This window comes from Colossoma macropomum, unplaced genomic scaffold, assembly GCF_904425465.1.
Source record: "Colossoma macropomum unplaced genomic scaffold, Colossoma_macropomum, whole genome shotgun sequence".
Taxonomy (NCBI): domain Eukaryota; kingdom Metazoa; phylum Chordata; class Actinopteri; order Characiformes; family Serrasalmidae; genus Colossoma; species Colossoma macropomum.
This window is the reverse complement of record NW_023494802.1, coordinates 22,975,307-23,119,485: the sequence shown is the minus strand read 5'-3', so window position 1 is coordinate 23,119,485 and position 144,179 is coordinate 22,975,307. Positions and strand designations below refer to the sequence as shown.

The window sequence follows — 144,179 nt, the reverse complement described above, 5'->3', positions numbered from 1 at the left end:
GTACCCTGCCATCAACAATTTATTATATAATACACAAAAATGTGTAGAAATACAACTGTGCAGGAAATAATGCAGGCATTTGCACACTAATTAAGAATTAATGTTTTTGCTTGTTTACATTATATTTTTTGGAATATCATTGTTCACAGCACACTTAAACATACATGATATGTTTATTCAAGTTATATTTTCAGGTCTATTTGTTTCTTTGCTATTGACAGAGTGTGAGGGTGAGGGGACTTCCAAAGATGTGTGTGCCCAGGAGCCTTGTGAAATCATGATCCGTTTCTGTCTCCCCATGAAGAGACTTTAAAAATACTTTTATGCTAAAAACTTATCACGAATCTAACGTAAAACAGTATTTCAGAAATTGGGCGGCATTCATGTATCAACTTTCATATAACAACTTTCTGTGATGTAACTTTAAGAGGCATTAAATGCTATGAATGTTTGGTCTGACTGGGCAAGTTTGTCTACAACATAGCATTTCACAAAAAACTCAATGACTTTTTGTATACATCTTAATGATTTATTTATGCAGAAATTTTGAAGAATAAATGGAATTTGTTTTAAATAAATAATGAATTACACTTTGAACTGATTGGGTTGATTACTAATTAATTAGTGACAAGATGTTGGAAATGTGTTTTTTTCAATTGTAACACCCAGCTGGTCAGGCAAAATGTTCACTGTTTCTTGCTTGAAATATATCAATTTGTTCACCGCAGGTACCCATGGAGGTGAATGCAGGGCAGGCTTTGGGGACAGAGATGCTAGCTACCTTCCAGCTGGTATTCACCATCTTTTCTGTGGAGGATCAACGCAGGAGAGAGGGGAGTGAGCCTGGCAACCTGGCCATCGGTTGCTCTGTCAGTGTTGGCATCTTTACTGCCGTGAGTGTGTTGACATTTGCACATTATGTGCTAAAATTCATACAACATTTACAGTCTCCCAAACAAATCCACATTCTAATATCAGCTCTAGCACACACCCAGTATATTTGTGAAGATTTATCAAGAACCATAATTGAACAACTGATGCTATGCTGTTACTTTAAGTTAAATTACTTGTAAACATGATTAGCAACTACCCCTTCAGAAGTTGCTGCATTTCCTCCAAAATGTCAGTAATCCTTTTTAACATGCATGTATGTATATATGTGTATGCTTAGGGAAGATTCTCTAGTGGCAGCATGAACCCTGCTCGCTCTCTTGGACCTGCCATTGTAGTTGGATACTGGGAACATCACTGGGTAAATCATGTTTTATGGCTTGTTATGTTAGCTTGCAGTTTATCAGTTAGGTAACTGTAGAAATACCAAATAAACCAATAAATACACCCTTTGTTTTATTTGAGCTTTTGTTTATTCTGCATTTATTCTTCACTCTCCAGGTGTACTGGATTGGGCCAGTGCTGGGAGCAGTGTTGGCTGGGGTGTCTCATGAGTTTTTTTTTGCCCCGAGTGCTTCAAGGCAGAAGCTGGTGGCGTGTCTCACCTGTAAGGACATTGAGATCGTGGAGACAGCCAGTGTGTCCCGCTCATCTCTGTCTACTGTCACACAGACAGCTATGAGAGCCAAGCAGACTAACAAACTTGAGCACAACTGAACCGAGGGACATGCTGCAAACATATCTTCTCTTTAGTGAGGTTTAAGTCCAATATGCTCAAAGTTAGCATGATATTTGGGTTGAGTAATGACGTTCTAGATCAAGTCGTTCTAGTAATCTAAGTCATGATATACTGCTTTACTGAATAATATAGTGAGAAGATAAATTCACAAATACATAGACAGTAAATATTTTAACAGTAACACTTTCTATGAATGTCACCTTTGTAAACATCTATAAACATATTCATAACATGTTATAATGCATTCATAAGACATTATAAACATAGCTATAAATATTTATAAAAATGCATTATACGTTATAGCCATGTTTATTATGCATTATGAATTGTTAACATAATGCATTATAAGTATTGTTCATAACAAATTATAAGAGCTCATAGGTTGTATTTGTCCGCTCTAAGTGAAGTGAAGCATACTGTACTAAAGCCACCTCCAGTGTTAAGAGTGAGGCTTGAAGTATTTACTGAAGAATTTACTGAAACACTAAAACATACACAGTAAAGCACATTACAGGCTTCAAATGCCAGATTTTAAACTAGTGCTGCCATCAGTGTTTTACCCAATGTGGAAAAGCTAATGTACACTGACATTATAACATGTTATTAACACTATTTATAATGCATTATTTTGACAATTCATAATGTATAATAAACATAGCTATAAAGTGTAATTCAGTGTAATTCTTTTTTCTAAATATGTATAACCACATTTATAATGCCTTATGAATACATTATAACATCTTATAAATGTTTATAGATGCTTACAAATGCGACATTCATAGAAAGTGTTACCATTTTAACACTCAGAATAACTACTCTTATGTAGTGTAACTAACGTGGACAGCATATATATATTTTGATAGTAAATTAATATTGGAAAGCTGCAACATTAACTGCATTTGTTGACTCATTTACTGCCTTAAACACAAAGTTTAACAATGTTGTACAGTTCTGTAGATACATACAGATGGGTGACAAACTAAAGCCAAAATCAATATGAAGTGACTTAATAAGGAGTTAAACCTCCGGAAAAGCTCCACAAAAAGTCTCTGGAGCTGTACTGAACGGACAGAACACCACTTTCTTCCATATGAAAATGATGATGGTGGTGGAGAATGTTGTCCAAAACATTGCTCCAGAGTCTCCCTATGTGTGCAACTGGGTTGAGAACTGATGACTTTGAAGGCCATAGCATATAATCCATATTATTTTCATACTTATCAAACCATTCAGTGACCCCTTGTGCCCAAAGTGATCAGTCAGAAGTGAAACCGAGCCATGCCAGCCACACTATAACAGAGCCACAAGACATTCAGGCCCGTAATGTCTTTGTGCAAACCACACATGCACGCACCCACTTGTGGAGAATATGGCAAAGGATGACTCATATAACAATATCACTTTTTTCCACTGTTTTTTCCATCTCTGTAGACAAGTGCTTGCATTTATTTTACTCTCAAATGTGCATTTATCTTTGTAATGAGGGTTTTATGCACTGTAACCTGTACTATAATATCCCTCTGTAAGTAGCTGTGTAGATTGTTCTCACTGACAGTCTGATCACGTCCTGCATTGACAGTCACCTGAAGACAGCTGCTCTTCTGTTTTTCCTTACAACATATCACACCAGTGCACAAACATAACAGTCACTGAATGTACACTTTCAACCCCAAGTTCCAAACCTACTCACTGATATCTTTCCCTTAGGTGTAAATGCAGGTGTCAAGTACTGTTCCTTTTGAATCACTAGCCAGTCTTCAGTGACTGATGCTCCTGCCATCGGTGCCCCAATAATGAACCCTGTTTCAAAGTCTCTTAGATCTTCCTCTTGTCATCTTGACCCAAATTCAAGGTCAGCTGGGCCTGCTTAGTATTGTATACATTTTTATACATGCCACAGAGCATGCATTATGCAGTACACCTATCTGGTAGCATCTGCACTTGTTATGTTTATCCAGTCAGTTATTCAGGATTTTCCATTATTTTTTCCTTTAATTTGTCACCAGTCTGTTAATGTTTATTATTATTTATTATGTATTTTTGTTCTATGTGTGTACTGAAAAGACTGTGCTTCTCCAGTCTACACAGTGCTATGCAAAAGTTTGAACACCCCAGGTCAAATTACACATTTCGATGATTTTTAAGTGAAAATAAGTTTAGTCTAATTATTTCTAATTATGCATTTAGCATATTAGAAGAAAACAAAACATAAAATATAAACATTGCCATAACTTTTGCATGGGCCACATTTTATCTTTTCTTTTTTCCCCCCAACATCAAATAATTTCAGCAAATAAACAATAATTGTGCATTAACGAGTATGTACAGTGAGTTCTCTATAGAAGATGTGTCCTCATTTTCTTGTATTTGTGTAATTTGACTAGGGGCACCCAAACATTTGCATAAGATTTTATATAGGGATATTTTAATGTTACTACATATGTTATTATATAACTTGTTAAAATGTGTTAAAATAATTCATTGTTATAACAAAAGATCATATTGATATGCTTTGATTTTAATTTTGCAACAATCATGTTAAATCGACATCTATACTTTCTTCACACACAAACACACAGTCAAACATGCATGCTCCCAAGTACACGCACACACATGCTTCAATAGAGGACAACAGGTATTCGGTGCCAGCCAGCATTTTTTTGTTGCGGACAAATGTTGTTCCACATGTGTAAGGTAAAATGTGTGCGTGTGAGTGAGAGAGTGTGTGTAAAACAGATGAGATCAGCTATCTTCATTCACTGCTGCCCTCCTGTAGCAGAGGGATTTTCCAGGGCTTTGGATAGATATGGGCCCCCCACCCTCTACCACTGCACCGGGCCCTACTCTCACAATACAAACCTCTGCCTAATCACTTCTGCCCTTAACAAACCAGAGGCCACCAGAAGCAGAAAGCCCAGAAGCTCACACTGCCCACACATCTAGATCTGCACACTGTTCTGTATTGACCTTCTTATTGTGTTATTGTTTCCAATTCAGAATTAGTCTCACCATATTGTCATCTTTATCAATGAAATGATCTTTGTTTGAACTTGTTTGTGAGTTTGCATTGTTCTCTTGTGGGTAGACTATTTACATATATGAAGACTCAATTTACATATATAAATTACAGATGATTTTAATTTGTTTTGGGAAAAAAAATTCAATAAATATATTCTACAAAGCATTCTAGTCATTAAATCAAGACAATACATTTTAAGATTCATGGTTATATTGTTCTGCATTCTATGTTTCCCATGTAGTATTACTAATTACATGGTAGTTGGATATTCTCTGTGACAACAGGTTTTCCAGGCTCAGAGATTCTGATGGAAGTATATGCACACTATTGGTTCAAGCCTCTTCCACAAGGGCCTCTCATGAATCACTGAATTGTGTGTGGAGATGCATGACACTTCTTCTGAGCCAGTGTATGTTTTGTATGTCTGTATGTGGGTGTGTGGGGTAACAGGTTAAAAGTCAGCATTAATTCTCCGGCCTTAGCTAGTGGTACAGGTACAACCATAAGATTACAGCACTTATGAGCAGCGGACATGTCTCATATACTGTCTCATATACTGAAGCAATATCCAATATCTATGTACTTCCATGTCATTGCCTGTGTTACTGTGTTTGTTACAGAGTAATACAGCAGGACCCGAAGCAAATCCTGGGCTGGTTTTACCCTCTCTTTGAAATTGTAGCTAATTTACATTATTATATAATAGAGGGCCCATGTCTGCCCTTTCACTCCTAAGGTTTTCAACTAACTTGAGCACATGATATTTCTGCCTCCAAACAGAGAAAGCAGCCAAAGTTTGTTTGATCTGTGACTCCCCCCTAGTGCCTCTACCCCCCTCGGAGGGGTTGGGGGGATTATGTCGTCATGCTGGGGCCCCGAGGCCATTATAAATGCCCCTTGTGTCCCCTCTGCGCCCCGTCAGACTAGCTCTTCTCACCGTGGGCAAGATATGCTCCGTATTCTTTTTTCTGTGTTTCCTTACTAGAGTCAGCCCTGTAGCTTTAGCCTTTTAGCCTAGATGTTCAGATCCCCCTTACAAACCCTGTAATCCTTTACAGTCAGACACACGCCTCATGTCTCTTTGACAGTTGCGGTGTGGTGCGGTTTACGCAGCGGGGTTGAAAGAGCTAAACTGTGTATGGCTACATGTTTGACTGTTGGCTTGCAGCTTTAGCTAACGGCTAAATCCATAGGGACTTCTTTTTTCACAAGCTTTTTTCCCCTTCTTTCTTTCTACTCATTGTCTGTTTGTTTTGACCTCTTGAAGCCCAAAGAGAAAAAAAAAAACAAAAGGCTTGAGTTAAATTAGCAAAAGCTCTTCACAGGATTACAATTTTTCTTTTTTTTTCTTTTTCAAAAGGACAATTTGTTTTTGACAGGCACTTCCAGCACCTATTACCCTTACCCAACAACAAAAACTTTTCATCTCATCAGTACTTGCTGGCTCGGACCTCTCTGATCGCCATGATGTGGGAGTTCCGTTCCATGATGTTCTGGCGAGCGGTGTTTGCTGAGTTTTTTGGCACCATGTTCTTCGTGTTCTTCGGCATGGGTGCTGCGCTGCGCTGGACCTCAGGCCCGTACCACGTGTTCCATACCGCCATCTGTTTCGGCTTCGCTGCTGCCACTCTCATCCAGTCCATCGGCCACATCAGCGGCGGACACATCAACCCTGCCGTCACCTTCGCTTATCTGGTGGGCTCCCAGCTTTCTCTGTTCCGCGCTGTGTTCTACATCTGCGCCCAATGTCTCGGCGCCATGGCAGGTGCTGCCGCTCTCTATGGAGTCACCCCTAACAACATGAGAGGCATGCTGGCTCTGAACACAGTAAGTAAGAGCTCCCCCTGTTGGCAGGAGGACTCAGTCAGGCTTTGTGGATTACATTAATACTGACAATTTATTTATGATTCTTCATGCTCTGTGGATTAAATTAATGCATACAAATTCCATTCAAAATTGACAGTTATTTAGTTTTTTAAAAGATGGGCTGACATTAGGAAGTTACATTCAGTTCAAGTGACATTCAAACAGTTAAAACAGCCTACAAGTTACCTCTATGTTGTGAAACATTGCACCAGTGTCACCCTTTGAGCTAGCAGCCGTTAAATATTTTGTTCTCCTGTCATTCGGTATGTAATACTTCCAGTGCTACAGATTTGACACATTATTCCATAACTGGATATAGGTGAATATTTCCAAAATACAATTTTTGATTTCGTCAGTGCAAAATGCATAATCATGTAGATATTTAATAACTTAAATTCTATTTAAAAAAGCCAAGTTAAAATTCTTTCTGCACAACAAGACTTCTCTTGCTTCATGACAAAGTGGCGCCATTAAAAGGTCTACTCAAACAGAAACAGGTGGACTGTTATTGATACCTTTTGCCTCATCACCCACAGCTGCAACCTGGCATCAGCCTGGGTATGGCCACTACAGTGGAGGTGTTCCTAACCCTGCAGCTGGTGGTCTGCATCTTCGCTGTGACTGACGAGAGGAGAAACGGACGTGTAGGCTCGGCTGCTCTCTCCATCGGCTTCTCCGTTGCTATGGGCCACCTGATGGGGGTGAGAGAGAGAGCGATAAATAATCAAAAATATTCAAGTAAAAGTGAGGTACCAGTTGTTTTACTGGAGTGTTTATTTTTGTCTAGATGTATTACACTGGAGCTGGCATGAACCCTGCTAGGTCCTTTGCCCCTGCTGTTCTCATGAGGAATTTCATCAACCACTGGGTAAGACAGAAAAAGATGTATCAATTTAATATAGATACATAGATTTCTGGAATGTTATCCACCGAAATGTTGTTTATCGTAGACTCTACATTTCAATTCCTCATTTTCAAAACTTGCACATTAGTTGCATAGTACTCTAATGAATAATACTCAATGAATAATAAGTCTTATGATTAGTAACTCATATGTTAATGTACAAGATATTAAATCATGTGAGTTTTTGTGTTTCTCATGGTAGGTGTACTGGGTGGGGCCCATGATTGGCGGTGCTATGGGAGCTATTCTTTATGATTTCATGCTGTTCCCGCGTATACGGGGGCTTTCCGAGAGGCTAGCTACTCTCAAGGGCAGCCGACCCCCAGAGGCCGAGAACCAGCAGGAGACTCGCGGAGAGCCCATTGAGCTCAAGACTCAAGCACTATAAACCTGCACCAACCTGCGGGCCGCGACCCAACTGTGCCCCCCAAGAGCCTCCATCACTCAGACCCAATCATCAGACCATATACACTAATTGTGCTTTTGATAAAATCTATTAACTCAGCTTTAAATGGATGGATTAAAGGACTGACTGGAAATGCAGAAAGGGACACTGAAATAGCTAAAGTACACTAATATTGGCTAATATTAGCAAATATTAGCTGATGCTAATCTTCTTGTACAAACACACCAAACTCTACATTTCTTTACTTATTGAGTTGCAGGGCAAATGGGTGGGCCATGACAAGGGTCTGGATAGCCAAGGGTAAAGTCAGCTTGATGTGGAAGGGATTAAAAAAAAAACAAAACGGGTGGGGTTATGGGGGGTAGGGGCCAGAATGGGTTGGGTATTAAAGGGGACAGCCTCCAGTCTCTCTACCCTTATAGGGATAAGCTAGAACAGTTTACTTAGGCATGCTTTTCACTTTTCATCTGATTATAGCTTATTTTCAATTTTATTTTCTACAACACAAGATGTGGATGTATGCTACTTAACTAGGATTTCATTCTTCAATACATTTTTTTTTTTTCATTTTATTTCTGTGTGCGAATGTGGGAGTGCAAGTGTGAGAGTTCATGTCGGGGGTGCAAGCAAGTGCGACTGAGTATGAGCATGTGTGGGTGAGTGCATTTGGGAGAATGTGTGCTGGTACGTGGGTTTGTAACAAGTATTGGTCTGTGTGTGTGTGTGTGTGTGTGTTTGTGTGAATATGTGTGTGTGTGTTGTTTATGTTTTCTGAGCTTTTATTTTGGGTTTTTATCATGACAGCTCGCCTGTATTTGTACCATGCTTGTGTTTCATTTCTTATTTTTACGGTACTTAAGACACCCCATTCTGTATTATTTGCAATGATTTTTCTTTCATGCTCACTTTTTACACAAACCACCTGCTTGATTGGTATGTTTCAAAGACACAATGCACATAACAACATTGTCTCCCAGTCATTTCTTTGCCGCCATGCATTGACAATGGTTGGGGTGCCTTACACTGAGTCTTGTTTGAAAATAATGCCCGGATTGGGTGCACAAAGTAATATGAATCACATTTGAAAATAAACATGAAACGTGACATGAAAGTTTTTGCAAGTGCCACTCCTGTGCAATCTAAGATAGTGTAGCTCTAGAACTCATGACTATTATTACTATTTCTCTCAGGAACCACCTAGGTAATAAGCAATAATGACCACAAGAGGGCGAAACACAACAACCATAACTGTACTCCCTGGCAAATGAGGACAGTTTGTAGGCAAAAGATACAAGGCACATTAAAAAATAAAAATGTTTCATATAAATAGCATAGAAGAAGGGAATATGTGTCAATAGTAATTGTGATTTGGCATTTTACTAATACTAATTATTAGTTGCCTTTAGTTATAGGGAACTAATGAATAATCATGCCAAGTCAAATGTCAGAATCATCAGGTTTATCCATATACAATGTAAAGGTATTATATTTAACACTATGGATATTAGGTATAGTATCTGGACATTACACAAGCTCTTCACAATATTAAGTCTGCATAGTTTTTATTTACAGTGAAGTAATGTATACTGTGCAGAAAAAACTCAGGTCTCAAAGAATAATTTGGTGAGTGCCAGGAAGAAGAACTCCGTTTAAAGAGGAACTCATTTACATCTCTAAAGGAAGTGGTGTTTGGGTCACCTTGGGCTAAACCTGCCAAAATGGTGCCCCTAGCCTTGCAGTCCTCCTCAAAGTGTGCTTTGGTGACCTCAACAGTGTGCAGACCTACAGGGCAAGAACCCTCACAGGCACTTTTAACATTTAAACGTGTGCATTTGGGATCAGTGATAGTTTTTTTTTTTCCAAATAAGTTAAATTGCTTTTCTGTAGTGACTCCATGCAGATAATAAGCATAATGAAGCTCAAAGGCAAGTTAAATTATGAAAAAAAAACAAAAAAACATTTTACTTACTTCTGAATATATTCTTTTCAACCATGTTGGCTACAGCTACAAACAAAACCATCCACTCTGATTGGTCTTTGCCTGAACACCCTATGGCTTTGCAGTCCTCATATGCATGCTCAGTTGGGGACTGCAGGACCTCAAGTGCATCGTTTGGGACTCGGCAAGTTGTTGGTCATTCTGGCTCTTTTCAGTGAGGCAGATCAATGGGCTCAGCTTACCAATATTTTTTTTGGCCTCGATTCTTTTGGCTTTCAAATGGCTAGTTGCCAGTTGTTGTTTTTTTTTAATCAGTTGGTGATGTTATCCATCATTTAATTCTTAGTAACACCTTAATATACTAATATACTTCTAATTAACTAATTAACAAAAATGCATTGTGTGTGTAATAAAAAACTATTTAAATTAATTAAATGTGCAACTATGACATACAGTGAGGGTAAAACAAAACATATTGCTATTCTTGCTAGATTTGGCTTTAAATCATTATGCCTTTCTGGGCAAGTTAAGAATTACAGCTAAGAATTACATGAAGCCCACCAAAGATACCAGAGACACACTAAAACAACATTCAACAAGTCAGAATGTTCCAAGGATATCCAGGAAGGATCCTGTGCAAACCCACAGAATAATGCTGAATTTTCTGTGGGCTCAAAGTGCTCACCTAAAAGAGCCAACTCGTTTAAAAATAACACATCTCTATATGCCATACAAACCATACAAGTCCTGCAGAAAATACAGAATCTTTAGCTACTTACATGGGCCATGAAGGACTCCGCCCTATGTACGCCTCCTGTGAAGGTGGCTGAGTTGAAAAATAGGGCCTCCAAGAGTGGAGAGGAGAGAATAGATGAGAGTAGACATGAGCAAGAGATCCATATTTGTGAAGCAGAGATAAGAGAGCTGCCACTGGACTGAATACACTAAAGAGACCTGACTAGTCTGCAGCAGATTGGGAGCAGTCCCATCTTGTTGACAAATTATGAGTGACAGCGTCCAGTTTCAGCAGACAAGAATTGTCTATACACAAAGACCAGCAATAATTATAAATAATAGAAGTATTGCCTGCCACATATAAAAGGTAGTAAATCAGACAGTAGTGTACAACACGTCTGATCATCACAGCAATTAGATTAGCTAAGGAATATCTAGTTTATTACCAAAAACGTCCCAAAGAGGAGGTAGTAGAGATCGTAACAGTAAAAACATATACTACAAGAGAACAGTGGTGAACAGTGATAATTAGGGCCAGGCTTTTAGTTCAGGCCATGAATGTCAAAACATCGTAAATGGTTGAAAAAAGCATTGTCGTGATAGTGCTAATTTCTCCAAGCGCCCTTCTTGGATTTCTAACAGTATGTTAGCACTGAGCTAATGCTGGTACACATGAAAATTATTGGGCAATTTTTAGATTAAACACTAATATTTAAAACTTTCAAAGGACACTGTATGTAGAAGTTTTACAGTGACTCCTTCAGTAAAGAACCCTGGCATCGAGCTGCCACCGCTTGCTTCTCGAATTTGCAGTCAGTGCTGTATCTTGGATTTCTAGGAGGCCTTGACTGACTTTTTCTCACAATATTGGTTCCACTGGAGAACATGATTGGTTGATTCCTCTATCACTTCATAAATATATTGGTGGTTTATCTATTAGACATGTCTTAAAGTGAAGGTTACAACCAGGGTAGGAAAGAACTTGCTAGCACCGCTATATAAAGCCTCCTCTTCAGTGCTCACTCATGTACATTCAAGATGGCTTAGCAGGCTGTACATAAGCAGCTTGAAATATTTAAATCTTAAGTTAAAAAACAATATGTTAAATTTTACATTAATTTCATTACAAACTCTGCAGCATCTCACCATTCACAGCTGTTTCCCAGCTTTCCAAAAGGATTGTGGCTCATAGTCTCAGAGGACACACCAGTTCAATTTCTCAGAAATGAAGCGAGCATTTCTTGGCTGCATTCAAAGGATCATACAAATGGGGACAACCTTTGGTGATGTTATGACTTCTTCAGCTGCTTCCTTAGCTTTGAGGCATGGCTAATATGTGAAGGTTCCCGACCTGCTCCTGAAGTCTTAACCAATGAGAGAGCTAACTTGGCTGTATCTACCTAGATACCAGAGAGAGAAAAAACTCCTGATTGGGCAATTTACCCTTACAATACCTGCAGAGTTTATACAACAAACATGATGAGTCAAAAAAACAAAAAGAACAAAAATTGTTGATGTATATTTTTTTGTTTTAAAAGGCCCTAATGGCTCTTGCTCATGCTTGAAGACATGTAAAAAGCATTGGAGACTATTCTTCCATTCAGACTCTCTCCAGATCCAACAGAGTTTATGGTCGGGGGACTGAGATGGCCATTTGTGTGGTCAGTATACCATGTACACATGTAGATTTGGAGATAAGCATATCAGTGTTCTGCTTAAAAAATCCAGCCATGATCCAGTCTTTGGCTCCAAGCAGAGACAGAACTAAAATCTCTGGTTTTCAATGGCAGCCATGATGCCATGTATGCTAAGCTTCCCAGGGCCACTGGAAAAAGCATCACACAACCAGACTTCATGTTATGGTCCAGGGTTTTTTATTGCATGACCTCTTTGCCAAACCCATCTACTGTGTTTGTTGTTGACGAAGCTCGGATTATTCGGTTTTGAAAACATACAGGGTCAGATTTGTGGCTGTTTTGAATTCCTAGTGTATTATCACATTCAATACCTAAAACCTAAATGACTGAAAAATTACATTTCAAAGACAAGAAAATTCACCCTCAGACCTAAAAAGTACATCCTTCAAAAAGTTAATCTAGTCTTAAAATTAATTTATTAACTATTTAATTTAAAGTAAAATATTGTTCTTAGTGTTAAACATATATACCCAGGTCAGTTCAGTCATTCAGACATACTGTTAGTAGTTAAATCTTAAAAAGTATTTATGATGCGATTTACAACATGATGAAGCGAACTTTAAACATGCATAGCTAAAAGTTATTTGGAGTATATCTTTTACATCAACTAACTAGTTTTTGCTTGATTTTTTAAAGGAAATCTGCAATGTGAGCAGTCAGTTGGTGAGTTAGTCTGGAATGACTCTTTTATCTCACTCTGATATTTCTCATGTTGATAGATGATGGGATGGGGCTATGTTATCAATGCAGTGGCACATGAGAGATGGATGTTGATATGTAATTAAAGTGTAAAAAAAAGTATGTCATGTTGAACATCAGTGAAATTGTAACACCACTTACCATAAAATCATTGACAAAGTAACCTAAATATGCAATGCTTTTTTGCAGCTAAATCTTTTAGAAGCTGACAATATTTTAGCCAATTTCTTTCAGAAATATAAAAAGAAATGTATAAAATATAAAAAAAATCTGGGGCTTATTATGAAAATAAAATCACATTTATATATTAAAAATAATATAACAGTACATGCAATACAATTTTATGCATTTTTACAATTTAAACTGAATTATCATAGTTTTTGTTAATTAATTTAGGAATAGAACAAAGAATACATAGATATTAACTTTTTGTGGTTTATTCTTTTTTGAATTTAAATTTTATGGCTTCAAAGTTAATAAAAGAAAATTGCCACCGCAATGGTAAAATGATCCAGTATTAATCACCTTATAGTTATTAACAGTGAAACATGAAATCCTGGCTAACTAAGGAACAATTTGGATGGAAATACATGATATATTTTGTTTTATATATACTGATAATTGAGTCATGTTATTTTTGAGAAAACATTTATTTTGTATACATACTCTTTTCCTTACCACGTATACCTCACTGTAGGGTTATATTTGTATTTTTAATTAAGATTAAGGCAAAAAAGTTTTTCTTCTTCTTTATCAAAGGTGCCAATATTTCTGAATGCCACTGTACTACATTTTCTTGGCAAATACAGGTACATAGGTACAGGTCATAACCAACAAATAATTCTCCACAATGTTATAAACATACAAATATCTTTATTGTGCATATTCTGGTCTTATGGCTTTCATTGCATAATATTGTAAATATTTTAGTGTCAATGGGATCATACAATGAACTGTCCTAGTTTTAGTCCTGCTACCTTCTTCTTAAATGTTCAGATAAAAACCTAAATAACCTAATCTAAACATAATCTAAATGAAAATTCACATCAATTAAAATGCATAATTGGTTTCTGAAATATAAATAAATATTAAAATACTGTTTTTTCCCCTACAGATGCAAGAAAAGTCAGTGCTATGGCAACCTGCCATACAATACTGCCAGCAATAAATTAGGTTTACAGCTAACCAAATCACAAACGTCATTACAGTGTCCACTACCTTCACCTTACCAAAGTCACATTAATCCCCTCCCTCACCCTATACTATAAGTTACTGCATATATTATTCTGATTATCATTACATGTATTTTAATCATTTAAGAAAGAAAAATAAGACAATTAAGAAAACTGACAATAAAGAGAGAAAGACACAGGGTGAGCTAACAAGAAAAAAATCCTATCTTTCAACTATTAATTTCTACTTTTGGAAGGATTTGAATATAAAATGTCTCACATAAATATTTACAATAGTTAAACTGGCTCAAAGGAAGACAAAGGAGGAATAACCAGCATCAAGTAGAAGAATGAGGTCTTTAAGGCCTTGTGTTTCAAAAACCTAAAGAGGCTGTTATCTAACGTCTCCATTACAGAACTGTGTATAAAAGATCAGTTTCAGTACACAAACTGTTCATGAGTGCATTCAGTCGTATGCAAATGTTTGTTTTCCCCTGATCAAATTGCATGTTTTGTTGTTTAAGTGAATTAAGAGAACACACTGTTGCACATTTTAATGCACAATTAGTGCTTATTTGATGAAGTTATGCCACATTTTATATTTTATGCCGTTTTCTTTCCCAATTATACTGACAGGGGCTCATAATAACAATTAGGGGTGCGTGATTGGAATCAGAATACAACCCTATTTCCAAAAACTTAAACTACTACGATAGTATAGAGAAATCCAGTCGTCGCTAGCTGGTGTCTGAATACTGTGATGTCATTTGTAACGGGGTAGCCGAGCGCTCGTCACCAGCTAAAAATAATCTGTTTTCTTCCTTAAATTATGACTATTACAAAATAGCCATGCTTTTCCAGCTGGTAAAAACAGCTCACCAGACACTTTCTCCCACTCTCCCATGACAGATTTGTGAAATGTTCCACTGTTTGGTGAGTGTTTGTCGTGTTCCGACCATAAAGGATAGTTTAAAACAGCAATTAACCACCCAGGAGCAAAAATCAGCCTTCAAACTTGAAAGAAAAAGTCCCAACTTTTTTGGAACGTGTTGTTCAAAATGGGCGTATATTTTTCAAATCTCAGTTTCAACATTTGATATGTCTTTGTACCATTTTCAATAAAATATAGGGTTTAAATCATTTGCACATAAGTGCATTTTGTTTTTATTTACATTTTGCACAGCATCCCAACTTTTTTGGAAATGGGGTTGTATTATGATGTAAGTAATGTGAGTCAGTGTGCTGCATTTTCATTGTTGTCTGCTGATAGTTTGGCTAATAATGAGGAAATGGGCTAGAATCCATCGGATATACTCATACAGGCTATAACAACTATGTTAGACAAGCATTCTGTGTTTTCTGTGAAAATTTAGGTTACTCCTCTGAATGCTTTGTCCATTTAGGTATTATTAATGTCTACATTCATTTACACTATTATTGTCTTTGTTGCCTGTTGCTCTCAAAAAACCTTTGGCTAACAAAAAACTGGCCCAAAACAAATCAGCCTTTGGCCAGTTTGGTGGAAAGAACTTGAAACTGGAATCAGCCAAATACATGATCAGTGCACCACTAAAAACAATAACAATGACAAAAACAACAACTGATATAAATAGGAAAACTGAAGGCTCATAAAGTGGCTAAAATCTCCAGAAGCCCTTTGGATGACATGACCCCAGTCTGTGCTGCTTTCTCTCTGTGGTGTGGAGTCTCACTCTGATGATGTCCTGGTTCTGTGTCCCAAAGCAATATGCATCTTCACCTCCAGGCTACAGGCGCTCGCTGTGGAGTGGAGCTGGAGGAAGTTGGAGAAAAGCTGTGGTTGGAGCAGCCCCAGCTGAGAGAGACATGGACAGCGGGGTTGGGGTGCTGGGTGACTGCCCCGTGGGAGCTGGGGGGTAGCCATAGGTGAGAAAGGCTGGAGAGGAGGCATAGGGGTACTGCTCAAAGGCTGCTGACGTGTAGGCGGCGCTATAGTCCAGATAAGGAGAGGTGACGGTGGTGGTGACCTGTGCAGGAAACACCAGGCTAGGCTGTAGCAAAGTCTGTGGATACACATACTGCTGGGCCAGCCTGCACACAAAGAGAGAAAAAAGAAACGTTTATATGTACAGATGGTCAAGTTACATGTTTTATTGATTTCTATCTAACAGTAAGTACACATTCTATACAGAGAATAAATTTCTGCACTTTTCAATGAACAATTGCTGTTTACCTGCATTTAACATATTGGGAAATGGCCTGTGGAAAGGTTTTTATTATTTTCAGATTTTACACTTTGTTTTATTTTTTCTTGTAAGTTAAACGCAGAAATTGTCCATTAAAATTTGCAAAAAAAAAAAAAAAGGAAAATATTTACGTTAATAAGTTCAACAAAACATGTAATTTGACCACAGCTGTTTAAATTTACTAATCTCTGCTGGATTAGATAACGAATCTTCAGGAAACTAATAAAAGCATCACAAAATACACAAATGTGAGTAAAGGAACTGTTTACACAGTAGTGTAACACAGACAGTAAAAGACCAAGCTTCTATCTTTCCATTTATTTATTTAAGTTTGAAAATAAGCTTGAATTTTTCTGGCTAACAAGTGAGTTATACTTTATAATCGCTGATAACATTTAAAATTTGATTCCACTATGCCTCTTTAAAAGTAAGACAGCCGGAGCTCCACCCTCCTCTCCACTTGTTTTTCTCTCCTCAATATTGTTTCAAGCGCTTACATCTCTCAGCAGCACTGATCTTTTAAATGCACCTCATGAGAACTCATAGGCAGTAGCAGAATCTTTTTTAAGTGTCATGTTTTATAGCTTAATGACATATAAAGTGAACAGTGACATCTAAGCTGTTAGCTGGTTAGGTTTAAACAGTATTTAGGTAAAACTGGTAAAATAAAGGAATAAAATGCTGTCATGATAAAAGGGGGAAAATTATATATATGAGAATATCCAATTACTACTGTTCACCCAAACTTACCTAACATATCCTCAGCAATACATTCAGTAATGTATTCTTTACTGGCTTTCTATCCGTAAATAGCTGTCTAGACAATTTTCTGTCAGGATTTTGGCCTAATCATAGTACTGAGACTGCTCTAATTAAGACTAACAATGATATGGATAAATACATAGTCTGAAAAATACAGAGTCTGGATTTTTGGAGTTTATACATCTGCAATGAATATTAAGACCTTCCCATTAAAGCGTTTCAAACAAATTGAAATAATCCTTGCTGGGAAAACATACAGTCAAAATATCTTCAAAAAGTAGGTTCTCAGTTCTGAAGCTATATTTAGTGAGACCTGTTGCACTCATTTTTTTATGCAGTACAAATTTTAACCCAATCCAGTGAAAAATAAGCAATTGGTGAAGCTTAGATTGCACATACAAAGAATCACCAAAATGATGAAAAGGGGCAAACTTAAAAATCATAAGTGAAAAAGTAGTAGGAGTAGATGTATAGTACTTTGCAAGGCCGCATGAATTAAATAGATGTTTTCACATGTTTTTTTTCAAGAAAATCCATGACATGAACAGGGAGGGCTAGGTGAGCTGGTATGGAAAGGCCCATATAAACAAACTTGCCTTGACTTCTTGCTGATATGTGCTGTTCGGCAGCTTTGTCCTGTGTTTTCATGAAATGTTCCATTCTGTCTGCTGCTTTATCTGTTATTTGTCTGTTATTTGAAATGAATAACTTGACGTGGCTTGTAAGGCTCTCAACAAGGAGGAGCTATTCGTTGTCAGGTAGCTTTTGTGTGCATCATTAGAATGGAGGAACTTGCATAAATAACAGTGAGAGAAACAGTTATGGTTATGATATGAGGAAAATTGTGGATGATCACTAAGGCTACATGATCAATCATATGATAATATGAGTTTCCACAATAAACACCTAAATAAGGGCCACAAAGACAGAGCAAGTTAAATTGCCTCAGATGCGCAGTGTCAAAGTCATGTAATTAGATTGGCAGAAACATAGCGTTAGAAGCCCAATAAGTGCTTTCCTGCACTGGGCTTAAACCCTGCTCTCCCACATGATGGGCAAATAACTTAAAATGTGGGTAAACAGCCAGTTACAAAACACCCACATGCACAGGTCAGAACAGTCCAGAACTACTAGCCTGTAAAAATGCTTCAAATGTGATGACTATTCTTACTCACAGTGTTATGTTTTAAATGCATAGACTGTATGGTAAGTCTGCATCATCATCATGAGCTTTGTAAGAAATTATTTCTTTTGTTATTCTTAATTTTTGTAGGCCTATATTGAAAATAAAGATATACATATCTTTTCATGTTGTAGCCTGACTGCAACAAATAGAAAAAGCTGTTCAGGGAATAATGACTGTTTTTAGACTGAAACACTTTGGGGAATTCACTCATGTTATAAACTCACTATTCTCAAGAGAAACTCACTCAGATTACAAATTCTCCACAAGGGGCAGCACTGACACTCAAACAGCTTTTGATGCTTCATAAGAGCAGTGCTTTGCATCAGTGACATTGTATGTCCTTGTTCAGCCTTACGGTGCACAAAATGTGCTTGCAGTTCTGATGTAAGTAGCTACTAGCATGTATTTTTATTTTGCAAAATAGTAAATGGCAATTTTGTAAGTTTGTGTCTGCGCCATTTGCTTAAAGGAGAGGTTAGTTACATTTCTGCTTTCATGGTAAAAAAGTCTGTACTTGTGATGTTCATTCAGAGGCACATTATTTTAACAATAACTCATCACTTCTCATTGCATGATATCCAACAGCTGTAGCAGACATCACATTTTACGTCCATATTTTGCAGCTCTAATGACCTCAAGCGAAAAAGCGGCAGAGGTGCTACGGACAAATTTAAAAAATTAAACAGGGGAAGACAATAGGGTCCAATATGGGACTGTTTAGTGATGAATAATTGCTCCACACTTCAACTTGGCAAAATCACACCATGCTGCTGCAACCAAAATGTAACGTATATTCCTATTCAAGTTTGCTTGCTCTAAAGAGACACAAAAAATATAACTTTCCAGAGCATTTTTACATTTACATAACAAGGGTGACAACAGCACTGAGAAATCAAATTAATGAAGGTGAACAATAGACCAAAAAGCAGAAACAGCTGCTTTGTTTGTCTCAGCTTCAAAGGGTAAAAGTGGGGATGTAAGTGGGGTGTAAGCATGTTCCAAGATTTGTATCCCCATAAATATACTGTATGCAGTAAATACAGTTATGCAATGGTTATGCAACTGCTGAAATACAAAAAAGGAAGATTCTGAGCTGTGTGAATGATGACTTCTAAGTGCTCACTGACGCTGTAAATGCAGGCTTTCGCTCTCTTTCCCTCCCTCTTTCTGCTCCTCACTCTGCATACTTCCGGAGCTCTGGGCTGCTTACATACAAACACAGAGAGCTGTGGCCTGCGTCTGCTTACAGCAAACACACACACACACACACACACACACACACACACACACAAAACTAGAAGAATAACCAAAAGACAGCAAACCAATGACATTTCTACCCTCCACATTTAAATACTAAGGGTCATCATGACGTTCATAATTTCTCCAGCATAGAACAGACCCTTTCAGCCTGTAATACACACACACATAAACAACTGCAGTGTCATTCCCCTGCCATCGCTTTGTTATTGTGCTGTGCTGAAGGCTGATATATTGAGAGTGACAGTTGCTTTGTGGAGAAGGCAAATGAACCAAGTGTGTCGTCCTCACTGACCCTATTCATCATAACAAAACCGATAGAGAGAGTCCACGAGGGAGAGAGAGAGAGCGACAGAGAGAGACAGAGAGATTATTAAACTGAAGGCTTTATGGAAGAAAGTAGTAATAAGAGACTAAATGATACAGACTATAACAGCATGATGAAGGACAGATCCACTGAGCTCTGCTAATTGCAGCAATTTGAGTGTAAAAAAGCTTAGTGACATGTGAGTGTGTCTCAGTACGTGACTGTCAGTGTATGTGCCTGCTCTCTGCTCTGTGGGGTTGATTTGGGAGACAGTGCTGCAGGGGGCTTTCAAGAGAACCACAGCCTTAGCAACAGCACCTCTCCCTCAGAAAAGAAGGAGAAAATGACTGAGGTCGACAAGGACGGAGAGACAGACAAGCATACAGGAGGAGAGAGACTGCAGGAGCAAAGAAATGCATCTCCAAACTTTGTTCTTACTGCCTACTTTTATTACTTTAAACAGTTTATAATTGGGCACGCTGGAGTTGTTGCCAATGAAGTCCACTAATGTCCATAATTTCAGAATAAAAACCATTGTATTGTAATATTTAGCCATTTTCGTCCAAAATGTTTGGTGGCCAGAGTTTCAGCCCATTCTATCATCAATCAAAGCCTTAAAACAACATTCCAAAAGTTTGTAGTCTGGATCAACATTACATACTGTATTGTTTTATGCTGGATCATGGATCTCAACAGATCTTACTGGCAATGAAGAGAGAGAAAAGGTCCAAAATTCTGGTAGGAAAAAAATCATTTGAATGATAATGAAAGTAAGAAACAGTGATTAAAAAACATTTTTTCTTCACTCTCCTGCACCGGTCAGTATAGACGTGTTCAAACACTTTGAGCACCAGCAGATCAACAGTGGAGAAAGCTGCACAAACTATTTTACGGTTTTTATGAGAGACATTAGACAAGAAATTTATAATATCTGTTCATACTGAGTATCAAAACAGGGCATAACACCAAAAACTTCTTCACTACAGTTTGATACCACTTCAAAACATGACATCCTGCTTGATACACAGAATATGCCTTGGATGACCAACCGTTCTCTGTTGGATTTCATGGTGGATTTCATACTGTAGCCTGCATACTGAAATACTTTTACTCAGTTTGTTTTATCTAAACAGTTTTGTGTATTGTCAGCTAAGCTTTTATTATTAATATTTTTATTAATAATAAAAGTGTATTATTTTAATACATAGCAGTTTTAATGTTTTGTATATTTATTCAAAAGCATAACAAAAAATGTCAAAAATGTTGAAGTATAATTTAACCCCATAAATGGCCAAGACCTGCCAGTGAGTCCAAATGTCTATTACACACTTCCATAACTTAAGAATAACTCTATTTACCTTGTAGTCCATTCTGATGGTCAGATGGTCACTTTTGATGTTGCTACACTGCAAGCTAACATCTCAGAAGCCAGAGTATTACTCTGATTGGTGCTTTTGGTCAGGTTTGAATTTTGTCGGGCTATGTTGGACAAACATTTCAGGGCCCATTAAAGCTCTACATGGAATCAGTACTCCAGTTAGCAACATATGGGTGCTTAGCAAAGACAGAGTGAACTCTAACTCAGACTCAAACACACGTCAACAGAATATGAAACTACAACAAGGATCCAACTTCTGATTTTATATAATTGCTGCATGTCAATTAAAATATATTTATTTGTACAGCAGATAAATAATCTAGACAAATCAGCATTGCAGTCTTTATGTAATTCAACAGTAAAGAGTAACTATGCCTTATGAAAGAGTGAGAGACAAAGAGAAAGCTAGAGAACGGGAGAAGGAGAAAGAGAGCAGGAGACCTAAACAGGGAAAAAAATTGTCAATGTGTGAGATCACAGATGCTGTTCTGGTGTGATCCTCATGGTGCTAACTCAGCTAACTTAGCAGAGCTAAGCTTCTGAATCTGCCCCCACCCCCCTCTCTTGCTCTCTCTCTCTGTCTCTCTCACACACACACACACACTAACCAACCTAGTGTCCTCCACTAACTCCAGGTCTGTTGTGTCTCACACATCCCTTAATTCCCATCTTTTCCTCCTTGGCAATTCCTTCTAGCTCAGGACACACATAACCTTGACCACCCGCCCACACACCCACCTAACACACACATACCCACCCACATACACACCCATACAAACACACGCACACACAACAACAACCGTCTTCTTCACACATGCTCAAGAACTTGAGAAATTAGAGAAGAAAACAGGCCACCATAGATGCAACTAAACTGTCACCATTCACACATCTTTATGCACTCCTCCACCCCACTTTCATGCCAGCTAACAGATGGGGCTAGTTCTGCTGTGCCAACTCAGTGTTGCGGCAGCACACTTGGACAGGCTTGGAATCTGCTCCCCAGGGTGTGTTTCTTCCCAACAAGGACACACACTGTCTCCACACACACAGACTGACCACCTGAGGAGTGATAATCAAGCACACATCAAATACACATCAGATACACATCTGTTAGGAACACCCCATACTTTAGTATAAAAATAGTTTTCTTAATGCTTTCCAACAATGTTGTGCTATTAATTAATATGATTGGCCTACATAAAGATGGCCTACATTGTTATTCAGAGCAATACAACCGACTGCTTCTTTAACACAAGCAAATCTGTATTGTCAATATGGGCTAACTGGATTATCACATGTGCCAGTACTTACTTACGGTGTTTACCCTTGGCATTTTAGCATTGTTAGTTGTTAGAATTAAAGCCCTGTAAGTTCATTACACATCGGTGTTAGCATTAATTGCTGTTAAGAGGATGTAGAGAATAAGCTTTGATTAGTAGTACTGTTAGCCTGAGCATGTTGCAACTTAAGCAAAAAGTTCCTCAATGGATACAAGCCACCTGTTCCAACAAAGACTGCAGTTACAGTCGTTTGGGACTAAGCTTCACAAAGAATCACTACATAGTTGTAGACAATGGATCTTTCGGTATAAAACGGTGTCCGGAGACAAAATAATTTCCGAAAGTTCATATTTTGAAAACCTAAATGAATCATTAAAAACCTAACAATATTGACTAAGGCCAAAGCACCTGGCACCTGTGTCAAACATTGACTGACACCTTTATCTAGTAAAATTTCAATTGGTGCTAAAGTACCTTGAGATAAGGTATAAAATGAGTAGATAAAACTGAAGAAAAAGATTTGACAGTGCTCCATCACTCCAGAGAATACAGGTGCACTGCTCCAAAGCTTAGTGATGGGGAGCTTTATACAGCATTTTGAACAAGCTGCAGACTCTCAGAAAAGGGAAGCAGAGAGGTACAGAAATCTAAGTGAGGAAAATGAATGTTTCTACCTGTATCTTTCTTGCATTTCAGTAACCATGTCTTTTTTCAAGGTATATTAACAAAATAAAGTAGATGGAATGAGTCAACTGAGAAGGAAGTACACTGTGGTCCACTTTGTCAAGGGTAGTACTTAAATACAAAAGTACTAGCTCAAAAAACACTATTTTTATTACCTTTTGTCTCATGTTCTTCATTAATTGACTAATTTGGTTAATGGAAATTTATTTAATGCTCAGTAAAATAGGTTGTTGTCATAATTTCATAAATGTGACTACATATTCTTATGTAGGAGGTCAGTAAACTCATTTATTTATAAATGAGATCCTCAGGCTACTCATTATTTGCTAATAAGCTTGTAGGGTTAATAATTAAAGGCTGGTTGTTAATGTTTTCATAACTGGTGCTGCAGTTAGATACCTTATTCCTTTAAATTCCAAGTCTCACAGCACAGGATATGATGCCATGAGCTGCGCATGCTGTGCATAAGAAAGCTCTGTAAGAAAGAATAAAGAGGGGGAAAGGGTAGATAATGAAAAAAGACACTCACCCATATTGTCTTTGGATCAGAGCAGGGTAAATCTGCTGCACTCCAATGGAGTAGCCTGGGAGAAAGAAGAATGTGGATGAAAAGGCTGCAAGTTTTCCTAACCGGTTTTCCAGCATTAACTCTCTGTGAAGCACTTTAAGCTGCAATACATATATGATAAATGGTTTAAAAATAAAATTTCTTCTTCTTCTTCTTAATAATAATAATAAGTAGAAAAAGAAGAAGCAGAAGATATACCTTGTAAAACATTCTACACTTGTGAATGAAGATGGCCTACATTATTCTGACCAATTTAATTAAATTGGATTACATGAACACCTTAATCCATCAAAATATGTTCAGAAACACTCATCCAGAACTGCGACTGGTGAATATGCTCACAGCATGGCGGGCTGGAGGTGTGTTGGGGAGCTTGACCAAGTACAGACTATGTGTGGCTGCATTTTTATTATAACTATTTTTTTAAACATGATTTCAAAAGGCCATCTGTCCTTTACATTAAGTCAAATTTCACAATGAACGGACCAACAGAAGTTACTTGAAATAAAATCTACTTATATGAAACAGTTACAAAATAGTAACAGTATAGGAGAAGGAAAATAAAAGACACTTTTAATGTAACTTTTAATGAAATTTTTATTTTCGAGCAATTTTGGACCATTTCTATTGGTCCATTAATTCCGAACTTCTGACTCAACATAAAGGGAAAACAAAAACAGTTATAATAATATATAATAAAATGCACTGTTAGAAATAAAGATACTGTGAAGGTGCATATTTGGTTCATTAAGTTACAAACAATGTAAATGTTCCCTCAAAAGTTTTTCCCAGGTGAAAAGTATGTATTTATACCATTTATAACCTACTGTTTCAAAACAGAACAATCCAATAAAAGCCTGGAGATGAGACAGGGGGTGTGGAGTCAATACAACTTAGAAAATATAATTTCAATGGATTATGGTACAATTATGTTCCTTGACTAAACGTACCACCCCAGTGACAAAAGGGGTACTGCTCCAGTGACAGTTTACTACCTTTACTTCTGAGAGTGTACTTGGGCGGCCTCCTCAAGTATTATGATGGCCACACAATTATTTTTTGTCCCATTTTTAACAATATTTAGTTTCCCAATCATCCCCATTTTAACAAATTCTAGTAAAAAATGATTTACATCACAGTGTCACTCTTTTTCCCTGTGGCATTTTCCATGACCTAAAACTTTACTTTAGCTAAATTCATGAGGTGTTTTACATCTGCAAACAAAATAACCTCAAATGCTTCATTCAAATACCCAAATAAGTGAACAAATGATTATAAAATCTGTCTCTAGCTCTATTTCTCTGCTCCAAAGCAGAGGAGAAACTACTCTCGCCTGGCTGCCCCTTCCTACAGTACACACAAACACACAAACACACACACACACAGCATGCTTGACAAGCCTTTTGCTGTCTTTTTCTCTCCCAAAGACACATACACACAGATAATCACAGCAGTAATTATGTGCAACTTAACATTCAACATGAACCAGTAAAAGATAAGTCAAACAAGCTATTCTCTCTTTCTCTCTTGTCATGTTTTTCCTCTCACTAATGTTTGCCATGAATCACTGCATAAGTAGGGTCTCTCTCTTTCTCTTTTCTTTTCTCCCCTTACAGACATGCATAACGAAGGACTGGCTCTAGCAGACACAGAAGAGCATAAGGCACATGAGTAAAACACCACCAGCCAGAGAGAAAAAGAGAGAGAGAGAGAGAGAGAGAGAGAGAGAGAGACAAAGACAAAGACAGAGACAGAGACAGAGACAGAACTACTCCATTTCGGACAAAGGCAGCTGCCTGAAAAGATAGTGTGCGAGTTTGCAGTTTATTCAGTTTTGGATTAGGGGTCGTCTGATATATCACTTTGGATATCTAATATCTAGGAGTTGTGAGGTCCCACAAACATATGGGTATTGGTGAAATATCCCAACGATAAAGCACACATATTTAGAGGCTTTTTTATTTTTTAATAAATCATGACGAATAGTCAACTCTAATATGATCTCAAATTTCCAGTCAAAACAACTATTAAGTACAAATTATTCATTTTCAGGAGATATTTCTGAGAACATTAGATCCACTTACATAAGGAAAATAAAATTTGCACAAGGAAAATAAGCAAAAAACAGGACTTTCCAAAACTGGGGGTCAAAAATAATTAAAAGATATAGAGAAAATGGGACACTTTACAATCATGCAAAACCTGCTGTAATAAAGGCAAAGTGTGGACACACTAAATTCTGAACACATTTATATTTTATTTAGTTTGTGTTTGTGTGTTTGGTTTTTCAGCTTTTTTCTGATGCTGCAAGAGATATAACTTGTACAGTACTGTATATTTTGGCCTCAAATTTTCAGTTGGGCCCTATTTTCATTATTTAGTGTGCTTGGACTTTTGGGTGTTTTGAAATGTGACATGCAGCCTAAATTCTCTCCACAGGAAATTATAGGTTGTACACGTGCACGCACACACACACACACATCCACATCACAGTTGCCAGTGTAGGCTGGCAGGCAATATACAATCAGTCTGACCCATATAGTCTTGTTGCCAAGTGTTCTGTGTGTCTGTGTTCACATAATAAACATGAAGAAACTACATTTCCGAGAGATTAAAAAACACCTGTGAAAAATCCAAATGTTGGCTGGCACTGAATAATTGACCCACACAACTCTATAGCTAGCTGGGTTTCCTGTGCGTATCTGCATGTGTACATGTCTATACACACTAGAAAGGTAAAGAGAGTGAAAAAGCACATTACAAGTGTATCATATTTATAACACAGTGATATGAATCTTCATCATTGGCATATGCAGAAGGTGTGAACAGCTGAGGCCAATGGGCAGATTCAATTTGTTAATAACATGCAGTGTGAAAGACAGTATGAGTCACTGACTGTATGAATTTCAACAAACAGAACTATGACAAAACACCAGAGCACTGTGGAGCTCTATGAGGGCATCCTGGAATGAAAGAGACATTTCTGTCACAACTGTTTGGAGCCAAGTTTGAAAACTCTGAAGTCTCAATTTCAAAGTCAATGTGAGTCGGAAATCATAACGCATTTTCCTCCAGTACTGTGACATATTTCCAAGGGTCACACAGAGAGGGTCTCTGAGCTAGCTGAGCTTTTTTGCTCAACGAAACGTTGGGGTGGTGCGAGTGGGAAGAGAAACGTGAGAGAAACATGACACTATTGGTTAATATTAATTTTCCCCACCTGGTGGTGGACATTACTAAAAATCAAAAGATGTTTCAAAGGCAGGCAAAAATAATTACACGGAAGATTGCAGAATTTCACCTTTTATATAGTATTATACATGATATGATATATGATATGAATGACCAGACATGACACATATACATGATACACGAACTACAAAATCATTCAACAATTTGGAATCACTTTCATATTAATTATTGCTGTTATTTTTTACTCAGTAATGACTAGAGATAGCATTTCAGTATCAATGAATATGACTATTGGCTAATATAGCAGAAAATGCTGAATCAGATATTGAAGAAAAAAAAAAGTGAAATATTGATTGAGAAAACAGCCTCAGTTCTTTATGGCATGAATTCTACAAGATGTTGGAAACATTCCTCTGAGATGCTGGTCCATGCTGACTTGATTGCATGTTCATGCTGTGAATCACCCGGTCTACCACATTTTAAAGGTGTTCTGCTGGATTAAGATCTAGTAATGGAGTCGGCCACTGAAGAACAGTGAACTCATTGTCATGTTTGTGAAACCAGTTTGAGATGACTTTTGCTTCCTGATATGGTGGATTATCATGTTGGAAGTAGCCATTAGAAGGTAGAAGGTAAATTGTGGCCATGAAAGGATACATATGGTCAGCAATAGTACTCAAGCGTGGATTCATGCTGTTGGCACCAAATTCTGCCCCCCCCCCTCTTAAAACAGATGGTTTCCCAAGTGTTCTTTAGTGGAGAAAGCGGCTCTATGTAGAACCATCAACACTCATACAACCATTTGTATGATTAAAGGGTTATTTGCATCGTGAAAGCATTCTTCAGACTGATGGAGAATGTACTGTAGATGATTCTATGTAAAGTCTTTTTGAAAATATTATATATAGCACCAAAAAGGGCTCTGCTATTGCTAGAATGACAAGCTTGAAACAAAAGAAGAATGCTTTTTGGTGTGATATAGAACACTTTTCCAAAGAAGTTCTATATAGGACCATATACAATACATTTTCCATCAAACTGCAGAACACATTCACGATGCAATGAACGCGTTAATCATGCAAATGGTTTTTTGAGTGTACATGGTTCTATACAGAACCATTTTCTATACTAAAGAAACCTTGAAGAACCAACTTTTTTAAGTGTGATACCGATTGTGTGCCTCATCAGAAATCAAGATTCATCAGACCAGACTGTTTTCCAGTCTTCAGCTGTCCAGGTTTGGCAAGCCAACATGGCCACTGCTCTCAGCTGACGGAAGTGGAACCCAAGGCGGTCTTCTGCTCTTGTATCCCATCCGCCTTAAGGTTCTATGTTTTGTGCATTCGGAGATGCTTTTCTGCTCACCACAATTTTACAGAGCGGTTTTCTGAGTTATCATCTTTTTCCCCATTCTGATGGTTATTGTGAACATGATTTTGTGTACTGCACTGCTGCCACACGACTGGCTGATTAGATAATTACACAAATGAGTATGTGTACAGGTGTTCCTAGTAAAGTGCATGGTGAGTGTACACACATAACTGACACTAACATCAGACTGCTAATGCACATCCTCTCTCTGCCCTTTCATTCTGGATCAGCTTAATGTAAATGAGCTGAGTGGCAACCAATCAGATTGTTGATATGTGGCATGGTAACTGATTGTGTCCCACAATCACACAGTGCAAAGCCCAATGGTTCTCAGTGGTTCTCAAACTGGCCCTTAGGGACCCCCTGACAGTCCACATTTTGCTCTAACCCTACACATTGTGAGTCGGGTTGGAGCAAAAATGTGGACCATCTAGAGGTCCCTGAGAACCAGTTTGAGAACCACTGCTTTAAATCACGAGAAAGAAAAGCCATTCTTTCCTGTTTTTGCCACAAAAATGCAGACCTGAAATGGTCAGTACTAAGAAAAAATCAAATGTAGGGCTGGGCAACATGACAATATATCATTGTTGTGATAAACTACATCACGTCACAATATGATTTTCTGAGTATAGAGTGAATGTTGTTAGTACGTAAACACTTCCCAATTGCATGTCTGATTATAAAGAAAGAATAATTAGACCTGTTTTACTGGATTTAATATAGGACAGGGTGGGAAATGTTGAATGTAAGATTATATTTACACAGCAGGTGGCCCAAATCCGATCTTTTTCTCTGTATGTGACACAGATGTATCATCTGTGTGGCGGTGTGAACAGCAAAAAACGCATTGAATCTGACATTTTCAATTCCGATTTGAGACGCTTTCATATGTGCCACTGAAATCCGATACATATCCGATCTGCGGCAATGAGACTCTGTCTGAACAGCCAGATCGGAATTCATGCGACTTTTACGTCAACGTTCAACTCGACATTCGTCATAATATCGGGCTGCTAAGACTCATAAACATTTAGGCTGATGTTTCTGTACCCAAAAATTAGAAAAGACTCATCGCAACCGTGATGCTGGCGAAGACGAAACTGAAAGCTGCCGGAGCGACTGGCGTTCGCTGGCCGTCATGATTGTTTACCTCTGGACGAGCCACGTGAAGCATTGTTCTTTTGCGCACGCGGGTCGGTTTAGGAACTGATCTGTTCAGGCTAATGTCGCATACAGGTTACATTTAAAAGATAATGTGAACAGCAAAACAAAAAAATCAGTTTTGGTGAGAAAATCAGAGTTGGGCCACTTTTACCTGCTGTGTAAACGTAGCCTATGTAATTTTATTAATTTTTCCTATTTTTTTATATGTGTCACTACTTTGTCTGTTCAAATTTAGATATCACAAAAACACGTTATGACATCATACATTATGGAAATGTCTTAAAGTACTTTTTTTCATTTTTGCCATATCACCCACCTCAAATCAAATGTGAACAAAATTTGTTGAAAGATTTTATTTCACTATCTATCTTATGTATACTACAGCAAAATGAAAGCTCTCAGGACACCACCGTGGACACTTTGCACTTGAAACTTAAACTAAACCTAACAAAACTCCCTTAATATAATGCTTATTTGCACAATTGTACAAATGCTATTTTTTACAAATGTTCATGTAATATTCTGTTTATACTACTTATTACTTTATATATATATTATATATTGGTGAAATAAAGTGATTCTGATTCTCTGATTCTGAAAATCAATATCAAGACCTATAGGCGCCCACGTCCTCCTTTCCAGGGACGTGTGAAGATGTGTGAAGTTGGAGGTGCTGAAATCTACAGCAGTATGTGACAAACATTGTGACATCATGCTAAATTACTATGTGTTGTACTATGTGTTTATTCCTTTTTATTTGAATTGTTTGGAGAGAGACATCAAGAGAGTCCACAAATACACATTTAGTGGATGATTATTACATGACGATTATTGGCTGAAAATAATAAGGAAGAGAGAGACGGGTAATTATGTTGCTACACACCAAAAGCATCCAGCTGCTGGCAAGGGAAGCGATTCACTTAACTGTAAAACGCGGCGTTAACTTTAACAGTGCTTGTCGTCTGCAGATTTTGAACATGTATGCATAAATTCTGAACAACAGAATAAGTTCTGTTCTTTTGATGTTTTTCCATTATTGTTTTTAGCAGCTGCAGTTAAACAATCCTGAAATTTACAGCGCTCTCTGCATCACTTCTCACCGTATTCCAGCTTTTTTCTGTAAAATAATTCAACCACATAAACGAGCTGCTGCCTGTCTTTTGCTCACCTGTCGGTGCACTGCGTGGCTTGGCCCCCAGGTACGCCAGGTTGACATTGGCCTTTCGTCCATCAATGATGGGGTTTGGATCTTTACATGCTCGCTCTGCTGCTGCTTTCTCTATCATAGTGACCTAACAGGGGCAAATAGAACATTGGTACTGTTGAAAAAAATGCCATCTGAGATCTGCATTTCTGCTATTCTGAATCAATGTTACAGTTTCTCCAATCTAAAATAAGGGAGCTGTCTTATTCTGTCTACCTGGAGACATGCTCTGTTCAACATCACAGCAATGTCACATGGCGATTTGCTGTTTTGATTTCCCTCCATCACAACTGGTTTCACGTGACAGCATGCAGACATTTCTGTCCCCACGTTACACACAGCTTCCAAGCAAACATAAGGAAACCCAAAGACATTTGCATGGTCTCTACATCATAGTGAAGTAAGATGGAGATGATTAGGCCATAGACTCCTAGGGGAAATCCTTCTCTATTTCAATTCTCCCCCAATCCACATGACCCATTTCTGATGCTTTCAACCTGACACAGAAAATAGGTGACAGTGGCTGGCTATTGAATACACCCAGTTAGTAGGGTTTATAGTGCAGGCTAGTGGGTTTGGAATTATAGATAATGGTAACTGAAATCTCTTTGCATAACAAAAGGGGGTAAATTGTATTCGAAAGCTCTTTGAATTTTCCCAAAACTTCACAACTTATTCAGGGGTGTCAGCTGATATACAGAGTGAACCGATGTATTTGCAGTACTGCGGCAGGTATTAGAGAGGTGTGTGGTCTGCTAGAAAGTATCATCAGTAAATAGGCCAGATTAAGAACTATGACATTCTCTGTTCAAGCTTTTGACTCAGCTTTAGATTTTTTAGTTAAGCCCCTTTATATTGTTCAGCCTTTTTAAATAAACTCTGATTACTTGAATAATTGTCACAATAACTGGTACAACCCTAATAACACTATAGTATACTGATGTAAACTATAGTGCTAAATAGCATGACAGAAGGCCTGAGATTAAATCAAGTTTAACATGAGGTGGAGAAATAATGGGACACTGTGCTAATGGAATTATAGAACAGAAGATTTCAACAGCTATTGTACCATCCAAGAGGTATTATTAAGGGTTTACTTACACCTTGTCACTAACAGGAAGTACAGCAAGGATGTACACAAAGTAGTTACTGCTGGATGTTTCACAGCTTTCAAAGCAGCTCCTGTCAGCATGGCCATCATAAGATAACAAGAATGTCAAGTTTTGGGTTGCCTGCTTTGGGTCATGTACACACACAGAAACACACACACACCAGGGATGCCCGGAAGCAGCTGTAGCCCACAGGGCTGGAGGAACTACAAACATAACAGCAGAGCAGAGCTGTTAAGGGGGGTGTGTTGGGTCTGGTTTCTGTGAGGTAAATACTAAAGGATATTTTCAGTTGATACAGATGAATGTGGGGCATCGCATCCAGGATTTAACAAAAGCAAAAACATACTTAGACAGAAGAGAGTATACAGACCTTACATCACTCCTGTCCTAGTGACAACCTAGTATATCAGCACTGGACTGGGTAAACATAAAAGATTACAATTTTCTAGAATTTCTTCACCATACACTCTTCCTATTTCTCAAACGTTCTTCCAAGCTCCATTTATTTATCTTTCTGATTTACATGTTTGCACCTTGAAGAAGGGAAGAGGTCTTGGCAGGGGAGAGCAAGAAGTGAAACTGCATACTCTTATCTTGGTGCTCCAACAGTTTACAGGAGCAGACTATGAAACTGTCCTAACACCACAAAGACACTCCCGGAGTGATGAAGTGGCCGTCTGTGTGTGTGTGTGTGAGTGTGTGTGTTTGAGAGAAAGATGATCTTCCTACAGCCCTTACTTTAAGCAAAAAGCAGAGTTGTTCTGTTTGATATTTGTTTTTTCTACTGCAAATAAACAACCATGCAGCTATTTTACACACTTTTGCACAGTCAGAATCTGCCACTATCCACCCCTAACACTGTGATCTGCAAAGATTTATTTTAATTTTGGCTGATCTTTGCTGTGATTGTAACATGCAAAAAATGTGAGGCAGTACAAACATTTGAAAACTGTCTCTTATGAAATGTATGAAAAGCCTGTGAAGAGCGCATTCATTTAACCCATGAAATATGAAAAGTTACCTACTGTTTCCAGCACAAAAAAACAGCCATTGTAAAGCAAAGGTGCCCTTTTTTCCATCTTGGGCAGTGCAATGTTTGTGATGGGCTGAAGGCCAAAAACAATTTACAAATAAAGCTGATATATAGGTTTTAAAATGAGTTTTTAAAAATGTATTTTAAAACATTACACTATATTTGTGACTAAAGCATTAACAAAACATCAACTTATAAGAAAAGTGAGAATTGAATACATAGTATAAAATATGTTTGTTCTCTTGATGGGTTTTAATGTAACTTCCTGATGGGGCAAATTAGAGTTCCTCACAGGCTACACTTTAGTAAAGAAATCAGAAACAGAAATAACCATAAAAATTTATGATCTGGGAACCCATGAAAATCATTTGCAAAATGCAGTCAGAAGTGGGCCACCTTGAACTGTTCTCAGTAGAGATATCAGTACCATTCAGTCTTCAGGCTTTAGAAACCACTGCTGTCTGTGAGTAATGGTCATTAGATTTGATCATAGTGAATGTTGCAATTCATACGTCAGTAAAGGTTTTCAGGTACCTAGGTCAGTGAATTATGTAGTAGTAGTAGTCACTGGACTTGTCACTGGAAATAATCTTTAAGATGTTTTACCTTATTCAATTTTCCACTAAAATGGCTTTTGCAATTGAATTAGCTTAGTTAAACACTTCCTTTAGCTGAGTTAGAAAGATCACACTAGCGTACATCATCTGAAATAGGACAATAGATTCTTAAAAGGGAATTTTCCTTTTAAAGTGTCTCTTATTGACTGACGTGTCCACCGCTTCACTGTTTATTGGCCCGACCGACAGGCAAGTTCTGAAGATAAGAAGATAAAGCCGACATTCAGCTTTGTAATGTTTTAATGTTCATTTAATATAAGTTGCATTTTTGTAAATTTTTATACTATAAACATCAAATTTATGATAAATGAATATCGGTTGATAAACCGATAATCAGTATTGGCCCTGAAAAAACATATTGGTCAGCCCCTAGAGTTTAATGCTTATAAAAGCTTCTTTGCAGAAATGTATTATATGAAACAGTTACCAATATGCTGTCTGATGTCTGAGACATTGTTTGATGACAGTTTTGAGATATGAATTTGGCTTAAAATTTATTTTTTAAAATACATTCATAGCGGACACGTACGAGCAGGGTGTTGTAAGGCAAAATATTTCCCAAAAAAGTGCATTTCTTCAGATTCACTACTATTTCCCCATTATCAACATGGTATACATAAACGTGTAAGGACTGTTGTCGCTGTTTTTGGATGGAAATAAAATTTGCATTTGCGTTGCAGACTTACCCCTGGTTCCTTTCACCAAAACTGTAAAGAAATCTCGGTCGGTAAGTTTTTCTACAGTGAACCGTTTCACATCAAAAACACTCTGAATAAACTTTGCTTACATCTCAACTATTGCATTATGCAAACATTTTAGAAAATCGCTGGAATTTCCCTTTTAAAGTGTCTGCTATTGCCTGGCGTGCCATAAACCCAAAGTGCTCCTCTTCCGGAAGGACATGTATTCGACGGCTCAATGTAAGACTAAAATTTAAACCGCTAATTGGAATCGTCAGTTAAAAGAGAAAAGGCATCTCGGAATGGCGCTTTTGAAGCCGTTAAGCCTCGTTTAGGGTTCTACAGATGAAAGACTTTTAATGACAGTATGTAGACTCGTCAGTCTTTAACAGAACAGTGTTTAGAAGCTGGGCTATATCTCAGCAGCAAAGCCATATCTTCACTTATAAAGCCATGTCTCGCTCCACACAGCTGTGTCTCACTTACAAAGCCGTATCCTCTCGATTTCCCCGTCTGTCTGTCCGTGATCACTACGGCCTCGTCGATGTCTCCGAAAGTCTCGAAGTACTTCCGAAGAGACGCGTCTGTGGTGTGATACGGCAAACCGCCAACGAATATCTTGGTGAAAGTGGTGTCTTTCACAACCCCGGGATGCTGCATCGCCTCCAACGTCCCGTTCACAAACTGATGCAAAAGCATATCGCGCGAATTCAGCGGTGGCTCGAGCGACTTCAATTACAAGATAGGCTGGACAGAGGCTATGAACGCGCCGCGCGCGGCACCAGACCACCAGCTCAACCTAGTCGAAAAAAGAAGAAGTTCTTGAGGCAGATACTCCGAGGTAGATGTTGCTTCGAAGAGGAAACCGTCTCTTTTCGCTTCGACATCTGCAGAATAAGTCCGCTTGATGCCTGTGCAGTACAGCGTTGTGCTTAGCTGCCGTTTGTCCGTGAAAGGTGGCTCTAGCTGTAGAATTAATCTGAAAGGTTTTACGCACAGCCACTGTTGCTTTATCCTCGTCTTCACGGTTGTGCCAGCCCTCTGAAGCCTCACCCTCCCTCAGCCCTCCCTCACTCTCTCTGCACCTGCTATTGTCCTTTTCACACAAAGCAGTCAGTCACCTGGGGCTAACTAGTGAGCTATGTTGTAAAGAAATTGCATCTTTCATAAATTATGGGCAGGCCCAGTTTAAGATCCTCTGGGCCTTAGAGCCCCATCCCTATGAGCACTGCAAACATGTCCTAATCACATACAATGCATTTCCACTGACTTAATCACCGAAGTGGTATGTACACCATTCACTGTTTACAGCTTTAGTGATTTTTTATTCCTTTCATTTGTGAAACGAGAACTCTCTCCTTCATAATTAGTCACCAGCAATGTAAGAGCAATCTTTAGTAACACAAAATACTTCATCACATGCGTGTTATTAGGCAGTGTAAAATCTCCATTACCCAGGATAAAATCACTAACACACAGCCTCAGGTGGCTTATTGAGTGGACAGCACAAAAGATGATAAAATACATGTTATGACAAAATGTTTTACAGCAAAAAGTTATCACTAATAATAATCAATACAAACATTTATTCCACTAAGACATGTAGTTCTTTAAGTAATGAGCATGTTGTTACAAAGCTGAAAAAGGATGAGAACGTTCAGTCGCCCATCATTGTTTATTGCAGTCATTTTATGAATATTAACTTTTTGTCATAATGAACATGTTGTAATAACACTGTTTACTGAAAGAAAATTTGTTTTGTAAGCATTTGCTGCTAAATTACCACTGCAACGACAATGCTAATTTATATGTGATTTCCAGTCTAGCACCAAAGAGCATCTCACTCATGAAGATCACTAACATCATAATCCACATCAAATAAGATTCCAAAACTTTGATTTTCTCTGTGTTTCACACGGAGTGTGGTGCCCTCAGCCATTGAGTGCTACCATGCAGTCGCCCAGGTCACCCATATGGTAATATTAGCCATGGGTGTACAATTGTGCTAGTATCTATATGAGGTACCCCATAAACAGACTTTAGGGGTCTTCCCAAGATTCAGTTGGTGATCAGTGAGCTGCTCCGGAAGCATTCTTGTTTGTCCGTGCACATTGAACTCGTTTGTATGTACACTGGGCAAATGTGGGGGTGTTAATGATCTTGGAAGCATGGCAGGGCAAAATGGAAGAAGGGAGAATTTCAGCCAGGAAAATTCTCACCAGGAGCTGGACAGACCCCTGGAGAGACATGAAATAGAGGTCAAGAAAGAGAAAGCCAGAAGAGTGAGAGAGCAATAGAGAGATGTCTAGAATAAGCATACACCAAAATGTACTCTTAAAGATGAAACTATTCCCAAAAATAAAAGCCTTCATCTCCCTTTCTTGTAGTAATGTTTACTGTCTGAAATAGCTGCTGGACTGAAAATGTGCCACTTCAAGCCTGTTGTGCCATATTTAATCGCAATGAATCATGAGAAATTTTACTGAGTGCCAGAATGTCTGTAGGTCTCTGAACCCCTATGCCTCATGTTAACAATGGTGCAAGCCACAGACTGGAACAAACAGAGCCTGGACTACTGTATTCCATTAAACAGCATTCATTTGAGTTTCCCTGGTGTTCTAGTAGCTGGTTTGTTTCACCCTGGTGCCTTTGATGAATGAATAGCAAATGATATGGCTTTAGGGGCAGAGGAATTAGCATGTAGTCAGCAGATTTGCATGCAGTATGTGGAGTAATCCAAACAAAAAAAGGAAAGGCTTGTCAAACAAGAGTTTCTCTTTCACTGTTTCTTGAGATTTATTAGGTCATACTGGTAGTATATGAACCATGCCTTCTAATCTCAAAAGCTTCAATATGGGTTTTTCACACCATTTGAGACTGAGTAGGTTCTTGTAGACCTGCTGTCTCTAGATTCCTGTCACTCATGGCAAGTGCCCACTTGCCCCTATCCGCAACTGTTTTTTCCTCTGTCTGTCTGTCTGTCACATCTGTCGTGTACAGTTGATTACCATAGACAATACATTTACACTTTAATTTCTATTACAATTACACATTGCATTTTTGATTCCACTGTAATTAAAATAGGTAATAGCGGCCATTGGGCAGTTGCTGAATTTTGTCAGTATACGTTTTTACGTTTTGAGATGTTTACTGCCAGAATTCAGAAACTGTCCTTTGGCTTCTATTATAGGTGCATTTCATGTTAACAGGTTTTCAGTTCTTTTCTAAGTACAAACACATTTAAATTATATTTCATAGTAATCAACGGCATGATCAATGTGGCAGATTTAGATGAGACTAAAAAAATGTAAAAAGACAGCGAGGATCCAACTTTGATATGCTATGTGTCTCCTATAGCTGAATTGTACTCAGAGATGATTGTTGGTTACTTTATAGATAAGAGCAAATTACAGTACAAAATCAAAGATGAAATAGGAATAGTATAACACCAGTTTTCCACCAGTCTTACAGCAAATCATTATGTAGAACTGTACCAAGGGAATGCACAGCAAAGAGACAATTCTATTTGACAGCAACCTCACTGACTTTTTGCATAGTTGTTATATGCATAAGGGAGCAAAACTATGTACAGGCTACACATACAACTCAAATGTATATGTGGTTAGATACACATAATGTTTCATTCGGAAAAATGTAATTGCCCCCCTTAAAAACTGTGTCTATTTGCTGAGAAGCTTTAGCTTTAACATGTACATGACGATATCACATTAATTTACACACAGAGGAAATAAACTGGAACAACAATCAGTTTCATTTTTATAGCACAAAAAAAATCTTATAAGGGGATCTTGCCCCACTATTGGGACAAGTAGCAATCCTACCTGGGATAACAAGCTAACAAGCCCCCCCCGATGGATCTTGCACCAATTTGTCATCTAGATTTACAGAGTGTATAATTTATAAGTCAGATCCTTTCTAGTCTTTACATTTTTCAAATTGAATTATTATTAAAAATGCTATATTTTAAAAAGAAATTGAGGCCTCTATCAGTATTAGGATTAGTTTCCTTTTGGAAACATTCCTTTGAGATTTGGGCCCATGTAGACATGATTGCATTATGCAATGCCTGCAGATTTTTCACATATACGCTGGATTCTGATCCGGTGACTGGAAAGGTCACTGAAGAACACTGAACTCATCGTCATGTTCAGGAAACCAGTTTGAAATGACTTTTACTTTGTGACAGGGCGCATTATCATGCGACGTGAGTCTCTGATGTTTTAGCCCATCTACCTCAAGGTTACATGTATTGTGCATTCTTATTACACATAAATGTAAATGATGTAAATTCATTTAAAGGTATTATGATTATTATTTTTTATTTTTATTTATTTATTTTGTTTATGAAGTGCTGCTGGAGTTCAACTCACTGTCCACTCTATTAGACATGCCTACCTTGTCAGTCCACCTTGTAGATGTAAAGTCAGAGATGATAGCTCATCCGCTGCTGCACAGTTTGTGTTGGTCATCCTCTAGTCCTTCATCAGTGGTCACAGGACACTGCCCACAGGACGCTGTTCGTACTGTCCTACGGAGCACTGACAAAAGGATTCACCATGTGAATGATAAAAAGAATAGAACATCATATTTCACACCACTGGAGCTTAAAATGTTAATGTCTGCAAATGCAGACTATGAGCATATATTTAGATATCAAAAATCATAAAGCAGCGTCTGCAAAGAAACTGCAGTTGGCAAGGTAAAAAAATGCTTGTCCCAATTTTACACATGCTGTTTTTTCTTTACATGATTCACTTAATATAGGTGTAATTCAGGTGTAAGGGGATGAGATGAACATGGCAGCAAATAAAAAGAAATATAAGAACATATTACAAAGTGGTATGACCTAGTTATGTACACATAACTACTTAATGAGATTACTCATCACCACTTGTCTTTTTTATTTACAGGAGATAAAGAAATCTTGAAATTAAATTGTCTTTAAAAACATAAGCTTGCTGAGAGCAATGGGTGAAAGTGCAGGAATGTAGCCAGTAATCAGAGAAATAGTGATTGCAAATTGTGTCTCTGACAACTTCTCTGTGGTCAGCTACATGGAGGTGATGTTCCTCTTCAGCATATATTTGGGGTATGGCAGGTTGTCACTCTCCTCTGATGGTGGCAATATTGTGCAATACCACACATGCCATTATACTGTCACATGCCTTCTCTGGGGTGTCCCTGAGCCCCCGCAAGCACTGGAACCTGACCTTGAGGATCCCTAAGGTCATTTCAACCTTTGCTATAGTTCTGTACCAAGTTTGTTGCAGCATGACTGTGCTTCAGGCTCAGGGTCAGGGTATGGTGTCATCAGATAGGGCAGACAGGCATATCCTGTGTCTACAAGAAGGAGACTTGCCCTGCAGTCACACAGGGAAGTGCATAATGAGGTGCATAAAATGATGCAACATTACACTCTTAGCTGTACAGAAAACTTCTGGTGGCAAAAAAAACAGAGAGCAATGCATAAAATCTGCTGAGAAGTGAGGGCTGATCCACAATAAGTAATAATTTAAGTGTACGTCTTAAGAATTTCTTTTATGTAGATAATTAAGGCCGTTGAAAAACGGTAAAGTTCGCAGAAATATTTATCAGGAAAAAACAGAAAGTCTGATTGGGGTCTAATCACACATTCCTGACAAGTAGCTCTGTGAATAATTTCAGTCCACTGAATCCTCGAGGAAAAGACACGGCGTATTTGCAAGAGTAAAGTGGGCACTGACACTCACTTTCTTTAATTTCAGTTTTTGGAACGGAAAATCACTGGTTTCTGTGAACTCTGAGTGAACAAAAGTATTGGGGCACCTACACATTACACCTACAGGAGCTTTTATGACATCCCATTCTAAATCCATGGGCATTAATATGGAGTTGGTCCCCCCTTTGCAGCTAAAATAGCATCTACTCTTCTGGGAAGCTTTCTGAGATTTTGGAGTGCATCTGTGGGAATTTTTGCCCATTCATCCAGTAGGGCATTTGTGAGGTCAGACACTGATGTCGGATGAGAGGGCCTGACTCACAATCTTTGTTCTAGTTCATCTCAAAGGTGTTTGATGGGGTTGAGGTCAGGGCTCTGTGTGGGCCAGTCAGGTTCTTCCACACCAAACTCACCCAGCCATGCCTTTATGGACCTTGCCTTGTGCACTGGGGCACAGTCATGCTGGAACAGAAAAGGGTCTTCCCCAAACTGTTCTTACAAAGTTGGAAGCATACAATTGTCCTGGTACAGCATACAATTGTTTTGGTATGCTGAAGCCTTAAGGTTTCCCTTCTCTGGAATTAAGGGGCCTAGACCAATCCCATGGCATTATCCCTCCTCCACCAATCCATCCATCAGACTGCCAGATAGAGGAGCATGATTTGTCACTCCACGTAACACGTTTCCACTGCTCCAGAGTTCAGTGGTGGCATGCTTTACGCCATTCCATCTGACGCTTGGCACTGTGCTTAGTGATGTAAGGCTTGCATGCAGCTGCTTGGCCATGGAAACCCATGCCATGAAGGTCCTGGTGCACAGTTTTTGTGCTGATGTTGATGCCAGAGGAGGTTTGGAAGTCAGTTATAACTGCAGTTTGTATTGTTTTCCAAGTAGTTACTGAATAGCATGCCATGCCGTAAAAAGTATGGTGTATGGGTTAAGAAATAGACAATATTTACAACCAATACACATAAAAACAGTGCACAAAGTTTTAAGATTGAATATATGCCAGGTAAACAGTGATCCACTGTCATGAGGCAGGAAATCCAGGGTTATGTCGAACTAAGCTTAAAGTTAGCAGGCTACGCAAGAAATCCTGCTTTGTGAGAAATGATACACATCTTTGAGATTGGTGCAGAAGAGATGAAAAGACCTATCTGGTGATTTCCTACCAAATAAAGATATGCAAATGTCTTTGCTTGTGAAATTATTATTAAGTAATGAAACTGTTTTAAAGAACAGTTTTCTTGAACATTGTATTGCTGCTCCTTATGTTTTGTTTTAGAAGTTGTAATATGTGTTTTTTAAGCAATTACATAAACTTTCACAATGTAGGTTTATTAGGAAATGCTATTGTTTGCTATGAAAAAAGTATAATATTTACTGATAGAACTCAGCAACTGCCCAGTGGCTTCTGTTGTAAGTGCAGTTTGAATCAACAAGTGATCATTTCCTGAGCATGGGGAAACGTTAAAATGTTTGTCCATGGTAATCAATGGCTCAATGCAAGTGTGGCCAGGCATGTGCACAGATAGACCCCAGGGGCTTGAGCCCCTGCCCTTTTGGTCCACATGTATAATATTTGAGCTTGTTATGAAAACAAAATGGACCAATAGTGTGAGCAAAAGTGGAAATCAATAAGAACAAATATCTCAATGCAGTATCTGCAATGGCCACACTCAGTCACAACAGTTTTGTCTTAGTAAAAGCTCTGCTTAACAGTTCAGCGTCATGTAGCTCTATTTCATAGATATTTCATAGGGGTGAATATGTTCAGGTAACATAGTTCAGTGAATACTGATGGACACAACTAAAATGTACATCTTTCGTAAGCTATAATACATGACTCATGAAAAATAACATTTCAAGCATGAGACGTTAAACAGAATCATACATTTTATTGCAAAAATGATTTTGAAATAATTATAATTCAAATTACATTTCAAGATAAAATGTAGTTGTAGTGGGCTAGGACAAGAATGGGACAATATTGTTGCTTCGTAAGTGCTGTAGACTTCATTAAGCCCCCATCATGTGCACCTTCTACAAAGGTACCATCAGCTGCATCACTGTGTGGTACGGCGCCTGCACCGTGTCCTGCCGCAAGACACTCCAGCGCATCGTGAGAGCAGCTGAGAAGATCGTTGGCACCTCCCTCCCCTCCCTCCAAGAGATATACAGCTCCTGTCTTACCCGGAAAGCCCTCTGCATGGCAGGTGATCCCACTCACCCACTACACAGCTTCTTCAGCCTGCTGCCATCAGGGAGGAGACTGCGGAGTCTCCGGGCCAGGACCAGCAGACTGGGGGGACAACTTCATCCACCAGGCTGTCAGGATGCTCAACTCTCTCCCTACTTTGCTCCCCTCCCCCCCTTCTGCCCCCCACATACACAAAGTTTGGGCCCAAACACAGGTTCCTGACCCCCACTCCCCAATACTGAACTCTGACATTCCCAGGGACTGTTACGCACTCATCACTTTCTGTTACGCACTCATCACTTTAACTGCTCCATAAGCTCATTCTAATTGCACTACTGTTTATAATTGCACTATTTATACCCACAGATCTTAATCTGTATGTGCCTTGTGTCACTTATGTCACTTATGTCACTTTATTGTTAAATTCAGGGACCTTTTTATATTTATATTATTTTTTTATTATTCTATTTTTCTACAGTTAGTGTTTATTTAGTGTCTATTTAATTCACACATTTCTTTTTTATTGTCTATTTAATGTTATTGCTACACCATGGGGTCTAAGAGTAACGCAATTTCAATACTCTGTATGTCCTGTACATATTGTAGTATTGACAATAAAGCTGACTTGACTTGACTTGATTAATGTTTCAGTAATCATCTGAAACATCTTTATGAAGGACACTTTACCTATATTTAAAATTCTCTTTACTTTGCATCCTTTACTTTGCATAAGTATTTCTAAAGGTAATATCAATTGGACGAATGGCATCGCATTTATAAAAAATCACTCAAAAAGTTGTGCATTAACTCTATTAATTCAGCAGAGGGCAGACTTTCCCTATACAAACTCTGAGTTTCTGCAGTTTTACTTAATTTCTACAAAGAAGTGTAATTATTCAAGTACATTGAGTAAAATAGAAAATAATTGATTATTTTATAATTTCATAGATCAAATAAATCAAATAAATGTTATGTTTGAGATGGCCTCTTTTTTCATAATATCTTTATTTGATTTAGTCTTTCCTGGTTGTTCATATTAATAAAAGTTAGATTATCGTAAGCTGATATGCAACAGCTTTTTTAAAGTCGTATTTCATGTTTGGCTTTTGTGGATCGACTGTAATGTCAGCTGTAGATGTCTCTCTGTTGGACAAACATGTTTATACGTGCACATATGTCTGTGAAACATCTGTTTCACTTGCTTGCCTTTTGCTGAAAAGCTTAAAACAGCTGAAATGCAGAAATGGCTCACAGCTGGAGCCTGATTACTAATCAGACTGTTCTGTGTCAGAAGATGAAATACATAGCTGCACAGTTCTGGACTGGAATTATTCACTATAAGGTAGTTTAAACATGCATTTAAAGTGAAAAAGCTTTGCACTTATTGCATTTATTCATACTAGCTCTAATGGACTCATTTTTGTTGGTATGTATTTTCTCGAAAAGACAAAATGGGCTGGTTGCTGTTTGTGAACTCAGAGCAGAATTTTACTTTGTGTGTGTGTGTATATGTTACTTTTCATGTGTTTATGTCAAAGGTCAGGTTTTGAGTTGAGGTAATCTCTAAAGTCTCTCATTCTCCTCATCAGTGTTGTGATGGACTTGGCAGGGTTATGGGAGAAGACTTCATAAAAAAACAGCATGCTGAAGAGGAAGTGCACGTAGCGGTGCTGAAAGACGAGTGCGTTTTGGGGCTGTTAATGGTTTTTCGGAGGTGAGCAGAGGTTAAGAAGGGGAGCGGACGGTCTGCGGGACGTGGAAGGGGGATGTGAAGGGGCACCCCTTAGACCCACATTACCACCCCATTAACCTCTGACCCTCTGCTCAGAGCACTGGAGCTAGGGGGTGTAGTGGGTTTGAGAAAGAGCAGAGAACTATGAGAGAGAGACAGAAGACTAGAAGGGGCCTCCGAGGGCTTAGTGAGAGAGAGAGAGATTGTTGGAGATCACTAACAATACTGTAAATAACTTAATTTCTAGTCTTCTATTCTGATCTATATATTTCTCTAAATTATATTTATTGTTAAGTGCCTTTGAGAGAAAAAAAAATCGATAGACAGAAAAAGCACGTTGAAAAAGATAATGAGTGGCAGAGTGAGAGAGACAGAGACAGATGAATAGAAGGAGCCTCTCTGAGTGTTTAGACAAAGTGAGAGAGAGAGAGAGTGAAAAAAATACATTTAGAGAGATAGAGAGATAGATGGAGAGAGAAAGAAAGAAAAAGAAAGAGAGTGAGAGTGAGACAGAGAAAGAGAACAGGAGAAGCCACTCTGGGGGCTTACAGAGAGGGAGAGAACAAGAGAATGGGAGAGAGAGAAAGAGAGAAGGAGCAAGGAGCACGCCCTGTGACCCTGCACACAGACACATGGTCCACATTTGTGGATCTGCGGGTGGCACAGAGCAAGAGCTAATCTGAAACAGCTCCTCTAATAAACAGGATGTAGGAGGGAGAGAGAGAAAGAAAGAGAGAGAGAGAGAGATAGAAGGAAAAAGAGAAATAAAAAGGTGAAAGGGACAGAAGTGAAAAGAACTTGTGAAAAGGTGAAATTGTTCTGAAGAATGGTGGATAGTAAATCTCAGCATGCTGCCTGATTTTAATGTCTCAGTCTACACTCCTGATTCTCTCCATCCTTCTCACAGGCTAGTAGTTCAGCTGGTCATCAGACTCTTCTTTCAGCCACATTCTCTCCACTTTACGGATCTTCCTCTTGTAAACACACACACACACACACACACACACACACACACACACACACACACACACACACACACACACACAGATTCATTGTGGCGCAGCACACTCTTATAAAGTTGACAAAAAAGCTTCTTTTGAACAATGGCACAGACAAACCACTTTTTGTTCTCTCAAGAACCTTTCAGCAGATGCTTCTTTAAAGAATCCTTTTTGTGAATGAGACGCAAGTGTGAAGAATCTTTTTAAAGTGAAAAGAGGCACATAATGTATAGGTTTTATACCAATTAAAGTTTATCAAGAACCTTACATCAAGCCAAAAAACCTTTAGAAACCTTTTTCTAAAGAATGTAGTACAAATGAGCTGTGCAGTTCAAAGCCAGTGCTTAAGTCTCAGCAGCTGTATGTGGGAAGTGTGAGGTGATGGGTGAAAGGGACAAGGGACGAGTTATAAGGAGGATTATCAGAGCTATGTTCTGCGTTTAGGGAATGCAAAGCAGGGAAGTTTCAATTGAAAACTGGGGAAAGTACACAGATGGTCAGTGCCGTTAGTAAGTTTGCAACTCTCAAATATTTTTATTTTGAAATATTCTATCTAAGTCAATGTTTCACTTTAATGACTGAATGGAATTTTTTAAATTCTTGTTTTGTCCTTGTTGTTATGTATTGATATGTATGTACCTTTTGTACTATTGCATGCATTCTATTTACTTATTTTGCTTTTTAGACATGCTTTTTAATAAAGCTTTACTGAAATATGAAACGAAAAATCACTCACAATTATTTTCAGAGCAAGCAGCCCAAAATGCTGACAACATCAGAGAGGTCAGTGATGAGGGGTGCAGGAGGGCAGTGAAATTTGAATATTTTAACCATATTTCTGATTCCCTATGATGAAGGTTTATTAAGACAATCAAAACCTGTTTATAGCGGAGATGGCACTGACCTCTGTCTGAACTTGCCACTGTGGCAGTTTTAACTCCAGGTGCCGTCTATATAAGCTTCCTAATGCTCCTGCACGCTCTCAGCTCTCTGTAATAAATACAATGGCACCAAATTAGCTAACTACCAAATATATTTGGATTAAACTAAGATTTGCACCTCAGATCAGACAGGAACCAGTCTTTTTCCAAAACTGCAGACTATTGGTGACAAGTTTCTACCTGGATAAACAAATGTTTGCTTCTTCACGGAAATGCGTGTAGCGGTAAAAGCCGTTGCAACCTTCGTTTAATTTTTTAATTTTTATTTTTTTATTATTATTATTTTGTATTTTTACATAATTTGTAAACACCTCCTGCCCTTTTCACGGTGTTAAAATTGATAATGAATGGACCAGTAGAAAATTATCAGGGAAAAAAATCCTGTTCATTAACTTTAATTCAAAGTTTCCTTTAATTTCCTGGAAATACAAGATTGTGACAGTGGTGATGATACTTTAGTATTTTCCCTGATTTATAGTCCCATGGAACACAGTGTAAACTTTTAAATGACTTATTGGCTATTGGCTGTCCTTCACATAGGATAATAATTATTCTGTGTTCACTAGAATGCCCATTAATACAATAAATTGTAATGTTGTGGCCCCTAGAGCAAGAAAATTTGATAACGCGTCCTAATGAGTGCCCTTCAAGTGAAAAAAAGGTGGTGCAGTGCCCTATAAGACGCCCTTACAATGGTCTAAACTTCCCAATCAGGGCCCTTCCAAAGGAACAGCGTGTCATGAAGTGCCCTCTATGCGTGCGTGACAGTGTCCCAAAGGGTGCCCCTCCAGTGGGTAAAATGTGATGCAGTGTTGTAAAGGGTGCCCCTATATGTGTGAGAATGTGGGGAAGTTCTCTAATGGATGGAGAAAATGTGATGTGGTGCAATATAGGTGTCCTCACAATGGGATAAACTCGATGTTCCCTATAGGTGCCTTGCTGATGAAAAATTTCATAATAATTATGTAAGAATAATTGTGCGTTATATGCAAAGGTTATATAAATATAATGGAAATTAAATGAAATATTATGAAACACGACTTAAAAACTGTTTCTCCCAACCAGTTAAACACTCTCTCTACCCGCTAAGATGATCTTGACATTAAGATGCTTTTAGGGCAGCTTTCGTCTGTCGTTAACTCCCTCACGGTACCTTTCTCCTTGAAAACCTGTCTCTTAAACAGAGAGAAGAAGGCAGCTGGGGATCACAGTTTTGTCAAAGATGTTTCGGCGGGAACCCCCCATCAGAGTTGTAAGCAGTGAGGACCCTGTTCATGTAAACTCAACCCAAGCTTAGCACTGCACATTTTATGTTGAGAGAGGCAAGGGTTGGCAAAATACATTGGCCATTGATAAAGTTATTCACAGCACATACTTTGTACATGTATACTGTGTGCCTACATGAGCAGGATTCATCTATTTAAAAAGAAAACACAGATTGAGGTTCATTGGGGCTTTAACACACAACTTTCCACTCAAAGGGCTGTTACGGAGATGATTAGTTGCATCAGGTGTGCTAGGAGCAGGGAAAACACTAAAACGTGGGCATCCAGGGTTGAGAAATACTGCCCTAGTGGTAAGTATGAGATCTTCCCTCATCTCATCATATGTTAAGTGAGAAAGAGTCATTGTGAGAAAGAAAGTGATCCAAGACTCAAGAGATAGGAGTGACTATGAAGACTACCTGTGCATGCCATCCTGTTTGACGTAGTATGAGCAGGTCAGGAGGTCAGCAGTGGGGTAAGAACTGCTCAAGGAGAGTAACTGTAAGTGTGCAGCCCTGTGCTTATTTGGCCCTTTTTACTGGAGCAGGCTTGCAGTAAAGCACTATAAGAGACTCTGGTCTGATTCTCCTGCCCACATGCTCTTAAAAAATACTGTCCTTCAGACGAAAAGGGAGAACATTCCCTAACGTCCTTTACCTCTGATAGAATGGAATGACCTGATTTAGTAAAGGTGTTTGGATGAACCAGACCATATCCTTATTCTTCCTCACTAACTCTTTTATTCCTTTTCTCTCTTAAAGTAATTTTTATTACACTGACCTTATGTTTTACACGTTTGTTTAAGAAGTTCTTTAGATGTCTCAGGAGTTCAGAGCAACAAGGGGTTTGGGCTCCATTCTGTACATTGTAAATCAGAGCTTCTTTAAAGGAATACTCCAGCACTTCTCAATCTTATCCCTATCTGCAACATCTGTAGTATACAGTCTGTTACCACAAGCAATTAGCAAAAGTATACATTTCCCTGCATAAAAAAGAACTGAGAACCATCTTACTTGAAACACACCAATAATAGAAGTTGAAGGCAGGTGCTGAAGCAACTACTCTTGTTTTCATTGTAAATGTTTTTTGAGCCAACTGGCTTTTTGTAATACTAAATATCAAAGCTCATGAAATTGAACCAAACAGCCTTACTGAACTGTAAGCTGATTTCTCTCCGTAGTCTAAGGAAAGAGCTGTTTGGGTCTGGGTCTGGAAGGTCTGACACATACTGGATGAGACTGAGCTATTCCAACATTTTACTTCTTTTCTTTTTTTTCTTCTGGAAGAATAGTGGTCCAAACTCATTCCACTAACAAAAAAGACTTTAAGACTGTGAGACACAGGCCTTCTCTTTACATTCAAGATGTGGTTTTTAGATGGAGTTTGTTTGGTATTTCCATAGAAGTATTGTAGTTGGTCAAAGAGAGACAGTATAAAGGCACCCTGGGTCTTTACAAAAGAGTTTAAGCATTAAATCTATTTTTCAAAATGCTTCGACCTTTTGGGAAAAAGACCCCTAGCTATTAAAACACATAAAGGAGTAAATAAAGAGAATGCTGTAGACGTCACAAAACGCCTAAACTCCGTTGTTATGGTTGATCTCTTTTAGAGCCCATCTATAAATCCTTCATCTTCACTACCAGCAAGTTTATCAGGGTAATAAAGAAAAAGAACAGACTTGGAAAGCAGGCATGTGTTTTGACTCCATGTTCAAAGATCAAGAAAAAATAAATACACTTTGTTTCTTTCATTGAAAAACTATTTACACAGTAGAAAGCACAAGGAACTTGAGTGTGTGTGTGTATGTGTGTGTGTGTGCAGTTGTGTTGGAACATTTAATTCCATTACAAACATCTGTTCCACAGTTCATTTTAAATGTAAATGTGAGCGCCACTGATCTCTTAACTATAGTTCATGGGTTTAAAAACACCAAAAATAAGTTTCTTCCATCTTTTGAGTTGCAGAATTGATAAGAAACAATGCAAAAGAGGGCCATTTAGCTCAGCACTTTCATGTGGACATGCATGTCTGGTATGTCTGAATCTGTGCAAGTGTTGTGTGTTTGTGTGTGTGTGAGTGAGAGAGAGAACGAGAGACAGAGACTGGAGTCTAGTGGCAGCCACAGGCTCTAACCACCATGTTGCGATATTTCTTCAGAATGACGTTGGAGCTGTCATCGAAGTACAACACAGAGATGGCATGTAGCTGTGTGGGGGCACAACACGGCTTGGGCACTACTTCTGGGTTAATGAAGTGAACCTGAGGAAGGGGAAAAGGTGAAATATCAGGGGTCAATATTATGTGAGCCTGGGATTGCATAGATTGTATTATTTAATCACATTTAAGCTGTGTTCCAAAACCTAGGCTGCATCTTAGAAAGGTGGGTCCTTGTTTGTAGTACACAATCCAGTGTTTACCAAGGCTGTTGTTTTATGTTATTTGGATAGGAGTCAGCACAAAATTTGATGGAGAAAGTACTGCTGATGTGAACGACAGTAAGCTGGCAAGTGAAACAATGATACAAATGATGTAATGTGGCAAGCAAAGCATTCATTTTCAGTTAAACTGCAAGCTAAAACTCATTCAAGTCACTGAAAACAGTTGCATTTCACACCCTGCAATACATTTTCACCATCTTCAAGCTGGATTCATTTTAACTATGGAGGTGCTGTAATTTGAGTGACTGAATGAGATTCAGGATTTTTATCCATATGAACCGGCAGGGTCTACAAGTCTGATAAGCGATAATTCTGGAGTGAATTACCTTCTATAATTTCATAATAGTCCTGTTTGAATCGACATTACAGTAATGTAGTAACAACACCAGGTAATAGAAAATGACACCTTCCAATTTTTCCCTTTTTTTTTGTAAAGAGAAGGCTCTGATGGCACTGATGTTTTATCCCTTGCAAATCAACCAGGTTTAAGATATACAACTAAAGAAATAATACTTTTTTTCTGGCCTTTTTAAACCATGTGTAGGTGCTTTCATCTGCCGGCATTTCTGTTTAATTTTGCGTCAGACGTTAGCATAAAGGACTGTGGGCGACAGAAGACTGTGAAGCATACTCCAGTCATACCTGAGAATGCTCCAAATGTAGGCTGCATTTCTCAGTTGTATTTGAAGGACCGTTTTGAACGTAACAGACTTTGTTTACATTGCGACTCAGAAATGCAGCCCATCTAGACCAAAGCCTAGCTGTTGAAACGCAGTTTACATCATACTTACTTTTTTGCTATGCTGTATATTAATGGATGAAATTTCATTGGTGCTATTTATTAGTATCAATATAAACATCAATAGTTTATCACAGACAAAAGAAATTTTTCACAGTACTTGGGTTATCATTTAAAGATGGTTTTCTGTTCAGCTGTCTATTAATTGGTAACAGTGCACTGAAACTGTTGACAAATGACCACTAGCAATTACTCATCATAATTAGTGTTGATACTTTTAACACGTGAACATAGACGCAAAACAATTTGCAGCCTTTGTCATGTCTATCAAGATATACTTGGGCTATGCTGTATATTCATAGATTTGTATTACTATGTAGTGATCATGGACATTAGCAATCAGCAGTGATAATGCCAGTCGGGGTTTGTTTAAGAAATTATGTGTTTTTTTTTTGTGTGTTATATGCAGAAAAAGCTTAAGGTACCAGTGTCTGTACGATGGCATGATTTGTGGCGTTCATGTAGGAATTGAGTGGAAAGGCACACTCTCCCATACAGTAATATGCTGCATAGCCTTCTGGAGCAATGATCCAGTCCTGAAAGAGAGAGGGAAGGGCAATGAAATTATCAAATCATGAAACCATTGAAATGCATATACATCATATGTGACAAAATAATTGTACATATTATAATCTTTTATGACAAAACTTTGCATTACGTTACATAGCATAGCACTAAAAAGAGAAACTTTTTCAACCTCCCCAATTTTTTAAATCACAATTTTAATTGTTGCTCTCAGACATGCCTAAAACACTTGTAACCTTTGAAAAACCTTTAAATATTTCAGATGATGGCTCACAGTAATGTCTTCTTGTACAAGTCACAGAAATAACCTTTCTGAGTCTACAAATCAATACATATCATTAGGATCCTTTTACGCACTCTAGGATGTGACTACAATAGAAAGACAAGATGGCTGCTATACAATGATTAAAATCATTAAAAATTTCAGAAATTATCTTCATTACAATATAAAATGAGCTACTTATAAATGTTGATGCTTTAAAGGAAGGATTTTGGCTGAAATGATAAAACTTTGGATTATGAGGCTTAGAACCTTAATATCAGGCAATATTAGTCTAGACTCCTCTTACTTTGTCCCTGAATGTTTTTAATTAGATGAGACATACATTTATGTACCATATTTCAAGCGTTCTGCTCTAAAACGCATTGTAGACCAAAGATTCTTTTAAAGAATGTTTTTCATGATAGATGTTGTTGGGAGTGGGCTTATCGTACATGAGAAATGCCAACGCTATATTCTGATTAATACCACCTTTATTAGAGAAGTAACAAATGTGTTTTCCATTATGAATCAGCTGTTGTTCTTGTCAAAAATGTGTTGTATCCAAAATTGTTAAAGATCAAGCAAACTTCCACAGAAATATAACTACAACTCGAAATTGCCCCTATTGGTATATTAAAAGTTAACTATATGGCTAAATGAGTGATTGCTACTTACTTATCTCCACACTGACTTATGCACATATTAATGTCTACCAGATCACAGTATTCATAACATCAAGGCAGAAATATAATATTGCCTATTTAACAACAGCATGAGAGGTAAAAAAAAAAAGTTGAAACTGCGTGCTTAGCACAGCGGCAGAGTCCAAATGCTGTACATCTGCACAGGCAGAGAGTGTTTATGTGCTTTGAATCAGTAGGAGAGAGAGACATGCTGCAGGTGCCAGTGCTATCTCAGTGTAAACAGAAATGAAGCTCTGCTATCTCGGCTTGATAGGTGTTCCTTACACTTATAGGTGATACAGACTAATGGGATAAACAAGGGGCTTCGTTAACTGCCCAGCTATGGAAATGTGGTCATAAAATACTCTTAGTTATAAACAGAGAGATAAAAAGAAGAGGTCAGCTCAAGAAAGAAGGGAACTTATCAGAAGAAAGTTGGAAAAGGAAATCGGCTAGCTTGGGACATCTCAAGCGCACAAGCTTTCAGTTCAGTTACTTTGCATGGATTTCAGCACTGAATGTAAATGTTAGACATAACCTATTTTGCAAATACCAATGAGGTAAAATAAAGCTTTTCCCAAACTTAGTTGGGAGCAAAGACACTGGAGTAAAAACATCATGTCTTTCAGTTCTGCTGTAGCTGATAATATAGTAGAATATTCAGATTCAGCTGTTATTATGGATTATTCTCCAAGTTCTGCAGCATCTGGTTTAAGTAATGTTAGATTGTCAAAACCGACCCTGTTACTCATCAGAACATGCTGATTGGTCTGGCTAAAATATGGCTGTAGGAACAGCTTCCTCTTTAGTCAGCTCCATACTAAATTAGTGGAGAGAGAGAGAACATCAATATGTAGGAGGAAAGTGAGAAAGTGAAGTACAATATTGAAAAAGAGAGGGAGGGAGAGAAAATGTAAAGCTGAATGTAGAGGTATGTGTTATTCATACCTGCCACCCAAGATCTTTGAAGCTGACGTACAGCTCGTGCTTCTTACAGGCCTGCTTCTGATCAGCACTGCTGTTTTCTGAAACAGAGAGATAGAAAGAGAGAGAGAGAGACAGAGAGAAGGAGGGAGAAGGAAATAGAAAAAGAAAGAAAAGACAGAAAAAGAGAGAGGAGAGAGAAAGAAAGAGGGGAACAGAGGAGGGAAGAAGAAAGACAGAGAGGAGTAAGGAGTGTTCACTGGATTCCATTTGTAGAACATGTCAGCGCATAAGAACTTAATAAAAACTAGAAGTTACACATCAGTTTGCATAGGCTGATTTTCAAGACAGAAAAAAACATCTGGATTGAAGGAGGTTGCTTTTAAAAAGGAAAACTCTGCAGATTTTTTTAATGTTACACTATCAGTCAGCCATAGTCACAGCATTGTCAGTAACTTTGTCACTTGTAATCGGCTTGAAAAGTTGAAAGGATGTGAATTGTGTTGCCTGCCTTCATTCCTTCTGACTGGAACTTAATGTGCAATAAGGGATGCCTAGATAAAATGACACTGAAGAGAAATGGGTAAAATGCACTAAATTTAGTCCATTTATTAACAAAGTCTTTCTGTATGGACAGAAATTAAAACTAAGGAAAATAAAACCCTTAAGTTTTTATTGTAGTTCTTATAAAGTTCTCATTCTACTTCTAGAGCAGAGATTATTTAACAATTGTGATGCCTTAGAACTGGCTAAGGCATCACAATAAATATTCCACTCCAAATTAATACGAGCTAGTGTGCAAGGCTGCAGGCTACGTAGCCTATAAAACCCAAACCTCTTCCTCCACCACCAATCCCAGATGTTTCCATGGAGACATGCGTCCCACCCATAACTTACGCAGGTGTGAGGGATTCAAGCAGAGACAGCAGCCCATAAACTGCCAACACAGCTGAGATAGGTCACTGATTTACAACTGCCAGCACTAAGGAGAAGCGGCCCCCACCCTCCTCTATTGCTTACACACTTGTGGGTTTCCGTTTCCAAAGCCGTTTCTGAATGTCACCAAGACGTTTCATACTCAAACAATTCACACTTGCTTTTTTCTTACTCAGACAATTTACACTTGCTTTGAGACCCTTCTGTTAACCACCAAAAATCTAATTATTACTTTTGTTTTGCTGTACTATTCCAATATAATTACGCGATTACACATTTAATTGCATAGTGAAGTAAACACTGAATATTTGCATTTGACTCACATCCTATATTGACAGGTTGGAGTTTGCACTTCTGACTTTTTTCTATTTTTGTTTCTATTTGTTTTGTTTCCTCTTCTTTTTGTACACCCCCCATGTTGTCACCTAGTTCCACCCCAATCTGTGCCTGCACCCCCTTGTCTCCTCTCTTGTGCTACCTTCCCAATTAGTGCTCCCCAGCCATATTTAGTTAGTCCCAGCTGTGTCTAATTAGTGTACATTTAGCCCCAGTGTTCTAAAAGCTTGGCTGCAGCCAGGAAAGGTGGGTCCTCAGTAGCGCGGTTCTATAAAGGCACCGCATCTGTATAAGAAAACGGAACGCTCTATCAAGGCCACTTTGGCAATAAGGTTGATATGAATGATAATAAGCTGGCAAGCAAAATGTTGATGTGAATTAAATATTTATTTGTTTGTAAGTAATCCCTTAAATGATGAGGGCCCACCAAGTTTTATTACACACTTCTATATCCTAAGAGTAGCTCAGCCAGTTTGCATTGAAGTCCCTGTAGTTACTGAATAATAAGCCTTAGTATGTAATAAGCCTGGGATTTTAAGGGGTTAAATGACATCCTGCAAGCTAAAAACGGTGTAATTCACTGAAAGCAGGGGCATTTCACACAATGCCTTATACAAAGCCAGAATGTAGGTTGCATTCCTCAGCTGTCTTTCCCTCTTTCCACAAAATAAGACAACGATCAAGTTTAAATTATAATATAATAACAAGAACTCAAGTGTGGCACTGATTGAAAGTTTAGTATCTGTACTTTTGACAGAATTTCTCTGTTTCTTTTAATGAGGTACAAGTGAGAATTAATTCATATCGAATTATCGAATGAAAGCATGGGTGTCCAGTGAGTGTCCAGCATTATAAGGCATGGGTGTCCAGTCTTATCCATCTAAGGGTTAATGCGAGTGTAGCTCCTTTTGTACTCTTCAACTTGCACCCACTTGCAGATGTGCCCAGTCTTTGTACCCAGCATGCGGCGAACCTAAGCAAGCTAAGCAACACCAGACTCTGGAGGCCAACTCAAATAAACACTAGTATCACAAGACTGGTGTGTCTTACTGTTTCCCCACCAAGACTGAATTCTCCTACCACAGCCAAGAAAAGAGTGTGAACTGTGTGTGCTGTCCGACACCTTCCCAACCTCTAGTGTGATAATGCCATGGAGCACCAGTGTGTAGACTGAAAGAATGAAATAAAGAAGAATGCTGAACAGAAGGTTAGTAAGAGGCAGGCCCGCTCAGATGATTAGAGAGATAAAGCAGGATATGGCCTCATATGTTTCTGATTATACCTGAAAGCTTCATAACTCTGTCATGTATGAAGCCAGATTCACTGGGTTTAATCACCTTTCTCTGACACTGTAATGCTGTTACTGGGCAAATCCATCTGCAGAAGGTTTAAACATAATATGAAACACATTCACATGCAGACATAAACACCTATAGTATTCCCTACATGTTCAGATCATGTCTCTCCTCACGTTACAAGACACCTTAAGGTCATGCCTCCTCAGGTTGCAAAGCAGTTACTTTTAATGAAGTGTTCTATTATAAACCATATTGAATTAGTCATTTACAACACAATACATTAGCAAAACATTATAGCCAGTGGTAAGAAATAAAAAAACATGTTTGTGTCTAAAAAAACAAGGCAAAGCAACAGAAAGCAATAATAAAGGTCAGTTTTCTGCAATGGTCTTACTGTGTGCATGATTATTTAAAAAAATCATATCTAGCATCCCATCAGAATTCAATAATTTCTCATGATGTTAAGTTATCGTCTATACTGTTATACGAGTATTGGTGTCGCACAGGAAGAGTGATTTACATTTTTAGTGGTGTTGATAGATAAAACATTTTGAGTGCTTTAGATACTAAAATTAAACTAAAACTAAAATAGTTTTTTAATAAATGCTTTCTGTGGAGTTAACATTTACGACACTGCGTAAGCAGGGCCATTTCTTGCTCCAATGCTTCCCAATGCTACTGGAGGCCCCACAAGGTTTTTTCCATATATATATATATATATATATATATATATATATATATATATATATATATATATATATATATATATATATATATATCAGGCAGATCAGGCATAACATTATGACCACCTCCTTGTTTCTACGCTCATTGTCCATTTTATCAGCTCCACTTGCTATATAGGTGCACTTTGTAGTTCTACAATTACAGACTGTAGTCCATCTGTTTCTCTGCATACTTTGTTAGCCCCCTCAAGTCAATACAGCCAATAAGTATAAGTTATGTTTTCAGGTGATTAAGCATAAGATAGTCCACTTGCCCGAGAAAGAGGAGCTCAAAAAAAGATACAGACAAAATGGGATGCCAACAACTGAGCAAGACCTGTCATCAGAAAAACAATACTTAAAGCGTTCATCTTTGAGAAACAAATCAAGTACCACTCTTGGTTCAGATATTAAAAAAAAAGTCGACATGTGTTTCTGTCCATCCTTCTGCTGTGAGAAGACAATGATATGGGTCTAAAAGGATGTGTGGAGAAAAGAAAATAGACAAAAAGAAGAAAATTTGCAAATTAAACAGAGAAGGTGCTGGATAGGCTTCCCGAGACCTCAGCATCCCAGCATCCTCAGACCGCAATATCACTGAATGTATTTGGGATTACAAGGATTATGAAAGGTGAAAATGCAACTTCTAGGAGTGAACCTTGGAGGTGTGGAAAAATATTTTCGGTTAAATACATGTTTTATATACAACTTTTGTCAGTCATGATATTCCCAGAAAAAAAAACCTTTCCTTCCAAAAGAATCAAGAAAAGCACATGCCACTTTACCCCAGGCATATTACATGGCAAGGCGTATTATAAAGTAACTACATGGACTTCAGTGCAAACTGGTTGAGCTATTCTTACATTGTAGAATTGTGTATTAAAACTTTGGGCCCACCAGCAGGCCCTGGCCATTTAAGGGGTTAAACACATCTAAATCTATTTATTTATTTATTTATTTCATTGATTTATGAATTAATATTAATTCTTTTTCATTCTTGCATACAAATTATATGATTGAAATGAGGGCCCACAAGTAGTTTGGCTCTTAGGGCCCCCTAATATTCACAGACAGCCCTTTGTGTTCCCTTAAGAGAACCAGAACAGAACTAAACATAAAGCTATGTCAGGCTTGTAGGATATTCTCTTATCATAGAATAGCAGTACTTAAAATGCACACGTTCATCAACTTCATTAATGTAAATCTAAATATTATCAGATACCATGGTACCATGACATATTTGTCACTTTTTCCCGTGCTGACATTCTCCCTCTAACACACATATACAGGCTCTCCTGTCTAACCTGCAATGTTGGCTACGCGCAGTGCCTCCTGGGCTTTGACAGGTTTGGAACGGTTGGGGTTGCGTTGTTTGTTGCCGCCCTGTGCTGAACGGATGCTGCGGATGTGGACCTCAGTGGCTTTGAAGAAGGCCACCATGAAGGGCTGTTTACTCTGAGGACCACTGCGGCCAATCAGGCCTGCCACCCGTGGGTTCACACTCTGACCTGCAGGGGGAGATAGAGAGGACGACATGCTTCAGCACACACTTATACAGACTTACAAACACCAAATGCCAAGGAAAGAACAGGCAGTTTTAATTACATGGGACAGCCTGTGACTGAAAAAAAAAGACGTAAGTTTCAGAGATAGTGTAACAAAGTTTAAATCTCTTAAAGAATGTCTAAAGTGGAAACATTTTGTGGAATCTTTGGTGAGTTCAAGGTCAGGACGTAATATACTGCAGGGCATGACAAGTGAATTGGCTTTTACATGCTGTGAATGTATTGTCTATTTTCAATGAACATTTGTCTTGTACAGCTGGGCAGAAAAAACTCACATTTTGTAACTAGTGTGGCAGATACATCGTCTATGAAATACATTTCATCACTGGTAATGTAATTTTGACTGAAAAACTTTGTACAGATTATATTTAGTGTCTGTTTGCTCTTTGAATTCCTCTTCTGCTTCATTTCTTCCCTAAAAATTCACCATTCCCGGTAGGTGTGTACAGAAGACAGTATATTTTGTATGTGCGTGCATGTGTGTTTGTTTCTTGTTACCACATATAGAAAAAGGAATGCTGTCTGCGTTTTTGCACTGACGTAAAGGCAGTTTGCTTGTTGCCAATGGCAACAGAGTATCCCGGGAGTGTGTCATAACACGCCCGCCTGGCTCCCTGATCTTCACAACATGAAAGAACACCATTCCTCTTCGTCTTACAACATCACACGTGCACTCATACTTACTCTGGTAACTTAAGAATAGCAGCCTCACAGTAAACAAACCCTGGCAGTTGTTTTCCTACAGTGCTAGATTTGATGACCAACAATAGGACTCACTTCTTTAACAGTGACTACTCTTTGAAAACTTTCCTCAAAATAATTTGCACCAAATTATAATATTATAAACAGTGAATCAAAGCCAGTACGAGACCATTATTATCACTTTACGGTTGGGACGAAGATTTATTGCAGAGCCTCAGACGAGATCCACTTGGATTAGCAAAACAGAGAAATGTAACATATCTAGATGGTTAAAAATGCGGTAAAATTAATAAACTGTACACATTTTAGAAGCCCAGCATCACCTAAAAATTATGCTTTTCCAGAGTACAATATATACATAATCATATATTGGATATACTGAAATATCTAAATTTAAACGTCTGTCTGGCGCCAATATATATATTTTTTTGACATATGATTCCAACACTGGGCGCCACAGTGGCGCAGTGGGTAGCACTGTCGCCTCACAGCATGAAGGGCCTGGGTTCGATTCCTGGCTGGGTGACCAGGGTCCTTTCTGTGTGGGGTTTGCATGTTCTCCCCATGTCTGCGTGGAGTTCCTTCCACAGTCCAAAGACATGCAGTCAGGCCAACTGGACACACATTTGTGCATATGAGGGCTGGAGAACAGGTGCGCTTAGAGATAACAGCACAAACATCTGCTTCAACAGCATATTTCACTAAACATGTCTGATTTTCTTAGAGTAAGGCAGTGATGTGTCCACTCACCGTCAACGCTCTCCAGAGCCAGCTGTAGGCCTAGGTTACGGCCTGGGTTCAGCACCCAGTGGTTGCTGGTGGCAGTGATGTCAAACACCAGCCAGCCCTCTTCTGCAGCCCAAATCACACGCGAGTCCAGCAGGAACAGGTCAGACTCCCTAGAGAGAAACAGAGAGGGGTGGAGAGAGGGAAAAAGAGTTTGCTTTAGGTGACGAATGGTTTTACAGCAGCTACATGGAAGCTAAGATGGTAAAACTATTTCTTTTTGATTAATGAGGTTAAGGTTAGGTTTAGGCCCAAAAAATTCTTATTACATGTGAGTAATAAAATAATACATTTAAAACATATGTATGACCCCATGTCCTAACACTGTATATAAATCTGTGTGTGTGTGTTTGGGTCACACATTCAGAGTCAGGTAAAAGAGTGTATTACAGGGCTTTGCTGAAAGAAAAGATACTTGACAACCACATTATCTGTTCCACTATCCAGGTCAGTGACAGCCAACCAAGAGCTAAATAGAGATAAAACCTAAAGAGCAAGTGGCAGTACAATGGGAACCAGCCACAAAAGCCAGAGCCCACAAAAGCAGTGGGAAATACACAACTTCAGCATGTCAAGACAATTGCTCAAGACAAGCTCTCTTACTTGTGAGTACAAAAGGCGTTTCTTGCATAGAGAGAATTAGAAAGGCTTAAAAACAGCAGTGTTCATACACATTCTCCTCATTCACTCAGACATGCACACAACACCATACTAAAGTAATTAAACCAATAACTTGTAGCTTACAAGTGGCTGTATGAATCTGGTGGGAAGATAATTCTAGAAATGGAAAGAAGACCAAGAGGAGAGCAGAGAAAGCGGAGGCAATAAACAGACAAAACTGACCTGTGCAAAAGAAAGAGAGAATTAGAATGAGACAGAATGAGACAGGACAAGAATAAGAATGAAAGGCAGAAACTGTGAGAGCTTGTGAAAGAAAGTGAGAAAGAAAGAATAAGAGAGAAGTGAGGGAAAGAAAAAATGATAAAGTGAGTGACAGGGAGGGGGGAGAGAGAAGAGAGAAAAAGAAGCAGAGAAAGAGAGGGAGAAAGAGAAAGACAGAAGGAGGAAGAACCAGAGTAAGAGACAGGGAGAAAAAGAGAATGAAAGTGAGAAAGAAAAGGGGAAAAGGAGACGGAGAGATTGATATATAGTGAGAGAAAGAGTGAGAGAAAGGAAGAGAGATAGATAGAAAGATAGACAGAGAAAGAGCAAGAGAGAGAGGAGCTCCAGATGGTGAGTCCCAGGGGAACACTTCATTTCCTAAATTGACAATAATGTTTTTATAAACGGCTGTTGGTCTGACGTTGAACAAGCTGCCCTGCAGTAAATCACAAGCTGGAATTTGAGAAAGAGAGAAAGAGAAGAAGCGAGATACGAGCAGTGAGAAACTGACTGAAAACTCAATGAGTCTATCAAAACATCAGAAGTTTTGAGCCTTTACAACATGTAAAGGCATTATGTATGTGTATGTTTGTGTTTGACGTCTCTGCTCCCTCTGTCTAATGGACACATCTGTGCTTAAAGTGTACCTGTCCATCTGATATCTCTTCCACTTATCCTTCCATTTCTCTGTCCTTTCTCACCAGTCGCAGGACAATGGTGTGTGTTGTTTCCTACAGGCTAGTAGAGGAGACAACCCTTTAGCAGGGTCTAGGGAATCGGGGAACTAGACGGTTTTAAACCTGATTCACGGTGTGAGTTACACCGATATTCTAGAAGGTTCTGAATGTGTAGTTGAAGGAAGGTCTCTGTGGGCACACACTGATTCTTTGAGAAGGAAACCGCAGGGCTGGATTAGGAAACACAGAGCAAGGACAGGGTGAAGTCTGAAGTCAAAAGACTAGATACTGCAAGCACAGTCTCACAGTGGGAGAGGGATAGCAAGAGAGCATGGGAGAGATTGATATATTGAGAAAGAGACAGAGAAATCAAAACAATCTAGGTCTTTAAGAGCAGAGAAATAAGAATATTACATCTGTGAGAAACTTCAGCCTGCTAAACACACATGAATTACTGTCATCTAAAAACAAGAACGTTTTACCATTTGTTTATTACATGCAGTTGCATGTGTACCTTACCTCATGCACAATTTACAGTACAATACATTTTTCATATTTTGTGTGAAATGTTTTGGACATCTAGGACATCTAGAAATTCTAACAGATTTCAAAAATGGAAAGCATCCCACACTTAATGTCCGTCTTTAACAGAACCTTTCCTTATTTTGTCATGAGGACCTGCACACTAAGGCAAAATGAATGCACAACACACTAGACCTGGGCGATATGTAAAAATAATTAGTGCCAGTTAAACATAGCAATTATCGATAAAACGTCACATGCCGCAGTTTACTCTGCCATAGGCTTTTAAAGGCTCTGTTATTACTCAATGTTTTAAAAGTGAATAAAACAAAATGTATGATTTTTGTTCAATATTATTACCTCTTTCTAAGAACATTGGCAGTAGATGAGGATCAGAGAAACATTCTATCCAGATTAGAGTTAATTTAGCTGCTTTAACTTCCAGTCATTTTAGTTCCATTTGTTTTACTGTGGAGTGTCACTCTGAGGCAAGCTGAAGTTCCAAAGCACAGCAGCATTCATTTTAGATTCCATTCACATGAAGTAAATTAAGAAGAATTTGTGTGGTAAAGGTATCGTTACAGTGCATAGCAGAGAAAAATAACACTTTCTTATCCACACGCTTCCTAAACATGAACCCCAGTTTCCCAGTGTATTTTGCAAGCTGTTTAGCAGCATCAATCGCTTGCGATTCAGGCCCAGACTAAAGTGTAGTGTAGGCCAAGCTTTAGCCATTTTGCTCATGTGAAATACTTATATCAGCTGGTTGTGTCCAGGCATTCTGTGTGGCATGCACACACACACACACACACACCTTATTTGAACTGAAATTACTTACTTTGAACTTTAAACAAATGCTAAGATCCGATGGTCCTATAGCATACAGCTGGCCCTGTTGCTATTAGTTAATAGGGGTTCGACAATATGGCAAAAATATGATATCACATTTTACAATACATAAAATGATGTTCTACTTTTCCGAGGCTTAACACTTTTGAGTACAATGTTGTCATTCAGTGTTAAGAATTAAGCATTCTGCTCTCTTGGACTCCCGGCATTACCAGGAATCAAACTTGCAAAAAACGGTTAGGTTAAGGGTTACACGGCAACAACACTTGAAAGTCCTTTTCTGAGAGTTTTTAAATATATGCAGTTGGTCAGTGTTCTTTAAGTGATGATACGCATGGTATGCTCAGAAAAAATCTGTTAAGCTGAATGTATAATTTTAATAAATGTTATATGAACATCACAAAAATTCCTTGTTTGTGTATGCATGTCTCACCTGTCTGAATGTTCCTCCAGCACTTGATACACACTTATCCGGAAGGTCTCATTGTCAAAGCGTTCTGGGATGAAGTCCTTATAGATCCGAAACTCAGCAGCTGTCACAGCTTCGCCCTCCGGAATCTTGGACAGGTCGAAACGGAATTCCTTGTGGTGGCGACGTACGGGCAAAAACTCCTTATCGTGTTCCACTGCGGGAAACAATAAAAAGACATATTTGCATGCAACAATTAAAGCAGCTTCAAAGCTAACGGCCACAAAACATTTTCAGAGGCAAAAGGTTAGGCTGACATTTAAAACGCCTGATGCAAATGTCACTTCAGTGCTGGGCCCTTCTCTTCTATGGGAAAACACTGAGCACATTTACAGACATATGGTCAGAGCTGCTGATTGAGACAGAGACACACACAGCTTTATGTCTCTCTTTCCACCCATTACCCTCCGCTCTCCTTCATACATACACAGATACCCACACTCTACTGCTCAACAAGTTTGAAAGAAAACAAAACATACAGTATTATAGCAATATTCAGGATGAGTGGAAAAAAAGGTCTCTGAATCTTGCATAAAATAGTCATGCTTGACAACAGCTTTAAACATAAAACATTTGGCTAAAACGTTTCAGCAGGAAATATCTTTCCAGACATTTAACAGACTTGGGTTTCAGACTGAAGGTGACAAATTCATGGAGCATTCCAAGGTTTGCATTTTAATTCAAAACTTAACAATTTAATGCAATGAAATGGGCATGAACTAATTTCTTCCAGTTTTTCCAGCTAAGGCTGCATATGCTGTTTTCTAATATCGGTATTCAAATATCTATTTTGCAAAACAAGCAATAACGATGATTCACAAATATTCTTATATGCTGACAGCATCCAGACAAATCTCGGATGTTGCCAGTAGGTTCTCTGCTCAAAACAAAACAAAAAACAAATAAACAAACAAACAAAAAACAGCCCTGCGATGGACTGGCGACCTGTCCAGGGTGTATCCTGCCTTCCGCCCAATGACAGCTGGGATAGGCTCCAGCACCCCACCGCGACCCAGAAGGATAAGCGGTTTAGATGATGAATGAATGATGAATGAACAAAAAACAGCAATAATAATAATAAAAAAACTTCTGTGAAATCTGACCTGATACCTTTGACTTTTAAATTTCAGGCTTTACAGGATGACTTGCAACAGCACACAGATCCTATATTTGAGTGTTTATTTTCCTTACTCCGTAATGCTACTTCTTTCAATTTTAATGAAAAAAAATAATAATAATACTGCTTTTAAATCAGCTATTTTTAACTCTAGCACTTCACTTAATATGGGTATCTAAAAGTAGCCTATCACGGTCAAACTGCTCAAATACTCTATCACCGCACAGGAAGAAATACCTAGCTAACAACATCACACGAGTGTAAGCAATTTCAGGCTGGGAGCAGCATCAGTGATTACAGAGTCTCACTGCTCTTCAATATTCACTGAAATGTAATGAGTAATTCCACTGATTTTTCAACATGTCTGTAGAATTAAATTGTTAATATGTGAACACAGTCATTTTTGATGTGAAATGCTCTGTTCTAGAGAAACTTGCTGAGTTGCTTACAGTGGTGGTGATAGGAACCAGAAGATATTAATGCTTCTAAAAGCTCTCCCACAGAAAATTAATGCACAAAATGGTTATAAATACACTGCCTGATGTCTGAGACATTATTTTATGAGAATTTGCACATTTCTTTAAACTGTAGTAATGGTGGAGAGGTGCATGCAGCATGATGTAAGACAAAAATAGTCTTCAAAGATTTGTTTTTCAGATTCACCATCACTTTTACCAACTGTTACAAATTTTAACAACCTTTACATGTAAAAACTCAGAAGACATGTTTAGACATGATGTTGTAGACGTCACAAGCCCTGGTTTCTATCACCTATGTTTCTAGAAATTATTTTGTTTACATCTCAACGATGGAATTATGCACAAAATTTGGTAGAATGCCCCTCTTAACAGAGCTGATTTTGGGTATAACATCATTCTACACCAGCTCACCTAGGCTTTGGCAGGTCACATCATGGATTTTCAATTTGAAACTTTAATGCAAGTTAAGCTGATTCAAGGGTGAGAAATTCCAAAATTTGAATTAATAATAACTATTTGCAAACCAAACAATGACATGAATAATACTAATAATACTAATACTAATACTAATACTACTAATAATAATAATATTAATAATAATAATAATAATAATAATATTATTAAATTAAGAACATTAGAGTGAAACATAAAATTTATAATATGTTATAATTACTAACATTCTCTCATATAAATTGATAGAGCTTACAAATGGAGGTCTCTGCTTAAATCTTTTCATGAAAACATGATGTGTGCTGCCAGGCCCTAGGTGACTTGAAATGATATAGTATACAGCCTGTGTATAGTCAGCCATGATAAGATCATCAGCAGAAATGCAAAGTAGAGAACGATTGAAGTTGGAAGCTGTCACCACCATGTATGTGTCCTCTTTCTCTTTTTAATGATCCCTCTCTCTCTTATTGTCTACTGCTCTTCCAGCAGGTTTGCACAGGAGAGGCCGATCAGTACAATAGTGGCTCCATTGGGTCCACTGACACAATATATATATATATATATATATATATATATATATATATATATATATATATATATATACATATATATATATAAAGAGATAACATATAATAAAATATAATCATTAAAATTGAACAAAATGGTTTAACTAAACGCAGCATTGTAAAACAGGGGTGCAACAGTACACAATATATTGTTGAACTATTTGGTATGCCCCCTATGGTTCAATACACTCACGTCAACAGCGGTATTACGAAATGCCTGTCATTTTTGTACAACACACATGTTGTACAATCAGATCCACAGCAAATCTCTGGAGCCTATCAGAATTTCTCATCTGTGCGCTGTATTCAAAGAAGCTGGAGAAGAGAGGGGGAACTAAAAACAAATATTCTCTCAGCTCACAATCCGTTAATTAGCTCAATCAGAATAGAATACTTCCATGTATACACAGTCCGAATAGACTAGTCTGACTGTAATCCTGTAAACAATCCATTAAACAGAAGAATAATAGCCATGTAAATGCCTGTACCTGATTACATTCCCAATCGGAAAGTTTAAGTTAAAATTTAACCCTTGTGCGTTGGTGTCATAGTGAAAGTTTATAACGTTCAACATGGCGGAGCCAGAAACTGGTCTGCAGAGGAAGCAAAGTTTTTGCTTTGAACTTTAAAAGATGGCAGTGGGACTGATGTCCAGCTTATGTGTCTCAGAACATGACATCTTCCTCTCGCCCCTCCTTTAAAAAGTACATGTGAAGTATGTTTTCCTGAGTCTGCTGTAATTTTAAAGTAATTAAAAACAAAAGCTCTAGTTACCTGAAAACTCAGGTAACACCCTGCTGCTTGTCTCACTCTGACTGGACTCATGTAATGCTCGTTGTCATGGTAACGTCTACACTAAATGGTACTCTCTGCATGCACATAATTGGGGATCGGATTACTTGTAGTGTGCATGCAAACAGAGAGTTTCTATCAGATTGTTCAGGAGAGTTGGTATATATACACCTCAGTCTTCATCTAAAATCAGAATGTATTTAATCGAATTGGCAAAAATCTTTGCATGTAAACATAGCCAATGGCAAGTGCTAGTGAGATAGAGAGAAGTTAACGCCAACGCAGACCAGACATGCTGTGTCATCCAGCATCCAAAAATTAGAAACCTTTGCTTTTAATGAAGGTATGCACACTGCATCAATGTGTAGTCTTTTGGGTAAACAGAAAAATGTTAAAGGTCAGCTTCTTCGGCTAACGTTACCAGCCTAGCATTTTTCAGCTTGTATGTTTCAGCCTGAAAACAGACAGTTTGTGAAGAGGTAGAAAACAGATGCCAAGGACAATTCTGAATGCTTTATTTCATTCAATTTATGCGAGCAGAGTGTAAAAATGAACTGGAGCATAGCTTTTATCGGCTCTCCCTGTTGAAATTCTATAGCAGCACTCTGCTATGTGATGTGCCTTTTACTATGGATGTATTTGAAATAGCATACTGTGTACTGAATACTGCATACTGCTCTTCATCAGTAATATACAGAACAGTATCCAGTATACGACACAAGCCGTCTGTCGTAGTACAGGACGGGGCGGGACCAGCCTGACATCAATCAATCAATCAACCTTTATTTAAACTCTGAATACATTGAGGGAGACCCTCATTTACAATGTAGCCGAGTAATACAGGAATCAGGGATTGAGAAGTTGTACAGTAAATAAATCAAATGCTATAATTAAATAATAAAAATTATAAAAGTAAAATTCAATAATAAGAAGGTACCAATTAACTGTTAAATCAATAAACGAAAAATTACAATATAACAACTTATCAAGAATCAAAGCAGATAAGGATAAAATAAATAAAACATAAATTAATGAAATAAAAGAAATAGATGTAAGACAATAAATTGACAATAATAGAATAAATAAAAAGATTATTAATAGAATATTAATAAAAGAAACAAAAAGAAAAAGAATGATAAAAATAAAGAGATAAAAGTACAAAAGTAAAAAAGTAAAAGTAAAAACAATAGCTCAGACACTGCTAAAACATACCAAAAGTCATATTAAATGTTAAGTAAAATCAAATAAAGCAGTTGCAGGCTGTGCAGAGGTGGTTAGAGACTAAAAGTTTAAAATGTTTATGTGACACCAGAGAGCGAAGCTTTAGAGTTTCCTGTAATGAATTCCAGCTCACTGGTGTACTGTAGCTAAAAGCAGATTTTCCCAGCTCAGTAAAAGCTCTTAGCACCTGAAGTGTGATCCAATCACTGGAACGAGTCTGATAAACTGCATTATTTACACTGAGCATTTCTGTGATGTACGATGGCATATGGCAAGTAAGCGCTTTATAGATAAAAAGAATCCAATGTGTCTCCCGACGTACAGACAGAGATGACCAGCCAACCTTTTCATATAGGATACAATGATGGGTGTTGTAGGGGTCACCAGTAATGAATCTTAAGGCAGCATGGTATACAGAGTCTAGAGATTTCAGAGTAGTTACAGGTGCATATCTGTATAACACGTCACCATAATCCAGAACAGGCAATAATGTTGCTTCAATGATCTTTTTTCTTGTGTGCTTTGGGAAACATACTTTGTTACGATACAGGGAGCCAAGTTTTTGTCTCAGTTTACAGGCAAGTTTGTTAACATGTTATTTTAAAGTGCATTTGTCATCTAGCCATATGCCAAGGTATTTGTACTCAATGACTTTTTCCACTGTCAGATCCTTTCAGGGTTGTGATTTTAAAAGTGCTAAAATCAATGTTAGAGGCTCTGGAAAACAGCATAAATTTAGTTTTCTCAGCATTTGAAACTAGTTTATGGTTGTAAAAAGCCGATCGTAGGACATTAAAAGAATGCTGTAGTTTATCTACTGCAGTACCAATATAGTAAGTCGAGCAGTACAGGACAGTGTCATCAGCATATAAGTGTACTTTGCAGTCAACAATTGAGGTGGCAATGTCAATTATATAAATATTAAATAATACTAGTCCAAGGATCAAACCTTGAGGGACCCCCTTTGTTACTGGAAGTAGCTCTGATTTATTCTGTCCTTGGGCCACACGTTGCTGTCTATTGGAGAGATAGTTTCTAATCCAGTTAGAAGCCCTGAGATCGAAACCAAGGTTTTGCAGACTTTTTGAGAGCAGGGAATGATCAACTGTATCAAAGGCTTTAGAAAGGTCGATATAAATGGCTGCACAATGTTTCTTTTTATTGATGGCCCTGAAAAGATCGTCTAAGATGAGAGTAACTGCAGAGATTGTACTGTGCTTTTCTCTAAAACCAGATTGGTACTCTGATAAGATTGAATTTCTATGCAGAAATGCCTTGAGTTGATCATTTACTAAGGTTTCTAAGATCTTGGCTAAGCATGATAGTTTTGAGATGGGTCTATAGTTATTAAGATCAGCAGCATCATCTCCTTTGTGAGGTGGAGTTATATGTGCTGTTTTCCAGATACTGGGAATTCTGCTTGATAAAATAGATGGATTAAAATATATATATAATATGTTCTAAAATAATCAGGGTTGCAAGCCTTAGAAGAACGGGGTCCAAACTGTCCTCTCCTGCACTTTTTTTTTAGTATTGATGGTATTAAGTGCTTTGGCCACTAAGTAAGGAGAAAAAAGGTGAACTGTAAAGAGACCATGTCTTACAGCAGAGGGTGTATCCATTTCATTGAAAGGTGCTTCCATGTTAACATTATCAAATAAATGTCCAGCAGCTGCAAAGTGAGTATTAAATGCTTGGCAAATCTCTCTCTGATTAGTAAGCTGTTGATCGTTAATTACAATATGATTTGGAATGGGCATTGATTTGTTATTGAGCAAATTAATTGTCTTCCAGAATTTAGAGGAATTTGTAGCTGAGTTTGTAAATATCTGGAGGTAGAATTCTGCTTTAGCTTTTCTGATGTAAGAAGTACATTTATTCCTCAGCTGCCTGAAGGTAAGCCAATGGTCTCTGTCACCATTTCGTCTAGCCTAGGCCCATGCTTTATTTCTTGCATTGAGCAAGGAAGATATTTCTGAATTGAACCAGGGGTTTGATCTATCTCTGATTCTCACGTTTTTATAGGGGGCATGCTTATTTACAACTCACTGGGAAGTTTTGCAAAAATGGTCTAGTGCTACATCGATATCCAGGATTTCAGTAGTGTAGTGGATGTCACTGAGCGCCAGATCATTTAAAAAGGCTTGATCATTAAAATGTTTAAAATTTCTTCTAACCACCATCCGAGAGCCTGAATTTATTGAACTGGTGCTACTAATGCATCCGATAGGGCAGTGGTCACTAAAACCAGGGTCAAAGACACCTATAGAAGTAATTTTTTCAGGTCTTCACCTTCAGGTGATCGGATGCATTAGTTAACCAGTTCAAGTTAAAATCACCTAGGATTAGCATTTCTGAGCTGATGTATGGATTTAAAAGCTCAGCTAAGTCATCAACTGTGTGAGAGGGTGTGGAAGGAGGTCTATAGATCCCAGCTACTAAGAAACTGTTATTGCGTCCTATGCACACTTAGGTTCTTAGCTAAGAACTCAAAACATTTATCTTTGGATAACGAGATAAGAGTTTTTACTTGAATAACAGATTTGGTGTAAATAGCCACTCTGCCACTCCTTGCATTCCTGTCAGCTCTATGTAGATTATAACCAGATAGAGAAAGCTCTGAATTAGATACAGATTGTGTTGCCAGGATTCTGTCAAAGTACAATATTAGGATAGGATTGTGAAATCAAAATTTTCAAATTATCCAGTTTACTGTGCTGACGAAGGCTTCTAATGTTTAAATGAATTATGCCCATGCCTTTTCTGTGTTTTAAACTAATAGGATCTGTTAGTAATTTTGTTGTAAGCTTTGGTTTCGGGACCTGTGAGGTGATTTGGGGATGGAGGGGTGACAAGAATGGCTTAACGCTGATAAGATTAGCCGGGTTAATAAAGTAGTTGCCTTTTCGCTTTATTCCCTTGTCTGAATGTCTAATCCTAATTCGAGTACTAATGACTACAGAGATAGCTGAATGATTATATCTAATTTCAGGTAGTCATTTCAGGTTAAGAACAGAGTAAAACACATTGTGGCTTAAAATCTGTGAGCCAAGCCTGCTGGAGTGAATCCCATCTTTCCTATAAAAGGATGGACAGTTCCAGAAAAGACTAAAATTGTCAATAAAACACAATTTATTTGTTAGACAAGCTTCCTGGAACCAGCTGTGCAGGTTTAGCAAGTGGCTAAAATGACCACTGCCTCTACCCAGGGAGGAGATTGGACCAGAGATAAAAATCCTTTTGCCACAGTTTTTGAGGGCATTAAATAGTTGTAAAAAGTCTTTCTTCAGGAGCTCAGTTTTTTCGTCTTTGATGTCGTTACATCCAACGTGTATAATCACATTGCGAACATTTGCATGTTTAGCGAGGAGGCTAGGAAGTTGCTGTGTAATGTCGTTTACCTTGGCACCTGAGAAGGAGTAGATGATTGCCGAGTCTCTGTTTACATGTCTGATGATCGAGTCCCCAACAATCAATGTAGATGGTGGAGACTGCCGCATGAGTGGCGAGAACCAGCGAAAAGACTACGTGTTGGCGTTCAGAGATGGTATCCGGCAAGAAGGTCGTGCGACGGCGTCCAACGTTGGGATCTGAAGAGGAGGCCTTGCACTGGCGTCCAGCGGCGCGGACAGGCAGGAACACCGCGTTGAGGAAGCCTGCAGTGGTGAATATCGCAGGTGTCTGCCGAGAACAGCTGGAGAAAGGCACCTTAGCTCCACCTGGTGCAACCCCGGCGACCCTCCACGTGTGGCCGACGAAAGCACAGGAGGCGAGAGGGAACCAGGTGAAGCCCCCGCCTGAGCGTCCTCAAGCTCCTCCAAGCGGGAGAATATGTTGCTCAGGGGGATATTACGAGGCAGAGGGTGCCGAGCCGAGCGCCTACCGCTGCGCGAATTCCCGCAGGCCACACTCCATGGCTCTGTCTGGTAAGGCGTGGAGCAGCTCATCACCTTGGATCCCGCACCAAGTCGAGGCCAGGGATCTTCGAGCTGTGACGAGGCTTCGCCCACCCCGGTTACTGAAGTCAGGGCCTGAGCAGTAGCGAGCATTGAGTCTAGTGCAGAAGCGTGATTCTGCCCTCCAACTTTGCTATCTTCTGAGAAAGACGGGTACAGCTTTGCAGAGATGAGAGTGTAGGCATGGTGCAGAGATGAGAGTGTAGGCATGGTGAAAAACAACCAGTATACAAATAAAAAACAAAACAGATTAGCTTAGCAAGCTCTGTTGCTCTCTCTGTCGCTCATCCAGCAATGAGCCAATCAGACCATCTCAAGACCTGCCCCATTTGCCTTAACTCTCAAAATACTGCTTAGCAACCACAGTTAGATGCTTTTCAGTGTGTTTATATTTTGGTCAAGAGTTGTGCCTGTGTGAGTTTTAAAATACACTGCATACAACAACAGAGGACAGGACGTTGTTTTCTGCCCATCTTCAAAGCTACAGATAAACTTTAAAAATCTCAGATTCATCTGTGTGGTAAACCTGTGTTGTTTCCAAAACACCTGTTTCTTGGCGTACAGGAGAAATTTATGTTGGTCACATACTGCAGACAACTTTTGGGCAGAAGCAGTACGCGAGCAGTATGTTGTAGGTTATTTCGAACACAGCCTAAGACCCTCCACACATTTCAGCAGCAAAGTAATTCCTAAACTCTATGAAACATCACAGAAACTAAAAAATGAACTGAAACAGACACCTGTCTACATACATACATACATACATCTTCTAAACCGCTTATCCTTCTGGGTCGCGGTGGGGTGCTGGAGCCTATCCCAGCTGTCGACACCTGTCTAGCTCTCTTTAATTATTTGACATAGGCAAAGCACCTACAGGTTGTCAATGCTAAGAAGTACTTTTAATTTTAATATTTTTATTCCCTTTTGAATTTATACAAACAGAAACCAGGCCTATTCAGTTATGCTGACATTTTTCTGAATGGAAAGTTTTATTCATCTATAGAGTTCATTGTTTAAAGGGTGATGTGTTTTAATTTTTTTCTTAAATAAAAAGATACAGAAACCATACCGTTACTGTGGCCGAAAAACTGTGATGCGTACCAAACCATGGGCTTACTGTAATGCTGCATCCCTAGTGTACAGCTAACTGATTTTTAATTAATTTAGTTCATGGTGATTTTCCTGCAGAATTGTATTGCAGGTCTGATCATATCCAGCTGATTACTGTGACCAGATGCTCCTGAATGCTTAATGAATTTAATCAGGTTTTAATTATATTCAAGTTGAAATTGTGGATTACAGTCATGGACAAAGACCATGTTATCAACAAAGACCATGAAGACTTTCCTCATGTAATATGTTCACTGCACATTGATGGAATATTTTGGAAAAACGTATTTGATTAAAATTGATGTTGACAACACTTGACAATTAAGTAAACATACTGACTTGTCAAATGTTGATCATAATTAAAAGTTTTAAGTTTTTAAATATTCAAAAATATTCAAAAAATGTTAACGATAAATGAAAAATAAAATCTCTGAATCTTGCGCAACTTCTTTTGTCATAATAACCGTTTTAAACAAGATGCATTTGGTTAGGAAGGAAATGTCTCTGCAGGCTTTTAACTAACTTGTGTTTGAAGCTTTGGGTGACCATTTCAAACTTAACATTTAATTGGATTAAACAGTTGAACAGTTCATTTGAATGATGGTCTGCTTATACAAAACAGACATATCTGATAAAGAAGTATTAAGTATTTGTTGACAGTGTTGTAGTAGAGATAATCATAATCACTCAAACTTACGTATTTTTGACCAGTAGTGTATAATTGTTAAATATTTATGAAACAAAATAATTACTGCTTCTATATTTTTGCCCTGAACGTAAGTTAGTCTATAAAGGCTAAGCTGAACTAAAAGATTTGATAACCTAACAGCTCAAACACTCACCCTGTTCTGGGATCTTTTTCTGTAAATTTTTAAAATCTCTTTCTGGGCAGTCTTTACCAGTTTCATAAGTTGTCTGCTCCCCTACTCTCTTACTGTCAATGTCCCCACACCTTTCCATCTCCTTATCTATACTTTTTGCCATGCTTTCTTTTATACTGACAGCACAAAAGCCTTACTGTGCATGTAGGAGGCAAAGAGAAAGATAGTGAGAGAGGGAGAGACAGCGAGCATGGCTCCAGTTACCCTTCTGGGGTGATTAGCGTAGGGCATTCCATGGTGCATTGTATGCCACTTCCCAAAGGACCAGCATTGTTTACACACTGTTCTCACTCCAAGGTGCCCTTCCATTGAACCCCCTGGGTGCCCCCTAACAGGGCTGACTCAACGCCAGGGCCACCTGGGCCCGCTTGGCACTCAGATGGAAATCTGTCAGCAGTCTGCAGGTCTCGAGTAATACAAAGCAAACCTACTCTGCAGACGAAGGGCTGAGTGGACTGAGAGCAGCAGGCTTTTACACTTAGTTTGCATGAAAAAATTCAATTATTGAGGTGTAACAAAGTCATTCCGATGATTTGAAATTGTAAAGCAAGTTACCAACTTGCATTTGTTTACAGTGGTGAACCAGAGGTTATGACATTTTATTTACTACTGAAAATAGGGATGCATCGATACCGATACTGGTATCAGGTAGTGGACCGAAGTGTGTTCATTTACTCATACTTGTACCCTATAAAAATTCACAGAGACCAACATCCGATACCCGCTGAAGCTGTGTGACGTAATCCAAGTGTACACTGCTGCATCAATAAATAAACAAGTGAAGCTGTTAGTGAAGGAGGGTCTGCTCATACAGAGCAGTGTTACTGAAACTATGATGGTTGGATACAAAGCTGTCAGTCATTTTAAACATTCCTCCTTGGCAAATTTCCGCCAGGAATACAAATTGACCCCAACATGTGTCGAGTCATGTAGGCTAGCAAAATGGAGGCAAAAAAGTTGACATTTCCTACCAAAATCCATATATGCCTACTTTACTCTGTTTGACTGAGCAGAATTGCAAGACATAAACATTAAATTTAAATTTTTTAAATTTGTCTTTGTAAAACAGGCTGTAGACAGACTGTATCGTCCTACGATGTACATTTCAGTGCACACTGTGGTTAACCAAGCTGCTGTAATTAGCTCATTTTCATGGCATGTTGGCTCAGTACTTCATGCACAGCGTGTTGTTTTGAATTCACGTAGCATGGACCGTGCATTTTCATGCAGTATAAGTGTATAAATCATAGGCTTTGTCTGTATACACTTGTCTATTCAAACGTAAAGTGTCACCAAAGAACAAGATTTCTAAAATTGCACAGTATATGTCTGGCTTTAGAGGCCATTCAACTACAGCTCAAACAGCTGAACAAAAGACTTAAAACGTAAAATTCAACTAGTGAACTCCTTGGATTCTGCTGTCACTGTGCTACAGAGACTGATGTTGAAAAAGGCTGATAAGGATAAAAAATATGAAATGTACTTTATTTGCAGCTGAACAGAAGCGCTTTTCTGACATGAAACAAAACTCACTCTTCTCTACTGCAGCACTACTCGATTTAAGGTAACAAATGTAGCATAGCTTGCTATTGCACTTCATTTAAAATGAGCTACATTTTAATGATTTAACCTGTCAAGGCACATTGCATTCATTTACACTAACAACTTCTTAATTGTAACTAGGTAACTTGTTATGGTATCGGACTCTGTATCAGTGAGTATTAAAAAATATGTACTTGTACATGGTATTGATGCATCCCTAGTCCAAAAAATGTGCCTTCTGAGTTTTTATGTGTAATGTTGATACTGGTAAAACTGTTAAATCAGAAGAAATAAAATGTACAATTTTCCCTTTAACACCCTGCATATATTTCTCTTCAGTGAATGGCTTTTACAAAGTACGTGTTAGCACCAAAATTTTATCTCAAAATGATTGTAAAACAATCCTCCATGAGGCCTTTGTCGTTGTGGCACCAGAATTGCAACCACAACTTGCGGCACTACACTTTGCAGAAATATGGGAAAGATAAATAAGGTCAGTCATTTTGGCCTTACACAATACAAAGGGTACACAGTCCATCTTAGAAAAGACACTGATAACAGTAATGCTTTAAGCAGAGAGCATACTGAACTTGAAGCCACTGGGGCACGTTTCATCTAGGGTCAATGATGTAAACCCAGTTACCCCAAATCTCCTCTTGATGAAGTGGCTGGCTCCTTACCTTCAGTCATATACCCACATTCAGAGGGCCTAAGCCGTCACTGACGGAGGCACTCTGAATTCCTGGCAGATCACTTCTGGTCAGCCTTCGCCCCCTAAGATCTGCCCAGCTTCCAAGTCAGGAATAAGTTACATAACAAGCAGCCCCCTTTGGAGCTGAATACCATAGTGCTGCTTATGGACCCACAGTAGCCCTGAGCTACTATTAATTGACACCCGGTTAGTCCTCTGCTCTAGTTAGTCAGTTTTTTACAAATGTTACATATAGTTTATGCACAGTAGTAGTGAGTTGTTATCTTTAGACTACTGTGGTTAACAGTTACCTGCTAGCTTTGCGCTGTGTGTGTACAAAGAGGCGTTACATGTTTTGAATACTGTTTACAAAATAATATTGTTGAATGCTGCTTAGAAGATAATATGATGCACATGAGACTGTAACATGTTAGGGATGATTCCTTTGGTCTCTGTTGTCTTCGCAGACATATATATAGAACCATGTACCGTTGCTCACTGCACCTATGTATCTACATATTGCTCCTGTCTGTGCTGCTACTTTGAGTTGTAAGTTGAATGAAGAACAGCATACTCAACTGCTTCATTCTTGTGCTGTCACCAGAACCCCAAGCCCAAAAGTTAATAGCACTTTTTAACACTTCATTTTAACCTGTTTTATTTATACCCTCAGTACAAGCATCCTCAAAAAAACATGCAAGACCTGGTAGACCACTAAAGCTGTCAGGATCAAATAAACAGTACTTAAAGCTTTAATTTTTGAGAGATAGGAGAAAATCTAGCTCTACCACTCTTGCTATGGATCTGAGGAAAGGAAATTTTGCACTAAAACACTGAATCTAGACATCTGAGATCTCTGGAAGTAAGAGAAGGCAGTATGTATGATGCAGGAACAATGAAATACTTTTGGAACCATGTCTACAACAATCAGTCAAGCAATAGGGAGGATCAGTGAACGTTTGGGGATGCATAACAACATCTGGAGTTGATTTGTTTGAGACATCATGAATATTGTTAAGTACACACAAATTTTAACACATTTTACAATGAGAAAACATTTGACTAGAGAATGACCCCAAGCATGCTGCTGAGAAGATTAAGACATACTTATCAAACAATGAAGCAGCTAGTGTTCTCAGAGCAAAAGACTGGCCACCTCAGAGCCCAGACCTCAGCCCACATCACTGAATGTGAGTTTATGTGTGGATTAATTGGATCATGAGAGGATCATGAGAAGATTGAACTTTAAGGGTGTAGAAAACATCCCTGCAGATTTCTTCAAAAATACTGTAAGCTGTCCTGAAAGCAAAGAGAAAGAAGAAAGGACACACTACTGAAAAACATTAAATTTAGTTCTTAAGGCTTCAGTGTAATTTTGCTGAGAAATGAATAACTTGTTCTTAATGGTTGTTTTGACTGTAAATTAAATTAATAAAAGGGTGGTCTCTAACTTTTGCACAGAAATGTACATTTGATTTGGATAAATTTAGTTCCTCAGCAGGTGGCTCCAAATGGCAATAGTAGGCACTGCATGCTTTTCTCAGAATAAAGGAATAGCCTCAGGCAAACCCACATGGAGAGATACACATGAGAGAGAGGAAATTCAATTACATGGCTGGAGTTTGCATTGCTGCTTTGACGTTTACATCTTTTTTCTTATTCCTTTATAACCTGAAGCCATAACTTTGTCTTGAAATGAGTTCCTTCACTGAATGCATCTGATTCTCTCTTGCTCTCTCTCTCCCTGTTGGGGAGGAACAAACAAAGTGGCATAAGCGCTTTTCCATTTCGTTGGTGATTTTAATCTATGATGTTCACCCAACTGTCATAGCCTCACCCTCACAACACTAAAACATCCTTCCTTGGAATGTGCTTAAGAGACTCAAAAACTCCTAGTGCTTAAGAGATTGATACACACACACACACACATACAGAGTTTATGAACTGCAGCTGAACAGCTGTGTCCTAAGCACTTATAATTCTCATTTGGTGATGGTCTGTTTATTTGGGTGGGTACTGGAGACATACTTTAGAGAATACAAAACTCACAGAGATACAAATGCTCTGGCTCACACCTGTTCATGAAAAGCACATGTAGACAGTGACAAGAAAAGTGTGTGGTTTGTTTGTGTTCATGAGGGTGTTGTAGCCGAGATCTTTAAAATACAGTAAAATGGATGTATGTTAAGCATACATGTGAAGCCTCTGCATCGACGTTCTTGCTGGCGCTCCATGACTCTGAGCTTGGTTCAATTTCTCAGCGCATCACAGTGCGACACGCAGCATTTTGCAATTACAACATTAATTAAAGCCATACTGAGACCACAGAAGGCCACAGTACATCATATGTGGCTTGAAATTTACACACAGAACGACAGTCAGTTTTTTGGATAAACAGACACTGCTAGTAGCCAATGGTAAGTTACCTCAGCTAACATTACTATTCTAGCCTTTTTCAGCTTGTATCCTTCAGTTCGAAAACACTCAGTTTATGAAGAGGTAGTAAACTGATGCCAAGCGTGATGACTGATGCTGAAAGCTTTATTTTAATTCAGTTTACCTGAGTGTAAAAATGAACATGAACCTAGCTTTTATTGACTCTCCCTGCCATTGTTCTAACAATTTATTCTATCCATCGAGCGGTCCTCCTGAGCATGTGCATATCATCAGCACATCGTTATAGTGTTATAAATGTTTTTATTGTGTTTTTTTTTTAATTCAGTACAGACTCAGCTTAATATTAGTAATTACTCCCTGATAATCTTTTAGACTACTAAAATTTCTTAATTATACTTTTAATGCTCATAACATTTTCTGATAAGGACATTTAGACTATTCACCAGCTTCTTGTTTGAATTTTCCTGGTGCCAGAAAGTAACTGCTGCATCACGTCAGGTGGCACAGGAAAATTCAAAATTCAAGAAGCTGGTGAACAAGACTTCGTAGTTTTAATGCTGGTAGTATTTTTTGATACAGTGACTGAAGTTATCGAAATATCCTACCTAGAGTTTCATATACTGGGTTACCTATAATTATGCACTACGTAAGGCTGTTTCACCAAAGTAGCACAATTAGTCAGCACTCTGCTATGTGACACTGCTCTGCACAGTGTGATGCAGCATGTCCAGTGGCCCTAATTCAAAATTGTTGTCTATCCATTGTGAGGGTAAAATCAGAATACACACATGATTCACAACAGATGTCCAAATATCTGTGCTAAGGATAATGGATGCCACATTATCGTCAGTGAGCTTTTGAATATGAGTCGCTACCACGTTGTGTAGCTCTGGTAGGGCTACATCGGAAAAATAACGACAACTGGGTATGGTGTATCGTGGCTCAAGATGTTCCAGCAGCCGCTGAAACCCAACATCCTCCACAACAGGGATGGCTGATCATTCAGAGTGATAAACTCCATCACCTTTGCTGTAATTGTTGTAGCTTTTAGACTGTTTAGTCTTAATTGTTTTGATTTTTGACAGAGCTGATCAACTTTCACAGTCAACCAGGCACTCCTGCTTAGTAGCTGCAGATTTTACCTGTGTGCGAGGTGCTGTGGGAGATATTTTAGCTGCGCTGCGGTAGTACAGGCAGCGTTGCCTAACCGTTAACAGTGCTTTTCTGGCATACAATAAATGCATAATGAAATATCAGTTTATTGGCCAAATCTAAGCATCAGCCCGGTACCGACCTTTTTTAACTGATAGGTGGCACCAACAGAAAAAAGGAGGAAATCGGAGCAAGGAAAAACCTCAGAAAAACTAAGCACGATAGCAACTCAGCCACGTCAAAGAGCTACACATATCAGAATGCACATTCTCTGCATACATCACAGAACAAGTTTGATTTCAGCTTTCACTCTAGCACCAGTCACTCAACTTTGCCCTTTCCTCTAAGCAAGTGTGATTTTAGCATCAGTTAGTTACAACCGAGTCCTGTGGTGTGGCACGTTTGACCTGCTAACTAAGCACTCTCCCAAACACTGCAAAACATGCTCGATTTCGGCTTACTGTCACTTTACTTTTGCTCTCTAAAACATTTTTAGCATCTAAATTTGTGTCAACAGAGCACTAATTTTCAGAATCAAACCTGTACTGTGACGGGTGGCACTGTTTGAGTATGTAGCCTGCTTACTAAGCTAATGTTAAGGTAGCATATCAGGCTACAGGTCCAAACACCACAGAACAATTTTAATTTCGCCTTTCTGTCCCTTTAGCGGTTGGTCGACTTTACGCCCTCAGATTTTAATCATTATTTTTAATCATCCAAACTTGTGTCAGTGATTTAGTTAGCCAGAACAGAACATGTTCTGTGGTGGGCAGAGCTGTTAGCATGTTAGCGAAGGTAACACTAACCAGCTCCTCTCTCCTAGTTAGCAACACGGTTTAACATTTATTAATTGTTCGATAGCTGGTTTGACATTTATTGAATGGTTTCTTGAAAATCCCATACTGTGTCCACTTATTTGGTAACCATGTAAGTCAAACTACTTTTTTTCCATTTTGAAATAATGCTAGACGAGACAGCAAAAAGTGTTATAAGAGACTTTTATCACCAGCAGTTTAGCTTTTACTTTTTTTAATCTTATCATATACTGTATATACCAGTAAAATGTCAGGAAGGTATGAAGATATAAAAAATAGATACCGAAGAGTAATCCTTATATAAATCTTATTAGTTTGGCAACATATTCTAGACTTTACTCAAATTCAAATTTGAAAACTCTAATTTGAAAATGCTAATTCAATTCACAATTGTGTTTCTGATGTGAGTGTACATTCCTTAAGACATAATTCAATTTCAAATGCAAAATGTATACTTGCATTTGCATTTCTTAACACAAAGGTATAAAGTTCTTTTTGACATTTCATTTTCATTGTCTTAATGGTCTGAATCTGACATATTAAAAAAGTAATAACAGTTGCCAATTTGCAGTTGCACTTCCTCATCGTACAGCTTCAGCTCTGCCAACATGAAAATGTATTTGCAATCCTGTTTGCAATTGCATTTTCACTGTCAACAAGGCACCACTGTCATTCAAATGCTGTGGGTGGGATGTTGAGAGGGACTTTTTAGTGCAGTGCATGTTTTAAGAGAAAGGAAAGGAAAACTTTGGCAGTACTGGAGTAACATTTTAACATTCGCCAGCCAGGCAGAGGATAATTCTGCCCAAAGTGATTTCATGTTGTTTCATGGGGGAGTGATTTTTGACCGACTAGGATTTTTGACCGACCAGCCACCAACTTGTGGCTGCACAAGCACTAATTTAAGTGACATCGTGACCGGCTTCAGGCAGAGGTTTGTAGGACTGTCAGAGGACCTGGATGGCCAATGATGGATATTCTTAATAAGGAGGTGTAGCCACTGGGTTAGCACAGAGTTTCCCAACACTGGTACTGCAGGAACTTAACAATAAGATGATTTTGGAAAACCATGTCCAGTTCATTAACAGCCACTGACTCATTGTGATGGGTGTGTTAAAGCAGTGAAAGCACTAAAATGTGCAGAGCAGGGTTTCTCCCACAGTCCTGCAAGTCTTTGGTCACAGTGTAACTAAAATTGGTGCTTGTGCAGCCACAAGCTCTCCTACTTGGTCAAGAATCACTTCCACACAAAACAACAGCTTGGCAAGGCAAGGCAAGTTCATTTATGTAGCACCTTTCTTACACTATGGTCATTCAAAGTGCTTCACAAATTATGAAATACAAAGATAATTCAATGTATAATTTAAAAAGTAACAAATTAAAGGAGAATAGACACATAAAAACATGATTAAAACATGATAGATTTTAAAAGAGAAGAATCAGTAAAATTAAAAATCAAAATAAAAATGGAATTAGAATAATAAAATGCTGTTACAGGAGTGAAGTGCAGTTCTCAGCAGCTAACAGTGTTTTAAACTGAGCTGAAAGCCTGCTCAAACAGGAACGTTTTAAGCTTGGATTTCAAAGTGTCTAGTATTGGGGCTCTTCTAATGCTCTCTGCCAACTGGTTCTATTTAAGATCACAATAGTAGCCAAACGCTGCTTCTCCACGTTTAGTCATAACCTTCGGCAGAACTGACTACTTCCTAATGATCTGAGAGTTCTGCATGAATTGAACCCTGGGGGACATCACAGGTCACTGGTACTCTAAGAAACATTATTTTAAAAGTAATTCCTTCCTTGCAGGTATGAAGTTAGCCATTTTAAGACAGTTCCTGAGAGACCATTCCAGTTCCCAAGTCTATCCATGAGAATTTTATGGTCAATGGTATCAGAGACAGTACTAAGATTGAGCAGTAGTTTAACAGATATTTTTTCCAGAGTCTGTGTTAGAGTGAATGTCATTAATAACCTTAATTAGAGCAGTCTCCGTACTATTATTAGGCCAAAATCCTGACTGAAATTTGTCTAGACAGCTATTTAAGGACAGAAAGCCATTAAGTTGCTTCAAGACGATTTTCTCAATGATTTTTCCAATGAAAAGTGGACTTGAAATCAGTCTGTAATTACTTAATAAAGTTGCTTGTGGGTTTTTTTTAAAGAGAGGCTTCACAACTACAGTTTTTAACATTTTGCGAAAAAGGCCCGACATAAGTGAGGTGTTTGCTATCTGAAGTATGTCTGCTGCTATTGAGTGAAACACGTTCTTAAAAAAAGTTGGCTGGTAATGTGTCAAGACTACAAGTGGACAATTTAAGAAGATCAGTGTTCGATTAGATTAGAGTTTCATTGTTAACAGCACGAAAAAGGTGACATTTTACCCATGGTATTTTTGTGTGATGGAGAGAGCATAAGCTCTTTAGGTTAAATAAGGATGTGTGCAATCTCATCATAACGCTGACAATTTTTGAGCTGAAGCTATCCAGCATATCATCAGCAGAATCAGATGGTGCAGAGCACATTTTGCTCATGAAAAGTGTAGCTGTGTTGTCATTTATAAACCTTTTCTTAAAGCAAAATGTGTCAGGTCTTGATGTCTAGTGAGGTCCACATTTCAATGAAAGCACAGAAGTGATCTGACAAAATGACATCTTTAACAGTAGCTGACGTGTTGAGAACCTTTGAGATAACCACATCCAGAATGTGACAATGACAATGTAAGCTCACAGTCACATGCTGAGAGAGCCCAAAAAAGTCCAATACGGACCAGAATTCCTTGGCATAATTGTTACTGGGATTGTCGATATGTATGTTAAAATCATCGGCAATAACAAAATAATCAAAATCTGTGGAAATGAAATATCTGTAAATTCATCAATAAAATTAGCATTGAACTTCAAGAGGCTGGTAGACAATTACTATTAATAGTAATATTAGGATAAAGGATGTGAAATCACCCAATGATAATTGATAGCTACACCACCACCTTTCTTGGAGCTGATTCGATTAATACGGTTTCAGCACTACATTTATTCAACCATGTTTCTGTTAAAAGCATAAAATCAAGCCCATGAGCTGTGACAAAATCATTAATCAAATAAGACTTGCTTGTGAGAGATCTAATATTGAGAAGAGCTAACTTATTAACCAGTGCGTTTTGCTCCAGAAGCTATGATTCACATTTTACATACTGCAGATCGGATACATTCACATTATTTGACATCTACTCCCAGTTCTTTCTGTTTTTGATAAGTGCTGGAATGGAAGAGATTACTGACACGCAGGGTCCGGGCTTGTTTTGAAAACATGTACTGCTGACATCAATCACTGTAGCAGCACGGACCCAAAAAGTGTCAATTTGCCAGATTACTTGAAGATTAGGTGACCTCTTCCCTTTCAGTGGAGGAGGGTGGGGAGAGCTCCTGCTGACGACATGGTAGAGAGCAAAGCTGCCTTACTGTTGGTTAAAGAGCTTATCTCTTTCTTTGTGGTGGTACAGGTGTTGGGAAGGCTCTGTTTAATATTTTATTTATTTGGCTGACCTTGAACATAGCAGCTTTAACTAACTTGTTGATTGGTCAGTTGTATGTTAGTGCTGATGCATCCCCATCAATAGGGGGTGGATAAGTTGCACACGGAGAAAATGTAGTTCTCTCTCAGAGATTTGACACCCCTCTGAGTGGTATGCAGTCGATTCTGCCTAAAAATTCTCTCTTCCCAAAAACAGGTTACAGTTGTCAATAAAATTCAGTCTGTTTGTCCTGCAGCTTTTATGTTTCAAGTTGTTTAATCCAAGTAGCCTTGAGAGCATTTCGCTTCTCCCTGCAGGCAGAGGACCACTAATAAATGACATGTTGAACTCCATGAGTATGTTAAAGAGGTAATTAGTCACTTTTTAATGCTTCATTTTTTAATGCCTTAGTGCTCCTTTGACAGTCCTGCAAGCCTCTGCCCGAAACCAGTCACGATGTCACTGACATTGGTCACAGTATAGCCGATGAGCTCTCCTAGTTCGTCAAGAATCACTTCCACAGGAAAATCACTTCAGACAGAATTATCCTCTGCCCGATTAATGTGTGTTAAAATGTCTCCAGCATCAGTTGCTATTACTAGCTCCATATTGTAAGCAAGCCAAAACCACCAAAGTTTAGACTTTTTTACCACTTCCTCTTAAAATATGCCCCACACTAAAAATACTTCCTGACAACAATGTTTTGATTGACAAGAGTGCCTGGTTGACAGTGAAAGTGCAATTGCAAACAGGATTGCAAATACATTTTCATTTTGGCAGAGCTGAAACGCCACAATGAGGAAATGCAATTGCTTTACTTTTTTTATTACGTCAGAGTCAGGCCATTAAGACAATGAATGTCATATTACCTTTTACAGCCATTTAACCAAGAAATGCAAATGCAAATACACATTTTGCATTTGAATTTTGTCTTAAATAATGCATACTGATATGTAAAATGAAATTCCAAACACACATTTGAATTAGCATTTTCAAATTTGCATTGGACTTTGAATAAAGTCTGAAATTTGCTGACATAAATTAGGTGGTAAAATACTGAAATTTCAGCCACCAAAATTTGTCAGACAAAAATGGTCAAAAATGGCATTTTCAGTTTTCCACCAAAAGAGAAAAAAGACTGAACATTTTGACAGAAAAAATCTAAATTTAAATAGGCCTACAATGAAGTATCAAAATAAGACATTACAAATTATTTTATGCTAAAGAAAATGAGAAATAATGATTAAAAAGCATAATTAAAAAGCTGTTGCACAAATGACTTCAAATCAATAAGGTCAGTAATCAAAATGATGACTGGAATTTCATCATGGTTTCTATGAGGGACATTAGACAAGCAATCTCCAATCACTGTTCATGTCAAGTATTAACAGGGGGTACAAGCCCCAAAACATCTCCTTTATAGGCTTGACCAACAATTTTTTGTTGTCGGTGACACTGGGTTTCATGGCACATACCATAGCCTGCACCTACTGTAATTTTAGTATGTTTATTTTATGTAAACTGTTTTTATTGCAAGCTTTTTCGTTTTTCAGTTTTGGGTTCGCCTTAGAGTGCCCTGAATTTCAGCTATGGCCAAGAAACAGCACTAACTTTCACTAATTATAAGGGACAGAATAAATAGTTAAAATAACCATTTTGTTTTGGTAAAAATGTTTGAAACAGTGTCAATGGTGATGAAGTATCAAAATTAAAACTGTATCACTGATGTGCCACTCAGTTTCTTCTGAGGGTCTCTCATTTCCCATCTTTCTTAGAATCCACTATCAGTGATCAAAACTAGGGATCTCAGTTGCATGCTATCAGAGTAAAGTGGGAGGGGAGATGGTGGCTTTTTTAATTCAAGCATCCACACTCAAACATCTTGTTTTTTTGTAGTGCTCAGGGCTGTTCTGGAGGACTTTTATTTATCTGACCTAAACCAATCTGTGTAATTAAACTCTGCAGAGATTTACCAAATAAAATTTAAAAATTGAATCTTGAACTCAGAATAAACATTTCTGTTAAAATAAGTGCATCATTACACAACTAGCATTCAAAATTCTGCTAGGGTTCATTATTTTGGGTATGCGCGATTGATGGTATTGTCGCAATATGAGATTCCATGACAAACACATCATAAAGGGCTGCAATAACAGAACAGATTCACTCACACGAGCAGAGTGATGTAATTACATTAGATAGAACACTAGGGCAGTGGACATCCTGCTAAAGCCAGGAGCTGAGGTCCACTGAAATTGTATTTTTTTATCATCATCATCAAAATGTTTATAACACATTCCATTTTATGTCCATACTGGGCAGTATAACTTAGTTTGTACACTTCCTATAGTGATATACTGTGGGACTGTGCACTGATTGGGAAGGACAGTGATTAGGGAATAGCTACAGACACAGTCAAACATAATCTCTAACACACTCTCTTACTCATATACACATATTGTTAGGCCTGTCACAATTATTACATAAATGCCTAATCACAATTATGTGAGATGATCACAATCATTTAAGCTGACTGCTATCATTTTCCACAGTCATTAGATTTCACAGTCTGTAAAAAGCAAAATGTTAAATGGTTGGCTTGAGGTAAGTAAATGTAAATAAAAGAAAGCAGCAAATGCATTAATTGAGACACTTCATGGTGCTCATAAAAATAAAAAAGTTCTAATTTGGTGCTATAACGTTTGTGTATAGTAATGTGTGATGTGTTTATTTGTTAGCTATGTAGCTAATTACAATGTTTTCAACATGAATCCTATCATGACCTTTTGGTTATATTTTAACTCTCAAGAAAAACTGTAGCTTTGCTTTACTCTACACATGATTCTATGTGACAAGACATTTGTTTGTGTATCATGTAGGGTTAGCTACTAAGTAAACATAGTGAGGAAGCAAGGTGGCTAATCAGCTAATCTGACAACTTAAGGCTTGTACTTTAAAAGTAGCATGCAATGAAATTGGTAATCACAATTATTTATATCTTCAGCTAAAATGTCATGATTATAATATCCCTACAAATGCAGATGCACTCTTGAAAGCAGCTGCTGATAAAGTGCATAAACACACAATGAAGCAGTGAGTAATGTTAGCTTGTCATCCTCCTCTCTTCTGTCTCATCCAGATAAACTCTTTAACCTATACATAATGCCTTGGCAGGGTGCAATGACACAGTGAAGGCTGCATCCCTCTCTGGGTCTGACCACAAATTCCCATACCAAAGTCAACTATGTTCACCCCTCCTCCAGGCAAGCCCATGCTCCTCAGACTCTGTCCCAGATCAGGTGCTTATTCTCTTAGGACATATGTGGAGCTTTCCCCCAGGCTAGAGCACAGCACACCCTTAATATCTGTGTCCATCTCTCCATGTTGAAGATATGATCAGCTGTGAATCCCATCTTAATGTATTTTTGAATGTTAAGATAGAGACTTAGAAATATAATGTGGGCTGGAAAGATCTGTGGGCAGAGTTTTTTTAAGTATGGAACACTGGTCAGTAGGGATGTAACGATTCAGAAACCAAGACCGTGATACAAACATCCATTGTGTAGTGTTGCGGTTTTGTTGTGTTTTTGTCTGGGCTAAAGCTTTACATTCTCCGAACATCTTTAAAATGGTCCTCATTTCATTTTGTAGATGCCAATGGACAGAGGTGGGTATTAACAAGCTACATTTACTACTTTAGTAAAATTTGGATGGATTTGTACTTTACTTAGGATTTTTAATTTATACTGCTTCTACTTCAGTATACTTGTGAGGAAAAGTAACCTAATCCTAAGTTACATTTTGGTCAACATCTAGTTATTGACTTCTTTTTTGTGTTTCACTTTATTATGCTACATTGGTGACAGGATCTACACTGCTTTGCCACTGCTCACACCCCTCATTTTTGATGTTTGTCAGAAGTTTGTTTTTTAAGAACACTCAGTACTAAAGTAGTTTGTTGACCTGCTACTTTAACATTTCTACTGAAGCTGTTTTTCAGGATTTGTTCACTTTTAAGCTTACTCTACCTATCTAAGTTACTTAAACTTTAAAAGAAAATAACAAAAGTGATCCCATTGTCTTGCTTTCTATAGCAGGTTCACTTAAGCATCTTTCCCTCTCTCTGCAGCTCTATCACTCTCTCTGTCTTTTTCTGGCGGTAATTAGAAGTGGGTCGAGGCCCAGTTAAACCAAAGTGGGCACATTTATGACTTCCTCTGGGAGGAAACGAGTGGCCAGCGGGGCAGTCACCATACCTGTGTTAAATAAACATCACTGCTGGAGAGAGGAGAGAGAGAAGAGAGAGAGAGAAGGAGAGGGAGAGGGAGAGAGAGATCATTTATTCTGGCATCTGAACTGTGGCCTGTTTCTAGTCATTCCACTCATACACACTCATACACACACACACACACACACACACACACACACACACACACACACACACCCTTGCCATTTACAAATTGTTCATTCAGTCACACACACAGTTAAAGTGAGGCTGGGTGCGTGCATGTGTCCTCTACGGAGACAACAACAAAGATTATGAAATTATGAACAGCGTTGGGAAAAATACTTTTAAAGAGTAGTGCTAACTACTGAGGGGATTATAAGTTTGATCATCCTTCAACTCCTTTATTTTACTTGATTTATCAGTGTACTCAGTCTTTAGTAGGAACTTTGGTTTGTGAAATAGCCATTAACTTAGACTGTCTTTAGAATTCGTGTGATGTGCATGTTTGCTATATGCAAAACACTGATTGTAAAAAAGTTAATAAACAAGCATTCATGGTGTTTATTTTGACAATAATTTTGCTATTATTATTGTTTACTGGGCAAGTGTTAACTGTGTAAATGTATTTCGAATTCTGCCATTTTAAAATTAATCGGAACTAAACACAAATTTCTGTACTCTGAATATTTATTCCCAATAGTTGTAATTCTGTTACATCCCTGCTTATGAAGAATACAACTTCTGTCCTATATGCTACTATGATAATAATAATAATACTAATAATAATTCTAATAATTTTATGTAATACATTTAACAGGATGGACCAATCATTTATTTTTATGCCTGCTTTCTTTACAGCAGAGTTGGCCGATGGGCAATAGATCTTTTCGATGATTTTATTAGCCACATGACAAACATTAGTGCATTTCTATTACTTTATGTAAGTCACAGCATAAATAGCACTGCTTGCTTTTATTGGGCCAAAGCGGCATTTTAAATTCATAAATAAAAAATCAGTTGCCCTTGTCAATAAATCAGAGAAGTGCTACATCAAAAACAGGCAACTGGCTATTCACACATAATTATGCTACAACCTTTTGGTATAGGTGTAACAGCAGCATAAAAATACAGCGCAGGTGTGCTTACTTGCTTCATGTTATTTACATCATGAAATTTTAACACAGATTGGCATAAATAAATAAATAAAAAAAATAATTGGCCAATTGCTTGATGGCCTCTTATAGCAAAACAACAGGTGTGATCATGATGAGTCTTGAATTCATGAGTGAATAGAGTTAAGATGGACATCAGAAAGTATACAAGGACAACTGAATGTTTGTACAGTATATATACAGTATACAAAATAAGGTACTGATACAATACAGTACCTGCCGTATAGAATATAAAGTTGTCATTGTGTCATAGTTAATGACTCTGGAAATATCTCACTTTTAACATTATTAAGAGCACTAAGTAGTTATTAAGTAGATATATTATTTTTGACACAAAATGCATCTTATCTTGAAATTTACAACCGTGTTAACATCCAGCGGTTCTCTGCATTCATTTGGTTGAAACCAAAATATTGCCAAACTGAGTTGGTACCATTCTCCTGGACAAGCTTGTGTATTTTAGTTTCTCCTGGAGAGTAGATCTTATGTACTGGAGTTTCTGTGTTTAATTTGCATGTTTCCCAGCATTCTTTTCTACACTAAAAATCGACATTATAATCTTTCCATGTTTCCATTTGCTCTGGTTGCCTGTGTCTTTGTATTTTCTGTTTTTTTGACTTTTGCCTGTCTTTGGTTACTTACTGATTTTGGATTTGCCCTTTTGCTCTGGTTGCTTGAGTCTTTGTATTTTCTGTTTTTTTTTACTTTTTGCCTTGTTTTGTGCAATATTATATCCAGAGGAGGTCGCCATGGAGGAGTACGTGCAGGAGGCCTTGGATCAAGGATTCATTTGCCCGTCCACATCACCGGCAGCTGCAGGGTTCTTCTTCGTGCAGAAGAAAGATGGAGGACTTCGTCCATGCATAGACTATAGGGGATTGAATAACATCACCAAAGCCTATCCTTACCCCCTTCCTTGAAATTAGCCTTTGAAGAATGGCGGCACTGGCTGGAAGATGCTCAGCATCCGTTTCTGGTTTTGACTGACCATAAAAACCGTAAATATCTGCATTCCGTAAAACGACTAAACTCACGACAAGCTCGTTGGTCTCTGTTCTTCTCGAGGTTTCAGTTCACCATTACTTATCGTCCGGGTTCACGTAATACAAAAGCTGACGCGTTATCTCGTATTTTTGACAGTGAGGGTAAAGAATCTGGTGCACCAGAGACAGTCCTAGAACCCGAACTAATACATGCGCCCATTCGTTGGGAAATAGATTCGGAAATCGACAAACATAATAATCATAACACGCCGCCCTCCTTGTGACAAGAAATTTGTGCCCGGTGCATTCCGCGTTTGTCTCATTACCTGGGCCCACTCTTCCCTTACCTCGGGCCACCCAGAAAAAACCTGCACTCACCAGTTGCTGTCGTCAAAATATTGGTGGGAGAGCATGGTTGCTGATCCATCAGTTTATAGCATCGTGTTCGACCTGCTCCCAATGTAAAACACTCCGCACGTTACCTGTTGGCAAACTAATGCCATTACCCATACCTTCTCGCCCCTGGTATGACATCGCAGTAGATTTTGTCACTGACTTGACTCATTTTTAAGATCGGCGAGCGTCTTTCTGTGCTTGTTCTGCGTTACAGCTAGCATTGTCTGTACTGTGGAGCCTTAAAATGTATTAAGACCATTATAAGATCAGTGTGATCTTAACTGAAAACACTTGCTCTCACTATCTATACACACACACACACATACACTGATAAGCTACAGCATTATGACCACACACAGATGAAGTGAATAATGTTTACTATCTTGTAATAATGGCACATGTCAAAGTAAAGGATATATGAGATGGTAAGCAAACAGTCAGTTCTCATAGTCGATGTGTTGGCTGTGGAGAAATGAGCAGCATGAAGACCTGAGTGACTCTGACATGGGCCAAGTTGGTATGACCACACAACTGGGTCAGAGCATCTCCAAACAGCATGAGGGGTGCACCTGGTCAAGCAGAGAGTGCAGAGAGTACCTACCGACAGTGGTCCGAGAAGGGAACTACCAACAGTGTGTTGGGCGCTCAAGCCTCATCAATGCGCAAGGGCAACAAAGCCTAGGCCATTTGGTCCAAACGGACAGAAGGGCTACTGTTGCACAAGTTACAGAAATTTATATCACATTCTGCTGTGTATGGGGGTTGTGTAGCTACAGATCGGTCAGAGTGCCCATGCTAAATTCTTTCCACTGTCAAAATCGCATTCAATAGATATGCAAGTGATGGAAGTGGAACCTGGAACAATGGTAGAAGGTCACCTGGTCTGATGAGCTCTGTTTTTTGCACCACGTATGCGGCGCTTACCTGGGGCAGTGTGATGCTGTGGGCAAAGTTCTGCTGGGAAACCCTGGGTCCGGGCATTCACGTTGACGTCAATTTGACACATACCACCTACCTAAACATTGATTACACCCCTACACCTCTTCATGACATTGATATTGCCTTACGGCAGTGGTCTCTTTTACCATGATAATGCACCCTGCAACTGTTTAGGAAAGATTTAAAGGGAGATGACAAAAAGTGTTGCACAGTTAAAAGCACATGTGGAATTGTCATTCTTATTATAGCTTATCAAATGTGCTTTGTGAGACACATACACACACAAAAATCAAGGAGGCGAGATCTTGAATCACAAACAGCCCACAAACATCCCCAAAGCTAGGTTGTCAAAACATGCCTTTCAAAAATGTCTTCTCTACAACTAATCATCTTGGACACTTTGTCATGTTCTTGTCTGAAATATTGCGACAGATAGCTGTGGCTAGGAAAAACATATATACCACTAAGAATCAAGAGTTATTGCATTTGTTATGCTATACTATTCAAATTTAATTTATGCAATGAATGTAATGAATTATATTTATATTACAGTTGCATTATATACCAACTTAGGCTCAAGTTTGCACTTCTAGACCTTCTTGTGTTTGGATGTTGAAATAAGAAAAAAATACCATAGAGGAAGACAATAACTTCTCAAAAAAACTACTCACAAACAAATGTTATGTCAATTGAAAATTAGAATATGCAGTTTTCACACTGTTTTAACTCCTTAGCATTTGCAGACTTCAGATATTCAATGCTATAATAATCCAGCATTATTGTCCATGTAGTTAATATCCTTTAAATAATACCCCTTAAATTCAACCTTTACGGAGGTGGTCTATCTTGAGGTACAAAGGGCATACAGCGTGACCATAGTGAAAGTCCAGTATGGCGAAACACTCTAGGAATACATGCTGGCTTGCACCGCATCAGTGTGATGTTCCCTGCTTTTAGTGAGCAGGATGTCAGGCACCCGAGCTGAGATGGGGTATAATTCCACATATTAAGAGCACAATTACAATGTATAAATATACATACAGTGCAAGAATGTGCTGAAAAAATGTGTCATCGCCACACTGTGTTGTAAGTTCAATTTTTTTAATAAGAAGAAATGTTCATGTCGGGCTGTTTCAGGTTCATTAGTACAGGGCCTTCTAGGTCGAAGAGCCTGAATACGGGTGGGGTGGTGGGTTTTCCTAATTGTTATACATGTTCAAATGTATTAATGTCTGAAAAAATAAAATGAATAAATAACACTCAGTGCATATTAGATTAAATTAGATAATAAAGAACATATTTCATTGTTTTGTTCCAAAATCCCCAAAACTTTATTGGATTAGTCATCTTTTAAATCTGTTGAAGAAACTGTACATTCAGCAGTTCAGCACTAAAAAGACTTCACAATTCCTGTGGGCTGTCAAATCTCTCACACCTCTCCCTATGCCTGACGCCTCAAGGGCAGCATGGTGGGACAGGCCAAAGCGCCACTGCGTATTAATGCATGTGTCTGTCTGTCCCCTTCACACCCTGTCGCCCCAACCCCTGTGTTTCTGCTGGCCAGTAGGGTACCTCTCTCCAGCACTCTTTATCACCTCTACAGGCCCCTTCACACTGCATGATTTTACTATGGCTTCTCACTGTGTATGAGCCTCCAACACCACATGTGTGTTGTTTGATACATTATTAAATAAAATGGCCCACATTTACTTTATAAGCTATCTTTAATGCACACCTAACCCCAACTATGTAACTTAAGTCAGGGCCGGCTTTCACCTTTGTCGGGGGGGCATCTAACTAGTTGATGTACTGTAAAATTAAAGGCTAGCTAATAATAAGGACTACCACATGCTGTTTAATTTGGTTAATTTTTGGCGTTTAACTTCCGCTATAAGCAGTGTGCGAATAACAATGTCTGCTGGCGTATCAGCTGGTACCACACACTGACTTTCTACATGAGATTTTAGCAGGATCTGCCAAAGATCACGATTACTGATGTATATCAAATCATTCAGACAAAATGATCAGTACCGATAAGGAAAAGATACTAGGGCTTCAGAATGTAGGCGGCAATTTAACTACGAAGAATAATTACAAAGAAAAGCTCTATAAGTTACATTTAGCTGTTCGATCCTTGCTTAAGTTAAATGTAACTAGTATCATAGCATTCCCACACAAAGTCCTGATACATTACCAGCATACAATCACCACTAATGTTGAGGCTTTGTGTCACGCCTTCATTTTACCAGGATGTGCATGGTCACATCTGCCAGGAAAGTCCTGTTAAACAGGCTGTGACATCCTCAGTACGGCCAACAGCTCTGTTCACTTCTCAGTCATATGCAAAATATACTCCCGCCACGTTTTTCTTTCGCATAGCTAGAAAACTTCACTGTTAAAACAAAAAACACCACAGAAGTGTTCTGCTTTACCAGCAGTGCTGCTTCACTTAACAGTTTGTCGTATAATTATGCACAAAATACACTCCCATAAAGTTTGAGTATTTGCAAGTGTAAAACGTCTGTTACGAGTGTTTTTGTACATAAATATAGTAGCACACTGCTCAAGACAAGCTACAAAGCATGTTGCCACTGCACAAAAGTGACGAGGCATCAGCAGTAAACATGTATAAGACACATAAAATACTGCAAGTCCGAATGACACATTCTTCCTTTTACTTATCCGCGCTGATAAGGATCTGAATGATGTGATATATATCACTGATTGTGATCTTTGGCAAATCCTGCTAAAATTTCATGCAGAAAGTCAATCTGTAGTATCAAAGCCTTTTTTCCTAAGGTCTCTGTAAGTGGTAGTCAGATGGCATAGTGAATAACACCATCGCCCCCCTACTCCCCACCACATGTAACATGGAAGGTATGACTTGCCATTCAGAATGAAATGCCTCTGCTACACCTCGGGCTGGACTTTACATAGTTTATGTTATTTTCACCTACCATTACAAATCATTCCTTTACAAGATATAAGTATGTAACTGTAGAGTGAATTTTACTTTGTCTAATTCAGAGTTATGCTTTTCTTAAACAAAACAAGAAATGAACAGTGTAAGCTCTATTAGATGAAACAGAAAGTTTCGCAATACTCGCAAAACGTCACAAATTTCTAAACTTTTCAACCAAATTATATCGTAGCTCAAGTATCACAATATTGTATCTCATACACATACAAAATGTGAAAAGCTAAATATGTGACAAACTGAAACATCTCGTCAACAATCTGTATAACATCTAGATCTAGAGGAAATATCAATTAATTACTTTAAGCTTTTCATTTTTGTAATGACAGCTCCAAGCATAAGAAAGATTCACCACTGAAATGTACGTCCAAGGCCTATCATCAGTGGTGAAAAAAACAAACAAAAAAATTAAACTAAGTGTTGCTTAATATGTTTATCCGTGTGCTGTTCAGGGCAACCAGAGACGGACCACGGAGGAAAGAAAACATATCTTGCCCACTAGATGACATCATGGCTTTGTGATGTTGGATTTCTATTGTTATAGTGCCTATAGTGCAGCTCTCTCTTACACTACAGACTAAGCAGAGGCATAATTACCCTCTGGAAGGTAGTAAGCACACAGGAACGGTAATTACTTATGAGGGTCTTGCATATTTGCACTGAGGGTGCTTTGCTTGGGAGAGGCGGGTGAGTGTGTTTGTTTGTATGTGTGTGTGTGTGTGTTTACTTTCTCCCTCTCTCATTCTACTTACTTCCTCTCATTAAGTTTAACCTCAATCTTGTGTTTAATTTACCAGAGCTGAATTGACACTCTGGTTGACTGGCTAATTAGGCTTTAGAGTGAGGTAAACTAAAACAAACACACACGCACACACATTTAAACACACTGTGGGGAGACTATCAGTGTCTGCTACTCTCATCTTGCTCTCTTTCCTTTTTGCTCTGTATCTTGCATTCAATAATTTTGTGGCCGCTTCCTAGGCCACACCCACGACATCCTGACCAACTGTGCTCCTGTTATAGACCGCGGAATGCAGTGTGTCTACATAAATATTTTTCCAATTTATAATCCCTTCCCTGCCACAACACACATAACACTTACATCTAATCTTCCCGCAGTCATCCATGCAGTTATACACGCTCACCAGAGTGAGCATGAGCATGTGTCGAGTAGCATAACCTAAAAGCCTTGTTACTTGACTGAACTAATGCCTCAGGTAGAACTGAAAGAGGAAAAAACAATCAGATCACAAAAAAATCTCATGTACTGATTTCTCTGTAATTGTCTAGAACTATAGAAGAACTTCTTAGAACACCCAGCATCTAACAGCAAAAAAGTAAAGTGTGTTTGGTGCTATTCTGAAACAGTGAGGGGAAAAACAGTTATGAACTTTTAAGAAGTTGCATGAAGGTTCTCAGTAGATAACTGGCTACAGTGGCAAACTGTGCCAGTGCAAAATCATTTGTAGACTGTAATTAGTACCTCTTCTACCCCTAAATATAAATGGCCTAAAGTAGAACTGGGTAAAAAGTACATTTCTTTCCTTAAAACTTTTAAAATTAAAATACGTTTAATTAAGAGTTAAAAAAAGTATTATCACAGGAAAAATACCCAGAGATACACACTGTAAAAAATCCCAAAACAGTCATTAAGACTGGATAATGCTAACAGCACGAAGAGTCTGCCTGAGCTCGGCTGTGTGAGCACAAAACACAGCGAAGATGAACAAAAAGTAAACAAAGCTTACCTTAAATCCACTTCTCATTGGAAAAATTTTACTTTGAACAACTGCTGAATTAGAAATATCCCATTTCCGAGCTTCCTTGTAATCGTCAGGTGAGAAATAATCACAACATACACAGAGTTTATGATTAGGCTGAAGCTGGATTCTTATACGTCAGCTAAATTTTGCATTTCACCCTAAATGGTGAACAGGCACCAGAATAAAATTGCGGCACCATGTAAGGTGGAACGGAAAATTTGAATAAGAAGCGGGTGAAGAACAAGCTAACTTGAGCATTTTGATGATTTTTCTATGGAATTGCACTTTTGCTGGTTTGTGGTTCATTGTCTAAACCCATAGTTTGCATGTTTTGGCATCATTGTGGTAATATACTAGACTACATCTAGCTAGATTTCTTTGTTCTGTTTATTGTCTATATAAAATGGAATACAACACCTTGTTTCATAGCATTATTGCTATATGAGATGCTAACAAACAAACCTCATGGTGCTTGGTCCCCTAAAAATCCTAACAATTACAACCATTGAAGCACTAACCCCATTACCAAGAGATCAAACCCCGATGATGCCACAGTTGTCCTGATTTCATGGTTACGTTCTCCGGCACAGTGCCAAAATTCCAACGCAAGGTTAAAATACAGCAAACATGCTAAATAACTCCATCATTACCATCACAGGCTTGAATTAAAATACTTACGATTCACTGTAAAACTGGAATATAAAGGCAAGGAAATGTCACCTGAATGGCTTATACACAAATATCTGTTTCAGTCAGAACTTCCTTAAAGCAACAATATGTAACAATGTTACCTTAACATAACAGCTTCAAAATCGTTTTGATGGTACACTAACTTGTCTTAAGAAGAATGAAGTCTCTGTCATTGCCACTCTGGGCCCAGAACGCCAGCTATAGCGCTATGTAACTTTGGAGGAGCAGGCGCAAGACCTCTCATGAGAATGGCATAACGGTTTATACACCACGTCACACACAAACAACTCAGCTAGCTATCAAAGGCCAGCTCAGTATTCCCAGTATGGACATCAGAGGCAATAAAGAGAATGAAGATGTTGTCGGAGGAAGCAAGGAAGAGAAAACAAGAGAGTGACCAAGCAAGAGATCGAACAAGAGTAAATCTCAGACTGGTTTTTACTTGTTGGCGAGAGCTAAAAGAGATAAAAGGATGCAAGATAGTCTCATGGCTAACGGGAAAACAATCCGACAGCAGAGTATATATCCCTGCCAATGTTATTTGTGAAAGACTGCAACATAGGCTATAACCTTATCTGTGTTGCCCCCTTCTCATAGGGTTTTTTCAGATGCTAAAAGTCATCTAACCTCAGTCATGTTTCAGGCTGGCATGCAAAGAAATAAATTCATCTCACACCAAAAAAGTTTGGTCAGTCTTTGTCAATCTCAGGCCAAATAAGCCTTGAAAGTCCTGTAATAAGTCGACATTGTTCTTTCTCTTCTGATTTTGTCTTTGCAGGTTTTGTGCTGAATTTCATCTCCCCTGTAGAATCCAACTCCCCTTTAGGTGCACGCCTGTCATGCAGGCATATGGATACTACAGATTACACTCGCAATTTTAATTATTTACACATAGAGACAACCAAAATTGCAAGTCTAATCTGCAGTGTCTATATGCCTGTCTGCATGTGAAGGGGAGTCAGATTCTGTATCTTTCAGCTTGTCAACAAATGCATGTGCACAGCTGACCTCTAAGCACAATGTGTTTACAACAGTGGTGCAAACACAAATGCATGTGCACAGCTGACCTCTAAGCACAATTTGTGTTTACAACAGTGGTGCAAAAGTGAAATACACTCCTCAACTGTAGGGGGAACCCAAGAGAAAAAAATACCAATTTTCGCATAATGCTGCTTTAAGTAGCTATAGTTAGCATCAAACACAGGCTGAATCTCAAACGATTCCATCCTCCCTACATAGTGTGCTATGGAAGTTTTGAAAATTTAGCTACATCCAAATAGTGCACTATGTATGAATGTAGCTGAATCCCAAATTACTATTTTTTAGCTATTTTGTGCACTGGTGGGGTGCAGTGGCCAGTATTTAAATTCCTATGTAGTGCACTATGTGGTGTAGTGAGTAGGGAGCCATTTGTGATTCCGCCCCAGCGTGGGAAGAGGGGTGCCTTTGGATTTGTGCTAAATAAGACTAGAGATGGTTATCGGATAACCAAAAAGTCATTAACAGTGTTATGATATGTGCATTTCTGTATAATAAAAGGTTCATGAAATTACCTCAATATACAGTGATACAGTGACAAAGTTCTTCTACTCTACTTTATGTCGTGCATAAAAACCCTGATAAAATCACAGTAACACATAGCCTCTTGTGGTTTCTTGCTCAATTATATGTCTATGTCTATATTCTTGCATAATTTTTTCAACTGTCGCATAGCAAGAATATGATGATATATGTATGTATACAGTCATAAGGAACCTTATATTTTGTATTAATAAAGTAGACCTACTTTATTAATAAAAACCTTTGTTTACTTTCTGGCTCAGTTAAGCTCAATAATGGATGTGACCACATTACTTTGAAAAAGCTCTGTAAATAATAGACTATTGGTTTTATTTTCATATAATCTTTGTGATCTTTTGGACTAATGTGGCAATCGTTTGACAACAGTATGCCACACATGCTGTTTAGAGACCAACGGAGGAACGAGCAATGACAAGTTTGAAGGAGAAGTGTATTGGATATTTGGACTTGGATACAATTACCATACATTGTTTGTGTTACTGTATTATTTATTATTGTTTATTTGTTTCAGTTTTGTTAATAAACATGTTCATATTCAATTAATTTATTTCTTTATTTCCTATTTTTCTTTTATTTCCTATTCCTATTTCTTTATTTTTTATTCCTTTTCCTAACCCCCAAACACATTTCAGGCACTGAAATTTTCCTTGCTTAAAGCCTTGTGAACTGGGAGCCCACAAACTATCTGCTGGCACTGTTTAACGGGAGGAGTTTAAAAAATGGAGGGGCTTTAATATATATATCCTGTATTGTTTACATCACTGAGATGCAGTACTAAGAAATGTGGGCTAGGAGAGCTTTTAACTAAACTAAAAAGTTTGAGTTGGGTAGACTCTAGTGCCTGCAGGTTGAGTTCACTCAAAAGACACATTGTAATAAGTTGATCATTTTAAGATGTGCTGACCTAAAATGAGACCCAACAAACATCTGAAAGCCTGAAGCCACAATGATCAATGTTACCTCATGCTGTTTACAACCATACAGAGAATCACTTGTGACTTCTCTCAAACCCTGATATTATTTGATCAACAATATTCCACTAACATGCCACATTCAATATCAAAATGTAATATTTTTTTTAATACAAGCAACTGATATTGTGTTGAAAAGTAAATGAAATAGTAACATATAGGAGGAGCTAAAGTATACAATCGTGCATAATTTTAGGTGGCCCTGGTCACACTCCATGTTTTGTTGATTTTCAAAGTGAAAATAAGTGAACACATCATCTACAGGGAACACACTTCTGCACATTTTCATGCACAATTTCTATTTATTTGTTGAATTTAACATATTGGGGAAAAAATCATAAAATGTGGCCTGTACAAAAGACACAATTCATATTTTCTATTTTTGTCCAATGTGTTAAACTCAGCAAATAAATTTGTGTTCCATGTAGAGGATGTGTTATTTCACTTAAAACATTAAGCATCAAACTTGAACATTAATCAAACTGTCACATATACCTGGACACAGAAATATGTCAAGCAAAAGAATGGCAGATTTGTAGAGTATAATCCAAGCAAGATATGCCTAAAACATAATTCACCAAATCGACCAATCAGGTATGTATCACCTGTTATGCTAACTACACACAACACACCAATATTAAGCCTTCTTTTTTATTGCAACACAAAATATTTTTTCATTGAGACATTCAAACCACCAACACCATGCCAACACCACACTGATGGAAAATCTGAAAGAAAGAATATTGTGCTGAAGTCAGTTTGGCCTTTAAAGTAGTGAGAGTAATGCATTTACTTGGAAGTAGAAACTGATCCTAGCTTAGCACACCTTCAATCCGCCCTCTTTGATATGTAGTTCTCTGTTCCATCTTCACTTAGTAGTGCAGGGAGTGTGCATATGTGTGTTTGTGTGTGCTTTTTTAACAGGCCTGCAGTCGGTCAGTGGGTTGCTGGCTGTGTTCTGGACCCTGTTCAGGAGCACAGCCCAGCACTCCGCAACATAATTTTTTTTAACAGTCTGTGAGTAATTGTAAAGTAAAAGTGACAGTTGATATTGTTTGACTCTGTAGTCTAACACACTGTATTTGAAATGAATCATTAATTCTAAGCTGAAAAGACTACCAGCTTTAATTTAATGGTAGTTTCATTAATATCGGTTAAAACTAAAATAAATCGCTTTCTTTTTATATCATATTTCATCACTGAGATTGAGTGGTTGACTTCAGTCAAGATCATTGCCTATTTGTGTTATTGTAATGCAATGTGAAGTGCCATCCAACTGAGCAATTAAAATGATTCTGAACATTTCTGCTGCCATCAACAAGTTATTCAGTTCCACATGCAGCCATACATGCATCATGTTTTACAGATGAGGTGGTATTCTGTCATGAGCAGTTTTTATATATTAATTGATATCAATGTGATGCAGGTTAATCTTTATCTCTCTACAAGCTTTTTAAAGTTACAGCTGTAACCCGACCTTCTGTTTTTAATTCTTATCAGTGGTTTGCATCTAGTGGTCATGCTAGTGTATTCTTGTCTTTGTGGTAGTGCTTAACACATCTAAGCATACGTCTTTGATAGTTTTCTTGATTTGTTCAAAAGCTTGAAAGCATTTGTGCCAGTCAAAAATGACTCATTTCTGTGTAGTTCATTTGAAAAGACAGTACATATCCTCAAATTCAAGCACTTTAACTTCACAGTAATTACTTAATTTCAATCCAATATGCTAGATTTCTAAACCTGAACAATCCAAACAGAAAAAAAATCTGTCATTTACATTCTGTTTTCAGACTGGACTGTATCTTGATCTGAGTTTAAACCATAATGAGAAGGGCATGCACTTCAACAATCAAAATGTAATATAAGTCCAGTGATAAGGATTTTATTATATCGTTATATTGATAAGACTAAAAACAGTAAATCACATGCAGTCCTGCCCACAAGTCAAATTACATTTCGATAGTTCTTAGAACTCACAAAGGCATACAATTTAAACAGTATTATGCGGAATAGGCTTTCTTTTTCACTCTGTTGTCCTCTATTGTATAAAATGCATATAACATTGCATTATGCACTAGTGCAAGGAAACAAACATAGAAAAAATATATATGATTATTGGTTAGATGTACATAGTTGGGTTCGGCCAAGCCCGAAATCAGACAATTTTATTTCATTTTTTTAATCTTGGCTGATGCCAATTTTATAATATAAATAATGTGAAGTAGTAACTCTAAAAAAAATTAACCAAGAGGTTTGCTGGACTTAAAATATGTCGACATTGAATACATTAATTGTGTTGTCTTTCAGTAACATTTTTACATAAAATAGACAAAATTCCATTTCAGTGAAACTTAAATAAATTGCACTTAAATGTTTACATTTCCTTCTATCAACAATTGAATGTTATGTTGAGATAAGTCCTTGTATGACTTTTCTGTGTGATTGAAAATGTGTAATGGAATTAGGTTTATACAAGAAGTTACTTTTTGAATGTAAGTGCAATCAAGCTGTATTGCAGTGCTGCTCCTACAACTGTACAATATCATAGCATAATTATACATAACACATCGTGCTAATGTTCAGCCACTCTTGCAACAAAGAATTGCGCAGTTCGGCCAGATTTCGTGGATGCCTCCCTTGGCGTCTTACTTGTTGTTCCAGGGAGTCCCACAGATTTTCAAAGGTTCAAATCTGGGGATTTTGTGGGCCAATCCAGATGTTTGAATGCTCCTAAATGTTCATCATTCCAATCAGTCACATCTGCAGCCCTGTGAATGTGAAAACTGTCATCTTGGAACACAGGGATAGGAATGTTATGTTAGTCTGTAAGATGATGAGAAAAGGCAAAACCTGGTTGTCCAATAGCTCAGTGTAGGCACTGTGGTTCAAAGTTACTGTCACCTCAACCCCATTTCTGTGTAAAAAACCCCCAGAACATCACAGAGCCTCCTCCAGCTTGAACCACACCTTGCACGCAAGCAGTCCCTGTCCGTCAGTTTCGTCTTTCAGCCATAACTCTGACGAGAATTTCCTGCAGACTGGGATTTCTGCCACTGCTTGTAGACCCATATGACCATACGCATCGATACACCTGCAATTTCAGCTACTTCCTTCACATTATAGTCTTTGGCACACATTTACATGCACAATATCTTCTGTTGTTGCATATTTGTTACACTTTAATGTTTCAGATCATCAGACTACTTTATTATTACTTTACTATTTATTGAAGGAAAAAAATGCTACTCAGCCCTACCTGGCCCTATGTGAAAAAGTAACTATTCTTTTAGCTATTAAATCAAACAGTTAACCAAATACCATTGACTATTGGGGCAAACTTTATATACACATCCATACATACACATTATCATTATTGTCGAGTAATACTGTCATCATGATATAAATCTGAGTTCATATCGCTCAGCTGTACACAGAAATGAGCAATGAAAGCAAATTCTTGTTGCGTGTTCTCTGAGGCCAGGCCGCCTAGAAAGATCTGCACTCTGGCTCTTCATAACAGTGTGTTACACTCAGCTGAAGCAGTGTGCCAAGAAGAACCATGAGGGTCAGTGGGGTCTCAGCTCAGCCTAAATCTAAACAGGCATGCTGAAATGCCAAACTGGCACAAATCAGCCTGGAAAATAATCAGTTATTTTCTTTGTGGCGGGCGAGGCAAGGGAGGGGAAGAAATGATAAAAAGGGGAGACTAAAAGAGAGAAAGAGAAATAGAGCATTGTAGAAAGCATGAGAGAAAGGGAAAGACAGAGAGAGATCATGGGAGAGAAAAAACAACAGCGAATGCAGAGATAGTACGGTTAGTACCTGATCCGATATTTCCAGAATTGGACAGAAAAAGGGGTGGAAAAATAACTTTAACATGTCAAAGCCAATGAACAGACTTAACAAAGGGAAACAAATTCCCACAAAGATTTTCTCTCTAATATACACCTGTGTCAAACAGATGAAAAAATGGAAACTTTAACACTGAGTAGCTGCAACATTTTTCTGCTGATTAAATGGCAGTTGTTCACAAGCCATCTGTATCCATTATCTATAGGGCTAATAATAACAAAGGATCGGAGCTTAAATTCATTACACAAAACATTATAAGGGATAAAGCTAAAGACTACATTAAAATTAAAATATAGATTATGATATCTGATACGTCTAGGCCTTTGAGAATCCTCATAATAAAACAGATTAGGTAAAATGTGTGTGTGGCAGTGAGAACAAGAGAGGGAGGGAGGGAGAGATGTGTGTGTGTGTGTGTGTGTGTGTGTGTGTGTGTGAATGTGTATGTGTGTGTGTGTGGACTCAAAGATAAAGTTTCCCTGCACAGCTGCTTTGGCCGGCAGACGCTCAGAAACATCTGTATTAACCTCTGGCAGCCTCCCAAGGGCAGCCTGCTGAGAGTTGGAATGTTAGGAAGGCCGTTCAGCAGGGCCCAAGAAAAGAGAGAGAGAGAGAGAGAGAGAGAGAGAGAGAGAGCGCAATTTAAGGCTGAAAGACAGAAAAGGATATAGTAGGTGTCCAATGACTTCCCATCATTCAGAACACACAGCTCATGTACACAGTACTAACTTCAACAACACACACATTTCACATTTACTGTCTTCGACTAACATAAACACATCAATTAGTAATGCAATTCCATCCTCACATTCGAACAGAACACAGTAAATCTAACAGCAGCATGACTGTGTGTGTGTGTGTGTGTGTGTGCGCTTGAACATGTGAAGGTGCCCATGTGTGCAAGTGATTAAACCAGAAGAACTCAAGGAATTGGAATCTTTCGTTCTTTGAATGTCTATGTTTGACCTGGTGGATGCACATCACTTCACGGCATCACAATGGCAACACAGTGATCGTCCATTTTCATTATGACTCAAGGCCTATATGTAGGCCCACGCTGGTAACAGAATCCCCTTATTCGGATAACCATGTGAAAAATAATCATGGTAAACCGGGTTTTGGGAGGATTGAAGTGGGGGTGGAGCTATGTTTTTCTTTCCTTTACCTTTTATTTAAAAAAAAGATTAACCTCACGCACTAACACTTTTTTGCTGACACACAGAAAATTAGGAGCTGTCTCATAAAAATAAGATAAGTGTTGCTTTTGTTATTATTATTATTATTATTATTACGTCTGGAACTGGTGATGCAAGAACATCACTGTTGGTGTACTTACAAAAGTACTACTACTACTTCTAATAATTAAAAAAGCACTATTTTTTCTTCTGGCAATTTAGCCTGTGAGCTTTTAGCTGTTCAGTAAAAGTTGTGAGTGTAGTTTAGAGTCCTATTTAATTTGTCCTCAAAACTGTAATTAATCTAATAAGAAAGAACATAATTGTGAATATCACACAAACTTTCCAGTTCATTGCCATGTTGTCTGTAGCTGCTTAGCTTCGCCTGACTGTTAAGAGAGCTAAGATGCTGTTTTCCAAGAATCCATTTTTTCCAAACCTGACGCTGTTGTTGCGAGAATGTAATAAAATGCACAAAATATGTGTATCATAACATGCAGGCATGATATCTGCATGGAGCACTGAGCACTATTTCAAAAATCTAAAATAATCGAAAAGTAAAAAGTAATTTATGCAAGTAATGCAATTTGATTTTCTAGTTATCATTTAATAAATGTCAAATCATTTTTAAATGCTACATAATGCTGCTAACTAGGAAAGAGGAGCTGGTTATCAAAAGCTTAATTTGCATGATAACACCTTTGATATTGCATGAGATATAAATGATTTAGATGTAATTGATTCAAATCTGAGGGAGTGAAGTCAAGCAGCTACATTTGAAGGGACAGAAAGGCGAAATTAAATCTGTTCCTTTGAGTTTAGATCTGCAGCCTGATAGCTAAGCAGGCAGGCTACAGACTCAAACATTGCCACATACCACAGTACAGGTTTGACTCTGTCCAACTGGTGTTCTGCTGAAACAAGTTAGATGATAATAATGCCTGGTAGAGCAAAAGTCGAGCGACTGGTGTAGGAGTGACAGAAAGACGAAATGATGTTAATCTGACACCAGTTTAGAGGATACCTGAGTGCACAAAGTTAAAATATCTGGTGTGTAATTCTTAGCCATTACTGAGCCACTGTCATGCTTAGTTTTTCCTTGTTTAGATTTTTCCCCTCTTTCTATTAGCCCCACCAATCGGTGAGATCCCACACCACCCTTGAAAATATGAATGGGTGAAACGTATTTGTTTGGCTGTTCAGAATGGCAACAGAAATTTGTCATTTTGAAATCCTGTCATAATTTTCAAATATGGTCATCATTTTTAAATTCCAGCATCATTTTAAATACTACAGCATACCTTATTATCATTATACCACTCAACCCTATGTGTAACTACATATCTGTAAAAACAATGTTTTACGTATGTATAAGTATCTATATGTGATAAGAATTTTCTTACTCTAAACCTAACCTTAATGTTACTCACAGACCTTTCAGTCAAAAGAATAAAACATACACTTTACAAGTCAGTATCATTTGGCAAAAATGTATGAACATACACAGACACACAAACATTTATGAACCTCTAATGGCAACAGCAAGAATTTATAACATCTGTGTTTATATTTTGTACTTTAATTATCTATATTCGTTCTTGCAACATCTGGTCAACATTAAGACGCAGACGCTTAAAAGCATTCACCTTTATTCCTTTCCATACAGTCAGATGTGCGGCTCCTTGAGCCAAAAGCAGCGCTTTACTTTATGATGCCTTTGATGCCCCTGAGACTGTGGAGGAAGGCAGCTGAAATAAATCAGAACTATTACAGGCCCAGGGACCTATTAGAGGCTAGTCTTTTCCATAATGACTAAGAGAGCCTACAAGTGAGCAAAAGGGTCATCTCTCTCTCTCTCTCTCTCTCTTTAGGAGCGTCTACTCCTGTATTAAACTGGCAGATTGCATGAGAACATCTCCCAGGAGCAAACTGTGACTAAACTCTCGATAACACAATGAGAAGGGTGAGAGACGGAAAACAGAGCAACAGAAGGAAAAAAAAAACATTAAGGAGTGATGAGGCCTGCTTCTCATGGCAGGTATCAGACACCTCCTCACTGGTCTCTCCATATAGGGTCATACCAAATGTTAGGGTATGGTGCACTATATTTAGAGTTTGTGGGGGCTTCAGTTAGGTCAGGTCAAACTCAATTCAGTCCAACCACTCAGTGGTACAAACTAGCAGTTAGATTCATCATGGATGTATGCAAATATCACTTTATCCAATCTTTAGTTTGATTTTAGGAGGCACATACACCTTATTCTTGAGAAAAAAATCTAGCTAGGTTTCTATCCAGCTTTCCCTATAAAAAAATAGTTACCTAGGTTTTTGAGATCATTCTATCTCGACTTTTTCTCCCGGAATCGGTTGCTGGTGCATTCTGGCCCATTTCCACTCCTAGTTACAGGAGTAACTAGGAGTGGAAAAGTCACACTAAAAGGTGCTTCTGACCATGTGGGTTAACAAGAACACATTATTTAGGAACCTTTATTTCTAAGAACGTACTCGTCTAAGAGGCAGCACATTTACCATGCTTATTATGGAGCAGTGTGTTTTACCACCAAAAGGTAAGGAGGGTAGAACACAGAAGATCTGTCCTTTATGCTACCAGTGTAAAGTATAATGCTTTCACTTCCATACTTCTCTTCCACTGTCACCCTGAGCAACCTATCTTTCTCAGCAGCTGCCAGTTTTCCTCATACCTCAGCATTTAGGAAAAGAACGAGCATGGATTCTGTGAAGGAGAACTGTTTTTTGGTTGAAGGTATGGTGTCTTCTCCAATGTGAGGACATGTCCTAACATGTATAAGTAACGAGACAGATACAGGAAGAAGCAGCACTCAAAAAGGTTAGTCTAGGAGCAAGAAAGCCAACAAATCTATCAATATGTGATCTGACAAACACAGAAGTACTGTTACTTTCAGAGGCGGGTAAAATAAAAGTATCGTTAATTCCATGAAATAATGAAAAAAAGTTTAACTACCTTTCCAAAAGACAACCTGAGCAGAAGTACAAAAGTACCTGAAAATGAAATGTAATTTTATTTTTCCTCGCCTACTAGTGCATGGTGACACTGGCAAAAATTAAATGTTCTGGGGCAAGGAATTCTTTAAACTTGAAACAAACATTACAGTCAAGAATTTTTGCTTTTATATAACATGGTATGATAAATTGTGCTTAATATGACAAAGTGACATGAACTAGCAAGTTAAAATATCAGTTTTCATTTCAGGTTGACTTTAAGTACTGAGTAACTTCTAGAACTACAGTGTAACTTAGTTCCAGCATTTATCAGCATAGGAAGTGAAGTTTGTTATTTCCTTTTTTCCTTGGTCTGGAATAAAATGCTAAACCTCAGAGGTGTGACCAACTGCAATTACATGTGCTGTCACCAAAGCAACATGATGAAATTCAACAGAAAAAAATAAATTAGGAACTAAATGTTAATAACTAAAATGTAACTGAGCATAATGCAGACTTTCCTTGCAAGTATACCTAAGCAGAAGTTAACAAACAATCATTTAAAAACTCTAAATTTTACAACTGATTAAATGGAATTGGTAACTACCCACCTCTGGTTATTATTAAAGCTGCAAGACAATGACATTCATATATAAAGGTTGAGCAATGTGGCATGTCAATGTACTTGAAGAAATTTCATGATACTTAATATGTACTGAGATATTTAGCTTCTCTGAAGTCAGACTGGACTATTAAAACAGTAGGCTGTAATATATATGTGAAAACTAAAAAAATGTTTGAGTACAAATATCTTCTTTTAACATTTGCTAAAAATAAACTATTTAATAAAGAACAAAATGAACCCAAACAATTGATAAAAATAAATTAACAAAGTAAGAAGTGACATAATTGGCTAACATCCAAACAGCTTCACGTTATTGTGCAGTTTATGCAGTTGCTACACACTTTCTCATGTTGTTTACAGGCTCTCTATAATCTTGATCTGCCTTCTGCATGGTACTTGCATTGTTTAATATTTTAGAGGTACTGACAATATATACAATACCCAGAGAATTTATTTCCCACCCCTGTGTTAAAAAATAAAACTTATGGCAAAGCATTTCTGTGCTGAAGTTTATACTGTCTGTACTGTCTGGTGTTGACTGGACAATGCAACTGTGCTAGGTAAATATGTGTCGTAGGCTTGACTGTAGTGTTTCACATAATATTCTGAGAATTCCCCTTCAGAAATGTGCACCACAAAAGAGTGTGTTCTCGTTCTCTGGTGGGTTCACAAGCCCTCCGCAGCGGCAACCCCTGTTGCATGCGCCATGTGCCGTTTACATTCTACATGTATGCTGTAAGTCATTTACACAGCTGGGCTTTTTACTGAGGTGACTCAGAGACAAAATGTCTCGTGCCCCCGGGGTCCAAAAAACAGAGACCCACCCACCCGCTCTCTGCGCAGTGGCAAGAACTGTCTCTGCTGCTAAACTTAACGCAGCCCAGACCCTCTCAGGAACTCTCAACTCGCACTGAGATGCACTGAACATTACTCAACACTGCATAGTCATAAACCTGAGCAACAGCTAACACTATAAAACTCAGAGAGCACACAAACCCTTAGCCTGTAGTGTTACAACTCCAATGAGTCACATTTTTGATTGCTCTCATCCAGAATTATCTTTTTTTAGCATCTTCCCCCTGGAAAGAGCTACAGTTCTTTAAAAAGTCACACATTTCTTTCAGCTGGATTCAGATGTTTTTTTTTTTTTTCACAGAAATTTTACTGTACATCAGGGATCTCTGATCTTTCAAATCTGATCAAATTCTGTAAATTGCTAGCAACAGTACTGTAAACCAACATAGGTATTTAATCCAGCTTTCCCCATAAAAATAGTAACCTACATTTATAAGATCATTTCATCTCGACTTTTAGTCCCAGAATCAGATTCTGGTGCGTTCTGGCCCATTTCCACTCCTGGTGACAGGATTTTCTGGTTCTTGTATACAGTTTCAAGGTTCATTGATATGACAGTACGCATCAAAACAATTACCGCCAAAATAAAAAAAAAATCTATCTATCACACCTGCGTCCTCACACTTTTTGCAATTCACTCAACAAAACTGTCTAAAGTGCTACTGGCCGTGTGTGTAAGCAAAAACACACATTTCCTTGGACACAAATGAATGCCTGTCGTAATCTTCTCTAAGGCCTTAAGAAACTTGGTGGGAAAACAAAACATATTCCCCAATCTAAGAAAGCCTTAGAACAAGTCCTTTGCCAAATCTTCCTGCAGCTCTTTCAAAGGCAGTATCTCTGAAATCAGATCTGTGCCTGTTGTCATAATATTTTAGAGAGGGAGAGAATGCCTCCCAGCTTCATTAAGTGAGAAGGAAGGAAGAAGAGAAGTACTGGATACAGCATATGCACTTTCATCTGGAAAGTGTCTGATTTCCAAGCCTTCCTTGCATCTTACATTCATTGTGATATTTCAAATCATAAAACAGACCTGCAGCAAGTGTTAAGAAGTTAAGAGTTACTACTTTCCTATGGTCTAGTTATACTATTCAAATGTGATTACATAATTACATGTCTAATTACATAGTGGGATACATAATGAGATTGAGACATTTACATTCACTAAGGCCTGAGCCTGTAACAGAGTCCTCTTATTCAGCTAATCATGTGAAAACTAACCATGGTAAATAGTTAAACCTTGTCGGGGGCACATGGGGGTTGACATCTATTTACAAAAAAACAAACTAACTGAATAACATTAAAAAAAATAATACTTGCAACACTTTTTCATGCAGTATTTTTTAAGACTACACCTGGCACTAAAGTGGACAAAGCTCTAGATGAATCTTCATGTGCTGAAAGAACATATTAAAAGCAAATGCAGTAAAAGTACTTTAATTAATCTAATAATTAAGAACAGACTTGCGAATGTCACTGAGGCCATTTAGCTCGTTCTAATGACTGATGTCTGATGACACCTGAGACTGTCTGAAATGGCCAGTGTTGCCTGATTGTGCGAGAACTGAGACATGAATTTTACTCATGTTTTTCCCAAAACCCAAAGCCACATATGTGTTGTGGTGTACATTTTAGCACATGATCGGATCACAGCAATCAGATTTTAGACCTCAGATAAAACAGTGTCTGAGGTCTAAAATCTGATTACTGTGATCCGATAATGTGCTAAAATGTATACCACAACATATATGTGGCTTTTTGTACAGGCATCATATCTGCCTGCAGCACTGAGCCCAGCTCAATAGCCATGCTTACAAAACAATCTCATCTATGTTCAGTACAATAAGTGTATATTAATGGAGTATGCCACATCACCCAACATGTTTAAAAGTTATCACTGTTAAAAAATTAAGAAAAAAAAGTCAGCTCAATTTAAAATTTTAATGTAACTGATTACATGACTTTTCTTGAGTTAACTAAACACTTCAGTGATGCAAATAATATATAATTTGTTTCCTAGCTGAGACTCTTTCCATCACACAATCCCATCAGACATTTACTCCTCGTAAGACTTCAGTCTTCAGTTCAATCTCACAATCTCCTGAAGTTACTCAGATTTTGTGTTTATAAATGCTTAATTCACTGTGCAAAATATTTCTTGTTTTAATTTTGAAAAGTAACATATCAAGAGATTGTGAGTTTGAACACCAGCAGAGCCACAACTGTCTGTGGAAACCCAAGAGGAGACAATGCATGATGGGACTGTGTAATGTACAGAGTCCCTTATAATTTTAAATTGAGCTGACTTCTCATTTTTTACAGTGTATGTTCATGTGTAGAAGGACTAGTGTCTCCCCATGGTATGTATTAAATAAATCAATAAATGAATGAGTAAATGAGTTTTTACTGTCACTGGGGGCTGTCACTGCAGTACTTCAGTTACCCAGGCATTTGGCCTACTTTACATTCTTTATGGATAGGTTTAAATTTGCAATGATTTTCCATTTTCTTCCAATGCCAAGAAATGGAAAAAATGGGGCAAAAATGTAACAGTTGTTTTTCTGCAAAAAAAAAGACTGCAAGGGCAACAGTAACTTGGTGGTATCAACTGACAGTTTGGAACCCAAATATTTAGCAGTATTTCTTCAAATCAATATTGAGTTTAGAGACGGTTTGCTACCACACCTTATTTTCCAGTACTGATATTGGAACCTTGACTGTTGGCCAATACCAATCGACCACAATATGCCATCTCTAATGGAATTACACGCTGCTTTTGTTATTGCCTGTGGTAACTGTGACTTGTAAGGGTCAAGAGACAGTTCCCTCCATCCATGGCTATGACATTCCTGTACTCTTTTAGCTCTGTTAAGATCTCATGAATGCATATGTTTTCTGGCACATTCAATAAAACAGAAGCTTTATCCTGATGGAATCACGAGTCTGGGTCATCGACACTCACAAAGCTTCCATTCTCTCACAACGAGTCAGCCTTGCACGGCCACGGCATCACTCAAAACAAGTGTCTTTTTAGCCAAGCCTCTGCCATGGATAATTTGATCTATAGCCACATGAGCAAGAAGATGTGCATCTAGTCAAAGTACGCAAACTTGCAAAGCAAAATGCCTTCTGAAACCTCACATTTGTATTTCTTTTCTGTATGAAAAAAAAATGTATTACAATTGATATCTTTCAGTTTCCTTTTGGCAAGAGCTGTTCATGTAATACGTGTTATTCATGTGACAAGCATTCACATTTGAATCAGGTAAATGCAATGCATAACTTTTTTTAGAGTGTCACATTTTTCTTAATCACACATGGTTCTAAAGAGAAACCTGGTCACCTCCTCTTTTGTGTGTTTCCATTTGATGATGTGAATAATCTTTGTTATGACTGAGTGTCAGGCTTATGGCTCACAGGTTCAGGAAAAAGGAAAACATTCCCTATATCATATGCCCTCATTCCCTGCCACAGTGAAACACTCTTTCAAGAATTAAAGTCAATTTGAATTGCAAATTATAGTGTATTTGGAAAGTCTCCAGAGCTATCTTAGTGTTTCGCTTCCCTTCGTTTTGATTTATTTTACATGCCCATTTTCCAACCTCCAATTATCCCTTAGAAAGAAGGGAGTTGGTGAAAATATATATATATATATATATATATATATATATAAATAACAGATTCATTTGTTTGTTATTAATTTTCAGGTCATCTACCAGGGCCCACAATTTGTCCTTCCACACAAAGCTTTAGAGAAAAAGCCTGGCCAGAGAGAGAGAGAGAGAGAGAGAGAGAAAGAGAGGCCCTTAATTCGGCAGGCCACTGTGGTCAAATCCATCTGTGTCAGTTCATGTCCAAAATAGGCACAATGCAGCCATACTCTGGGTAATTACACATCTCTGAATAAAAATATATATATATAAAAACAGTGTCACCTCCTTCCCTGCAGCCAATACACATATGCACATATTACTTTACATATTACACATTATTACAGATTGTTTGTAATAATATATATATATATATATATATATATATATATATATATATATATATGTTGCTCTTTTAAAAAAAACTGCTCAAGGACACATTTATCAAGCATGCATAATGCATTAGTAATAAAATATGACCCATGTTTTGCAGCATCCAGATACCAATATCCTATCATTACTACACCATGTGGTTTGCAGTTGGGTTGTGTTTAAGGTAAACACCTATTACGTTATTCCTTCTCATATTTCATTCTTATGGCTGCAAAAGAATCCAGCCATTGACCCATTCCACAAATGAAACTGATATGAATATGCCATATCAGACCTACGAATCATTTTATTTCCCTTTATCTTCCACTATGCAACACCTTGTCTCTGTTTTGATGGTGTGCAACAGCCGTGAGGATGATACTTCAGTAAGCTAATGAGACAACTCCAACAGATTGGAGTAGATGAAGTGATAAGCAAGGTTCAAACCACAAGTTATTTAAGGCAGCCTCCATGGGCGACGGGAAAAGGAAAACAGCTTTAGGTTCAGTGAACTAACGAAAGGTTCTTTACATGGTAAAATATGGCCCACATCATAAAATGCACTCCCTTAACATATGGACAGCACTTATCAACTTATGCTAACAGATATGGCTTAACACTTGGCGCACTTTGCACTTCACACACCTGTTAACTCTGTCATCTCGAGTTATTGCTCACCAGGCTCTCAGCTCAAACACCTGAACACGAGCAGACAACACAGCTGGCTGTGAGACAGCAGACACTGGGGAATGCGACACCTCTTTATGACTGCACTGCTAATGTAAATTTGCCATTGTTTACCTGCCACCATGAGTGGAAAAAACGCCAAAGAGGACAGCGTAGCGCAGATGTCACCCAATAAAATCTTTATTTATATAGAGCGCCAGAGTAGCAGCTATGCAAACTATTTGGTCGAAGGGCAAGTAACATTAGAAGATATCGGAAACTCTCGGGAAAATGTGTGAGAGAGAAAGAGAGAGAGAGAGAGAGAGAGAGAGAGAGAGAGAGAGAGAGAGAGAGAGAGAGAGAGAGAGAGAGAGAGAGAGATTTCCATTCCAGCAAAGGCTTATCCTTATTTTCTGTTCAGTCACTGTTCACTCTAACCTGCCATATAATTTTCTAAGACGTTGCAAGACCATTATAGCAACAGCAATGATCTCAAAAGACGATAAAAGATAGATGTAAAAATGGATGGGGCTACTTTCCTGCACAGTGAAGAATCAGTTGAATTAAGTGACTTAATTCAAAAAGTGAAGAATTGTTCGCTACATGTGTGTAAACTGCTGCAACGCCGTCTACAGTCTGAAGAACTATATGGGTGCAGTTAAGTTGATAAGCAGGACACCGATGATGGTGTTGATGATGCAGATAACGCAGCTTACCTAGATTGACAAAGCTCATGACCATGTCGGCGTCGTTGAGGACGTTGTTGTCCTGGAGGGTTGCAATAGGTGGTCCCTGAGTGGTAAAGATGGGCTTGTACGGGTACGAATAGCCCACCTCGTCGCCTTCCGTGGACATGGCGTTGTACAGGTCCAGCATGAACATGGGCGCGGCGTTGTGCTTGCCGTGGAGGTGCGGCCGCGGCCGGTGCGGTAAGCCCAGGATGGACAGGATTTCTCTCTGCATCTCCCGCCGCTCTTGGCTCTTTAGGCGCCGCTGGATAAAGCTCGAGTGGACTTCATTGTCCAAGGTGAAGTTTGTGAAGACCGCGTCGGCCAGCACAGCGCAGCCGCACATCAGGAGCAGCGCGAGAGCGCGCAGGTCCACCAAAGAGGCCATGACTGCCGCACTCAGCGAAACAGTTTATAGTCACTTAAACAGGCACAAGATGACACTTTCAAATACAGCCGGACAGAGCTTGTCGCTTCTGATCAGTTTTGTTCCCTCATTTCGAGAGCTAGGGAACTGTACTCTCCCCGCACAAACACAAACCTTTGATTTGGTAAAGTATCCGGTAAGCTTTTCCTCCGTGGCTGTGTTCTGTGTTGAACGACCTGGGAAGGTGCGAGGGCGAGTGGAGCGGCGCGCGCTGTTTCTGAGCTCTGCACGCCAAAAGTTTGAGGAGGCGCCGCGCGCAGGGAGGAGCCAGCAGGAGAGAAAAGTACAGAGTACCGAGAGACAGAAAAGGCAGGAGAAAGGAGGGGGAACCACGGGTCAGCTCTCCACACGGAGAGTCCCTGCTGATTATGAGTGGAGTTTCTAGTCGGTGACGCGCTTCATTCGCGGCGTTTACTTCACACACACACATAAACATACTGGTTTGTTTTTATACAATGTCAGTACATAATGTCACGCATAAGTCAGAGACCACCCTTCATTTATTCAATTTCCAGTTTGTATGGCCATTAAATACAGGTTATACATTTTCCGGGGGATTCCTCAGGAGGTTATATGAAAGATAATCCAGAAGAAGGAGAAAGTGTAAGGAAAATCAAACTGGAGTTCAAAAATTCTGAAAAGATAGACAAAAATAGGACTCCTAACAACCATACAAGATCTGGTAGGTAAATAGAAAAGCTTTAATATTTGAGAGATGTAAGAAAACCAAGCTACATATTTGCACACTGTTTTGTTTATTATATGTATACACACAAACACATACACACAGCCATAAATACATGCGAAGCTTGTTAATCAGTTGGACCAAGGGTGCTACACAAAAATATGCACAGCATGGGTTCCCCCAGACTGACATTAGTAACCACTGTTCTACAGAGTCTTGCGTTCAAGAACTAAAACATACAGCAATCACTTTTTAAAACAACAATATGAATGCAGATGCTGCTGTTCCCTGTTCTGAACTCAGAGCACACACACTCCCCTACCATTAATGAATGTCAGGTGCACTGTACTGAAGAGCTATTCCGGGACAATATCTTTACAAACACGCACATACGCGCAGACAGTCAGAAAAGAGAGAGGATGCTGTAATAACATAACACATTCTGACTAAAACGGTCATGCAGGGGCTCATTTGTCAGACAGCTGTTTGGCGGCCCCCTCCAGCCACCCCCCCAGCCTTGGCACCTCTTAAACACTTCGGTTTAATATCACACTGCTGACCCTCTGCTAAGCTACTCATCACTCCAGCCACACATACAGGCCCCAGGCACCTTCTGTAAGAGGAAGTTTGGTAATGCAATTTGGGTATGTGCCTGGGCAATCTGTGATGAGAAAAGTATCTTGTGTTAGATTCCCTTCATTACCCCAGATAGCCAGTTTAAATGTTTTGTAGTTACATTACATGCAGCCATTTTGAACAGGACTGCTACTACTGAGGGAGCTCTGGATTCAGCCAATTACAGAAGGCCATTCACAACTGAATTATTAGTGTTATTCTCCAGACCATGCAGTTTCAGATTCAAATTCTGTATCGCATTGGTAATCACTTAAATTACACAACCTCCTGCAGGTGAAACTAATCCAGCTCAAATAGGTCTTTAAAAACATGTAAACTGGAATATTTTTTTTTACCACAAGATGTATTTTTTACAGCTTCACCAATGATGTTTTACGAGGCCACAGCTGGGACGTCTTAATGAAAGTCCATTCAGTCTTCATTTGTACATCCTGTGAAGCTGGACAGTCCCAGATGTAGGGCTTCAGCCCTAGTCACTGCCGGGGGAGGTAAAGGGGGGTGTTATGGGGCCCACTCCTTACTCCGCACTTCTTAATGTGGCTGTACTTTATTTTCAAATAACCATGCTTCCCTTTGATTTGTGATGACAATGCGCTGCGGTTAATCCTTCCAGTACTCACTGCATATTCCCATTTGGTACTCTCTGTCGCTGTTAAATGCCTTTCAGTGGTAGCCTGTAACACATAAACAGAGCTTTCCGGTTCCCCCTGATAGAATCAGTGAATGGCCACAGGTGTTTATACTGAGGCAGCCTTTTCTGATTGTGGAATTGAAAAGGAGGAACATGGTTTCAGTTAAAATTGTCCTTTCTCACTGGATGTGGGAGCCAGGGGCCCCATGACCCCTCTCTCAGCCCAGCGGAGGGCTGCCATTCTGGGGAAGGACAATAGGAACAAACCCCCCTTTGTTCCAGCTTCGGTGGCCCTTGTGAACTGCCGCAGTAAACAGTGGGCACAGGCTGATGGAGTTGGCCTGGATAGGCACACTGAGGAGCTTTTGACCAGGGGAAGTTAAGCAGAACAGGAGCTGACACTGGCTGACTCTCTCTCGCTCCAGGTCGAACACCGACTGACTCCCGTTCCCTGTTTCTTTCTCTCCGTAACACGTATACACACACTTTAACACACTTAACTCACTCATATGTGACAACAACCGGAAAATGTTCACATTGATTGGTTAGGTGATTTTAACATGGCGCTGGGGCCTCCTCATAGAGATCCACAGCTGTATAAGGCCCTTTTACTGAATGACCAAAGCTGCTAAAGTTTCTGTTACTTTCATTTTGCTGTACTATTCGAATATGATTACACAATTATATATTTAATTACACAGTCATGCAATTAATTATATTTGCATTCAATTTACATTCTGTACTAACATGTTTGGGAGGCTTTTTTCTGTTTGAAGTTATGAGCGAAAATAAGCAAACACATGGCAAAATATGAAAAACATGGCAAAAATGTAATGAATGTGTTTTTGCACAACAGTGGAATGACTGTAGGCACAAAAAGTACCTTGTATACTTACAAACAAAAATGTTTTATATATGGTTTTATTTTGGTTACTGGTGCACCAAATAGAAATTCTCGACTAAAACCAAAACTGAAATCCAGGGCACACTCAGCCGAAAACTAAAACCGAAAACCAAAAGAAGTGTTCTTTTATGTGTAATCTATTATTGTATTTTTCCTTTTGAATGAACATAGTAATGCCAACAATGCTTCAAAGGCAGTAATCAAAAGAAACTGACAAAGACCTGGAACACTTATTTTAAACAGCTTCCTAACTAATATTAAATATGAAAAGTTGTAAAATTTGTTTCCCAAAGTTAAATTGTTCCTGAAGGGAAACCAAAGATGAATTCCAAAACAGCTTTTTTATGTAAAGTACATGGACATGGCTTTCAAACTTCCATGTATTTATACAATTTCCACAGAATTTCATTAAATTGGGTAATGTTAAAAAGCACACAAGTTAAAGACTGCATAGAATGCAGCTGCAGCAGACTGTTTTTGAATGTTTCAGTGTTGATGTGTTGCTGCTCAAACTGTTTGAATGCATCTGCGCTGACTGCCACAGGACAGAGAAGGGAACAAACAGCTTTCTTAATCACTATTACTTATTGTCATTATCAGTCACATTACTTATTAAATGTAAGTTTTATTTAGTGTTTTGCCTTTTTTGGCCAAAATGTTCAGGTTTTTTCCTCTCATGGCAGAAAACAGAAAGTGCCATTTTTAACCATTTTCAATGCTTCCCAAGTGGTATTCATTGAAAGTTTTTCCACTTGTTTTAATGAGTTATGACTAAGTACTTAATATCAAATTACATCATCCTGTTGTTATTGCTGGCAACTTCTATGGGTTAACATGGAGAGTTGCAACTGTTTACAGAAAACAGCCAGCAGTGTAATCAGTGTCGGAATTTAGGCTAATCAAACGTTATTATCATTAACACCCTGGAAGACTAGAATCATGCCATGTCCACAAGGCCATAAAAAGATTAAAAGATTTAAGAAGTTATTCAAGTTACCCACACTTCTCCAAGTCACCTCATAATGGTGTGAATTTAAACCAAGCTGGCTTCTGTTTATTCACTAAGAGGGCACGTTTTTGTGGTTTCAACACAACTCCTTATTGTTTCTTCTTTCTCTAATTATCTTTTATGCACACACACACCTTCATGATCTCTGCCTCTTGAAGTCGTCTACTCAGACACACATCATGGTAGCTGCAGGTTGAAGCATGACAGACACTCAAAAGACAGACAGTACAGGCTCCAGCACAAAACAACTATTATTGACTTTCCCTGCACTCTTCTAGATGGCCCCTCACTTCTGAGTCTTTTTACATTTACAGCTAGGGCTGTCACAATTACTTGATTTAAAAAGTCACTGATTAATTTTTTTCTCAATGCAATGATTAGTTGACAATTTACATTATAATAATGTAAATATTTTAATTCATCCTACTAGTATCCCTTACAAAAGAAACAACCTAATGGACATGCCCATTTTCATATATATTTTTTATTTTTAACTAGCCCTTTTAAAAACATGCTAGCTTCCTTTTCCTTCTTTAAAAGCCTGTGCATATTTGTTATTTTTCAGTTAAACTCAGTTTTATTGTTTTTTATTGGTCTTTTTAAAAAAAAACTTTGATTATTTGATTTAAAGGGCACCTATTATGCTTTTTCAGTTTTTCTCCTTTCTTTTAATGTGTTATATAATTTCTTTGGCATGTAAATGGTCTGCAAAGTTACAAAGCCTTAGGTACACACCAGAGGCAGTTACTCAGCTGCCTGAAATGTCTCATTGGAATTCCAGCCCTTTTTCTTTGTTACAAGATGAAGCAATCTCATAACACACAATCCTTACTTCCCGCCTACCAGGAAGCTTGGCACGCCCTCATACAACGCACAGCAACTACCGGAGAACAGGAAGAGTTTGTTCAGTTTTGTAGCCATGTCGGGAAGACACTTAGCTGACCTTCAGGATCGGACTCTGGAGCTCTGGACAGCCGCTCAGGAGAGAAGGGTCTTGTCTGCAGACTGCAAGCTGACCAATCAGTGCACACTGGGCTCATCGGCGGGGGGCCTAAAGACAGTTCTAACAGAGTGTTTCAGACAGAGGGTGAATAGAGATAGGATTTAAGGGGTTAAATAATCTCTCCTCCCCTTTATCCCCTTTTTTCCTCCACTTTCTTTCGCTCCAGTTGACTTCACTGCATGTGAGAACTGAAGGCAGGGGTCAGAGTAATTTTTATTTCACATGTTGTCTGCTCCATGCCGGGCAGGTGGCCCCTCTTGAAGGCACTGAGGCCGGAAACAGCAGGACGACCTGGTGAAGGATTCAGCAAAAACTTTATTACTGAAGAAAAATACTCTAAAATGAAGCAGTGATGGTTCAGAATAGATGTTTGGCGGGGGGGCTGTTCAATGAGACATTAAAGGGAATGGGAGTCATACTCTTCTACTCATCCCATCATATCTAGATTGTTTAGGATGCCTCAGCCATGTACACCCCTGCACCCTGGTGGGCTGATAAAACACTGGTGGGCCAGGTGGAGCTGAGTAAAAGCAAATGTTCCCCCTGTGTGAGGCTGACACTGAGAGCAGCCACAGGAACATATGAGCCACAGCTGTGAATCAAGGGACAGAAGGAAAAGGAATACAGTAACATGGCTTTGAAGAACCACTCTTGGTGGCCTAAAGGACCTATGAATGGATGGTTCTTTAAAAAAGAGTGTGTGAAAGCTCTTTAAATCACAAAATGTAGTTTAAAGACCAGTTAAACGATTTTCCTAGAACTGTTTGTCCAAGCAAATAACAATTTACAAAAGTTTGTACCATGGCCATTCATGCATAATTTCACCCCCATAATAGACTGATTTACTAACTGAGCATGAGAACCCAAAGTAAAAGCAACATTGGGTTTAGAAGAGAAAGAACAAGGAGAGAGAGAGAGAGAGAGAGAGAGAGAGAGAGAGAGAGAGAGCTAATGCAGTTCTTTTTTGTATTTGCGGGGATTAGGCGGACAGATCTGTATTCGGTTTCTGAGTGGCCTTTAGCTTCAGTTAATCCCCTTCACCCGCAGAATGGTGCCCCCTCTCCCTCCCTCCCAAACTCCCAAATCACCCCCTCCTTCTGCCTATACCACGCAAACACTCCCCATGAGATACAAGCACATGACTAGCTGAGACTCCTCAACCTACTCAACACCGCCTGAGCCATTCAACACAGCAGGGGACAGAAAGAGAGAGAAGTGGGGGGGCAAAGAGAGAGAGTTTCATTGTGACTTTTCATAGTCTGCTGGAGCCAGGTGTGGGGCGGCATTGCTTTTGGAGATATAGCAATTATCTAGAGATTAGCTCAAGTGTTACGGAAGCTGCTTGTCAATGTCAATCAAGAAAAAAGAAAAAGATGGCCAACTGTTAAGTAAAGAACCACATTAGGGGCACTTTCAGGTCAGGTCTCACATCAAGTTTTATTTTCACACTGTCAGTAACCTACTCAGCATGAAACCCCCCAAACTCTGTCACAGGTAAGCGCTTAATCTAGGTAATCTGACCACCTATCCAAAATTGCCTGAATTGATTCTTAACTTGAATGGAACATAAGACAACAAGAACAATGGAACAGAAAATAACAATGTAATGGAAGCAATCGCAAAAATGTAATTATAAAGGCCCAATGCCATTTCACCCCTTGCCCCTACCACTTAGCCCTTAGCCCTCTGTTTTGCATGTTCACGTCTAGGGTTAGGGTGTCCCAATTTTTGTTGAGAGAGAGGGGTAGGGCGAAGTGTTAGGGCTACATGGACATCTAAACGGAGGTTTTTCAGAGGCACACTCCAAACGGAGTGTTATGAAAAAAAAAAAAGAAAAACCGGCAAGATGGCTGTGCGAGCATACAAAGAAACCCACAAATGTAAGTATTTTCTCTGTTAACAAATTATGATAACCATTGTATTATCTTAGTATAATGTCGTTTTAATGTATTATGGTTGTTTTCTTCATAACAAGCATAAAAATCGCTAATAGCACGCTAATGTCTCGGTAGCTAGCTAGCTGACTTTCCTGTTCCACCTTAAATAGTCCAGCAGTATTGATGCCGAAAGCATGATAATGTAACCATTTAATTAAGGTGGAACGGAGAAATTCGAACAAGAAGGTGGCAAATAGCTGACTTCAGCTTCGTATCACCAATGAATTAGCGATGGGCGATACTAAATAATTGCCCAACTCTTTGAAAGCATATGATGCCCTAAATGTAACTAAAGCCTAGCAGTGAGGTTGCAGAACTTTTCCCTCCTCTGCTATCACTGAAGACGGGCCGGGTCGCATACAGAGCAATGCTAGTAGCCTGTTAATGAAGAATTTAGGGTTGTCTCATTTTGTAGGGCAAGATTTCAACCACTACCCCTTGTAATTCAGTTCCAAAGGGTTAGGGTGACACTCGAAAACAAGGGGTGGGGGTAAAAAGAAGAAATGGGATTGGGCCAAAGTATATACTGATAACTTTAAGGAGAAATCTAGCTTTTATACCTTCTTTTCTTCTGCTTCGGCGTCTGGCTACATTTGTCTGGGCAGGAAAGATTTGTGAGACTGAGAGTGTGAGGTTTTCTGGAAGGCGGGGAGATGAAAGCCTTTCCTGCTGCTGCTGCCCTGTGGTGTTGTCAGGCAGGCTGGAATTTTTGTGGCTTCAGAGTGATTTACCTGCAGGGGTTCAGGGGAACTGAATGTGAAATGGTTGAAGTATATACAGTATATATGAAGTATATACAATGCTCTTCAAAATGAAAATGGTCTTTGTTGCTTATCACCTTCATCTTAAACTGAAAATATGAGATAAAGCTAGCTAACACTTCAGTACATAGTACAGTAAAACAAAAAGAATTCCTCATCCCTTAACTTCTTAATTAACAAACCCACTTTTTCATCCAACACTCTTCCCTAATGAAATAAGACAAAAAGTTGTATTATTATTATGGTTGTGCCTTGGTTTAGCGTGCTTCTACACAGCTTTTTGATCGGATGCACGGATTCCGTGTGGAAAGGGAATTTTGTGGATTTTTTTCCCATAGAGAATGAATGGGGTGAACATTTGCATGCCAATCTAAGGTACTTCTGCTTGTCCGATCGACACCGTTTTTGATACACTATCTCAGGGCAGGCCCCCAAGCATGAATCCACTGTCGTTCTGACCCGCACTCATCCGTTTGTTGTTTTATTCCATCATTTGTTTCTCTCATAGACTTGCACTGAGCAGACTGTTGGCAGCATGCCAGACATGATGTCACAATTGGCCATTAACTCACACACCCATCCAAACTCACGCACGGAGCCCAATGTCTCACCCGCTCCCAGCCTAATGCTCAGCAGTGTCAGCACACATAATGATTTTTTTTTTGAGGTGGAACTGCTTTTAAGGTGGAATTGCACTTAACTAGCACAAGAACTAATCCACCGCCATACTGACCCTCACTGGGTCATTTTTTCATCCCTCGTTCCTCTCATTGAGTCCCATTCATTTTCGCCACCACTCAAACTCTATTGCTTCTTTGCCTGACGGCAAACAAACTACATTTGTTGGTCCCCAAGCTCTAATCCATAGCCACACTGACCCACACTCCTCTTTGGGTCATTTTTTCATCCCTCGTTCCTCCCATAGAGCCTCATTCATTTTTACCACCACTCAAAATGTATTACTTCTTTGTCCGACAGCCACCGAAATGCATGTACTCACTCAGGGCACATCCCCAAGGTCTAATCCATAGCCATACTGACCTGCACTCCTCTATTTGTCATTTTTTCATCCCTCGTTCCTCCCTTAGGGTCTCATTCTTTTTACCACCACTCAAACTCTATTACTTCTTTGTCCACCACTCAAACTCTATTACTTCTTTGTCTACCGAAATGCATGTACTCACTCAGGGGACCACTCCAAACTCTTATCCACAGCCATACTGACCCACACTCCTCTATTTGTGATTTTTTCATCCCTTGTTCCTCCAATATAGTCCCATTTATTTTCGCTACCACTCAAACTCTATTACTTCTTTGCCCGAGAGTCACCAAAATGCATGTACTCATTCAGGGCAGGTCCCAAAGCTCTAATCCATAGCCATACTGACCCGCACTCATCTATTCGTCATTTTTTCATCCCTCGTTCGTCCAATATAGTCCCATTAATTTTCGCTACCACTCAAACACTTACTTCTTTGCCCGAGAATCACCAAAATGCATGTACTCATTCAGGGCAGGTCCCCAAGTTCTAATCCACAGCCGTCCTCACCCGCACTCATCTATTTGTTGTTTTTCATCCCTCGTTCCTTAGAATCCCATTAATTTTCGGTCAAACCATAGCCCTGTTTTTTCCATTGTGCAACGGACACCGAAATGCATGGGCACATTCCAAAGCTCTAATCCACAGCCACACTGACCCGCCCTCATCTCTTTGTCGTTTTTTCATCCCTCGTTCCTCCCATAGAGTCCCATTTATTTTCTTTCGCAACAAAGCCCTAATCTGTCTTTTTCTCAACAGCCACCAAAGTACATGTACTCACTCGGATCAGGTCTCCAAGCTCTAATCCAGAGCCATACTGACCCACACTCCTCTATGAGTAGATTTTTCATCCCTCATTCCTCCTATAGAATTCCATAGTAACCGCGGCGCAACCATTCCACGTTTCCTTTAGGAAATGCACTTTTCCAGTTATTATTTTCTTTATTCTTATTTTTCTGCCAATTCTTTGCCGCGTAACTCGTCCCGCAGCTTTCGAGACATCAACACCGTTCCAACTCCAGATTGTCCGGCCTGATTGTGTGATGCGTGCTTGTATACAGCTTTTTGATCGGATGCACGGATTCCGTGTGGAAAGGGAATATTGCGGAATTTTTTCCCATAGAGAATGAATGGAATGAACATTTACATGCCAATCTAACGTACTTCTGCTTGCCCGATCGGTTTTTGATACACTATCTCAGGGCAGGCCCCCAAGCATGAATCCACTGTCGTTCTGACCCGCACTCATCCGTTTGTCGTTTTATTCCATCATTTGTTTCTCTCATAAACTTACATTGAGCGGACTGTTGGCAGCATGCCAGACATGATGTCATAATAGGCCATTAACTCACACACCCATCCAAACTCACGCACAGAGCCCAATGTCTCACCCGCTCTCAGCCTAATGCTCAGCAGTGTCAGCACACAAAATGACTTTTTAAGGTGGAACTGCTTTTAAGGTGGAATTGCACTTAGCTAGCACAAGAACTAATCCACCGCCATACTGACCCGCACTCCTCTTTGTGTCATTTTTTCATCCCTCATTCTCTATTTGAGTCCCATTCATTTTCGCCACCACTCAAACTCTATTGCTTCTTTGCCTGACGGCAAACAAACTACATGTACTCACTCAGGGCAGGTCTCCAAGCTCTAATACCATAGCCATACTGAACCGCACTCCTCTATTTGTCGTTTTCTCATCCCTCGTTCCTTCCATAGAGTCTCATTCATTTCGCCACCACTCAAACTCTATTACTTCTTTGCCCGACACCCACCGAAACGCAAGTACTCACTCAGGGGACCGCTTCAAGCTCTAATCCACAGCCATACTGACCCGCACTCCTCTATTTGTCATTTTGTCATCACTCGTTCTGCCCTTAGAGTCCCATTCATTTCCGCCACCACTCAAACTCTATTTCTTCTTCACCCGACGGCAAACAAACTACATGTACTCACTCAAGGTAGGTCCCCAAGCGTCAATCCAAAGTCATTCTGACCTGCACTCCTCTTTCTGTCGTTTTCTCATCCCTCGTTCCTTCCATAGAGTCTCATTCATTTTCGCCACCATCCAAACTCGATTACTTCTTTGCCCGACAGCCACCGAAATGCATGTACTCAATCAGGGCACATCCCAAAGCTCTAATCCATAGCCATACTGATCTACACTCGTCTGTCTCGTTTTTTCATCCCTCGTTCCTCTCATTGAGTCCCATTCATTTTTACCACCACTCAAATTCTAAAACTTCTTTGCCCAACACCCACCGAAATGCTTGTACTCACTCAGGGCATGTCCCCAAGCTCTAATCCACAGCCATACTGACCCGCACTCCTCTATTTGTCATTTTTTCATTACTCGTTCCTCCCGTAGAGACTCATTCATTTTTGCCACCACTCAAACTCTATTACTTCGTTGCCCGAGAGTCACCAAAATGCATGTACTCATTCAGGGCAGGTCCTCAAGCTCTAATCCACAGCCGCCCTGACCCGCACTCATCTATTCGTCGATTTTTCATCCCTCGTTCCTCCCTTAAAATCCCATTTATTTTCGGCCAAACCATAGCCCTGTTCTTTCCATCGTGCAACAGATACCGAAATGCAGGGGCACATTCCCAAGCTCTAATACACAGCCACACTGACCCGCCCTCATCTCTTTGTCGTTTTTTCATCCTTCGTTCCTCCTATAGAGTCCCATTTATTTTCTTTTGTAACAAAGGCCTAATCTGTCTTTTTCTCAACAGCTACCAAAGTACATGTACTCTTTCAGATCAGGTCTCCAAGCTCTAATCCACAGCCATACTGACCCACACTCCTCTATGAGTACTTTTTTCATCCCTCATTCCTCCTACAGAATTCCATAGTAACCGCGGCGCAACCATTCCGCGTTTCCTTTAGGAAATGCACTTTTCCAGTTATTATTCTTATTTTTCTGCCGTTTCTTTGCCGTGTAACTAGTCCCGCAGCTTTCGAGACATCAAAACCGTTCCAACTCCAGATTGTCCGGCCTGATTGTGTGATGCGTGCTTGTATACAGCTTTTTGATCGGATGCACGGATTCCGTGTGGCAAGCGAATTTTGCGGAATTTGTTCCCATAGAGAATGAATCAATCTAAGGCACTTCTACGACACCGTTTTTGATGCACTATCTCAGGACGGGCCCACAACCATGAATCCACTGTTGTTTTGACCCACACTCATCCATTTGTCGTTTTATTCCATCTTTCGTCTCTCTTATAGACTTACATTGAGCGGACTGTTGGCAGCATGCCAGACATGATGTCACAATGGCCCGTTAACTCAAACACCCATCCAAACTCACGCACGGAGCCCAATGTCTCACATGTTCCCAGCCTAATGCTCAGCAGTGTCAGCACAGATAATGATTTTTGTAAGGTGGAACTGCTTTTAAGGTGGAATTGCACTTAACTAGCACAAGAACTAATCCAGCGCCATACTGACCCGCACTCCTCAATTTGTTATTTTTTCATCCCTCATTCCTCTCTGAGTACCATTAATTTTCGGCACCACTCAAACTCTATTGCTTCTTTACCCGAGAGCCACCGAAATGCATGTACTCACTCAGGGCACACCCCCAAGCTCTAATCCATAGCCATACTGACCCATACTCCTCTATTTGTTGTTTTTTCATCCCTCGTTCCTCCCATAGAGTGTCATTCATTTTTGCCACCACTCAAACTCTGTTACTTCTTTGCCCGACAGCCACCGAACTGCATGTACTCACTCAGGGCAGGTCCCCAAGCTCTAATCCACAGCCGCACTGACCCGCACCCCTCTATTTGTCGTTATTTCATCCTTTGTTCCTCCAATATAGTCCCATTCATTTTTACAACCATTCAAACTCTAATGCTTCTTTACCCAAAGGCAAAAAAACTACATGTACTCACTCAGGGCAGGTCCCAAAGCTCTAATCCATAGCCATACTGACCCGCACTCCTGTATTTGTCGTTTTTTCATCCTTCGTTCCTCCCTTAGGGTCTCATTCATTTTTGCCACCAATCAAACTCTATTACTTCCTTGCCCGACAGTCACCAAAATGCATATACTCGCTCAGGGCACGTCCCCAAGCTCTAATCCACAGCCATACTGACCCGCACTCCTCTATTTGTCGTTTTTTCATTACTCGTTCCTCCCTTAGAATCCCATTTATTTTCGGCCAAACTATAGCCCTGTTTTTTCCATTGTGCCACGGACACCGAAATGCATGGGCACATTCCCAAGCTCTAATCCACAGCCACACTGACCCGCACTCATCTGTTTGTTATTTTTTCATCCCTCGTTCCTCCCATAGAGTCCCATTTATTTTCTTTCGCAACAAAGCCCTAATCTGTCTTTTTCTCAACAGCCACCAAAGTACATGTACTCTTTCAGATCAGGTCTCCAAGTTCTAAATCACAGCCATACTGACCCACACTCCTCTATGAGTACTTTTTTCATCCCTCATTCCTCCTATAGAATTCCATAGTAACTGCGGCGCAACCATTCTGCGTTTCTTTTAGGAAATGCACTTTTCTAGTATTGTTATCCATTTTATATTATTATTATTTTCTTTATTCTTATTTTTCTGTCGTTTCTTTGCTGCGTAACTCGTCCCGCAGCTTTCGAGATATCAACACCGTTCCAACTCCAGATTGTCCGGCCTGATTGTGTGATGCGTGCTTGTATACAGCTTTTTGATCGGATGCACGGATTCCATGTGGCAAGGGAATTTTGCGGAATTTGTTCCCAAAGAGAATGAATTGGGTGAACATTTGCATGCCAGTCTAACGTACTTCTGCTTGCCCGAACGACACCATTTTTCATACACTCTCTCAGGGCAGGCCCACAAGTATGAATCCACTGTCGTTCTGACCCACACTCATCTGGTTGTCGTTTTATTCCATCATTTGTTTCTCTCATAGACTTGCATTGAGCGGACTGTTGGCAGCATGCCAGACATGATGTCACAACGGCCCGTTAACTCACACACCCATACAAACCGCTCCCAGCCTAATGCTCAGCAGTGTCAGCACACACAATGATTTTTTAAGGTGGAACTGCTTTTAAGGTGGAATTGCACTTAGCTAGCACAAGAACTAATTCACCGCCATACTGACCCGCACTCCTCTTTGGGTCATTTTTTCATCCCTCGTTCCTCTCATTGAGTCCCATTCATTTTCACCACCTCTCAAACTCTATTATTTCTTTGTCCCACAGCCGCCGAAATGCATGTACTCACTCAGGGCACATCCCCAAGCTGTAATCCATAGCTCTAATGACCCGCACTCCTCTATTTGTCATTTTTTCATCCCTCATTCCTCCCACCACTTGAGTGGCCACCACTTAAAATGAATTACTTCTTTGTCCGATAGCCGCCGAAATGCATGTAGTCACTCAGGGCACATCCTCAAGCTCAAATCCATAGCCATACTGAACCGCACTCCTCTATTTGTCGTTTTTTCATCCCTCGTTCCGCCCTTAGAGTCCCATTCATTTTGGCCACCACCGAAACTATATTACTTCTTTGCCCGACAGCCACCGAAATGCATGGGCACATTCCCAAGCTCTAATCCTCAGCCACACTGACCCGCACTCATCTATTTGTCATTTTTTCATCCTTCATTCCTCCCATAGAGTCCAATTTGTTTTCTTTCGCAACAAAGCCCTAATCTGTCTTTTTCTCTACAGCCACCAAAGTACATGTACTCTTTCAGATCAGGTCTCCAAGCTCTAATCCACAGTCATACTGACCCACACTCCTCTATGAGTACTTTTTTCGACCCTCATTCCTCCTATAGAATTCCATAGTAATGGCGGCGCAACCATTCCGCGTTTCCTTTAGGAAATGCAGTTTTCTACTTAAGTTGGCTTGAAAAAGCCAACTTACTGTTCTTTGTAATCTTCTTCTTATTAAGTTGGCTTGAAAAAGCCAACTTACTGTTCTTCGTAATCTTCTTCTTCTTATTATTCTACGCTCAAAATATAAAATGCTACTCCTCCTACAGTTTTCGAGCTAAAACCACGAAACTTTGCAGGATCGTAGGACCTATACCCCTGGCCACCTCTCTCGCACACCCATACAAACTCACGCACGGAGCCCAATGTCTCACATGCTCACAGCCTAATGCTCAGCAGTATCAGCAAACTTTTTTTAAAGGTGGAACTGCTTTTAAGGTGGAATTGCACTTAGGTAGCACTGAATTTTAAGGTGGAACTTCTTTTAAGGTAGCACTGAGTTTACACTGACACTGTAATTAAGGTGGAACTGCATTTATTTTAGCACTGAGTTAAAGATGGAACTTCAATTAGCATAACAATAAATTTAAGGTGGAACAGGTATTACCATAGCACTAAATTTAAGATGGCACAGAATTTAAGGTGGAATTTCAATTAACATAGCATTAAATTTAAGGTGGAACGGGTATTAACATATCACTAAATTTAAGATGGCAGGGAATTTAAGGTGGCACAGAATTTATGGTGGAATTTCTTTTAAGGTGGAACTGCAATTAACATAGCACCAAATTTAAGGTGGCACAGAATTTGATGTGGAACTTTCTTTAAGGTAGACCTAAAATTAAGGTGGCACAGAATTTAAGGTGGAACTTCAATTAACATAGTACTAAGTTTAAGGTGGCACCGAAATAAAGGTGGAACTGGAATTAACATAGCACGAAATTTAAGGTGGCACAGAATTTATGGTGGAACTTCAATTAACAGCAATAAATTTGAGGTGGAACTCTTCTTAAGGTGGCACTAAATTTAAGGTGGAACTCTTCTTAAGGTGGCACTAAATTTAAGGTGGACCTGCAATTTACATAGCACTAAATTAAGCTAGCACAGAATTTGAGGAGGAACTTTACTTAAGGTGGCACAGAATTTAAGGTGGAACTGCAATTACCATAGCACTAAATTTATGGTGGCACAGAGTTTAAGGTGGAACTCTCTTTAAGGTAGCACTAAAATTAAGGTGGCACAGAATTTAAATTTGAAGGTTTTTTACGGTGGCTCTGAATTCAAGGTGGAACTGCAATCAACATAGCACCAAATTTTACGGGAGCACAGAATTTAAGGTGGAACTTACTTTAACGTAGCACTAAATTTAAGGTTGAACTTCATTCACGCTAGCATCTAGCAACGAATTCTTTTAAGGCAGCACTGAGTTTACACTGAAACTGTAATTAAGGTGGAACTGCATTTATTTTAGTACTGAGTTTAAGGTGGAACTGCAATTAGCATAATAAATTTAAGGTGGAAATTCAATTAACATAACACTAAATTTAAGGTGGAACTGGTATTAACATAGCACTAAATTTAAGATGGCACAGAATTTAAGGTGGAATTTCAATTCACATAGCATTAAATTTGAGGTGGAACCGCTATTAACATATTACTAAATTTAAGGCGGAACAGAATTTAAGGCGGAACTGAAATTGACATAGCATTAAATTTAAGGTGGAACTGCTATTAACATAGCACTAAATTTAAGGTGGAATAGATTTTTAGGTGGGACTTCAATTAACATAGCACTAAATTTAAGATGGCACAGAATTTAAGGTGGAACCTCAATTAACATAGCATTGTATTTAAGGTGGATCTACTATTTATGTATCACTAAATTTATGATGGCACAGAATTTAAGATGGAACTTCAATTACCATAGCATTAAACCATAGCATTAAATTTAAGGTGGAACTGCTATTACCATAACACTCAATTTAAGGTGGAACAGAATTTAAGGTGGAACTTCAATTAACATATTATTAAATTTAAGGTGGAACTGCTATTAATAGTTAATATATTTAAGTTGGAACAGAACTTAAGGGGGAATTATCATTCCATAGCATTGCAATTAAGGTGGAACTGCTGTTAACATATCACTACATTTCAGTTGGAACAGAACTCAAGGTGGAATTATCATTATCTAGCATTAAATTTAAGGTGGCACTTCAATCAACATAGCTCTTAATTTAAGGTGGCACAGAATTTAAGGTGGAACTCTTTTTGAGGTGGCACCAAATTTAAGGTGGAGCAGAATTTAAGGTGGCACTCCATTTAAGGTAGCACGAAAATTAATTTGGCACACAATTTAAGGTGGAACTGAAATTAACATAGCACTAAATTTAAGGAATTACAGAATTTAAGGAGGAACTGATTTTAACGTAGCACTAAATTTAAGGTGGCACAGATTTTAAGGTGGAACTTCATTCATGCTAGCATCTAGCAACAAATTAGAATCCACCACAGATACTGCAGCTTCTGCTTAGCAACATTTTACCAATATTTTAACAACTTTCAACAGTCTTCAACCATTTTAACATTTTAACTTAATTAACTGGCTTTTTCAAGCCAACTTAAAGTTTGTTCACAAACTTTCCCTTTCTAGTTAAGTTGGCTTGAAAAAGCCAACTTACTGTTCTTCGTAATCTTCTTCTTATTATTATTAAGTTGGCTTGAAAAAGCCAACTTACTGTTCTTCATAATCTTATTATTATTATTATTATTATTCTATACTCAAAAAACTAAATGCTACTCCTCCTACAGTTTTCGAGCTAGAGCTACGAAACTTGGCAGGATCGTAGATCCTATACCCGATTAGGTTGCTTGTGCTTTTCTAAGCGATCCGACGTACGGTTTTCCGAAAATTAACGTTCAAAATCGATATTGTTTTCCATAGGGAATGAATGGGCGGAATGTTGGCAGCATGCCACACGTGATGTCACAATGGCCACCTCTCTCACACACACATACAAACTCACGCACGGAGCGCTTAGTCTCGCATGCTCCTAATGCAGCCTAATGCTCAGCAGTATCTGCACACATAATAATTTTTTTAAGGTGGAATTGCACTAAGGTAGCAATGAATTTTAAGGTGGAACTTCTTTTAAGGTAGCACTGAGTTTACACTGACACTGCTATTATGGTGCCACAGCAATTAACATAGCATTAAATTTAAGGTGGAGCCGCTATTAATACAACACAAAATTCAACGTGGCACAGTAGTTAAGGTGGAACTTCAATTAACACAGCATTAAATTTAAGGTGGAACTTCAATTAACATAGCACTAAATTTACTTAATTTAAAATTAAGGTGGCACAGAATTTAACACACAACACACACTCAACACACCCCACACCACACACACTCAACACACCCCACACCACGCACAATAAACACACCTCACACTACACACAATAAACACACAACACACACTCAACACATCCCACACATAAACACACAACATACACACAACACACCCCACACCACGCACAATAAACACACCTCACACTACACACAATAAACAAACACAATAAACACACCCCACACCCCACACATAAACACACAACACACACTCAACACACCCCACACAATAAACCCACAACAGACTCAACACAACCCACACCACACACAATAAACACACAATAAGCACACCACACAAACTAATCACACCCCACACAATAAACACACCTCACACTACACACAATAAACAAACACAATAAACACACCCCACACCACACACATAAACACACAACACACACTCAACACACCCCACACCCCACACAATAAACCCACAACAGACTCAACACACCCCACACCACACACAATAAACACACAATAAGCACACCACACACACTAAACACACCCCACACCACACACAATAAGCACTCAACACACACAAAACGTGCCACAACACACACAATACACACACAACACACCACACACAATAATCACACCACACACAAAAAACACAGAACATACACTCAACACACCCCACACCACACACAATAAACACACAACACACCCTAAACACCCCACACCACACATTCAACAAACCCACACATACACTCAACACACCCATACACACACACAATTAACACACCACACACACTTCACACAATGAACACACAGCACATACTCAACACACCCAACAAACCACACAGACTCAACACACTCACGCCATACACACTCAATACACCCCACACCACACACAATAAACACAGCACACACTCAACATACCCCTCACCGCACACCCTCAACACACCCACCACCACACACAATAAACACACCACACACACTAAACACACCACACAAAATAAACACACTACACACAATTAACACACCACACACTCCACACTATTAACACACAGCACATACTCAACATACCCCACACCACACACACTTAACACAATCAACAGACAGAACTTCTTTTAAGGTGGCACTACAATTAACATAGAGCTAAATTTAAGGTGCCATAGACTTTAAGGTGGAACATTATTTAAGGTAGAACAAAAATTAAGATGGCGCAGAATTTAAAGTGGAACTTCAATTAACATAGCACTAAAATAAAGGTGGCACTGAATTTCAGGGGGGAACTGCAATTAAGATAGCACTAAATTTAAGGTGGAACTCCATTTTATGGTAGCACTTAAATTAAGGTGGCACAGAATTTAAGGTGGAACTTCATTTAAGGTGGCACCAAATTTAAGGTGGAACAGAATTAAAGGTAGAAGAAAAATTTATTTGGCACATAATTTAAGGTGGAACTTCAATTAACATTGCAATAAAATTAAGGTGGCACAGAATTTAAGGTGGAACTTCTTTAAGGTGGCACTGCAATTAACATAGCACTAAATTTAACGTGGCACAGAATTTAAGGTGAAACTTCATTCATGGTAGCAACTAGCAACAAATTACCATCCACGACAGATACTGCAGCTTCTGCTTAGCAACATTTTGGCAACATTTTAACAACTATCAACAGTCTTCAACCATTTTAACATTTTAACATAATTAACTGGCTTTTTCAAGCCAACTTAAAGTTCGTTCACGAACTTTCCCTTTCTAGTTATTATTATTATTCTACGCTCAAAATATACAATAAAATATAAACTTTGCAGGATCGTAGATCCTATACCCGATTAGGTTGCTTGTGCTTTTCTAAGCGATCCGATGTACGGTTTTCGGAATATTAACGTTTAAAGTCGATATTTTTTCCCATAGGGAATGAATGGGCAGAATGTTGGCAGCATGCCAAACATGATGTCACAATGGCCTGTTAACTCACACACCCATCCAAACTCACGCACGGAGCCCAATGTCTCACGCACTCCCAGCCTAATGCTCAGCAGTGTCAGCACACAATGATTTGTTAAGGTGGAACTGCTTTTAAGGTGGAATTGCACTTAGGTAGCACTGAATTTTAAGGTGGAACTTCTTTTAAGGTAGCACTGAATTTTAAGGTGGAACTTCTTTTAAGGTAGCACTGAATTTTAAGGTGGAACTTCTTTTAAGGTAACACTGAGTTTACACTGACACTGAAATTATGGTGGAACTTCATTTAACAATCACTATATTTTAATCGTAATAGAATTTAAGGTAGAATTATCATTCCACAGCATTACATTTAAGGTGGAACTGCTATTGACATATCACTAAATTTAAGGTGGAACACAATTTAAGGTGGAATTACCATTACAAATGATTAAATTTAAGGTGGAACTTCAATTAACATAGCAATGAATTCAACATGGCACAGAATTAAAATACCACTAAATTTTTAATGGCACAGAATTTAAGGTGGAACTGCAATTACCATAGCACTAAATTTAAGGTGGCACAGAATTAAAGGTGGAACTGGAATTAAAATAGTACCAAATTTTTGGTGGCACAGAATTTAAGGTGGAACTGGAATTAACATAGTACCAAATTTAAGCTGGCACAGAATTTAAGTTGGATCTGTCTTTAAGGTAGCACTGAAATTAACGTGGCACAGAATTTACGGTGGAACTTCAATTAACAGAGCACTAAATTTATGGTGGAACAGGAATTAAGGTGGAGCTTAAATTAACATAGCACTAAATTTAAGATGGCACAGAATTTAAGGTGGAACCTCAATTAAAATAGCATTAATTTTAAGGTTGAACTTCTGTTAAGGTAGCACCGAGTTTACACTGACACTGAAATTAAGGTGGAACTTCAATTACCATAGTATTAAATTTAAGGTGGAACTGCTATTACCATAACACTCCATTTAAGGTGGAACAGAATTTCAGGTGGAACTTCAATTAACATATCATTAAATTTAAGGTGGAACTGCTATTAATAGTCACTATATTTAAGTTGAAAAAGAAATTAAGGTGGAATTATCATTCCATAGCATTACATTTAAGGTGGAACTGCTGTTAACATATCACTAAATTTCAGTTGGAACAGAACTCAAGGTGGAATTATCATTACCTCGCATTAAACTTAAGGTGGCACTTCAGTCAACATAGCTCGAAATTTAAGGTGGCACCAAATTTAAGGTTGAGAAGAATTTAAGGTGGCACTGCATTTAAGGTAGCACGAAAATTAATTTGGCACACAATTTAAGGTGGAACTGAAATTAACATAGCACTAAATTTAAGGAATTACAGAATTTAAGGAGGAACTGATTTTAACGTAGCACTAAATTTAAGCTGGCACAGACTTTAAGGTGGAACTTCATTCACGCTAGCATCTAGCAACGAATTAGAATCCACCACAGATACTGCAGCTTCTGCTTAGCAACATTTTACCAATATTTTAACAACTTTCAACAGTCTTCAACCATTTTAACGTTTTAACTTAATTAACTGGCTTTTTCAATTAACATAGCACTAAATTTAAGGTGGCACAGAATTAAAGGTGGAACTAGAATTAGCATAGTACCAAATTTAAGCTGGCACAGAATTTAAGGTGGAACTGGCATTAACATAGCACAAAATTTAAGCTGGCACAGAATTTAAGGTGGAACTTCTTTTAAGGTAGCATAGAATTTAAGTTGGAACTGTCTTCAAGGTAGCACTGAAATTAAGGTGGCACAGAATTTACGGTGGAACTTCAATTAACATAGCACTAAATTTAAGGTGGAACTCTTCTTAAGGTGGCACAGAATTTAAGGTGGAACTGCAATTACCATAGCACTAAATTTAAGGTTGCACAGAGTATAAGGTGGAACTCTCTTTAAGGTAGCACTAAAATTAAGGTGGCACAGAAATTAAGGTGGAAAGTTTTTTAAGTTGGCACTGAATTTAAGGTGGAACTTAGTTTAACGTAGCTCTAAATTTAAGGTTGAACTTGATTCACGGTAGCACCTTGCAACGAATTACGATCCCAGACAGATACTTCAGTTTCTGCTTAGCAACATTTTGGCAACATTTTAACAACTATCAACAGTTTTCAAACATTTTAACGTTTTAACGTAATTAACTGGCTTTTTCAAGCCAACTTAAAGTTCGTTCACGTACTTTCCCTTTCTAGTTATTATTATTATTCTATACTCAAAAAACTAAATGCTACTCCTCCTACAGTTTTCGAGCTAGAACCACGAAACTTGGCAGGATCGTAGATCCTATATATTAGGTAGCTTGTGCTTTTCTAAGCGATCCGACGTACGGTTTTCCCAAAATTAACATTCAAAGTCGATATTTTTTCCCATAGGGAATGAATGGGCGGAATGTTAGCAGCATGCCACACATGATGTCACAATGGCCCGTTAACTCACACACCCACCCAAAGTGACGCACGGAGCCTAATGTCTCACCCTCTCCCAGCCTAATGCTCAGCAGTGTCAGCACACATAATGATTTGTTAAGGTGGAACTGCTTTTAAGGTGGAATTGCAGCACTGAATTTTAAGGTGGAACTTCTTTTAAGGTAGCACTGAGTTTACACTGACACTGAAATTAAGGTGGAACTGCATTTAAGTTAGCAATGAATTAAAGGTGGAACTTCAATTAACATTGGACTAACTTTAAGGAGGCACAGAATTTAAGGTGGACATTTAAGGTGGAACTCTTTAAAGTAGCACTAAAATTAAGATGGCACAGAATTTAAGGTGGAACTTGGTTTAAGGTGGCAATGCAATTAACATAGCATTAAATTTAAGGTGGCACATAATTTAAGGTGGAACTCTTTAAGGTAGTGCTAAAATTAAGGTGGCACAGAACTTCTTTTAAGGCGACACAGAATTTCAGGTGGAAGTCTCTTTAAGGCAGCACTAAAATTAAGGTGGCACAAAATTTAAGGTGGAACTTCATTCACAGTAGCAACTAGCAAAGAATTAAAATCCACCAGGGATACTGCAGCTTCTGCTTAGTAACATTTTGGCAGTATTTTAACAGCTATCAACAGCCTTCAACCATGTTAACTTTGACCATTTTAACCATTTTAACTTCTTTTAAGGTAGCACTGAGTTTACACTGAAACTGAAACTAAGGTGGAACTGCTTTGAAGTTAGCACTGAATTTAAGGTGGAACTTCAAATCACATAGCACTAACTATAAGTTAGCACAGAATTAAGGTGGAACTTCAATTAACATAGTACTAAATTTGAGACGGCACAGAATTTAAGGTGGAACTGCAATTAACATAGCACAAAAATTAAGGTGGCACAAAATTTAAGGTGGAACTTCATTCATGGTAGCAACTAGCAACGAATTACCATCCACAACAGATACTGCAGCTTCTGCTTAACAAAATTTTGGCAACATTTTAACAATTATCAACAGTGTTCAACCATTTTAACGTTTTAACGTCATTAACTGGCTTTTTCAAGCCAACTTAAAGTTCGTTCACGAACTTTCTCTTTCTAGTTATTATTATTATTCTACGCTCAAATTTTGTAAACTTTTCACGGCCCGCAGTTTTTGACATACAACCACCAAATTTTGCACAAACTTTCCTCATATACGGCAATAGTGCGCTTGTGCTTTTTGGACCGATCCGATGTATGGTTTCCGGAAAATTAACGTTCAAAGCCGATATTTTTCCCATAGGAAATGAATGGGTGGACTGTTGGCAGCATGCCAAACATGATGTCACAATGGCCACCTCTCTCACACACCCATCCAAACTGACGCACGGAGCGCTTAGTCTCACATGCTCACAGCCTAATGCTCAGCAGTGTCAGCACACATAATGATTTGTTAAGGTGGAACACAATTTAAGGTGGAATTGCACTTAGCTAGGACTGAATTTAAGGTGGAACTTCAATTAGCATAACAATAAATTTAAGGTGGAACTTCAATGAACATAACACTAAATTAAAGATGACAGAATTTAAGGTGGAATTTCAATTAACCTAGCATTAAAATGAAGGTGGAACTGCTATTAACATAGGACTTATTTTAAGGTGGATCTTCAATTAACATAGCATTAAATTTAAGGTGGAACTGCTATTAACGTAATCACTAAATTTAAGGTGGAAGGGAATTTAAGGTGGAACTTCAATTAAACTAGCACAAAATTTAAGATGGCACAGAATTTAAGGTGGAATTTCAATTAATATAGCATTAAATTTAAGGTGGAACCGGTATTAACATAGCACTAAATTTAAGATGGCACAGAATTTAAAGTGGAACTTAAATAAACATAGTACTAAATTTAAGATGGCACAGAATTTAAGGTGGAATTTCAGTTAACATAGCATTCAATTTAAGGTGGAAATGCTATTAGCATATCACTAAATTTGAGGTGGAACAGGAATTAAGGTGGAGCTTAAATTAACATAGCACTAAATTTAAGATGGCACAGAATTTAAGGTGGAACTTCAGTTAACATAGCAGTAAATTTAAAATGGAACTGCTATTAACATATCACTAAATTTAAGGTGGAACAGAAATTAACATAGAACTTTAATTAACATTGTACTAAAATTAAGGTGGCATACAATAGCACTAAATTTAACATGGCACAGAATTTAAGGTGGAACTTCAATGAAAATAGCATTAATTTTAAGGTGAAACTTCTTGTAAGGTAGCAGTCAGTTTACATTGACACTGAAATTAAGGTGGAACTGCATTCAACAATCACTATATTTTAGTTGGAATAGAATTTAAGGTGGAATTATCATTCCATAGCATTACATTTAAGGTGGAACTGCTATTGACATATCACTAAATTTAAGGTGGAACACAATTTAAGGTGGAATTATCATTACATAGCCTTAAATTTAAGGTGGAACTTCAATTAACATAGCAATGAATTCAGCATGGCACAGAATTAAAATATCACTAAATTTATAATGGCACAGAATTTAAGGTGGAACTGCAATTACCATAGCACTAAATTTAAGGTGGCACAGAATTAAAGGTGGAACTGGAATTAAAATAGTACCAAATTTATGGTGGCACAGAATTTAAGGTGGAACTGGAATTAATTTAGTACCAAATTTAAGCTGGCACAGAAATTAAGGTGGAACGTCTTTTAAGGTAGCACTGAATTTGAAGGTGGAACTTCTTTTAAGGTAGTACTGAGTTTACACTGACACTGAAATTAAGGTGGAACTGCATTTAAGTTAGCAATGAATTAAAGGTGGAACTTCAATTAACATCGGACTAACTTTAAGGAGGCACAGAATTTAAGGTGGAAATTTAAGGTGGAACTCTTTAAACGCACTAAAATTAGGATGGCACAGAATTTAAGGTGGAACTTCTTTCAAGGTGGCACTGCAATTAACATAGCACTAAATTTGAGGTGCCACAGAACTTAAGGTGGAACTCTCTTTAAGGTAAAACTAAAATTAAGGTGGCACAAAATTTAAGGTGGGACTTCAGTTAATATTGCATTGAATTTAAGGTGGCACAGAATTTAAGGTGGAACTTAAATTAACCTAGCACTAAAATTAAGGTGGAACAGAATTTAAGGTGGAACTTGGTTTAAGGCGGCACATTATTTCAGTTGGAACTCTCTTTAAGGTAGCACGAAAATTGGCAAAGAATTTAAGGTGGAACTTCAAATAACATAGCACTAAATGTAAGGTGGTACAGAATTTATGGTGGAACTTCAAATAACATAGCACTAAAATTAAGGTGGTACAAACTTTTAAGTGAAAATTCATTCACAGTAGCAACTGGCAAAGAATTACTATTCACCACGGATACTGCAGCTTCTGCTTAGGAACATTTTGGCAGTATTTTAACAGCTATCAACAGTCTTCAACCATTTTAACTTTAACCATTTTAACCATTTTAACTTCTTTTAAGGTAGCACGGAGTTCACAATGACACTGAAATTAAGGTGGAACTGCATTAACTTAGCACTGAATTTAAGATGGAACTTCAATTAACAGCACTAAAATTAAGGTGGCACATAATTTAAGGTGGAACTTGGTTTAACGTGACACTGCAATTAACATAGCATTAAATTTTAGGTGGCACATAATTTAAGGTAGTGGTAAAATTAAAGTGGCACAGTATTTAATGTGAAACTTCTTTTAAGGCGACACAGAATTTAAGGTGGTTTTAAGGTCTTTAAGGCAGCACTAAAATTAAGGTGGCACAAAGTTTAAGGTGGAACTTGATTCACAGTAGCAACTAGCAAAGAATTTAAATCCACCATGGATACTGCAGCTTCTGCTTAGAAACATTTTGGCAACATTTTAACAGCTATCAACAGTCTTCAACCATTTTAACTTTGTTCATTTTTACCATTATAACTCCTTTTAAGGTAGCACTGAGTTTACACTGAAACTGAAATTAAGGTGGAACTGCTTTTAAATTAGCACTGAATTTAAGGTGGAACTTCAATTCACATAGCACTAACTTTAAGTTAGCACAGAATTTAAGGTGGAACTTCAATTAACATAGTACTAAATTTGAGGCGGCACAGCATTTAAGGTGGAACTGCAATTAACATAGCACTAAAATTAAGGTGGCACAAAATTTAAGGTGGAACTTCATTCACGGTAGCAACTAGCAACGAATTACCATCCACGACAGATACTGCAGCTTCTGCTTAACAAAATTTTGCCAACATTTTAACAACTATCAACAGTCTTCAACCATTTTAATGTTTTAACGTCATTAACTGGCTTTTTCAAGCCAACTTAAAGTTCGTTCACGAACTTTCCCTTTCTAGTTAAGTTGGCTTGAAAAAGCCAACTTACTGTTCTTTGTAATCTTCTTCTTCTTCTTATTATTATTATTATTATTCTACGCTCAAAATATAAAATGCTACTCCTCCTACAGTTTTCGAGCTAGAACCACGAAACTTGCCTTATTCAGGGCAGGTCCCCACAGCCGTCCTGACCCGCACTCATCTATTTGTCGTTTTTTCATCTCTCGTTCCTCCCTTAGAATCCCATTCATTTTCGGCCAAACCATAGCCCTGTTTTTTCCATTGTACAAGAGACACCGAAGGGCATGGGCACATTCCCAAGCTCTAATCCACAGCCACACTAACGCACACTCATCTATTTGGCGTTTTTTTCATCCCTCGTTCCTCCTATAGGGTGCCATTCATTTTCTTTCGCAACAAAGCCCTAATTTGTCTTTTTCCCAACAGCCTCCAAGGTACATCTACTCATTCAGATCAGGTCTCCAAGCTCTAATCCACCGCCTTACTGACCCACACTCCTCTATGAGTACTTTTTTCATCCATCGATCCTCCTATAGAATTCCATAGTAACCGCGGCGCAACCATTCCGCGTTTCCTTTTGGAAATGCATTTTTCTAGTTATTATTATTATTATTATTATCATTAATGTAGCATTTCTTATAACCTTTTTCCTACATTTTTGTCGAAAGTGCCAATAAGTTTATCTATCCACCTATCCATCCATTGGTAACGTTAAGGAGAAACAGGAGAAGCCCATTTCAGTGTAACAAATTTAAGAAAAGCTTTTTAAAACATATTCATATCCTGATTTAATACATTTGGATATTTCAAGACATACAACTTCAAGGTGAACGGACAGCAACTTAACTAAAACATTAGCTAGCTAGCTAGCTAACTAACGTAACTGACGTTAGTTTTACAGCTAATTAGGTAACATTAGCTAAATAGTCTGCGCATCTACGCTGTTACTTCAGACATATACGAGCATATTTATAGCCTACATAGTCATACATACCAAAATTGAGATGAAGACTGAACGACTTTCTGCAGCGATAAAATGCCAACAAATAAACACTGTCACTGATAAAAGCATGTCAAGCCACTAGTGAGGGACGGCCGATTGTTAAAATTAGGCGACAGCAAACCATAAAGCTTGGTTTGCTTGCTAAGAGGTAACGTTAGCTAGACTAACGTCACGTTCAGGAAATTTGTATATCGATATGAAGCCACGTAGCTAGCGGTTAGAATTGTCGCCGTTGGACCCGTTGGAGGCTTTCCATTTATATCGGTTAAGACTTAACGTTAATCTGTGACTCATCCGACAGACATGACTGAACAGTTCTCCGAGGTAGGTAAATTACGAGCTGTGCTGTTGCAAAATCTCGAAACAGTTGGGGAAACCGTAACCAGCTACACTGAGGATATCGCTAGGTAATGACAGTAAATTCATTTGTGATTCAGTGGTATTGGATTTTGATTTGTTGTTGGTTGTTATTGTACCTTAATTTTCGTGACCAATGCCTTTATTTGCCACGACCAGGCTAGACGTTTTAACGCGAATAGAGAAGGTTATACAGAAGATAGTCCACAGTTTATCCAAGAGAGAAGCACCGGTGTTGGAACTGAACACTCGTTCTTGTTGGTCTAACACAAGGTAGGATTCCTTGTCTGTAAAACAGTTATAGGGCAACTTCCAGAGACTGGAACAGCTTATAAATTAAATCTATTAATCGGCTATAGTGTATAGCTTATAGTATAGACTATAAAGAGTACAAGGAGCCTGATCTTCGTCCTTTCAACTAAAATAACTTTAGTACTGTATGTACATGTCACTTCTTGAGCAAATTACACTCCCTCTGTGCTCAGAGGCATACGCCCGTACACATTCACATACACATCTGGCCTTTTGAAGAGGTGTTTAATGTGCAAACAAAGAAGAGGAAGTGTTTGAGTTACCAAAAAAAAAAAGTCAAAGCTTATTAAGGCCTGAAGGGTGTTTCAGTTGGCGGGCTGAGATCCTGATTGCCAGAAAAGTGATGGTCTGCTTTCACATATTAAAGTAATGGATGTCTGTTTGGGTTGTTTATTGACTTTAATTAAGCATGCAGTTAAGTTAATGGCTGCCATGGCAGGCATGATATAGGTAGGGCATAAATCTGATCAGTATCAATGAATACCATAATTTATTGTAAGGTAATGGCTTTTGATGAAGTGCATTGTGCATAGCTGTACGTGTATGCTTGTCATATCAAGTAATAGGTTAGATAGTAGAGACATTTGTGCACCAGTGTCAGTCAGTTTCTGTCTAGTCCATATTTTGTTTAATTCTCAGGTTTGACAAGTCTGTTGGCCTGCTGATGAGTTCAGATACCACTGTCACAACTATACGAAGTGACTGCCCTTCATCTGTACACAAGTTTGGTGAGAGCGTTATATATGAAAATATTTAATGTCTTGTTTTTTAAGATTTGTTTGTAGTTGAGAAAATTGACTTCAATTCAAGGAATGTATTATACCACTTTTTGAAACAGTTTTACAGTGAAATGGGTCCAGATTCTTAGCGAGCTAAGTGTGGCAATGGCACAGAAAAACACCGTAAGGAGAGATATCGAAGATACCTTTGATAGTAAACTTACAGGCAGAAGAGACATGGATAAAATGTACAGCAAGATCTAAACAGAGTCTTTCTCATGCGGTGGAAGGAACAATATAGTATCATCCAGTAGCTTTTTTACTAAAGGTTTGGACTAGGAGCTGCTACTAATAATTTAGAGTAACCACAGAAAGGGTACCAGTGTGGGATTCTACTCTCAGGAGAGGAGTGCTCTACAGAGAGGCAAAACTAATAAACATGTTTGAGGTAAAATATTCTAAATAGGTTTCATAGGAAATACGTAGTATGTTCAACATAATTATATTGTCACTGTTCAAACAAAACCATATATAAGCTTTTACATACATACATAAGTTTTTTTGCATGATTTGAAAATGCCAACTGCCCTCTACATTGCATCAAAATATCATGATGAAAAAAAACCAATAGAAATGGCCCAAAATTACTTTAACTTACATATAAACTTAAGCGGATTTTTTCTGTTTTCTGAAAAGTTACTGCTACGGGACATGATTTTGTTCATTCATTATAAATGCATATTGTAATCATATTGTAAACAGGTTTAGGCAAATGTAATCTGTAACAAGTTAAATAAAAATGTACTACCAGACAGAACAGTAACTTACTCACTTAGCTTGTTTAGGTACCCACTAGAGCATCCAAAGAGCAGAGCATCACAGTAGTCTGGTAATAAAGGTTAGGTAACAAAGACATGGACTGGTTCACACTGATGAGAAATCAGAATTAGTAATGTGAGATTTTTTTAAACGACGAATGCTGTAACTGAGAAGCCATAGTGATTAAATTAATGAGAAAGACTACTTAAGTGGGACTAGGCCTGTAATGCTACACAAATTTCAGGATACTATATGTATTGTTGTTTTTGCACCACAATCTGATGCATTTTTTTGGATGCAGAAGTAAAAAAGAAATCCCAACATTCATTTTGCTTTTAAAGTACAGTTGCCAAATTAATCCTTAGTGCCCGGTGAAAGCACAATTGTCAGAGTACAATAATGACGAGATAAGCAACTAGCTCATCTGTGTAAAACACCTGTAGTTGAGGTAAACAGTGTGTGTATGCACAGTGTAATGT

The 144,179-nt window shown here is 38.5% G+C and overlaps 5 protein-coding genes across 5 annotated transcripts in view; 3 read left to right on the top strand and 2 right to left on the bottom strand.

The window, feature by feature from the left end:
- Window positions 1-2,101, top strand: part of LOC118822658 (aquaporin-4) — a 10,950-nt gene extending 8,849 nt beyond the window's left edge. The window contains exons 4-6 of the mRNA XM_036591851.1: window positions 729-893; window positions 1,172-1,252; window positions 1,393-2,101. Coding sequence (XP_036447744.1) covers window positions 729-893; window positions 1,172-1,252; window positions 1,393-1,608 — 462 coding nt within the window. The 3' untranslated portion in view covers window positions 1,609-2,101. The remainder of the gene's footprint in view (window positions 1-728; window positions 894-1,171; window positions 1,253-1,392) is intronic.
- A 4,012-nt stretch (window positions 2,102-6,113) lies between these two features.
- Window positions 6,114-7,807, top strand: mipb (major intrinsic protein of lens fiber b). The gene is made up of 4 exons (XM_036591431.1): window positions 6,114-6,476; window positions 7,052-7,216; window positions 7,303-7,383; window positions 7,622-7,807. The coding sequence occupies exons 1-4, from the start codon at window positions 6,114-6,116 to the stop codon at window positions 7,805-7,807; spliced, it is 795 nt and encodes a 264-aa protein (XP_036447324.1).
- Window positions 7,808-15,427: 7,620 nt separating this feature from the next.
- rbm38 (RNA binding motif protein 38) lies at window positions 15,428-35,100 on the bottom strand. Its single transcript, XM_036591628.1, has 4 exons — window positions 34,574-35,100; window positions 30,610-30,733; window positions 23,676-23,730; window positions 15,428-16,137 (listed from the first exon to the last, which is right to left on the bottom strand). The coding sequence occupies exons 1-4, from the start codon at window positions 34,784-34,786 to the stop codon at window positions 15,834-15,836; spliced, it is 696 nt and encodes a 231-aa protein (XP_036447521.1). The 5' UTR covers window positions 34,787-35,100; the 3' UTR covers window positions 15,428-15,833.
- Window positions 35,101-48,637: 13,537 nt separating this feature from the next.
- On the bottom strand, window positions 48,638-114,650 carry bmp7b (bone morphogenetic protein 7b). Its single transcript, XM_036592045.1, has 7 exons — window positions 113,573-114,650; window positions 62,285-62,477; window positions 58,886-59,034; window positions 57,173-57,376; window positions 52,601-52,677; window positions 50,608-50,718; window positions 48,638-49,204 (listed from the first exon to the last, which is right to left on the bottom strand). Exons 1-7 carry the CDS (start codon window positions 113,970-113,972, stop codon window positions 49,055-49,057), a joined length of 1,284 nt encoding a protein of 427 aa, XP_036447938.1. The 5' UTR covers window positions 113,973-114,650; the 3' UTR covers window positions 48,638-49,054.
- A 27,146-nt stretch (window positions 114,651-141,796) lies between these two features.
- spo11 (SPO11 initiator of meiotic double stranded breaks) overlaps window positions 141,797-144,179 on the top strand; it is a 12,138-nt gene continuing 9,755 nt past the window's right edge. The window contains exons 1-3 of the mRNA XM_036591766.1: window positions 141,797-141,900; window positions 142,010-142,123; window positions 142,802-142,890. Coding sequence (XP_036447659.1) covers window positions 141,797-141,900; window positions 142,010-142,123; window positions 142,802-142,890 — 307 coding nt within the window. The remainder of the gene's footprint in view (window positions 141,901-142,009; window positions 142,124-142,801; window positions 142,891-144,179) is intronic.

Excerpts from the sequence above, each read along its gene's own strand:
- bmp7b (XM_036592045.1), bottom strand. The coding sequence starts at position 113,972 with ATGGCCTCTTTGGTGGACCTGCGCGCTCTCGCGCTGCTCCTGATGTGC. Across the intron at positions 57,377-58,885 it reads GGCTCTGGAGAGCGTTGACG|GTCAGAGTGTGAACCCACGG; the intron begins GTGAGTGGACAC and ends CTCCCCCTGCAG. Across the intron at positions 52,678-57,172 it reads GCGCGTAGCCAACATTGCAG|AAAACAGCAGTGCTGATCAG; the intron begins GTTAGACAGGAG and ends TCTCTGTTTCAG.
- mipb (XM_036591431.1), top strand. The coding sequence starts at position 6,114 with ATGATGTGGGAGTTCCGTTCCATGATGTTCTGGCGAGCGGTGTTTGCT. Across the intron at positions 7,217-7,302 it reads CTATGGGCCACCTGATGGGG|ATGTATTACACTGGAGCTGG; the intron begins GTGAGAGAGAGA and ends ATTTTTGTCTAG. Across the intron at positions 7,384-7,621 it reads GGAATTTCATCAACCACTGG|GTGTACTGGGTGGGGCCCAT; the intron begins GTAAGACAGAAA and ends TTCTCATGGTAG.
- rbm38 (XM_036591628.1), bottom strand. The coding sequence starts at position 34,786 with ATGCTTTTGCATCAGTTTGTGAACGGGACGTTGGAGGCGATGCAGCAT. Across the intron at positions 30,734-34,573 it reads AATCGAGAGGATACGGCTTT|GTCACTATGATAGAGAAAGC; the intron begins GTAAGTGAGACA and ends TGCCCCTGTTAG. Across the intron at positions 23,731-30,609 it reads GCCACGCAGTGCACCGACAG|GCTACTCCATTGGAGTGCAG; the intron begins GTGAGCAAAAGA and ends TCTTTCTCCCAG.